Source organism: Mobula birostris, chromosome 12 (genome assembly GCF_030028105.1).
Source record: "Mobula birostris isolate sMobBir1 chromosome 12, sMobBir1.hap1, whole genome shotgun sequence".
Classification (NCBI taxonomy): domain Eukaryota; kingdom Metazoa; phylum Chordata; class Chondrichthyes; order Myliobatiformes; family Myliobatidae; genus Mobula; species Mobula birostris.
Genome location: NC_092381.1, coordinates 34,539,327 through 34,661,222, shown reverse-complemented (window position 1 = coordinate 34,661,222; position 121,896 = coordinate 34,539,327). Strand labels below are relative to the sequence as shown.

Below are 121,896 nucleotides of genomic sequence, written 5' to 3'. Positions count from 1 at the left end.
GTGGGAGGTGCAGGACTGGCAGCTCAATATTTTGGGATTCTGTTGCTTTAGAAGTGACAGAGTGGAAGGAATTAAAGGAGGAGGGGGTGGCGTTACTACTAAGAGAAAATGTTGCAACAATACTCTGTCAGGACAGACTGGAGAACTCGTCTAAGGAGGCATTATAGGCGGAACTGGAAAATAAGAAAGGAATAACCATGTTAATGGGGCTATGCTACAGACCACCCAGCAGTCTGCAGGATTTAGAGGAACAAATTTGTAGAGATTGCAGACTTTTACAAGAAACGTAAGGTTGTTTTAGCAGGTGATTTTAACTTTCCACATATTGGGTGGGAGTCCCATACTGTAAAAGGACTAGATGGGATAGAGTTTGTCAAATGTGTTCAGGGAAGTTTCCTTAATCAGTACATAGAAGTCCCAATGAGAGAGAGTGTGATACTTGATCTCCTGTTAGAGAATGAGACAGGGCAGGTGACAGAAATTTGTGTTGGGGAATGAAAGTATCTCGTGCTCACAATACCATTAGTTTTAAAGTAAATATGCAAAGAGTTAGGTCTGGTCTGTGGGTTGAGATTCTAAATTGGAGAAAGGCCAGTTTTGATGGTATCAGAAATGATCTGGTAAGTGTGGATTGGGACAGGCTGCTTTCTGGTAAAGGTGTAGTTGGTAAGTGGGAGGCCTTCAAAAGCAAACTTTTGAGAGTACAAAACTTGAATGTGCCTGTCAGAATAAAAGATAGAGATTACAAAGGAAGAGGTGTTTGCTGGCCTGACGCAGATCAGGGTGGATAGGTCACCAGGGCCTGACAAGGTGCTCCCTCGGACCCTAAGGGAGGCAAGTGTAGAAATTGCCAGGGCACTAGCAGAGATATTTAAATCATCCTTAGCGACAGGAGAGGGACCAGAGGAATGGAGGATAGCCAATGTTGTTCCATTGTTTAAGAAAGGCTCTCAGCATAAACCAGGAAGTTATAGGCCGCTGAGTCTGACATCAGTAGAGGGAGAATTTTTGGAAGGTATTCTAGGAGACCGGATATATAAGTATTTGGATAGACACTGACTGATTAAGGATAGTCATTATGGCTTTGTGCGTGGTAGGTCATGACTAACCAATCTTATAGAGTTTTTTGAGGAAGTTACCAGGAAAGTGGATGTTCTCTACAAGGACTTCAGCAATTTACTTGACAAGGTCCTGCATGGGAGGGTGGTCAAGAAATTTTTGTTGCTCGGCATTCAAGATGGAGTAGTACAGTATATTATATTAGACATTGGCTTTGTGAGAGAAGCCAGAGAGTGGTATTAGGTAGTTTCCTTTCTGACTGGAGGCCTGTGACTGGTGGAGTGCCGCAGGGATCGGTGTTGGGTCTGTTGTTGTTTGTCACCTGTAACAATCTGGATGATAATGTGGTTAACTGGATCAGCAAATTTGCGGATGACACCAAGATTTTTGTGTGTAGTGGACAGTGAGGAAGGCTATCATGGCTTGCAGAGGGATCTGGATCAGCTGGAAAAATGGGCTGAAAAATGACAGATGGAATTTAATACAGACAAGTGTGAGGTATTGCCTTTCAGTAGGACCAACCGGGGTATGCCTTATGCTGTGAATGGTAGAGCCCTGAGGAGTGTGATAGAACAAAGGGATCTGGGAATACAGGTCATAGTTTGTTGGAAGTGGCGTTACAGGTAGATAGGGCCGTAAAGAAAGCTTTTGGCACATTGACCTTCCTAAATTGAAGTATTGAATGCAGGAGATGGGATGTTATGTTGAGGTTGTATAAGACTTTCATGAGGCCTAATTTGGCGTATTGTATGCAGTTTTGGTCACTTACCTACAGGAAAGATGTAAATAAAGTTGAAAGAGTACAGCAAGAATTTACAAGGATGTTGCTGGGCCTGGTGGACCTGAGTTATAAGGAAAGATTGAATAGGTTGAAGAGTGTAGAAGACTGGGAGGAGATCTGATGGAGGTATACAAAACTATGATGGGTATAGGTAGGCTAAATGCAAGCAGGCTTTTTCCACTGAGGTTGGGTGGGACTACAACAAGAGTTCATGGGTTAAAGGTGAAAGGTGAAAAGTTTAAGGGGAATGTGAGGGGTAGCTTCTTCACTCAGGCAGTCATGAGAGTGAGGGATGAGCTGCCAGCACAAGTGGTGCATGCAAGCTTGATTTCAACATTGAAGCGAAGTTTGAATAGGTGCATGGATGATAGGGGTATGGAGGGCTGTGGTCCCTGTGAAGGGTTATTGAGAGTAGGCAGTTTTAAAGGAAATTATAGGCCAGTTATCCTATCTTCAGTGATTGGGAAGATGTTGAAGTTGATTGTTAAGGATGAGGTTTCGGGGTACTTGGAGGTACATGATAAAATAGGGCAAAATCAGCATGGTTTCCTCAAGGGGAAAATCTTACCTGACAATTTTGTTGAAATAACAGGTAGGATAAGCAAAGGAGAGCTAGAAAATGTTGGTTACTTCAATTTTCAGCAGGCCTCTGACAAGATGCTGCACATGAGGCTGCTTAACAAGATTAGATCCCATGGTATTACAGAAAAGATGCTGGCACAGATAGAAGATTGATTGGCTGATTGGCAGGAGGCAAAGAGTCAGAATAAAGGGGGCCTATTCTGGTTGGGTGCTGGTGACAAGTGGTGTTCTACGGTGGTCGGTATCGGGACCGCTTCCTTTCACGTTATATGTGAATGATTTGGATGATGGAATTGATGGCTTTGTGGCCAAGCTTGCAGATGATATGAAGATAGGAGGAGGGGCAGGTAGTGTTAAGGAATCAGGGAGTCTGCAGAAGGACTGGGAAGAATGGGCAAAGATATGGCAGATGGAATATAGTGTATGGAAGTGTGTGGTTTTGCACTTTGGTAGAAGGAATGAAAGCACAGACTATTTTCTAAACGGGGTGAAAATTCAAAAATCAGAGTTGCGAAGGGTGTCTTTGTGCAGGGTTCAATAAAGGTTAACTTGCAGGTTGAGTTAGAAGGAAGGTAAATTCAACACTCGCATTCAGTTTGTGAGGACTAGAGTATAAGAGTAAGGATATTGTGCTAGGTCCTTATAAGGCATTGGTCGGACCACACAGAGTATTGTGAGCAGTTTTGGATCCATTACCTAAGAAAAGATATACTGCAGAGGGTCCAGAGGAGATTGACAAGAATTATTCCAGGAATGAAAGGGTTAAAGTATGAAGAGTGTTTGATGGCTCTGGATCTGTACTCACTGGAGTTTAGAAGAACGAGGGGGTTCTCACTGAAACCTATCGAGTAATGAAAGGCTAGACAGAATGGATGTGGAGAGGATGTTTCATGTAGTGGGTGAGCCTAGGACCAGAGGGCAGAGCCTCAGTATGGAGCAATGCCCATTTCTAACAGTTGAGAGAAATTTCTTTTGCCAGATGGTGGTGAATCTGTGGAATTCAATACCACAGGGAACTATGTCACTCCACTCTTCAAGAAGGGAGCGAGGCAGAAGAAAGGAAATTTTAGGCCAGTTAGTCTGACCTCAGTGGTTGGGAAGATGTTGGAATTGATTGTTAAGGATGTGGTTTCGAGGTACTTGGAGGCACATGATAAAATAGGCCATAGTCAGCATAGTTTCCTCAAGGGGAAATCTTGCCTGACAAATTTGTTGGAATTCTTTGAAGAAATAACAAGTAGGATAATCAAATGAGAATCAGTTGATGTTGTGTACTTGGATTTCCAGAAGGCCTTTGACAAGGTGCTTCACATAAGGCAGCTTAACAAGTTAAGAGCTGATGGTATTACAGGAAAGGTAATTGCATGTATAAAGCTGTAGCTGATTGGCAGGAGGAAAAAAGTGGCAATAAAAGGAATCTTTTCTGATTGGCTGCTGGTGACTAGTGGTGTTCCACAGGGATCTGTGTTGGGATTACTTATGTTATATATCAATGACTTGGATGATGGAATTGATGGCTTTGTTTCAAATTTTGGAGATGATATGAAGATAGATGGAGGGGCAGGTAGTTTTGAGGAAGTAGAGAGATTGCAAAGGACTTGGGCAGATTAGGAAAATGGTCAAAGAAATGACAAATGGAATACAATGTTAGGAAGTGTATGGTCATGCACTTTTGATAGAAAAAAATGAAAGGATTGACTATTTTCTAAATGGAGAGAAAATACAAAAAAACTGAGGCACAAAGGGACTTGGGAATTCTTGTGCAGGTTCCCTAAAGGTTAATTTGCAATTTGAATCTGTGGTGAAGAAGGCATGTATGATGTTAGCATTCATTTCAAGAGGACTAGAACATACAAGTAGGGATGTAATGTTGAGGCTTTATAAAGCACTGGTGAGGCCTCACTTGGAGTATTGTGAACAGTTTTGGTCCCCTTTTCTCAGAAAAGATGTGTTGACATTGGAGAGGGTTCAAAGGAGGTTCACAGAAATGATTCCAGGATTGAATAGCTTTTCATATGAAGAGCATTTGATTGCTCTGGGCCAGTATGCACTAGAATTCAAAAGAATGAGGGGGTGACCTAATTGCAATATATCAAATGGTGAAATTACTCAATAGAGTCGATGTGGAGAGCAAGTTTCCCATGGTGGAAGAGTCTAAGACCAGAGGACACAGAGGGATGTCCGTTTAGAAAGGAGATGAGGAGGAATTTCTTTAGCCAGAGAGTGGTGAATCTTTATGTACAGTTAAGGCAGAGGTTGAAAGATTCTTGATTGGTCAGAGCATGAAGGGGTACGGAGAGAAGGCAGGAGATTGGGGCTGTGAAGAATGATGGATCAGCTATGATGAAATGGTGGAGCAGACTCGATGGGCCAAGTGGCCTAATCCTGCTTTTATACCTTATGGTCTTATGATCTACGGAGGTCTTGTCATTGATTATATTTAAAGCAGAGGTTGATAGGTTCTTGATTGGTCAGGGTGTCAAACTTACGGGGAGAAGGCAGAAGAATGAGTTTGAGAGGGATAGTAAATCAGACACGATCGAATTGTGGAGAAGACTTAATGGGCTGAGTGGCTTAGTTCTACTCCTACTTCTAATGGTCTTGTGGTCTAAATAGATACCTAATCTAATTTTTAAGCTAAGTTTGGTGTTAGAATAAAATTTAAGCGTTAAATATAATTAACTTTAATTTGTTAATAATAAATTAGCCAGTTTGAAACACGCCCAATTGAACAGTCCCCAGTTACAGTACTTGTGATTGCCTTTTGCCCATCAGTTTAGCAGGAAACAGTGTCTAATGTGAAGGAAAAAAAAGGACAAAAATATAAATATTCATTGGGAAAAGCTGCAAAAAATATTGCGTAGTTTGTTCGGTGATTTGTTTTTGGCATGTTGCTGTGTTCAGGGAGTGAGTCTACTGTTGTTAAGATGCCACATTCAAAATCATTACAGAATATAGCTGTGTGAAAAACTAATGAACATATTAGCCATTGTACTTATTTTGATGTCCCATTTTCAAACCAATTTTATTTCCCTGTAGTTCATCTCTATTATTGCAATCTCCATTATCCTATCTTTGAAACTGATGAGATGGCTGGAGATGAGGAACTGTCGCAAATTGATTTTGAAAGTTCGCTCAAGGAGGGAAAAATCTTTAAAAGACATGAGAACCATTATGGATGGGATTAAAACAATGGTAAGAGCTTAAGACTTCTAGCATCTTCCTGGTTATCAACAGAAGTCCCTGTTTGGATTTCAGCGTTTTCTTGTGTCTATATGATTAAATTATATTCCTAAATAAATCTTTTGAACAATAGTGAAATAGTGGATAACTGCTGGCAAATATCCATAGTTATCAAAAATGATTCTGGGGATTATCAATGTTGTGTGGACAGATTTGTCATCTGGAGTGTGCTGAGAATTTTAGTAGCTTTAGAAATAGGTAGGGTTGGTAACCCAGCCTTTTTTTTTGGCTGTTTACATCTTGAAAACAATTTGTCTTCATTTGGGAGAATGACCCTGTAGAATTGTATATTTGCATGGGATGGATTGCCCCTAATCCACATTCTTTTCAGATTCAGCATGAGGAATTATAAAATCACCAACTTTATTTGGAGAAGGAATTTGTTTTTCCTTTAGACAAATGCTTCATTACCCACATGTGCCAGCATTTGCCCATATCATACCATTAAGATTACCTTCTACCACTAGCTTACCACTGTCATCTTGCATAAGTGTACCTCAATTGTGTTCTTGCCGCAGAAGTCATTCACCATGTGGAAGTGTTGCTGACCTCAATAATTTGTACAAGATCAGAAAAGCCAGGAAACAAGTTTTCTGCCTGTTTGTTATCATTGTATTATTGGGGTAGGGCAGATTATGTCAGTCACCAAACCTTCCTGGACCTGAACATTGTTTACTGTAATCTCTGCCGCAAAGTTCAAAGTACAGTCACAACGTAAAAAACTGGCATATAAGCATTTGAGTTGATTTAAAAGTCCTCGTTAAGGTCACATTTCAGGTGTTTTTGTACGACTGTACTGCTCACAACCGCCTGGTGTGTGGCTTTTGGCTTTTGTAGACTCCTTATCACGCATGTCCCATGTCTCCTGACCATCCACCAAAATTTATTTTGACAAAATCACACGTTTCTTGACATAAACAACGACACAGGTTAAATTATGTTTGAAATCCATATTGTGCTCACCCTCATTTTTAAAGCTAATCAAGTTGTAAGTATACTAGAATATGAATCTATAGTTTGAGGTTAAAGAACCAGCCATGGAGGATTGTGATGAGGAGAACATTCTTTACTTAGAGGTTTATAAATCTTTGGCAATCCCTATCCCAGAAAGCTATGTATGCACAGCCACTGAATAGGTTCAAGATTAAGTCTGATTTTCCATTTAAACTCTAATTAGATCAAGGAACATGAAGGCTGAAAAAAGGATTTCAGTTACAGGATGAGCCATACTATTATTAAATAGCAAAGCAGGCTCAAAGAGCTTTTCTGTCTTTTATCTTCATAATTATGCAGTTGTAAGTTCAGAAATATTATTTTGCATCTTATCAAGATTGTTGGGATCAAAGACTACTGCATGCTTTCCTCACAGGGAAGTATTATTTGTACCACTTTGCTCGATCCATTTTGGGCCAGAATTTCTATATATCAGCCCAGTTAAAGAATATACAAGATTAAAAGATAACCTTAAAAAAATTACCTTTACATTTGTCACATGTACATTGAAACATACAGTGAACTGCACTGTTTGAGTCAAATCAGATTAGTGAGGATTGTGCTGGGCAGCCGGCAGGTGTGGGCATACAGCGTACTCACAACGCACAGAGCCTAACCCATATGTCTTTGGACTGTGGGAGGAAACCCACACAGTTACAGAGAGAACACACACATTTCTTGAGCTGAGCCCTGATCTTACAGTTGACTGCTGTATGACGTTGGGCTTATGACTATGTGGCTGTGCTGCTAATTCTGAACGAGGAAGCACCATATCACCCATTTTAGTTTCCAGTTAATGCCTTCCTCACCCCAGAATGTAATAGCTTCTTAAATGATTTTAGATTTTTGCATCTAGTATTCTTTTTACAAGCTGACATCACATAATTCCAACATACTGCAATTAGAATTTCTTCACAGTGATTTTAAAATTATAGTGTAGTAATTTGAAGCGATCGTTTCTCTTCTCACAGTTTATTTTTTTTAATGCTTTTAGCGATATTCTATGCCGCTGTAATAGGGGTGATTGATAAGTTCGTGGCCTAAGGTAGAAGGAGTCAATTTTAGAAAACGTAGCACACTTGTTTTTCAACATAGTCCCCTCCTACATGTACACACTTAGTCCAGCGGTCGTGGAGCATACAGATCCCTTCTTTGTAGAAGTGGTCCACAGCAGGGGTGATTGGTAAGTTGGTGGCCTAAGGTAGAAGGAGATGAGTTCTACAGCTCTTGTTACATGCACACGCAATTCAACTCTTTGAGTGAAAATGAAGAAAGTCTGAAGTTTCTCCTCATCTCCTTCTGCTTTAGGCGACAAACTTATCAATCACCCTTGCTGTGGACCACTTCTGGAGGTCCAAGACGCCGACTTCTACAAAGAAGGGATCCGTATGCTCCACGACTGCTGGACTAAGTGTGTAAATGTAGGAAAAATAAATGTGCTAGGTTTTCTAAAATTGACTCCTTCTACCTCCTTAGGCCACAAATTTATCAATCACCCCTCATACAATCATGTCCCATACACTTCCTTTATAAACAGAAAAGTCCACTTATTCTCATGTTTACTTCAGAAATTAGTCTCTTAGCTTTCCTTTGTGCTATCTCCATTGTTTGAACCTCTCTTACTACTTGACAAACACAACTAAACACTATGGTCTCACCTGAGGAATATCATTTTGATTACCACTTGATGTATATGCTATTGTTTTGGTCATGTAGTTCAACATACTGCTTAACTCAACTTGGATTGGACATGTTTGGTGTCAGATCCCTAAGGGTGTGAAAATTGTTTCAACTTCATATTTTGTTATTGCTGTACCATTCACGGGATATAGTATTTATTTTACCTCATTTTGTGCAGTCTATGTTTTCAGTAGCATAAGGGTGGGACAGTTGGGTAATGGCTAGTGTAATACTGTTACAGTGCCAGTTATAAGACCAGGGTTCCATTCCCACCACTGTCTGTCGGGATTTGTATACTGTCCCGGTGACTGTATGTGTTTCCTCCAGGTGTTCCAGTTCCCTCCCACATTCTGCAGCTTAGGGTTAGTGAGTTGTGTCCTGCGATATTGGTGCTGGAAGTGTAGACACTCTTTGGGCTGCTCAGCACAATCCTCACTGACTGGGTTTGATACAAACAAGGCCTTTAATTGTATGTTCCAATGTCCGTGTGACAAGTAAAGCTAATCTTTAATTCTTCATTCTTCATTCCATCATTACCTGATTCTTTAAATTTATGTATAAATATGAAGGCATCTCTCTGCACTGACCCAAATGGGAAAATAAAGTAATTAACATTTTGAAATAGTTAAATTCACATAAAATGAAGTGCATTTGCCCAAAATGATTACTGTAATTTCTGACATTGTAAGTGGAATTGTAACCAAAGGGAAATTTTAATACTTCATCTAAATCTACTTTTCATTTTGTCAGCTGACTAGACCTAAGGGTATATGAAATAATTAGACTTATGATGAAACAACTTTCTCTGAGGTATGACTTAATTGCCTGCTAGCTAATGACAGTTCTTTCATGGCAGTTAAACCTTTGACCCAGAGGTTATGGGCTCAGGTCCCACTCAAGATACTTAAGTGTGCTTAACCAAGACCTTTCCTGCTCCCTCAAGTGGACACAACCTGATACCATTTTGAAGGACAGTAACATTCAGTGTGTAATTCCAATAATGGGGTGGACTGGGGGACAGAATTCCTTTTCTGATGGATGTTTTCCCACCATTTTTCAGCATATGTAGTCTTCTTTTCTTTTCCAATGCAGAAATACCTAGAATTACTGGAAACAGTGTTGGTGCTACAGAGTAACACCATCCATGTTCCTATATACACAGACTCTGGGCTTGTCCTTCTGATATTTAAAGAAACTGATAGAAAATAATATAACCCAACTCATTCTATTTTCTCTCTAGGATACCTTCCAAACAAAAATTGACCATGAACTCCTTCTCTCGCTTCGTGATCTCTGTAAATCAATACAACTAGGGGACGTATCAGCAAGCTACGTACTGCATGCCTACATGGAGAAAGTAAGAGAAACGCCGCCTTTCACTTTAGATCACAAGTATGGAAGCCCCTTTCCATCCCCTCAGGTGCTCTCCATGTCTCTCCTAAGGTGACTGACAATTATTGTAACGTGACTCTGCAGGCAGCCGCAGAGCTCCGTCAGTCTCCTGTTTTCATCCTTTGCATAGATGTTTGGTGCTAATAGTGTTGCAAGGATTTCACAAAAACGTTTGGTGCCAGATTGGGTTTGCAGAATAGGCAGCAATCTAATAATCTAACTACTGTGTTAGCTACACACATCAAAGTTGCTGGTGAACTCAGCAGGCCAGGCAGCATCTGTAGGAAGAGGTGCAGTCCACATTTCAGGCCGAGACCCTTCGTCAGGACTAACTGTGTTAGCTGCTGTTCATAACTGATATCTTACCACTCCTGAGAGGCACTTAGTCAGCTGTTTGAGCATGAGAGGCAGAAGGCTCTGTGGCTCAGGCATGGTTTTTCCTGAGAGGTTTGCTGCTAGTGACCTTTAGGAGATCAGGTAAGCAAAAGCCCCAGCTGCAGTCTGTAGGAATTCGTAAACCCAAGAGATTCTGCAGATGCTGAAAATCTTGCAGAACACACACAAAGTGCTGGAGGAACTCAGCAGGTCAGGTCACACAGAGTGCTTTGCTCCGTCTGCTATAAAAGGTGAAATTTCCCGGTGGCCACCCACTTTTCCATTCTCATTCTGACATGTCCGTCCTTGGCCTCCTCCACACTGATGATGCGGCCGTTCTCATGATGGAGGAGCAACACCTCATATTCCGTCTGGGTGGCCTCTAGCCTGATGGCAAGAACATCAATTTCTCTAACTTCCAGTAATTTATCCTTTCCCCTTCTCTCTTTTCCCATTCCCCATTCTGGCTTCTGTCATACCCCTTCTCCTCACCTGCCCATCACCTCCCTCCTCGTTCCCTTTCTCCCATGGTTCACTATCCTCTCCTATCAGATTCCTTCTTCTTCAGCCCTTCACCTCTTCCACCAATCACCTCCCAGTTTCTTACTTCATCCCCCTCCCCCACCCACCTACCTCCCTCCTCACCTGCTTTCACCCATCACCTGCCAGCTTGTACTCCTTCCCATCCTCCCACCTTCTTATTCTGGTTTCTTTCCCCTTCCTCTCCAGTTCTGATGAAGGATCATGGCCTGAAATGTTGACAGTTTTTTATTCTCCATAGATGCTGCCTGACCTGCTGAGTTCCTCCAGCGTTTATTTATTGTCTTTATCTATTTTATTTAGAGATACAGTGCAGGACAGGCCCTACCAGCCCAACAAGCTGCATCACCCGTTTAACTCTAGTCTAATCACAGGACAATTTAACCTACTAACCGGTATGCCTTTGGATTGTGGGAGGAAACCAGAGCACCCAGAGAAAACCCACAAGCTCGTGGGAAGGATGGGCAACCTTCTTACAGACGGTGCTGGAATTGGACTCTGAACTCTGACGCCCTGAGCTGTAATAGCGTCGCGCTAACCTCTACACTGTCTTGTGTGTGTTCCTACAGACTGTAGTGTCTCAGTAGCTTCTCAGTCATTGGCAGATTTCTGGCACTCTGATCAATGGCTAGCGAGTGCTATCGTCCTGGTAGAGGGCAAGGTGCTCTTCTTGCAATACATGACTGTCCAGGGTGGAGAAGGTGCTAGAACCCAGAGCAGAATGGGTAGCCCTGATAGATTCTGCTATGCTAGTTGCAAACTCCTGCAAGAAGGGAGCCAGATTTAACTAGTGAGGTCACAGCACACCCCCAGGTTCACTGCAGATTATTGATGTCATTTACCAAAACCTTTCTCTTCCACAGTTTCTGTCTAGCCAGAAACTAACAGAGTGAGTTGTAAAGGTAAGAAACGGCAAGTGTGAGATGTTACATTTTGAAAGGTAAAATGTAAGTTTGGTGAGTTAATGGCAGAACCATTTACAGTATTGATGTACAGAGGGATCTTGAGGTTCAAGACCATACCTCCAGGTAAGTGGCAAATCAAGGAGATCAGGTGTTAAAGCAGGTACACTACACATTGTTCCTGTGCATCACAGGAAGCCAGAAGTCATTAGACAGTGTTTTAACATCAGAAAGCTGAAAGAAATTGAACACTGTGAGCAATTTGCAGCCAGCCTTGGTGACAAGCTGATGTCTCATGGACCCCTCACTGGAAGCACAACACAAAGATATTTAAAACTGTGGTGACGGGATCAGCAATATTGATGCTCCGGTTGAAAGGAGGCATCACAAAGACTGGTTCGAAGAAAGTGATAAGAACATTGCCAAGATACTGGCAGAGAAGCAAAAAGGCCTTTATCGATGACAGGATGCTTCAAACACTTCCAGAGCCAGACGCAGGCTTCCCTGCACAGAATGCAGGATGAGTGGTGGGAGGAGAAAGCAGAAGAGGTCCAGTGATATGCTGACACCAAGAACTTCAAGTTATTCATTAGTGCTACTAAGGAAATCCTCAAGCCGCATATGACCAGGCACCATACCTTTCGTGTTATCAGACAGCACAACCTTGCTCAGGAAGAAGAGCATCAACGCCAGGTAGAGGGAATCCTTCAGCTACCTGCTCAACAGGCCCTCTGATGTTCAGCTGGTTCCACTTGACCAGATCCTGCAGAAACCTCTTATTGACACCCTTGAATTTCCTTGTATGTTGGATGAATTGAGGAAAGCCATTGCTCAAACGAGCTCTGGCAAATGGGCGCTGTTGTAGTGTAGCGCTTAGCGTGACCCAGTACAGCTCGGGGAGCTTGGAGTTCAATTCCAGCGCCGTTTTGTAAGGAGTCTCTGTAGGTCTTCCCCATGGATTCTGTGGGTACCCCCCTGCTGCTCTGGTTTTCTCCCACAGTCCAAAGATGTGCGAGGTAGGTTACTTGGTCATTGTAAATTGTCCCGTGATTAGGTTCCGGTTAATCGACCTTGTAGGGTTGCTTGAAGGGCTGCAAGGGCCTACACTGCACTGTATCAAAAATAAATAAATGAATAACCCTCCCACCACATGCAGGATGAAATTCTCACCAAGATCTTCGAGTCACCAAGTCTATTTGCAATCAAAACCTTCCACAGCATTCTTACAAGCACCTGGGAAGAAGACATGCCTAAAGACTTCAATGATGCTACGATCATTTCGCTCTTGGAAAACAAGGGAAGCAAAGCTGACTGTGGTAACTACCGAGGCACCTTTAGCTTGTTCATTGCCAGTAAGTTTCTGGCCCATATAATTCTTAACCATCTAATCAGCAGCATATCAGAAGAGAACCTCCCTGAGATGCACTGTAGTTTTCCCTCCGGTCGCAGCACCGTCAACATAATTTTCACTGGGTTCAGGAAAAATGCATAGAACAAAATTTGAACTTGTATACTGTTTTCATAGATCTAACCAAAGTCTTTGTCACAGTCAACAGAGAAACATTGTGGACAGTATTGTCAAAGCTGGGATGCTTTTGCAGATTCATCAATGTCATTCGCCTCTTTTATGCCAATATGACTGGCCTCATCCTTCAAACGGAGACGCTTCAGAGCTGTTCATTTCAAACGGTGTGACGCAAGAGTGGGTGCTGGCCCCTATGCTTTTTAACCTATTCTCCACATGTGTGCTGAGCTAGGCCATCAGAGACCTTGAACAAGGAGTGTATTTGAAGTTCAGGCTTGATAGATCACTCTTTGACCTGCGTCATCTGAATGTTAAGTCAAAAACGATTGTGAAGCTTGCCCTTGTGGTGCTTTATGCTGATGACTGTGCCCTAATGGCCCACCCAGAGCCTGATATCCAACTCATTGTCAACAGCTTTGCAGGAGCCTCTCATCTCTTCACCTCACAATCAGCCTGGTAAAGATGAAAGTCCTACTTCTGCTATTGCCCAATGAGGGAACTAAACTGAATGCAGTAAATGAATTTAGGTCCTTGAGCAGCATCATCTCTAGTGATGGCTACCTGGACAAGGAAATCAATGCCAGGATTTGCAAAGCCAGCCAGAACCTTGGGCGCCTGTGTTCATGCAAGTTGAACCAGCTCAACATTCATCTATCAACAAAGCTCAAGGTGTACAATGCCGTCATCGTTAGCAGTCTCCTTTGTGGCTGTGAAAGATGGACTGTTTACAGAAGACATCTTAGACAGCTAGAGTGCTTCCACATTCGTAGCTTGAGGTAGATGCTAGGTATCTGCTGGCAGGGACAAGTCACAAATGTTGACAGAGTGAAGACCATGAGCATCAAGGCCATGATCCTAAAAGCCCAGCTTTGATGGACAGGACATGTCATATGCATGGAGGACTCCAGAACCCCAGACAGCTATTTCTGGGCAAGAGGGGCTAAGGTTGGCCTTACAAGAGGATCAACTCCAAAGCAACTGGAGCAATGGCACACAAGACTGGACTGGATGGAATGCCTTGGTATCTCCCACGTAAACGTTGAGGAGAGGCATCATGCAGACATGTTGGATGCCCGAGAGTGCCAAAAGGCAGCAGTAGCAATCCCTCCATCTGACTCAGGACAGTTCCCGTGCTCTCACTGTGACCGAGCTTTCCATAACAGAAAAGCTGCACTAGAGCGACCGTCATTGTCAGGTTCGATGGATGACCATCATTATATGTTTGTCTTCATCGCTAGGGTATAGACTATAAGAATCGAAAAGTGAGGATGCAGTTGGTTAGCCATACTCGGAGTGCTGAATGGAGTTCTGGTTGCCCTATTACTAGACGGATGTGGAGAGGGTGCTGCCTGCACCAGAGGATATTAGTTATAAGGAGAGGTTTGACAAACTTGGATTGTTTTCCCTGGACCATCAGAGGTTGAGGGAAGACGTGATTATTTCATAAAACTATGAGGTGTAGATAGGGTAGGTGGCGAAAATCCTTTTCCAAGAGTAGAAAAGTCATATGCTTGAAGGGCGTAGCTTTAAGCTGAGAGAAAGAACGCTTAAAGGAGATGTGAGTTGTAAGCTTTTTATACAGAGTATGACATGTGACTGGAATATGCTGCCATGCGTTGTGGTGATGGAAGCAGATACAATAGTGACATTCAAGAAGCTTTTAAATAGGCACGCGGACAGGCAGGGAATGGAGGGAAATTGAGGGATGATGTGCATGCAGAAGGGATTAATTGAATTGGGCATCATGGGTCAAAGTCATGTTCCTATGTTATATGTTTTATGTCCTGTACTCTATGTTCATAAAAGAGCGACCTGCAGAATGATGATGATGATATGTGACAAAGCTCTTTATACTGCACCATGCCATAAGATCAGCAATTCCCATACATTTTGTGAGTGTAAGTAAGAAGGCAGAATTAAAACATAATAAAAAAAGAGCTACCTTTGAAGGCATGCAGATTTGTTCTGGTCGTATTTTTTTATTTTAAAAATAGAATTTTTACATGTGGCTATGCTCAATTGGTATTTCTATATTGTTCTCTCGACAGGCTTTGGAAGCCACAACAAAATTCAACTGTATCACAGAATTTCTTCCAGAATGCCAAACACAACTCTTGGAATTGGAAGATAAGAAGGAGGGATTACTGTACGGAATCCCCATCAGCATCAAGGAGAATATTAGCCTCAAGGTTTGAAATGTTATGGGAAAAGCATTGGTTATTAAGTGTTATAGTTCTTTGGAATTAGTTTGGGTTTGTATGCACAATTTGCTTAAGTTAAGTGAAAAAGTCAAGAAGACCTTTAAAGCATCAAAGTACGTATAACTTGTTGATTGAAAATGATCAGCTTTTTGCTTTTGTTTTCTTCCCTTACGTTCAAAAGTTATTCATTCTCTTGCCAGAATCTCCTTACGCAGGATTCAATCACTTTCTGACATCTGTAAGGTATTCATGAATGAGCTTTGGCATTGAGCATTGCCAAACCTGTACTACTACGAGATCACCATTACCAAACCTAATCATATCCTATCCCAATGTCTTTGCACCTGCACTTCCATCAGTGACGACTTCTTTCCTCTTCTTACCCTAGCAACGCATCAGGCCAAATGCAATGCTGTTACCTGCATCTTAACTGAAGTCTGTTAACTTACTACACAGGCTAATTTCCTGATCTCTGTAGTTCATTGAGGAAACTAAAATTTCATTGTGTATTTTTGATGTAGCATAGTGTAACAAGATTAAGCAGTTATACATTACATAATGTCGCAACATTTGCCTTGTCATTAGATTATGTAGTCATAGAGTTATACAGCACAATAACAGGCCTTTTGGCCCAGTGTATCCATGACAACCAAGGTGCCTGCTTGAGTTACTTCCATTTGCAGCATTTGACCCATCTCTCTCTGAACCAGGGATTCCCAGCCTGGGGTCCACAGACCCCTCTGTTAATGGTAGAGGTCCATGGCATGAAAAAGGTTTGGAATACAGTACCTGCTCTAAACCTTTCCTATAATGTATTTGTCTAAATGTTTTTTAAACTTTGTAATTATACCTGAATCTATCACAGCTTGTTCAACATACCCACCACTTACAGTGTGAAAATGTCAGGCTCCCTTTAAAATTTCCCCTCTCTTACCTTAAATCTATGCTCTCTAGTTTTAGAATCCTCTAACTGGAAATTCAATGTTGCTCTTATCATGAAATCCCTGTCAAATACAACCAAATACTGAAAGGGTGTGCATTTGAGCAGAATCTTTTACAAGCAGAGGTTGTCACAAAATAATATGCAATCAATGAGGTCCTGTTAAAGTGCAGTCATTGTAATGTAATTAATGAGGCTGCCAGTTTACACAAACTTAACTCAGATTCTGAAAGTCTGTTTTAGCAATGTTGATTGACGAGTTAATATTGGCTAGGAAACTGATGTTACTACTCCCTCTGCTGTTTTTCAAAATAACGTCGACAGGCCTTTAACGTGCACTTGTCTGCTCAAAGACAACGCTTCTGGCAGTACACCACTCACTCAATTCTGCACAATAGTGCAAGCCATGGTTTTGTGCTCAAGTCTACAAACCAGGATCGAATGCGCACCTTTTGACTGAGAGGAGACAAAGAAAACTTAGCATGGAAACTAACAGTTGTTCTTCTCCCTTTCCATAAAATTGCTTTTTGCAATGCAAAATTTTACAGTATTTTTAAAGGCAATATATAGAGCAATATAAACAGTATAGCTAATGCTATTCCAATTTACACATCTTTTACAGTGGCTCTCGTGAGCTGAATGTTTCCAGCATTACATTTTTATTTCACATTTCCAGCGGTATTATTTTGCTGTTTTACCAGTGTAACTAATCTCTTCTGTCACCGGAAAAGGCCTTGTGACTAGTGGTATCGTAATGGATGAACTAGTACACTATCAAAATCTAACACTTAAAGCAATTTTAACATGAGGCCGATCCAGGCAAGAATAACATCCCTGAGGCTGGAATGTGAGGGGTCGTTGACTTTAACTACCAGGCTTCACTTCAGTACAATTGATGGGCTGCTCTCATATGACCATACCTGGATCCAACAGTCTGGTTTCCAGAGTCAGTCTGAGCCCCTATTCAGAAGAGGGACAGCATCTTGAACAGAAGGGTTACGATCTTGATTGAAGAAGGCTGGAAACAATTGTGCCCAGACTGAGAGTCTTCTCCCTAGGGTTGTCATCAGTTTTACTCATGGCTTTTTAAGGTTCTTTTGGCATGGGATCAGGCAAGGAAGGGATAGCATTCTCCCAAATGCCGCTTGGCTTCCAAGGACTTGAACAAAGTCTGATACGGCCAAAATCACCAGCTTTGACCACAGGATAGTGCTACAATTTAAGCAGAGGTTTATTCCCCTCACAGATTAAAAAGTGGAATTTCCTCAGCAATAACACTCTGCACATCTTACTTCACTTGCTCACTATAAACAATCCACTTGTATTACATCCTTTAGAGAAGAATTCAACTGCGACCCTCACTCCTTCATTCCACATGTGGCCTTGCTTCATTATCTCCCCATCTTCCTCAGTTTTAGCACAGATGCTTTATGTCCAAGATCTATTTACGTTTTCAGCAGATTCTTTTGCTCTCCTTCTCCAGACCAGCATTCCCAACCTGGGGACAACAGACCCCTCGGTTAATAGTAGGGATCCATGGCATATAAAAGGAACCCCTGCTCTCGACAAAGACAGAAGTTATGATAGGGGAAGACAATAGACAATAGGTGCAGGAGTAGGCCATTCGGCCCTTCGAGCCAGCACTGCCATTCACTGTGATCATGGCTGATCATCCACAATCAGTACCCCGTTCCTGCCTTCTCCCCATTTTCCTTGACTCCGCTATCATTAAGAGCTCTATCTAATTCTTTCTTGAAAGCATCCAGAGAATTGCCCTCCACTGCCTTCTGAGGCACAGCATTCCACAGATCCACAACTCTCTGGGTGAAAAAAGTTTCTCCTCAACTCCATTCTAAATGGCCTACCCCTTATTCTCAAATTGTGGCCTCTGGTTCTGGACTCCCCCAACATCGGGAACATGTTTCCTGCCTCTAGCGTGACCAAGGTAGGGATGTGAAGGACAGCTAATCTTATAGTCATTAGCCTCACAGAAGCCCTTGAGGTTAATGGTCCAAGCAGAATCATGAGCATCAAATGTAAATGGATAATATACATTTCATGGCAGTGTTAATGTACAGAACGATCTTGAGGTCTAGGTCTGCAGCTCAAAACTAGGTTTATTATCACTGGCATGTGTCGTGAAATTCCCTGTAAGTGGCTGCATAAGTCATACACATAGTGGTACAAAAAAGTGTATGGTATCATTGCCTTTATTAGTTGAGGCTTTGAGTTGAGTGATCAGGAAGTTAAAGTTGGAGTATTGTCAACAGCTTTGGGCCCCATATCTCAGGAAGGATGTGTTGTCATTGGAGAGAGTCCAGAGGAGGTTCATGAGTGATTCAGGGAATGAAGGAGTTAACATATGAGGAGTGTTTGGCAGCTTTGCCAGCCTGTACTCACTGCAATTTAGAAGAATGTGTGGGGATCTCATTGAAATCTACCAAATTTTGAAAAGACTAGATAGGGTAGATGTGGAGAGGATGTTTCCTGTGGTCGGGGTATACAGAATTAGAGGGCACAGCCTCAAAATTGAGGGGAGACCCTTTAGAACAAAGGCAAGGAGGAATTTTCTTAGCCATAGAGTAGTAAATCTGTGAAATGCTCTGCCACAGACTGCAGTGGAGGCCAAGTCTGTGGTATATTTAAGGCAAAAGTTGATCGTTTCCCGATCGGTCAGAACAACAAAGGATATGGCGAGAAGGCAGGTGTATGGGGTTGAGTGGGGTCTGGGATCAGCCATGATGGAATAACGGGGCAGACTCGAAGGGCTGAATGGCCTAATTCTGCTCCTATGCCTTATGGTCTTATGTTACAACTAATAAATCTCCGGTGAAGCTGTATCTGAAATATGAATTCAGTTCTGGTTGCCCCGTTAGAGAAAGGCTGTGGAAAGTGTGCAGAAGTTTACTTGGCTGCTGCCTTGTTGTGTAGACATATGCTATGGGGAGAACTTGGACAGACTCAAGCTTATTTCTCAGGGGCGGCATTTGCTATGGAAAGACCTGGTAGATGTTTATAAGATTATGAGAGGCATAGGTAGAGTCTATAGATGGTATCCTTTTCCATGGTCTAAATGGCTAATACTAGATGGCATAGGTCAGAGAGGAGACGTTGAAAGGAGAGGTGCAGGGCACGGTTTCTGCACAGAGAGTGATGGTTGCCTGAAATGCGCTGACAGGGTTGGTAGTGGAGGCAAATACGATAGAGGCTTTTGAGATGTTCTTAAATAGGCACATGAATGTGCAAAGTGGAGAGGAATGGGCATTGCGCATGCAGAAAGGAATTAGGTACTAATTACTGATTAATTAATTGGATGTTCAGCACAGCATTGAGGGTTGAAGGGTCAGTTACTTTGCTGTACCATTCTAAGACAGGCCCACAAGCTTTCATGAAAAGAGATGAACGTTGGGAATAAGTTTGAAGCAACGAGCTTACCCTGTATTAATACATAAAAAGCTCCAATGGGATCCCACCACCAAATTCACCTTTCCCTACCTGCCACTTTCTGCTTTCTGCAGGGATCGCTCGCTACGCAACTCCTTGTCCATTTGTATCTCCCCACTGACCTCCATCCTGGCACTTATCCTTGCAAGTGGAACAAGTGCTACACCTGCCCCTACACCTCCTCCCTCACTACCATTCACGGCCCCAAACAGTTCTTCCAGGTGAGGCAGCACTTCACCTGTGAGTCTGTTGGGGGTCATATGCTGTGTCCGGTGCTCCCGGTCTGGCCTCCTGTATATCAGGGAGACCCGATGTAGATTGGGAAACCACTTCACCGAGGCACCTACATCCGTCAGAAAAAGCGGGATCTCCCAGTGGCCACCCATTTCAATTCCACTTCCCATTCCCTGTCATGATGAAGCCACACTTAGATTGGAGGAACAACACCTTATATTCCATTTGTGTAGCCTCCAACCTGATGGCATGAACATTGACTTCTCCAACTTCTAGTAATACCCCTACTCACCATTCCCCATCCCCTTTTCCATCTATCACCTTACCTTGTTGCTCACCCATCACCTCCCTCTGGTGCTCCTCCCCCCTTTTTCTTTCTTCCATGGCCTTCTGTCTTCTTCTATCAGACTGTAAAATGTAAAATGACGAGTAGAATGTAATTTTATCTCGATCTACAATGCAGGGCAGGAATATGTTACATTTTAGTCAATGATTATTGATCCAGTCAATATCTCATGTAAACCAATGATGGCAACCTAACTAAAAGGTACTAAGTTTATTTTATTACAGGGTCATGATTCAACTTGTGGACTTAAGAAGTTTATAAATAAACCTGTCGATGAAGATTGTGTAATAGTTCAGGTGTTGAAGAAACAAGGAGCAATTCCGTTTGTGAAAACCAATGTTCCTCAGACATTATTTAGGTACTATTGAATAAACTCTATTTGAATAATACTGAACTATTGGACTAAATAGTGTGTCAGCCTTGCATATTGTTTTCCAATTAACCGTCTTTTTAAAAAGAGATAATGGTGTCATGCTGGCTAATTTGGGACAGGTTTTGCAGCCCAGTTTCATTCCTGCTGTCAGCATAGAATTTGTCCCTACCGTTTCCTCCTTCATTTGAAAAATGTGTGGGCTGCATAGGCGGCCTTAAGCATCCGGGGGCCCGTTTCAAGAGTTAATGTGGGGCCCTACCCCCGCTTCCCAAAAAAAAGAAAGAAAAAAACGAATATTCAAGTTGGTTTGCATCAATATGGTATAATTTCGAACTTAAACGTTGATGCATTATGTGCACTTTCAGCATAATGGACAGACAGCTCAATATATAATCCAAACAATTCTCTTAATTAAAAACTGAAACAATTACGTTTTTTGCTTTGGAGTGAGAAGCCTCGCCCTTCTCAGCAACTAGTCTGCAGTGAATGGCACTATGTGTTAGGTATCAGCTGACATAAGGACAGCTTAAACAATTTCCCTCTAATTAAACTAATAACAAAAGCAATGTCATATTTAATGAAACTTCACACTTCATTTATTCAATGAACAGTGTCTGAAAGTTAACTACTGGAAGTTTACAACAAACTGCGTCTCGCGCTCTTTCAGCACCACGGACAGCTTACGCAAGGCCTGGAGAACCAACAGGAGGAGAGTGAGAGAGAGAGAAAGTACAATTTGTGGAAACGCTGCCTAATCGCCTATACACATTTTGAGTGAAATATGTGGTTTATTTTATTATTTTAATTATGAACTTTATTTCTGCTAAAAATGTGTAAAAAGACTTACCACTAGAACTTCACCACCCTCCTGTGCTTGAGTGCTGAGAATGCTTTAATGAGCTCATCTTTGTCCGGCGATTTTGTTATTTCGTGCTCAATTGATATCTGAGCAAGAGTTGACAGACATTCCTGGAGCATGGTTGTCCTCAGATGCATTTTGATGAGCATTAGCCTCGAAAAACTTCTCTCTCCACTCGCTACAGTCACAGGCACTGACAGCATGAGTCTTAGAGCAATGGTGAAGTTAAGATACAGTTCAACCAGATTGTTGCTGTAAATGTAGCTCAGAATCTGCAGGCCAGTGGTTACTTTTGCAGGCATGGCACTGACAGCAGCCGACACCTCGCGCAAAAGGTCCTCAGCATCTACATCACCAAATGTCCTCTCCCTGTTTACGCAGCTGTCTTTCAGTGTGCGACTTTGGGTGGCTTTTTTCATTTCCTCTCTTCCGTATATGAAGCCAAACAGACTGTAAAATGACTCCATCAGTTTGAAGCGCTCACTAATGCCTGTGATGGCAGAGTCCACTAGTGGAAGGAAAACTTGTACCGTTCCTCGGGTGCCACTGTCAGGGAAAGATCTGCACTTTGGGACTCGTACTGGAACTGGCATTTTGGTTTTCTGATTCTTACAGCTGGAAAGACAATTGGCATCCCTATCTCTTCAGCTATGTCTCTGGCATCTGTTTGGGTGGATGAAAGGCCGTTCTCTCTGTATTCCTTGAGAAATTTCAGAACATATTCCACATTGATTTCCACTTGTGGGCTCTGGAGCAGTTTGCTGACACGACTTACCTCATGTAAAACGTTGTACCAGATGATAACAGTCAGCAGGAATTTCCATGACATGATCTCCTGTTCTAGGCCTCTAGCTGTAGATGTGGTTTCACTGTCACCTTTCTGTGTGGCATGTTCAATCAGTGACAGGGGCGCATTGCCAACATCGGGAAGCTGGTAGCTCAGGACTTTCACACTTTCCACGCGGCACTCCCATCGCGTGTTGGATATGGGTCATCTGTAGCACGTTCTCCTTGAAAAGCTTCCATCTCTGTGTCGATGAGCTGAATAGTGTGCATAGACTTTGCAGCACCCCAAAGAAACCCACAGACTCCACTGTTGATTTTGCAGCATCGACAATGACTAGGTTTAGGCTGTGGCTGGCGCATGGCATGAACAGTGCTTTTTTGTTAATATCTAGCACCCTCTTCTGCATCCCGCTATTTTCCCCCCGCATATTGCTCCCGTTATCATAGGCCTGCCCCCTGCATTTTGAGATATCTAATCCTAACTTCTCCATATGCATTAAGAAAACATCGGTTAGGCCTGCACCTGTTGTGTCAAGCACTGGGAGGAAACTGACAAAATCCTCACCAACAGTAGCTCTGACATTTACTTAGCATGTGACAATGTGCAGTATCACAGAGAGCTGCCCTATGTGTGCAGCGTCAGTGGTGCAGTCCATTATCACCGAGTAGTAATGTGATTGTTTTACTCTCTCTGTCATCGTTTCCAGTGTCTTGTCTCCAATAAGTGTGATTAACTCATTTTGTATGGTTTTCCCCATGTAGTTTTCAGCAATCTCTTTCTTCTCTGCTCATCTGACATGTTCGCTCATCACTGGGTCGAAATCGGCAAGCAGCTCCACCAGACCTAGAAAGTTCCTATTATTTGGTTCATGCAGGGTGGGATTGTGGCCACGGAAAGCAAGGTTTTATTCTGCAAGGTGACAGACTATGGCAATGAACCTCTTCATGACATCATTCCAGTGTTTTTTTCCAGCATTTGCATTTCTTGGTACGTGCTGTCAACGGCACGGTGCGCTCTTAAGTGCGTTTCCAGCTCGCGCCAGCTATCCACGTTGGCACGGTGCGCATTTGACTTCTCATGATCCAGGAGTGTGAGAATGAGTCGCTCCCACACTCTGAAACCTCCGCAAGTGAGACTGTGATTTCGCTTGCCAAATAGGGTACAGCAGAAACAGAAGTTTGAATCAGATGATTCTGAGTACACTAACCATGACCTACGAATGGTTTCTCCATTTTTCATCTTCATAAGATATCTGTCCTTGGTAAAACGACGGCGTGATTGGCTCTGTGGAAAGTTAATGTCCTCTAACTGAACGGGACCTCTCCTAAAAATGTTGATCCGTTGGTCGCTGGTAATAAGCGTTGGCCAACGTGCCGGATCGGTCTCTGTGAATGTTAGTGGGGCTTTCTCTCTGTCTGGTGGGCTGGTGGCGGCATCTCCCTCACCTGTCTCAGTTGTAGGACTGTCATCATGCTGTGGTGCTTGTTCATCAAACAAAGTTTGATCTTCATTATCGCCTTCTGTTTGAGTAGAATTGTTCTTCTCATTTTCATTGCTCTGATTATCAACATCTCCTGTACTGCTTACAATGTCACTTGGCACTGCAGCCCCATGCTGTGATGATGGTGCAGCAGCAACTGCAGTCGGCGGGCCTTTTATAGATGCTGGACCAAAGAAAGGTGTAATTTTTGGGAGACTATTTAGACGTTTTGTTTTGTTGTCTTGTACTTTCCGTTTTTCAGCACCACTAGGATAGGAGCGTTTCATTTTCCTCTCATTGAAAAGTAGCCTTCTTTGCTAGGAGCAATGTTTACAAGTGAAGTAAATATTTTAATGTATTTTCTCAGATGTCAGTTAGCGAGCGCCCACTAGTGGTTTGGCTGGCAATAGCAGGAGAATATTGTGGCGTCTGGGAGCTGTGCATTAAATTTTTGCATGTCAGTCGGGGGCCCCTGGGAGGGCGGGGCCCATTTCAGTTGAAACGGGTGAAACATAGCTAAGGCCGCCTATGGTGGGTTGGTTAGTAAATTGGCCACTGTTGTTGCTGCCCCCAGTGTGTAGATGAATGGGAGACCTGGGAATGTGGGGGGAATAAATGCGTTAGGATACAGTTAGTCTGGTAATGGGTACTTGATAGTTGACACAGACTCGGTGGAGCAAAGGGCTTGTTTCTGCTCTGCATGGCTCGTATGATTTCATAACCGTAAAATGTTCGTAATGTTGCTTCCAATGTACCTTTTATATCCGTAATAGGTCTTGTTGCTATGTTTGTTTACTTATCAAGATACAGCCCAGACTAGGCCCTTCCAGACATTCAAGGCACGCTGCCCAATTTAATGCTAGCCTGATCACTGAATTTACAATTACCAATCAACCTAGCAACTCGTCCATATTTGGACTGCGCGAGGAAAGTACAGCACCCAGAGGAGGCCCGCACAGTCACGGGGAGAGTGTGCAAAGTCCTTACAGGAACAGCAGGAATTGACCCTGGGTCACCTGTACCGCAAAGTGCTGTGCCAACCACTACACTACTGAGCTGCCCATGTGAAGTGTTTGAAAAGGCTTTGAATTTCCTGTACAATTTGAGTTCCTAAATTATGTACTGGTAGTGCAATATCTATCATGTAAATAGCCATGCCGGCATCTGTGAACACATTTTGAACAGCACTGATTAAGGTACATTAAACTGATCTAATTCAGTGCCTGTCATCTGTTTACCTTGTGAGTCTGCCACTAAATAATCCAAACCTTGAAAACATGAAATACAGCATTTTCATCAACATTTTACTTTCCGTAGAAACTACGTTTGTAGTTAGCATTTTTTAAAAACTAACAATATGTTTATATATTTTTACTACCTGTGGAATATAGATATCGCAGGAAAGGATAGCATTTCAGAATCGGGTTTATTATCACTGACATAAATTGTGAAATTTGTTTTTTTTTGCGGCAGCAGTACAGTGCAAGTCATAAAAGTAATTACTTTCAAGAAGTAAAAAGTGAAGTAAGTAAATAGTGCAAAAGAGGAAAGATACAAGTTTATTTGTCGTGTACATTGAAACGGAGAGTGAAATGCTTCATTTGCATTAACAGCCATCACACTTCTTCATGGGTTCATGCACTGTTCAGGGGGGACAAGCAGTTTCTTAAAATGTTGAGTGTGAGTCTTCAGATTCCTGTACCACTGCCCCTATGATAGTAAGAAGACGAGAGCCTGTCCTGGAAGACGAGGGTCCTTAATGATGGACTCCATCTTCCTGAGTCTCCACCTTTTGGAAATGTCCTTGATAGAGGGCAGGGGTATCCCTGTGAGAGAGATGGCAGAGTCATTTAGGCACGTATTGCCTACTCCTAGAATTCTTGAGAAAGGTGGTGGTTGATCTTCCTGAGTTACATTCTACATTGTGAACGAATATTCTCCAACAACACTGTAGGTAGGTGCTTCCAGGGTTTTGACTCAGCACCAAAGTGTCCAAATTAGAATATTGCTTGGAGGGAAAGGAAACTTAGAAGGGATGATGAAGTCATGGGAATCTTATGCATTTAGTTGGAATTTACTGGTTTAGAATGCGCCATTTTGGAGATTTACTGTTAGAGATTCCTTGGAGAGAATTGTCACATAAAAATTGTTAGGTGCTGAAAAAATTGATTTCTTGGAACAGCCATAGAGAGCAGAAAATTGTTCTTGTTGAACAAAAACCACATTCAGTGTGGAGTTAACGATCTACAGTATTTTACCGCAATTGATATTGGTGTCACACTTCATACGTCCTTGTGAGCATCGACTTCCCTGATATCTCTCTCCAGTTCCTCCCCAGCAATAGCAACGTATTCATTCTTACATTGCTTTTATTGTGGAGGAAGTAAATAAAACCGGCAGTTATCACCTCTAAGGAATAGAGAAAGAAAATAAAACCAGCAGCTATCATCTCCCACCAAAGACCTAGTACCACATAAAAACATACAATGAAATCAAAAACACTCAGTTCTCTGTGACGTTGTTGGACGAATATTTATTATTAGCCTGTCTCAAGAGGAATAGATTGGTTATATTGCCTGCAGTTCTGTTCTTGTACCATTGACATTTCCAATCTCAATGAAAAGGAACGGCTCATGAAATGGTGACATTGCCACATGGGTTGAAAAATCATGGGTGAGTATATAAATTTACAGAATAATGTGTGGCAGAATGTGGTGCCAATATTGCCAATTCGCTCACACTGAATTGAATGTTTATGAATGCCCCTACCAATCAATAATTTTATAGCAGTCTTTTTGAAATATCAATGGGGTGAGAAAGTAATCTCAGGTTTCTGCCATCTATTATATTTGCCGCTCACCCATGAGAGAATGCTTTATTTCCTGTTACAGCTATGAATGCAGCAATCCTATTTATGGCCAAACCGTCAACCCGTTAAACGTCAAGCGGACACCTGGTGGGTCATCAGGTGGGGAGGCTGTCCTGATCGCGGCAGGGGGCTCCGTCCTTGGAATTGGAACTGATGTTGGTGGCAGCATACGCTTTCCAGCTGCATTCTGTGGAATCTGTGGCTTCAAACCAACGGCAAACCGATTAAGGTGAGATATTTTTATTGCAGATATTTATTTTTATTTATGTAGAGGAGAAAGAATGGGCTATTTTTGCACCTTGAATCTCACTAATGTTATTTTCCATGGTCTCTTTATCAATACTGTTATTTAATTTCATATCTATAATTAGTTGAATTCAAATGTTCCAATTGCTTTGGTAGGATTCAAACTTGTATCTCTAGCTCAAAAGTCCAGGTCTCTGGAGGCTAATTGAGTAACTGGCCATTTCAGTTGCTCTCTTAACCATCACATTACCACTCTCTGGTATTCAATTAGATTGTGACTGATCCAAACCTCCTGTCTTTATTGACCAGTTTGCTTGATGCCTGCCAGCAATTCTATTTTTTTTTCTTAATAAAAGCCCAGATTAGTTGAACATTCATCCCTTTATGAAGAGAGAAATACAGAATTCCACTGCCCTTTGTGTGGAAAAGTATTTCTTCATACCTTTCCTGATTTAATGCCTGATTTAATTATGTTCCTTTTTTTTTCATTCCCTTTGGCCATTTTAACAATTTAGGCACCTTAATCAGCTTACACTTCAGTCTTCTATGCAACTTGTCCTTATGATTTAAACTTTCATTGTTGGTTACTCTGTTGTACATTCAGTCGAAGGCCAATATATTCTTAAGTTGTTGATACATTTTCACAGTAGATCCTCCTAGCCGATTGTCCAATAAACATCCTTTTCTAAGATGCAGTGCTAACTGTTTTCCTAAGGACTAAAATTACACACTTGGCTGCAATTTACAAATTTGTTGATTTTATTTTGATTTTGTATGGATATAATTTAAGAAGTTCAATAATAATATACTGTACTTTGAGTATGTTCAAGATTTATGTAGTTAGAAGATTGTATCCCACAAAATGATAGTTTCAAGTTTTACAATGTTGTGGATAAATAAAGAGGTTAGTGACAGAGTAAAATTAAAGAAAGGATAGAATAGAATAATTGTCATACTGCGCCAAAACAAGCTTATCTCTGCTGACCCAGGTCTCCATCTACTCCTGCATTTGGCCTAGATCCCTCTATCCCTTCCTTATCTATGTACCTAACAAAATACTTTTTAAATGCTGTCATCATACAGTTTCTTGAACATGGTGACACAGGTAGACAGGATGGTGAAGAGGGTGCTTAGCATGTTTGCCTTTATCATAAACACAAGAGATGCTGGGAATCTAGAGTAACATACGAAATGCTAGAGGAACTCAGTGTATCTGGCATTATCTACAGAGTGGGATAAAGAGTCAGGCATCTTGGCTCAAAATATTGACTCTTTATTCCTCTGCATGGATGCTGCCTGACCTGCTGAGTTCCTCCAGCATTTTGTGTGTGTTATTCTTGCCCTTATCAATCAGGATAGTGAGTACAGGACTTGGGCTATTTTGTTACAACTGTACAAGACATTGGTATAGAAACATAGAAAACCTGCAGCACAACACAAGCCCTTCGGCCCACAAAGCTGTGCTGAACATGTCCTTACCCTAGAACTACCTAGGCTTACCCATAGCCCTCTATTTTTCTTAGCTCCAGGTACCCATCCAGGAGTCTCTTAGAGTGTTTTATATACAGTTCTGAGCACTGTAGTATGTGGAGGATGCCATTAAACTGGAGAGGTTATGAGGATGTTACTGGGACTGGAAGATTTGAGTTATAGGGAGAGGATGGAAAAATGAGGACTTTTTCCCCTGGCACATAGAGGCCCAATGGATGACCTTAGAGAGGTTTATAAAATCATGAGGGACAGAGATAAGGTGAATAGCCACAGTTTATTTCCCCAATGTTAGGGAATTTGAAACTAGAGGGCATGGGTTTAAAGTGAGAGAGGCAGAATTAAAAGGGACTCAAGGGGGGAAACTTTTTCTACACATCATCATCATCATCATCATTATGTGCCATGTCATATGACATCATCATTATGTGCTGTGTCATATGAGGTGGGCGATCATGGTCTCCATGACTATGATTGTTCTTGGCAAAATTTTCTACATTAGTGGTTTGCCATTGCTTTCTTCTAGGCAGTGTCTTTACAAGTCGGGTGACCCCAGCCATTATCAATACTCTTCAGGGATTGTCTGCCTGGCGTCTGTGGTTGCTTAGCAACCAGGACTTGTGATATGCACCAGCTCCTCATACAACCATCCACAACCTGCTCCCATGGCCTCACGTGGCCCTGATCAGGGGAGGCTGGGGCTAAGCAGGTGCTACACCTTGCCCCAAGGGTGTCCTGCTGGCTAGTGGAGGGAAGGAGCACCTTGCACCTTCTTTGGTAGAGACAAATCTCCATCCCGCCACCCACTTTCTACACAGGGTGTGCATGTATGGAACGAGTTGCCAGATGAAGTGTTAGAGGTGCGTCTAGTAATGACAGTTTAAAGATGTTTGGAGATGTACAGGGATAGGAAAGTTTTAGAAGGATATGGGCCAAATGCAGGCAATTGGGTTAGCACGGACAAGTTGGGAATGTAGAGCTTGTCTTCTGTGCTGTGTGGCTCTAACTGACAGTATTTTAAGAGGTTAGCTTTAGATGATAATTTTGCAGATTACAGAGTAAATAATTTTATGCAGGCACATCTATTGACTAAAATGGAAATATTTGAGAAATTTCTTCCTTCAGTTGAGGAAATTATATGTTTTTTACTTCATGCAGCAAAAGGGGTTTGACAGTAAATACATCTGGACAGAGAACGGGTGAGTTTCTTCTCTACATGAATTATATTATGCCAATGTGCCAGACAAAACCAGAATTATTCTTAAGAGTGGGGATAAGATGACCATTTCCCCCCCCTCCCCCCTCCCACTGCCACACTCTCTGTTTTCATCAAACCAAACTGCTTCAACCACCAATCAACATAACCCTTATGTTGAAGTCGGGGTGAAACCCGATGAAAGTATATAAAATAATGAGAGGCATAGATAGGGTAAATAGTCGAATTCCCGGGGTAAAAATGCCAAATACTGCAGGGTATAGTTTTAAGATGAGAGGAGGAAGGTTTAGAGGAGACATGAGGGATATGTCTTTTACACAGAGACTGGTAGGTACCTGAAACACACTGCCAGGCCTGGTGGTGGAAGCAGTTACTTAAGAAGCACTTAGGTAGGCATATGATCATACAGAGAAACGAGGGATATGGATCGTGGGCAGGCTGATGGCATTAGTTTAATTTCAGCTTGTACCTGAGCTGTACCGTTCTATGTTCTAAATGAATATTTAAAAAAATGTATGTTTTATGAAACTACAAATTAATCATTTATGTAAAGGATATAGGATACAGAATCTTCCCCTTCCCTTTCACTTCACAGAGGAAAAGCATTTTTTTAATTGATCCAGATACCTTTCCAGAAAATCTTCTGTGTACCTTCTCTGAGACTCTGGATACTCTTCCTAACGTGCGATTCAGTGAAGCATCTGAACCCTACCCAGCTTGTATGCATTGCTGCTGAAGGCTCCAAATCTCCCTTTTTTTTCCTTTAGCAACCTTAAAATACTTGTGCACATCCAAATCTAAATATCACTGAGTATAAAATCTAATTAAAATGTATCTTATACTAATGCTTAGCTTTTCTGCTAAAATGCACCACTTCATAATCCTCTGCATTACATATCAGTCAGTTGTAGTCTGCTAAAGCTTTCTCTCTGTCCCCTGAAGTTTGTTACTACCCCACTTAAAGCCTACCATATTCTAGGTTTCATTCACAGACTTGGAAATTATGCACAACATTTCCAAATCTCAGACATTAAGATACAAAAATGAAAAAGATATCCTAATATTGAAGCCTGGTTGCTTCAGTGTAGCTTATCCAGTGCTTAAAAAACCATTCAGTATAACTCTGATATTGTCTCTTGGCTAATTTCATAACTATTTTATCACTGATACTTTATTTCAATTTGTAAAAGGCTAATTAAGTTATATATACATAGGGTAGTTTATGTCACCATATATTACCCTGAGATTCATTTTTTGTGAATGCCTGCAGAAAATGAATCTCAGGATAATAATGATGAAATATACAGTATGTTGTTTGATAATAGATTGAACTTTGAACTTCAGCTCCATTATTTTCATCAAATATCTTAAATACATCATCAAAGAACTATTGATCACTGTATGGGTTAGGGTTAGGGTGTGTAAGTACAAACATTATCTACAATTAACTGCTGAAGTTTGGGTAACCTTGGTCCTAGACAGTTCAAGAGTTTCCTGTCTGTTCCTCTTCCGCAGGTGGTTTGTTGGAGGTGAGCTGCAGCATTGCAGTGAAAAAGTTGAACAAGTTCAGGGCAATGACGTCGCTTTGTTTGACACTGCTCTGAACAACAGTGTTTGGTTCTGTTACAGACCAATTGGTTAGGGTTATGGCCTCCATATCGTCATGATGTGAATGCAAGATAGAGATTAATTTCTGTGGTCAGCTGAATTATTCATTCATTATTCCCTTCCTGATTCTGAATGTCTGGGACAACTGGAAAACACAAAAAAAAACTCCAGTTGGAGAGGCAAAGAAATTTTCAATTTGTAAGGATATCCATGGCCTGGCCAATTAGTTGACATTAGTAATTCACTATAAATAAAATATTGGCATTAATTAGCATGTCCATGTGTCAGGAAGCCACGTTCATAATTTTTTGTATCAGAAAGATCACATTCAACATTTCCAAAAGATATAACCACTTAGTTCTAGTATAATTTTGGTATATTTATTTTGCGTCCTCTAAAATCAACCCCTATGTGCTCTTCATAATAACTACAATTGTGGTTTAATCAATTTAAAAGTTCAGATTACCTTTCTAGAAATTAATTCCATGACTTTTTGAGGTTATTTCCCATTGCCTTTCAACACTGAATTGCACCCTTTTTAAAATGGTGTATATGTATACCTAAACCTTACTCATCCTCTTTCCCCATTTTGACAGCTATCTTCCAATTTTATTTTCTATGAGGTAAAAATTACTACCTAACATTTAATAATACTGAAAATAATTTGATTGTTATATGCCCATTCTGCAAGTTTAGTAATAACTTGTTAATTTGCTGTTACCTGTAATAACATTATTCGCCCTTGTCATTCTTGTTCCTATTGCCTCTCACTAGTGCACTGATAGGCCAAAATTATATGATAATTTACTTAAGGGTACGGCTTTATCCTTTGGAGCAAAGAAGGATGAGAAGTTACTTGATAGAAGTGTAGAAGATGATACCCAACAAGATTAATTCCTTAAGGTTGTTATAGCTAGTTGTGGTGGTGAGGGTAAGCTCCTACTGTTCATTAAATGCTTCCAATGGTGTTGCTTCTCAAATGGCCTCTGCCAACAAGTCCAGGTCCTGGCCTTCATGTGTGGCTTAGCTACTAAACCTGGTGAAACAAAAGAACACAAGAACAGAAGAAATAGGAGCAGGAGTAGGCTATCCGGCCCATTGAGCCTGCCCCACTATTCAATAAGATCATTGCTGATCTGTCCGTAAACTCAGCTCTATCTACCTGCCTTTTCCCCATAACCCTTAATTCCCTTGCTATGTAAAAATCGATCTAACTGCATCTTAAGTATACTTAGTGAAAAAGCCTCAACTTCTTCCCTGGGCAGAGAATTCCACAGATTCACCACTCTCTGGGAAAAACAGTTTCTCCTCATCTCCATCCTAAATCTTCTGCCCTGAATCTTGAGGCAATATCCCCTAGTTCTAGTCTCACCTACCAATGGAAACAACTTTCCTACTTCTATCTTATCTATCCCTTTCAAAATTTTGTATGTTTCTATAAGATCCCCTCTCATTCTTCTGAATTCCAGAGAGTATAGTTCCAGGCGACTCAATCTCTCCTCATAAGTTAACCCCTTCATCTGTGGAATCAACCTGGTGAACCTCCTCTGCACTGCTTCCAAAGCCAGTATATCCTTCCTCAAGTATGGAGACCAGAACTGCACACAGTACTCCAGGTGCAGCCTCACCAGTACCCTGTACAGTTGCAGACATCCCACCCTGCAAAAACTCATTTCAGGGAGGTAGCACCATCAATTTTCGGGAGACTTCCGGGAGAGGTGGCATGTCTGCAATAGAGTAGCCCTTAGCAGCCGGCCAGCTAGTTTAAATAATATTAGCTATGCTAATGAATGAATGACACCTGTTAAACTCACCTCAACATGTCTTTTACATTTTAGCCCACCATGGGCAATAGAAAAGTCACTGTGGCAAACAGCGCAGCGAGCAACACTGTCATTATTTTGACCCCTATTAGGCAGGAGTACACTTTAGTTTAGTCTGGGGTGACATATGTTTTATATTTTCTTTTTTTGGAACACTGCCATGGAGCGCTCTCGCTCTCTCGCTCTCTCTCTCTTTCGTGGTTGCTCTCGCTCTCTCGCTCGCGCACTCTCACTTGCTCTTGCTTTCTCTGGCGCACTCTCTCTCTCTCTCATGGTCGCTCTCGCGCTCTCACTCGCTCGCTCTCAAAAAAATTGATTTCCGTGATATTGCATATAATTTGTGGGCATCAGGGAGCCACTATTAATATGCGGGAGACTCCTGGAACTTCCGGGAGAGGTGGGATGTCTGTAGTTGCAGCATGACCTCCCTGCTCTTGAATTCAATCCCTCTAGCAATGAAGGCCAACATTCCATTTGCCTTCTTAATAACCTGTTGCACCTGCAAGCCTACTTTTTGCGATTCATGCACAAGCACTCCCAGGTCCCTCTGCACAACAGCATGCTGCAATCTTTCACCATTTAAATAATAATCTGCTCTTCTTTTATTCCTTCCAAAGTGGATGATCTTGTACTTACCAACGTTGTATTCCATCTGCCAGACCTTGGCCCACTCACTTAACCTATCTATATCCCTCTGCAGACTCTCCACATCCTCTGTACAATTTGCTTTTCCACTCAGTTTAGTGTAACTCTACGCTACACTCAGTCTTCTCTTCCAAATCATCAATGTAAATGGTAAACAGCTGCGGGTCCAGCACCGACCCCTGCGGCACCCCACTCACCACTGACTGCCAACCGGGGAAACACCCATTTATACCAACTCACTGTCTTCTATTGGTTAACCAATCCACTATCCATGCCAATACACTTCCTCCGACTCCATGCATCCATATCTTATTTATAAGTCTCTTGTGCGGCACCTTATCGAATGCCTTCTGGAAATCCAAGTATACGACATCCACCTGTTCCTCTCTATCCACTGCACTCATTATGTCCTCAAAGAACTCCAGTAAGTTTGTCAAACAGGACCTGCCCTTTCTGAATCCATGCTGCGTCTGTCTACTGGAACCACTGCTTTCTAAATTTTTCGCTATTTCTTCCTTAATGACAGCTTCAAGCATTTTCCCGACTACAGATATTAAGCTAACTGGCCTATAGTTGCCCGTCTTTTGCCTACGTGCTTTTTTAAAAAGTGGTGTGACACTTGCTGCTTTCCAATCTGCCGGGAACTGCCCAGAGTCTAGAGAATTTTGGTAAATGATTACTAATGCGTCTACTATAACCTCCGCCAATTCCCTCAACACCCTGGGATGCATCCCATCAGGACCAGGGGAGTTATCTACCTTCAGGCCCTCTAGTTTGCTCATCACTATCTCTTTAGTGGCAGTGATTTTATCAAGGTCCTCACCTCTTACTTCGTCCATGACATCATTCTTTAGCATATTAGACGTGTCCTCCGCTGTGAAGACCGACACAAAATAGTCGTTCAATGCCTCAGCCATTTCCTTATCACCCAATATCAATTTCCCAAGTAGGCACATGGTTGATAGAAAAGTCTATGGCTATGGAGGAGGGAAGGATTAGATTGATCTTAGAGTAAATTAAAAGATTAGCTCGGCATTGTGGACTGAGAGGCTTGTACTGTGTTATAATGTCCTATGTTTTATGTTCTTACATTCACACTTGAAAACACAAGGTGAAATGTATCTTGTTCAATGCTATCTTTGAGTGATTCATATTTTCTAGTTGAATCGTCTGTTGGCCCACTAGCCAGGGATGTGGATAGCTTGGCATACTGCATGAAGGCTCTGTTGTGTGAGGAAATGTTTGAGTTGGACCCCACTGTGCCACCCATTCCCTTTGATGACATGGTAACGTACAAAGCTATAAATGCTGGCATGTATATAGTCCTCTCCAAGTATTAAGTACTTTAAAAAACTTCAAATGAAATAAATAGAATATGCAAAGAACTTAGTGGTGCGATATATGAAAGCAAGGATAAAACTAAAAGTTTCATTAAAGACTTTTGAAAGTGTGCTGACATCACTTTATGGACATACAATCAATAGATGTATTTAACCTACCTTATGCATTTATATTTATTGTTTTTTTTATTATTGTGTTCTTTATCTTAGTTTTTTTGTGCTGTATCAGATCCAGAGTAACAATTATTTCATTCTCCTTTACACTTGTATTCTGGAAATGACATTAAACAATGTTGAATAAGAAACAAAATCCAATAGAGACATGTTATAATCCAAGCTATTAACTTTTTATATTACTCTGGGATTTTACACATATGAAAGAATCAATACAATATCATGTACATATAAAGAATAGTCATTGATAAAGTGTGGCTTTCAATGTTAACTACCTGAGACAAATCACTTTATTATTTAGTGAAGTGAGACCACAGCTGAATTCTGAACGATCAGCATATAATTTTGATAAGTTTTTTTGTGTACATTCCTCCAAACAGAAGATTAAAATAGGCATATTATAAGTTTTTATTTTTACTTTCAGTCAGTTATTGATCTGATCCCAGCTCTCAAGATTCCAGCCTCGAACTCCAGGCTGGGTCTTTATGTGCTGCTATTGTGACTCCCGTCTCCCCTTCCCCCACCAATACTCTGCAACCCCGTCTCCCTCAGATCCCACCGTCAGCTCCTGGGTACTCAGAGGCTCCATCTTCCTCTCACCCCAACCCTCCCCTCTCCATTGACACCCCCAGCCTCCCCCTCCCCCCTCTGATCCCAGCTCTCATCCGTGCCGGGTCTTTACCATCCCCTCCGACCTTCAACTGTCGGAGGCAGAACGCTCTGTCCTCAGTAAGGGCCTCACCTTTGTCCCCCTTCGCCCACACCTCAGCGAGTTCCGTGTTCGCCATGATGCGGAACTTTTCTTCCGCCGTCTCCGTCTCCGTCTCCGAGCCTACTTCTTCGGCAAGGACTCTTCCACCCCCACCGATGACCCCTTCTCCCATCTTCAACCCTCCTCTTCTTTATGGACACCCCGCTCTGGTCTTCTGCCTGCTCTGGATCTCTTTATCGCTAACTGCCGGCGGGACATCAACCGTCTCGACTTCACCGCACCTTGTCCCCATTCCAACCTCACTCATTCCGAACGCTCTGCTCTCCACTCCCTCCGCACTAATCCTAACCTTATTATTAAACCCGCCGATAAGGGGGTGCTGTTGTAGTCTGGCGTACTGACCTCTACCTTGCTGAGGCACAGCGACAACTCGCGGATACCTCCTCTTATTTACCCCTCGATCGTGACCCCACTAAGGAGCACCAGGCCATTGTCTCCCACACCATCACCGACTTTATCCGCTCAGGGGATCTCCCATCCACTGCTACCAACCTTATACTTCCCACACCTCGCACTTCCCGTTTCTACCTCCTACCCAAGATCCACAAACCTGCCTGTCCTGGCCGACCTATTGTCTCAGCTTGCTCCTGCCCGACCGAACTCATTTCTGCATACCTCGACACGGTTTTATCACCCCTTGTTCAATCCCTTCCGACCTATGTTCGTGACACTTCTCACGCTCTTAAACTTTTCGATGATTTTAAGTTCCCTGGCCCCCACCGCTTTATTTTCACCATGGATGTCCAGTCCCGATATACTTCCATCCCCCATCAGGAAGGTCTCAAAGCTCTACGCTTCTTTTTGAATTCCAGACCTACTCAGTTCCCCTCTACCACCACTCTGCTCCGTCTAGCGGAATTAGTCCTTACTCTTAATAATTTCTCCTTTGGCTCCTCCCACTTCCTCCAAACTAAAGGTGTAGCTATGGGCACCCGTATGGGTCCTAGCTATGCCTGCCTTTTTGTTGGCTTTGTGGAACAATCTATGTTCCGTGCCTATTCTGGTATCCGTCCCCCACTTTTCCTTCACTACATCGACGACTGCATTGGCACTGCTTCCTGCACGCATGCAGAACTCATTGACTTTATTAACTTTGCCTCCAACTTTCACCCTGCCCTCAAGTTTACCTGGTCCATTTCTGACACCTCCCTCCCCTTTCTAGATCTTTCTGTCTCTGTCTCTGGAGACAGTTTATCCACTGATGTCTACTATAAGCCTACTGACTCTCACAGCTATCTGGACTATTCCTCTTCTCACCCTGTCTCTTGAAAAAACGCCATCCCCTTCTCGCAATTCCTCCGTCTCCGCCGCATCTGCTCTCAGGATGAGGCTTTTCATTCTAGGACGAGGGAGATGTCTTCCTTTTTTAAAGAAAGGGGCTTCCCTTCCTCCACTATCAACTCTGCTCTTAAACGCATCTCCCCCATTTCACGTACATCTGCTCTCACTCCATCCTCCCGCCACCCCACTAGGAATAGGGTTCCCCTGGTCCTCACCTACCACCCCACCAGCCTCCGGGTCCAACATATTATTCTCTGTAACTTCTGCCACCTCCAACGGGATCCCACCACTAAGCACATCTTTCCCTCCTCCCCTCTCTCTGCATTCCGCAGGGATCGCTCCCTACGCAACTCCCTTGTCCATTCGTCCCCCCCATCCCTCCCCACTGATCTCCCTCCTGGCACTTATCCGTGTAAGCGGAACAAGTGCTACACATGCCCTTACACTTCCTCCCTTACCACCATTCAGGGCCCCAAACAGTCCTTCCAGGTGAGGCAACACTTCACCTGTGAGTCGACTGGGGTGATATACTGCGTCCGGTGCTCCCGATGTGGCCTTTTATATATTGGCGAGACTGGGAGACCGCTTTGCTGAACACCTACGCTCTGTCCGCCAGAGAAAGCAGGATCTCCCAGTGGCCACACATTTTAATTCCACATCCCATTCCCATTCTGACATGTCTATCCACGGCCTCCTCTACTGTAAAGATGAAGCCACACTCAGGTTGAAGGAACAACACCTTATATTCCGTCTGGGTTGCCTCCAACCTGATGGCATGAACATCGACTTCTCTAACTTCCGCTAAGGCCCCACCTCCCCCTCGTATCCCATCTGTTACTCATTTTTATACACACATTCTTTCTCTCACTCTCCTTTTTCTCCCTCTGTCCCTCTGAATATACCCCTTGCCTATCCTCTGGGTCCCCCCCCCCCACCCGTCTTTCTTCCCGGACCTCCTGTCCCATGATCCTCTCGTATCCCTTTTGCCTATCACCTGTCTAGCTCTTGGCTCTATCCCTCCCCCTCCTGTCTTCTGCTATCATTTTGGATCTCCCCCTCCCCCTCCAACTTTCAAATCCCTTACTCACTCTTCCTTCAGTTAATCCTGACGAAGGGTCTTGGCCTGAAGCGTCGACTGTACCTCTTCCTAGAGATGCTGCCTGGCCTGCTGCGTTCACCAGCAACTTTGATGTGTGTTGCTTGAATTTCCAGAATCTGCAGAATTCCTGTTGTTTCTGAATATTTTTTTGCTTTTTATGATATTACAAATTTTGGATTAATAGTCAAAACAAAATCATGAAAAAATGCCTCTCTAACATATCTCTTTAAAATTAATTTGAAGATCTATGCTGATACCAAGCCACTGAAGATAGGTTTCTTTGAAAGCGATGGATATTGGATCCCCTCCCAGAGCATGAAGCGTGCCGTGTTGGAGACTAAACAACTGCTGACAGATGCTGGGCACACGGTGTGTTTACTGATGTGTAAGGGAAATGGAGATATTCCGAGAGCTAGAGGGAAGTTAAAGAGGGAAATTACTGAGAGGATTAAGAAGTTACTTACTTTTATTTACTGTATTTTAATTCAAGTATGCCTCTTAATTCATCCATATCCTTTCCTCCCTCACCCCACTATTTCCTCAACCTCAAAATGAGTCAAAGTCTGAAAAATATGTTTCTTTGTTTTATTTATGTGATGTTTAACGGTGCGTGTGAAAAGTTGCTGTTAAATTCACCTTTTAAAATATGAACGTATGAAAATGGTGTCTAAGGAAAATCAGTTGGATTTTAATATCTAAATATCCCTGCAGAAATATATTATTTCCCACTTTCATATTTCTTGCATAAATCTCACTTTTATCTGCAAACTTGGTAGCTATCTCTAACAAATATGTCTGATTCATAGCAACAATCTTATGAGATAGAGCAGCAAAGTTATCCAGGCTGATTCACAATCATTAACAGGAATGCCTTGTCTATGCAATATTTAATCTATTTTAGCTACTTTTTACCAATCCTACAGACCATAAGACCATTAGTTATAGGAGGACAATTACACAATTTGACTTATTAAGCCTTTGTTTTATTTTCAATACACCAAACAATTTACTTTCTGTTTCTCCCGCTTTCCAGTTAATATCATTTACGCCTCCAAGAACGTTCTATGCAATGAATGAAATAATATTTCAGGGGCTTCTTGCGGACAGTGGTGCTACATTCCTGGAAAACCTGTAGGTAACCTCAGTGCACTTGAATTAACAGTATAGAAAAAATGAAATCATTAACATTTTTGCACAACAAATTTTTGCAATAGCTATACTTTAGTAATCTGTGAGATAGGTTGGAGCAAAGCCCTCAGGGTGAATTTGGTGTCTTAATGGAAGACAGAAAACAATTATAAGGTGATATAATGGTTGCTACTGCAGAAATATACCAACTCCTTGGTTTCTTAATGATTTTTATATCTTTAATATGCTGTCTGATTTTTAGCTCCCTCTATTCACCCACCTAGAGGAAAGATATCAATAGGTTTGAAAGAGTGTAGAGAAAATTTACATGGATATTGCTGGGGGTTGAGAACCTGAGTTTCAGGGAAAGGTTGAATAGGTTGGAACTTTATTCCACTGAGTCAATAAGAGGAGATCATATTGAGGCGTACAAAATTATGAGGAGTATAGATCTGGCGAATGCTTGCAAGCTTTTTCCCCTTGGGTTGATTGAAACTGGAACTAGAGGTTAGGAGGAAATGTAAAATATTTAAGGGGCATCTGAAGGGGAACCTCTTCACTCAGAGGGTTGTCCGAGTGTGGAATGAACTAACAGTGGAAGTGATATAAGTGGGTTCAAATGTAATATTTAAGAGATTATTTATTTATTGAACTACAGCATGGAATAGGCCCTTCTAGCCCTTTGAGCCATGATGCCCAATAATTCCTCGATTTAATCCTAGCTTAATCATGGGACAATTTATAATAACCAATTAACCTACCATCTTTGGACTGTCGGTGGAATGCAGAACACTGGAACAAATTCCACACAGTGTCAGGGAGAACGTAGGCAGCAGTGAGAATTGAACCCTTGTCACCCAAACTATAAAGCATTGTGCTAATCACTACGCTACTGTGCTGTTTGGATAGAATAGTACGGAGGGCTATGGTTCGAGTGTGGGTAGCTGGGAGTAGGCAGAAGACAATGCTGGCATGGACTAGATGGGCCAAAGGTCCTGTTTCTGCGTTGTAGTACTCTGACTCTATGATTTTAGTTCTTAACAGCAATTCCTTCAAAACAGAAAATCATAGAAATAGAGTCACAAGAGACCTCAGATGCTGAAATCTGAAGCAACACAAATTACGCTGGAGGAACTCAGTGGGTTAGGCAGCATCTATGGAGGGAAATGGACAATCAGTGGTGCTGGTCAAGACCCTTCAGCTGAACTCGACATTCAATTCTACATCTCCCAGCTGAAGGGTCTCCACCAGCATCATTGATTGCCCATTCCCCTCCATGATGCTGCCTGACCCACTGAATTCATCTCGTGCCTTTTGTGAATGCTGGGAATACTTAGCAGGACAAGCTACGTGAATGGGAAGACAAAATGAATCAACGTTTCAGGTCAGAAACTTCACCAGAAGTGAAAAGGAGATAAAAGAAACTTCTAAAGCTGAGGGGTGGAGTGGGTTATCACTCAAAGTGTAAAGCCAATGTATGCATGGGGATAATCTGTAAACAAGGTTATGGAGATAGCAATGAGTTTATAAGATGAGTTGGAGTGCAAGAAGACTATAGAACCACAAGACATTGGAGCAGATTTAGGTCATTTGGCCTATTGAGTCTGGCTGAATTATTATCCCTCTCAACCTCATTCTCCTGCCGTCTTCCTGAACATAGGCAAAAGAATGTGGAAGTTGTGGGAATGCAGGGTGTGGGAACCTGTTCAACAGATCAGGCTGGGCATGTCCCACAGTCCCAGAGAGATTTAAAAAAAAGCCAAGCTAATAATGGATGACTAATGTAGACCTAGAAGTTGTATCACCCGAAGTTGCTGGATTGAATATTGAGCCTAAAAAGTAGCAAGGATGAGGTGCTTTTCCTCGAGTTTGCTCACTGAATGGACGGGGGAATTAAAGTGACCTGCAATGGGAATCTCAGGGTCTCTCCCACAGATTGAGCTCCACAAAGTGATCCACCAGTCTGTGTTTGGTTTCTCCCCTGTAGGGGGATGCCACACTGTGAACACTAGATGCAGTACACCAGATTGAAAGAAGTGCAAGTGAATGGCTGCCTTACTTGGAAAGCCTCTTTGGGTCACTAGATAGTGGAATGGAAATATATGAAAGAACAAGTATTGCATTGTCTGCAGTTTCAAGGGTAAGTGTGACTGTGTTTGCTGGGAATCGAAGAGTGGACCCATGCTGAAAGAGAGGAAAGAAGGAGAGAGGAATCTTTGATAATGGCAGAAATTGTGGAGAGTGGTCTGTTGAAGGTGAAGTATTTCCAGAATTTCCACTTTTCATCTATAAGATATAGGAAAAAAATTGGCCATTTAAGGTATCATATCTCAGACACTTGTATATTTTGAAAAAGTTTACTGTCACTCAAATACAATGAGTCTGGACTCTTTCTACGCAATCTCTTTCTGAACACACACTAGTTACTTTTTGTCCATGTGCCTTTGGTTTATAGGAGAAAGAAGGTCAACTTAGATCCATACCTCAAAACAGGCCAAAAATTCACTTAGAGTAAAAACAAACCTAATGTATTCATTCAATCACCATAAATCCATAATTTTTGAATTGGTTGATCGTTTGTAGCCTCCAAGAAAAATATATTTTAGTATCACAAATAACCTTGGTGTCTTTATCTTCAATGATCTATTTTTAGTGCACACATTGAAAATAATACTAAAGGCACTAAATATTGTTTGGATTTTCTAGTAAAGGAGACATTATCGATCCACATTTAAGAACTCAAGTATCTACGTACTCTATGCCTAGTTTACTGAAAAAGCTCTTGTATTTTTTTCTGAAGCCTTTTGTAAGTATAATAGTTAACTTATAAATGGTTTGGAATGGGGAATTGGCTGTTGCAGACAGTGCAAATATCAAAAACACATTTGTGACTCTGGTAGAGTCCAATAGACAGTGGGTCTCCTACAACACCATTGCTAAGATTATAAAAAGCGAAGGGAAATATTTTTGTAAGCACTTGTCCATCTGAATATCTCCCATAGAAGCTCATTAACCCTTTATCTCCCGAGCAGCATGCACTGGGGATGCAGGTATTTGCACTGTTTATTTCTGTGATTTTTTGTAATTTTATACCTGTACTGTACTATCGCTGTGAAACAACAAATTTCATGCCATATAATTCAGTGATAATAAATCAGATTTGATTCTAACTTTGTTATTGCATGAGCATATGATAATGAGAACAAAAGGCTGCCATGAGGTTGCTCAACGATTAGAGTTATGGTTAATTATTGATCCGAGAGCATAGCACAGTCCTCCAGCCCACAGTGTTGTGCTGAATTAAATAAACTGCACACCTAAACCAATTCTTTCAGCCTACTTAATGTCTGTATCCTTCCATTTCCTGGCATCTTGAATACCTCTTTCCCATTTGCCTTCACCCCCAAGCCAGGCAGCACATTCCTAGCACACCAAGCATTCCACACAATTATTGCTTTTAACTATTTTATGCCAGTGGAATGAAGTTATAGGAGTACATTTTCTGCATTTGGCAAAATGTTAATATTTATAGTAGATGAATGGTCCACACGAGGGAAGCTGTCGGATAGTTCAGTACGTATGGTGATGGCAAGCATTGCAGGCTGCCCTGGGACAATCTGTTGCCAAAGAGTTCTGACTGTTAGTGCACCATTAATCAATGGTGTTCCTTCTCTACCATTTCCTAATATTGATCTTTCTGCTCCACTTCTTGTTGTCATGGCAGGAGTAAGGTTTTGATACTAATATTGTGCAGTGTACAGCGCAAGATGATAAATCCAGTTAGAATGGCAAACAGCCCAAGCAGCTGAAGCATTGATTGAATACATTCTGCGACATTTCCATTCACAGAATGATATTTGCTAGACTGTGCTGATTGAAGTTCCATTGTTGTTGCCCACCTGAAAAAGTGGCATATTTCTGTCACCCAGCTGCCAACTTATGACTTGGCTCTCCATTTGGACCCAACTTGGTACAGAATAATTACTGCTGCAGAGTGACTAGCTCCTCATTTAGGCAGCCTCCAGCATTCAAACAAACTCTGCATAGATAAAGAAAATCTTAAAAGTTTCTTATTGATGATTTCCTCTGATTTTCATTAGGACCAGGGCTCATTAACTTAGTAGCCATGAGTCCTGTAGTCCTTGTGGCTAAAGGGATCGGGGGTATGGAAGGAAGGCTGGTACAGGGTTATGAGTTGGATGATTAGCCATGATCATACTGAATGGCGGTGCAGGCTCGAAGGGCCGAATGGCCTACTCCTGCACCTATTTTCTATGTTTCTATGTTTCTATGTTTTCAAAGCTACTCAATAGTTATTGCTGTAATTTTTCTTGTGGGGGGGGGTCGCTCCCCAGGTTATGGAAGAACTGACTTATGGAAATCTGTCTTCATGCAAGTTCTCCCATAGCATTTGAAAGAATTTTTCACAATCAATACTGCACCTCACATGGCTGCATTCTGAGGCCCCATGCTCGAGTCCCTGTGGCCAGATTCTGCTTAAATTTGCAGATGATTAGATTAGATTAGATTCAACTTTATTGTCATTGTGCCAAGTACGGATACAAAGCCAATGAAATGCATTTAGCATCTGACCAGAAATGCAAAGAATAGTGTTATTTACAAAATGACTGCAAATAAAAAAAGTGCTACAGCACACAGATATAAAAGTACTGAGACAGTACAATATGGGTGCAATACGGCTTAGCACTGCGATGAGAGGTTCAGCAGTGTCACAGCCTCAGGGAAGAAGCTCTTCCTGTGCCTGCTGGTGTGGGAGCGGAGGCTCCTGTAGCACCTACCGGATGGGAGGAGAGTAAAAAGTCCATGGTTAGGGTGAGATGCATCCCTGATAATGCTTTTCGCCCTGACCAGGCAGCATTTATGGTAGATATTCTCAATGGTGGGCAATTGGGTGCCGATACCACTGTAGTGGGCCATATCTCAACGTCAGTAGTTGGGGTAAAGGAAGGAGATAGAGAACTGGTGTCACGAGAACGGCTTTTCCCTCAGTGTCAGCAAAACAGAAGAGCTGGTCACTGACTTCATGAGGGGGACAGTGAACCTACTCCTATTTACATCAACAGTTCAGAAGGACTACTTCAATTCCCATGAGTGAACATCAGCAATAACCTGTCCTGGTCTTACCATGATGATAGGACAACTCTCTAGCATCTCTATTTGCTCAGGAGGCTAAACAAATTCGGCACCATACACAAAATACTGGAGGAACTCAGCAGATCAATCAACAACCATAGAAATGAACAAACAGTCAATGTTTCGGGCCAAGACCCTTCATCAGGACGGGAAAGGAAGGTGGGGGAAGGTGAAGGAGGACAGCTAGAACGTGATAGGTGAAGCCAGGTGGGTGGGAAAGGTAAAGGGCTGGCAATGAAGGAATCTGATAGGAGAGGAGAGTGGACCATAGGGAAGGAGGAGGGGCACTGGAGGGGTTGATGGGAAAGTGAGAAGACGTAAGAGGCCAGAGTGGGGAATAGAAGAAGAGGAGAGGGGCAGGGGAATTTTTTTTTAACCAGAAGGAGAAATCAATATTCATTCCATCAGGTTGGAGGCTACCCAGACAAGATATAAGGTGTTGGGTGGCCTCATCTGGACGCATAAAATCGATATGTCAGGATGGAAATGGGAATGAGAATTCAAATGCTGGGCCACCGGAAAGTTCTGCTTTTGTCGGATGGAGTGGAAGTGCAGGTGGAGAGGAGGTGCTCGACAAAGCGGTCCCCCAGTTTATGACAGGTCCCACATCAGAAGTGTTGCCGCACCTGGAAGGACTGTTTGGGATGCTGAATGGAAGTGAGTGAGCAGGGGTAACACCCTGGCCACACGCAAGATAAGTGCTGGATGAGAGATCAGTGGGGAGGGACAAATGGAGAACGGAATCACAGAGGCAGTGATCCCTGTGAGAAATGGAGAGTGATGGCGGGGGTGGGGGGTATAGGTGTGTTTGGTGGTAGGATCCTTTTGGAGGTGGTGGAAGTTGCGGAGAATGTGTGTTGAACATGGAGGCTCATGGGCTGGTCGGTAAGGACACTGCTAAGGCAGCAGGAAGATGGGGTGAGCGCAGATATCTAGGAAATAGAGGTGATGCGGATGAAGGCAACATCAATGGTGGACAAAGGGAAGCCCCGTTCTTTAAAGAAGGAGGACATATCTGACGTCCTGGAAAGGAAAGCCTCTTCCTGGGACAGATGCAGTGGAGATGAAGAACCTGAGAAAAGGGAATAGCATTTTTACAGGAGACAAGATGGGAAGAGGAATAGACAAGATAGCTGTGGGAATCGATAGATTTATGAAAGATGTCAGTCGACAGTTTGTCTCTGGATATGGAAACAGAGTGATCGAGAAGGGAGAGAGGTGTCAAGAACCAAGTGAATTTAAGGGCAGTTGGAGGCAAAGTTTTTTGCAATAGACAAGCTTAGCTTAGATGCAGGAAACAGCACCAATGTAGTCATCAATATGGCATAGGAAGAGTAGGAGAGCATTACAGGGGAAGTCTTGGAACATGGACTGTTCTACCTAGCCAGTGAAAAGGCAGGCATCGCTGGGGCCCTGTGGGTGCCCATGGCTACCCCTCGAGTCTGATGGGGCAAATTTGGCACGTCTTCTTGACCATCACCAACTTTTATCAATGCACCATAGTTAGCACCTTATCTGGATTCATCATGGCTTGGTATGGCGACTACTCTGACCATGACTTCAAGAAAATGCAGAGTTGTGGACACAGTCCAGCTCATTACTGAAAACCAGCCTCCCCTCGAAGGTCTCTGTTTACACTTCTTGCTGTCTCAGAAAAGCAGCCAGCAAATCAAAGGTCCCTCCTACTCTAGACATTCCCTTTTCAGCCCCCTCCCATTGTGCAGGAAATACAAAGGACTGGAAGTATGTACCACTAGGCTCATGGACAGCTTCGGTCCCACAGATTTAAGGCTATTGAATGTTTCCCAGTGAGATGGACTCTTTACTGAATATCTACGTTGTTGTGACTTTGTACCTTATGTCTACCTGCACTGTACTTTGTTTGTACGGTAACAGTCTGTTATTGTTCTACCTTGTACTACTGCCATGTAATGAATTGTAATGAATTGATCTGTATGGATGATATGCAAGACAAGTTTTTCATTGTACCTTGGCATATGTGACAATAAAAAAACAGTTTAATATTAATAAAATGTTTTGTGCTATTCCTTAACAATTGGTTATCATATACAGTATGTACTTTCAGTTTAATTATGGATAGTGTTAGGGTGAACATAGAAGATATTAGATGGAATGAAACAAATCTACTTAGAGTAATATGATGTAAGAAGATACAGAAAATCAATTTTGGAAAAGATTGTTTATTGAACTCTTACATAACTCAGGAACTGCCTGTTTTATAACTTACTCCATTGATCATAAATCTGATTATTAATTACTTATTAATGTCTTTGTTAATATTTTCTAACTATTCAACTATGACTGCCTTTGGTGTTGGCAACGCTATCATACTGGAAGACTTTCAGTATAACTCAGCAGCTCATAAAGCTTGCTGAAAGACTGTGACTAAGAAAGTTGGCCAGGGCAGGTCAGTAGATAATATTTATATGGACTACAGAACAAACAAGACTAACTTGGATGGGGAACTTTTGTCAGCATGGACCAAAAGGGTCGAGGGGCCTCTTTCCATGCTCTGACTCCAGGTTATGACATAGAAATCTATTAAATTCAGTTCTATGTCATAACCTACACTTGGTCTAACCAAATGTAATATCAATATCAAATAAGACTTACTTGATTTTCCTTTTTGCAGAGTCCCAGAGTTGCAGCTGGCTTCAGGGCAACAGGGGGAATAGGGTGAGTTTATGCTAAGGAAGAGGATGAAAAGCATGTATATGTTCAAGCTCTAACGAAGATTTTAGTTGATTTTTTTAATAGTTGGAATTGATTCGTCAAAGGCTTGAAAATGTGAAGTTCTCTGGGGAACAAGATTAAGTTGTTAGCTTGGACAAGTGATCCTATGTTTAAAGAAAATAGCTAGAAACAGATTTTTTGTATTGTGATACAGAAGTGGAAAAATACTAATAGTCCCTCCCCACCTCTGTAACTTCGTCTCAAATATCTGAAAACTCTGCTTTCTTCCAATTCTGCTCCTCAGCCATCCCCTGTTCTTTCTTCATGTTATTTGATGATTTTGTCTTCAGTCCTCCCAGCTTGAAGTCCTGGAATTCATTCTCCACACTTGTTTCTCTTCCTCCTCCTTTTCAGCACTCTTTACAATGCACAACTTTCACCTTTTCATAATGCCTCTATCTTTAGTATTTCCTGCATTTGTCTGGTTCTACTTTGTGAAGGTCACATCTGATGAAGTTTCAAGATGAGTATGATGTACTAAACATACCCAAATACTCATCATCATTATGTGCTCTGTCAGTATGAGGTGGGCAATCATGGACCCCATGACCATGATTGTTCTTGGCAAATTTTTCTACAGAAGTGGTTAGCCATTGCCGCCTTCTGGGCAGTGTCTTTACAAGATGGGAGACCCCAGCCATTATCAATACTCTTCAGAGATGGTCTGCCTGGCGTCAGCGGTCGCATAACCAGGACTTGTGATATGCACCAGCTGCTCATACAACCGTCCACCCCTGCTCTCATGGCTTCACATGACCCTGGTCGGGGGGTGGGGGGTGGTAAGCAGGTGCTACACCTTGCCCAAGGGTGACCTGGAGACTAGTGGAGGGAGGGAGCACTTTACACCTCCTTTGGTGAGAACGTATCTCCACACTGCCACCCAACCCTAAGCTAAACACTATGCAAGGTAAAGTATTGAAGATGCTGGAAATCTGACCCAGAAAGCAAATGATGGAAGTAGTCATGAGTTCAAGCAGGAGGTAGGGTGAGGAAAATTATTAACATTCATCAGAATTATTGACCTAAATCTTTAATCTTGTTTTTTTTTTCCTTGACTAACGTTTCCTGAGCTGTGCTATTTAAAAGAAAATAACCACAACTTTCAATCATATGGAAAGTAAGTCAGAGACTTGGCAAAGTGAAATAAGGCGGGAGGAGAAGATGGCGCGACGCAGCTCGCAGCAGCCACTCCAGTGAATGATATCTGTTATCTGTCAAGTAGGGTGCCGTGCACAATCCTGATTTGATGGAGACAGACGTGAGAGTATGGAGGAACATCTGGTAAAACTTCTGAAATGCCTGCTTCGCTGCCTCTGCTACTGTGTGATCCAGAATCTCCGGAGGGGAAGGCCCCGAGTCCTTGGCTTTGCTTGTCACTCGGTGGCCGGGGCCAGGGTCGAGGCGCTCGGCAGAGATGGTGCTCGGTGCTCGGTGTCGGAGGGCTGGTCGGAGGCTCGAAGTTTTCGGACGGACTCAGAGTCAGCTGCGGTCGGGTGCTTCCAATGGTGCTGCATCAGCAAGTTTGCGGCGCTTGGAGGTTCATGGCAGGGAGAGCTTCTCCCTTCTGCCGTCTGCGTGAGATGATGGGGCTATCAGGACTTGAGACTTCTTTTTACCGTGCCCATGGTCTGCTCTTTATCAAATTACGGTATTGCTTTGCACTGTTGTAACTATATGTTACAATTACGTGGTTTTGTCAGTTTTAGTCTTGGTTTGTCCTGTGTTTCTGTGATATCTTTCTAGAGGAACACTGTATCATTTTTTAATGCATGCATTTCTAAATGACAATAAACGAGGACTGAGTGTCCTCATAATCTAAAATCTAAAGTGGGTAAAATGAAACAGAAAAGACTGGAGATACTTAGCAGGTCAGGCTGCATTTAATGATGGGTCTATGAGCAGAAACGTCAACTCTATTTCTCTTCCCATAGATATGGCCTCACCTGATGATTATTTTCAGCATTTCCTGTTTCTATTTCATATTTCCATCATCTTCAGTTTTCTTTTGACTTTCACTTACAGAGGTGACACTGCTTAATGTGCTTCTTAATCAGGCTGCTCAAATATGTAATGCCAATGGACTAAAATATTAAAGAATTATAAAGACAAACAGAATACTACAAATGCTAGGAATTAAAGCTGAAGAAATGTTGTTGGAAATAACCAACAGGTTAGTCAACATCTGCGGACAGTGGATCAAAATGTCAGATTGATGGCTCCTGAAGGATAGATATTTCTGACTTATACATCACATTTTTTTTATTAAAGGAATGTCTCATCTGCCCTTTCTCTAAACTGCAATAATCAAATGTAGTCAAATTAAGGTTTAGAAATAAGATGACATTTTATGGAAGCTTCTCTGGAAATAAGTTTGCAAAGATAAGTGGAACTGTTGGATTTTAGAATGTCAATTAAATATTCTGACCTAGAATATTCTGCAGGATGAGAAAAGGTTTGTATTTCTACAGTATCATTCATGTCCTCTTCAGGATGTTCTAAGTGCTTTACAAACATGAAGTAGTTTTTATAGCAAGGAAATGTGGAAGACGTCATCTGAATGACGCAGGGAAAAATCTTTTAAATAGTATCATGGGATCTGCACATATACTAGTAGACCAGACAAGTTCTTAGTTTAATACCTCACCTAACACACTGCATCACTGAAAGTGTAACCCTACATCAATATTGCCCGGGCATGTCATCTTAGATTTTTGTGCCGAAAGGGATTTGAAACCTCAACCTTCTGAATTCATGGCAAATATGAAGTAAAGTGAAAACTTTAAATGATGGTCAAATTCACAATAGTACATGGTTCAAACTATTTAATTTTTCCTTTTTTAATTAAGATTGTATGGCTTGCGATGAAAAGCTGCAAAATTTGACATGCAGAGGGCTGGCCACGATGGGGAGTGATTCCTGCCCGGAGCTTATTTGCATGCTTTGAAATCTATTTCCCCAAGAGCAATGTGAAATGGATAAATGAAACTTTGCAGGATGTACAGACATGGATATGGATCTTCGGATAATCAGCAAAAGTCACACTTGGGAGAAGGAGACATGGGAAGAGTTAGGCATGCTATCTAAACATGCCCATGCTATATATGGTCAAAATGCCCCCAGCTTAGCTCGTGGACCCAAGTTTTGTGATTCTTAGTCAGTCATAGGTTGAAGTGGTAAGGATACCTTTCTGATGCCAGCAGACAATGATTTTGCTGTGTAGGTAGCACCCTGTATTTCTGAGGATGAACTCGAGTGGTTTAGGGAGATTCAGGACCATGAATCTCCTCCCTCTTTCATTCCTGTAGAATGTTATTAAAATTGAGAAAACTTGTTCCTGAGTTTGACATTGTTTTTTTTCATATATTTATAGGTCAGTTAAGGAACTATGGAAACACCACGTTGCAGTAACGGTGAGGTCAAACTCCATTTCCAATTGATAAATTATGTGGAAATATTTTGATTATTCAGTTTTCTCATTGCTCAGATACCTTGCTTACAAGCTCACTTAAAATAGGCATCCATTAGTCTCGTGAGACCATGGATTTGCGCCTTGGAAGGTTTTCCAGGGCGCAGGCCTCAGCAAGGTTGTATGGAAGACTGGCAGTTGACCATGCTGCAAGTCTCCCCTCTCCACGCCACCGATATTGTCCAAGGGGAGGACACTAAGGCCGATACAGCTTGGCACCGGTGCTGTCGCAGAGCAATGTGTGGTTAAGTGCCTTGCTCAAGGACACAACACCCTGCCTCAGCTGAGGCTCGAACTAGCGACTTTCAGATCACTAGACCAATGCCTTAACCACTTGGCCACGTGCCAACATAAGCTCACCTTATACCCAGTTTAATCTCAGCTAACATCTAACACTGAACACATTTTCCTTGTGCTTACAGTAATTTGCAGTTTTGTAACATTGTTACTGATATTTCACAACTTCTGATTTGTGAAACGTAGAAATGACACAGGGAAATTGTAGAAATAGAAATAGGTAAAAAAAAGTATGTTAGTTGAGAAATTGTCTCATGCCAGAAATGGGGTAGTAAATCAATGTTATTTGGGTTCTAGGTTGCGTTTTCTTTATAGGCCCTGTTAAATAATATTAATGATCTTTTTCTGTAAGGTGCATAAAAAGGTGCTGGCTTCTAGGCCAAAGAATGGTGAGACTGTAAGAAATCCACAGATCCATTTATTTTGTTCATTGTGTCATGTAATTTATGTATAATTTATGCTAATTTAGGTTTATATAATTTTTGTTTCTCATGCTTGTAATGTACTGTCCTGCTGCTGGAAAAAATGGTAATTTCATTGCACTTATATCCTGGGTATGTATGCTCATGAAAATAAACTTGAATAAGTGTCATATTGAGATTGTAGAGATTGATAGGTTCTTGACTGGACATGGCATCAAAGGTTATGGGGAGAAGACCAGGGAGTGGGGCTGAGGAGGGAAAAAGGATCAGTCATAGTTGAATGGTGGAGCAGTCTCGATGGGCCAAATGGCCTAATTCTGCTCCTATGTCTTATGGTCTTATATTTATTAAAAAATGGTGGCTGCAAATGGCACTGCTGCCTCATGGCTTGGGGGCACTTGTTTGGTCCTGACCTTGGGTGTTATCAGTGAGGAGTTTGCGTGTTCTCCTCATGAGATCTCATGGGTTTCTGCTATGTGCTCCAAATTCCTCTCACGTACCATAGAAGAACTGGTAGATTAATTGTGTTATGTACATTACCACTTAATAACGGTAGCAAATAGTAAGGAGAATTAAAGAGGATTGGATTGGCACGTGAGAGAAAATAATTTGCAGGCCAGAGGGATATAAGAAAATGATTGGGATTAAAGTGATTTGCTCTGCTGGATGTGATGAGCCAAATGGCCTTCTCCTGACATATTATGAACTAGGATCTTGTTGATTTGTGGGTAGTTAATTTCAGAGAAAAAAAAGACATCGCAAAGATCATGAGGGAGAGTTCTTGTATTTTCTCTAGGCATACCGTGAAGAATATATGAATGCTTGGAAACACCAGAACATTGAAGTTTTACTCTGTCCGTCATTAGGACCTGCACTTAATATCGGATATGCAGGAAAATTGTCAGGTGAGGAACAATTGAGGATGAACCTCTTCAAAGGCCCCCAGAACTTAGAACTACATCAGAGAAGTATGGATAGATTCAAAGTTCGATGGTGCTGCTTCACACATGGGGAGAGGGGGTGTTACCAGAAGAGACATACAGGTTTCTACTGGATAATTGTGGATGAACTTCAGATATGGGTGTAATATTTTGTGTTTTTTTTTGTTTGAATGAAATAACAATGATTATTATCAAAAAAAATCCCCTCCATTTGATGCAGAAACATCATTATTTCAATCTGAGTGTAAATGGACTCAGTCACAAATGAAATTCACTTCATAAATTAGATGGCAGTCATTGTTGATGAATGTGTATTTTGAAAATGCTGAATTAGAGGCATGTACATTTTAGAAATAAAATACTAACAATACACAATATTTCAGACATTATTTCATTGTCCTGAATGAAATTCCATTTTGTGCCATTGCTATGATTGTATCAATGAAGCTGACCGTCTCTACAAGTTCATTAGCTTTCTGTCTGTGGACAGTAATAACATTATGAGTCCAGAGTACTGAGTACACTGCTCATTTAGCAACATCGAATTACACAGTGCAGAAAATGGCCCTTTGGCCCAACTTGTCCATGCTGTCCAAGATGGTCTCACATGCCTGCATTTGGTTCCTATCTCTCTAAAGCCTTTCTTTTCACATACTTGACAATGTGACTTTTAAATGTTTTAACTGTTTTCCTCTGGTAGCACATAGCCACCACTCACTGTGCGGAAAGATTGCCCGTCAGGTCCCTTTTGAAGTCCTTCCCTCTCACCGTTAATATATAACCTCTCATTTTAGGGACCCACTCTGTGAAAAAGACTATGACCATTCTCCTTTACGTGGCCTCAGCAAAGCAGCCAGCACGATCAAGGATCCTATCCACTCTAGACATCTTGTCTCTCCTGTCAGGAGAAGAAACAAGATGCTCAAAGACAGCTGTTATCTCACTGTTATAACTATTGAATGTTTCCCTATCAGAATCAGAATCAGGTTTAATATCCCCGGATAGGTTGTGATATTTGTTGTCTTTGCAGCAGCAGGTTAATGCAATACATAGTAATAATAGACAAAAAAAGTATAGTGTGATAAGTATATGATAAATCTCTTCCATTTCATGCACGTCTGCCCTCACCCCAACCTCCCGCCACTCCACCAGGGATAGGGTTCCTCTTGTCCTCACCTACCACCCCACCAGCCTCTGTGTCCAGCACATAATTCTCCGTAACTTCCTCCATCTCCAACAGGATCCCACTACCAAACACATCCCCCCCCCCCACAACTTGCTGCTTTCCGCAGGCAGGGATCACTCCCTACGCGATTCCATTGTCCATGCCATCCCTCCCCACTGATCTCCCTCCTGGTACTTATCCTTGCAAGCGGACCATGTGCTACACCTGCCCCTACACCTCCTCTCTCACTACCATTCAGGGCCCCGAACAGTCCTTCCAGGTGAGGCGACACTTCACCTGTGAGTTTGTTGGGGTGATATACTGTATCTGGTACTCCTGGTGTGGCCTCCTGTATATCAGTGAGATACAACATAGGTTGGGAGACCCCGCTTTGCTGAGCACGTACGCTCCATCCACCACAAAAAGTGGGATCTCCCAGTGGCCACCCATTTTAATTCCACTTCCCATTCCCATTCCGACGTGTCAGTCCATGGCCTCCTCTACTGTCACGACGAGGCTCCACTCAGGTTGGAGGAGCAACACCTTGTGTTCCATCTAGGTAACTTCCAACCTGATGGCATGAATGTTGATTTCTCAAACCTCTGGTAATACCCCCCCGCCCTTCATCACTCCCATTCCCTTTACCCTCTCTCACATTATCACCTTAATTGCCCATCACCTTTCTCTGGTGCTCCTCCCCCTTTTCTTTCTTCTATGGCCTTCTGTCCTCTCCTATCTGATTCCCCCTTTTCCAGCCCTGTACCTCTTTCACCAATTAACTTCCCAGCTCTTTATTTCACCCCTCCCTCTCTCCCGGTGAACCTGTCACCTGGTGTATCTTCCTCCCCTCCTTCCACCTTCTTACACTGACTCCTCATCTTTTTTCCTCCAGGCCTGATGAAGTGCCTCAGCCCAAACCATCATCTTTTCCATAGTTGTTGCCTGGCCTGCTGAGTTCCTCCAGCATTTTGTGTGTGTTGTTTGTTAGTATGATAAGTCCTGTCCATCTTCCCTGAAAGACCACAGGTAACTGCCTTTACATAGGGGTATTGACCAGTATGTCCCTTGTTATTATCACAGGAGATAGAAGAACCTCAAAAAAATACAAACTAATTGTTTAAATATATTTTCTTTTTAGCCGCATCCAGCTATATGGTTATTTTCAACTTGTTAAATTTTCCTGCGGGTGTTGTGCCAGTCACCAAAGTAACAACAGAAGATGAAAAGGAGCTGATGAATTATACTGGTTACCAAAATGATATTTGGGACAAAACTTTCAAGAAGGTCAGTGGGATGAAGCTTCACTCTACTCTGGCACTGTTTTATTATTGTACTGGTTTCTGCTCTTTTTGTGGGACTTAAACACAGGTTTACATTAATTAAATAGCAGAGCTTGTTTACAGAGCAGAGTCTTAGAATATTGATATTTGCTGGGAACTTTGTGATTTCGGAAGCATTATAATATTACCTTAACATTAATTACAGCAGGAATATTCAGTGGCTGTGCAGGCACTGCAACTCTAGCCATTTGCAATGTTATAATTGTGACATGACGGTGTTAAGCATATCTACAGTATATATTCACCTGCTGTAATAACATTCTTAACGAGTGTGACTTTGGCTCTCATCCCAAAACTTCCGCTAATTCAGAATTTTTCTGATTTTAATTGCTCCATCGCAAGCGCCAACATTTCTGGAATTACTTTCCTAAACTTCTCAATTGCTATTTACTCTTTTGAGACTCTCCCTTAGAGCCATGTATTTGAACAAGTTCTCAGTCATTTGTCTTAATATTAATTTATGTGGCTTTATTATGCCATTACACAAAATTTTTCATTTTCCTGTGGTAAAGGCACTATATAAATACAAATTATTACATAGAACAAAACAGGCTCTTTGACCCATGATGTTGTGCCATCCTTTTAACCTACTCCAAGATCAATCTAGCCTTTCCCTCTGACTTAGGCCTCCATTATCCTTTCATTCATGAGCCTATCTGAGAGTTTGTGTAAAACACTATCTCTGACATCCCCCTATACATTCCTCCTGTCATAAACTTATGCCCTCTTGTATAGTTGAAATTGTTTCAGATTAGCAATACTGCGTGACTATTTGGAACCGGTGATAAAAAAAACACCTTGCTTCAAAATGGTTTAAGGCTTCACAGTACATTGAAGTACCTCCAATATCCCTAGGCCTCAACACTGCCTTCCCAGCTTAAGACCATAAGATATAGGAGTAGAATTAGTCCATTCGGCCCACTGAGTCTGCTCTGCCATTTTAGCATGGCTGATCCAGTTCCCTCACAGTCCCAATCTCCTGCCTCCTCCCCATGCCCTGACTATTCAAGAATCTATCAAACTCTGCTTTAGATATACTTGGACTCCGCAGCCAGTTCTACAGATTCACCACTTTCTGGCTGATTCCGGTCAAAATGGCACCAGCAAACATCAATTCCTTGGGTGACACCTTCCAGATAGTCAATTATTTCTCTTTTTCTACGTTCTCTACTCATTCTTTGTATCTTAATTGTGCTTCTAAAACTATTGGAGCCATGTATTTGAACAAGTTCACAGTCATTTGTCTTAATATTAATTTATGTGGCTTTATTATGCCATTACACAAAATTTTTCAATTTGGGGTTCGCACGAGTGACCTAGTGCTCTGCTGTCCCTGAGAAAATTCCAGGAGAGAAGCGTGAGCACGAGCAACCTTGAAGAGAAGCTCAGAGACAGGGTGTGGGGCCATGATCAACTCCATTTCTCCCCGATTAAAGTGTCGAGGATGATTGAAACATCGAGGCGAATGCGGAGGAGAGTGAGCGAGAGGGGAGCTGCTGTGTTCAGCGGTCGGTCTCTACAGAAGGCCACACTGCTATGTCGAGTAGTTTCTCCCTACAGAAGGCCTGCATTTGAGAGGTCGCTCTCCTCGATGCTGATGGAAGATGTTATCAGAATTCTAAGATCTATGTGATTATTGGTGTGGACTGTAGCTCATATTGGTCTCCTTCAGTTTTCTGTGCTTTGTTTCTCGTTGCTGATTGGCGTGTTGGGGGTTGGTAGTCTGGGTGATCTGTTAGCTTTTTATTTGCGACAGATGGGGTTTGGGGCTTGATGTTATGGTTGCTGTATTTTTTTTCTGTTTTGGCGATATGTTAGTTTTTTTTGCGAGGGAGGGGTTGGGGGTTTAGGGTTTGATGTTCTAGCTGCTGTTTTCCGTGTGGGCGATCTGTTAGTTATTGTGCGAGGGAGGGGTTGGGGGTTTAGGGTTTGATGTTCTAGCTGCTGTTTTCCGTGTGGGCGAGCTGTTAGTTATTGTGCGAGGGAGGGGTTGGGGGTTTAGGGTTTGATGTTCTAGCTGCTGTTTTCCGTGTGGGCGAGCTGTTAGTTATTGTGCGAGGGAGGGGGTTGGGGGTTTAGGGTTTGATGTTCTAGCTGCTGTTTTCCGTGTGGGCGAGCTGTTAGTTATTGTGCGAGGGAGGGGTTGGGGGTTTGGGGTTTGATGTTCTAGCTGCTGTTTTCCGTGTGGGCGAGCTGTTAGTTATTGTGCGAGGGAGGGGGTTGGGGGTTTGGGGTTTGATGTTCTAGCTGCTGTTTTCCGTGTGGGCGAGCTGTTAGTTATTGTGCGAGGGAGGGGTTGGGGGTTTGGGGTTTGCATGTTTTTGTTTCTTTTTCTTATTTGTGTGAGGGGTTTGATGTCTTTTTTCACAACAACCTCCATTGTTTTTCTGTTTTGTGGCTATCTGGAGAAGACGAATCTCAGAGTATTCTGCATACATACTTTGATAATAAAAAGAATCTTTGAAACTTTAAAGAAGTTGCTCCTCATCTCCATTCTATATGGATGTCCTTCCATTCTGAGGCTGTGTGCTCTACTCTTAGGTTCCCCCACCATAGAAAACATCCTCTCCACATCCACTCTATCGAGGCCTTTCAACATTTGATAGGTTTCAGTGAGGTCACCCCTCATTCTTCTGAATTGCACTGAGTACAGGCCCAGAGCCATCAAACACTCCTCATATGATAAGCCTTTCATTCCCAGAATAATTTTCGTGAAGCTCCTTTGAACCCTCTCCAATGTCAGCTTTCTTAGACAGGGGGCCCAATACTGCTCGCAATACTCCAAGTGAGAGCTCATCAGTGTCTTATAAGGCCTCAGCATTACACCCTTGCATATATATTCTAGTCTTCTCAAAATGAATGCTATATTAACATCTCATTTGCCTTCCTCACCACTCATTCAACTGGAACCCTATAATCTACATAATCTTTGACCTCCTTGTTCAAATGGGCATTAGGTGTGTTTTTTTTTAATGAGGATCATAGAAGAAGAAAGAGCGAAAGGGAGTTTTAGGAAGGAAATTCCAGAAATTAAGGCTACCATTGGTGGTGCATGATCATATTGAATAACAGAATTATTAGTTGACCTGTTCCTGCTCCTGCTTCTGAGGCTCTTGTGTTCTGATCGTTTTAGATTGATAGTCTTTTGGTGAATATTTGTAACTGACTTTTGAGAAGTTGTAGGTTATCATATTTCAAGACACGCAGTTCTAAATGCCACCGTTGGCTCTGCCTTCACTTTGAATAACTGGCAGATGGCTTAAGATTCAACTTCATATTGCTGTTTTATTCATGACAATTTACCAGAATTCCCTCTAAAATTACATTATGATGAAACTAACAGCTGCAAATTCAGCTACCTGAAGTCTTGAAGCTGCAGAAGAGTTGCTCTGGAATTTAATAAGCCTTGTGATAATAAACACCTTGCTCCTAGGAGGTTTAATGTTTCACAGCACTGTCATGATTCTCCGACATCTCCAGACTCAGGTTACACTTGGATGAAGCTCTCCTCCACTGAGCTTTGTAGTAATATTTTTAAAAAGTTGAAATGTGTTTATCTTTAGTTGGTGGTAGGTGAAGAATCGGTGTTACTTTAGTAAACTGGTCTTTCAACATGTACTATCCCTCTTTCCATGTTTTAAAGAGATCCACTGAAGTGCCAGAACACTGGGTTCTACAAACTGAGCCAATATCTGTGCTGCAAAAAATCAATGCAAATAATGCAACCTCCGTCTTCTAATTTTGAATTTAGCTCATCTTATAGAGCTATGAGAGTTTAAAAAAGAAAGACTTGTATTTAAAGTGTATCTTACGCAGTTTTAGGACATTCCTACGTATTTTGCATTGATTATGTGTATCTTTAACGTATTCACTGTTCTGATGTTTGCCTGAAAAGCAGCAACTATAATAGTGCAGTCTTGTTGTTTCCCTGTTGTGTCAGCTGGATTGGTCCCTGGAATAGGAACCCACACCATTTAGACTAAGAGGCGAGAGTGGCTACAGTAATAGGGCAGCTGTCACCATTAAATTTGAAGTAGACAAATTATTATCTGCAACATTATGTTGCATTTGTTCATAAACACATTTGCTCGTTAATGGCTAATGAAAGTGTAAGGTTTATAAACAGCCATGCTAATTCAGCATTTAGCAGTGATCTTTGTACCTGGATGTGCTCAGCTGGAAAGAACAGTGACATGGAGCACTGGATCAGCTGATTTCTTTGTCTTTTCTACAGAGGGAGCACAGTTAATGAGCCAACAGCTAATTGTAAATGCTATTGATTAGATTGAAGAGGTATTGTTTGCCTTGGTGGATGTGGCTAGATAATGGAATTTCATTGTACTCACATTTCCTATCAAACCTAGGTACAAGAAAAGCTCCCGATGTGGCCTTTTATATATTGGCGAGACCCAACGCAGACTGGGAGACTGCTTTGCTGAACATCTATGCTCTGTCTGCCAGAGAAAGCAGGATCTCCCAGTGGCCACACATTTCAATTCCACATCCCATTCCCATTCTGACATGTCTATCCACGGCCTCCTCTACTGCAATGATGAAGCCACACTCAGGTTGGAGGAACAACACCTTATATTCCGTCTGGGTAGCCTCCAACCTGATGGCATGAACATCGACTTCTCTAACTTCCGCTAAGGCCCCACCTCCCCCTCGTACCCCATCTGTTACTTATTTTTGTACACACATTCTTTCTCTCACTCTCCTTTTTCTCCCTCTGTCCCTCTGAATATACCCCTTGCCCATCCTCTGGGTCCCCCCCCCCCGCCCCGCTCCTTGTCTTTCTTCCCGGACCTCCTGTCCCATGATCCTCTCGTATCCCTTTTGCCTATCACCTGTCCAACTCTTGGCTCCATCTCTCCTCCTCCTGTCTTCTCCTATCATTTTGGATCTCCCCCTCCCCCTCCAACTTTCAAATCCCTTACTCACTCTTCCTTCAGTTAGTCCTGACGGAGGGTCTCAGCCTGAAACGTCGACTGCACCTCTTCCTAGAGATGCTGCCTGGCCTGCTGCGTTCACCAGCAACTTTGCTGTGTGTTGCTTGTAGGAAAAGGAGTTTTCAGCAGGTCCTGTCAAAAAACTAGCAAGGATATTGTTCTGGCCCTATTTGTCCCAGTGTCTGTTTGAGAAGTTGCTCAGTAAGTGAATATTTGAACTTACACACTAATTACTGGTGTGAACAACTTGGTCCCTCGGGTCTGCTGGGTCATAAGATAATGATCAATCTGATGTAATCACCTTTCTCTGCATTACTAATCAGGAATCTATTTATTGTACCTCCGTCTTAAGAATATTCAAAGGTAGTTTTAACTGTCATTTGAGGAAGAAGAAAACTCAGAATCCAAGGAGCAGAAATTCCCCTTCGTTAATGTCTTTGAATGAGCGACCTATTATTTTTAAATAGTAATCTCTCCCTGTAAATGTTCCCATTGGATGAAACATGATAGACCACTCAGAATTAATGTTTCAATCTAGTTATCTCTAATTTTTCTAAGTTCTAGTAGATACAAACCTAACCTGTCCAACATTTCCTCATAAGGCACTCATCTATTTTAGACTTCAATTTCAACTGGTTCCAATACATTTAAACCCTTCCTTAAATAAGGAGATTAATACTGTACACAGTACTCCATTTGTGGTCTCCCCAGTGGCGTATCTGTATTTGATTCCTCTCACAATATACAATAAAGTTTTGTCAGCCTTCTCAGTAAGTGAATCTACAATGGAGCCTTTTGTAAATCTTGCACTAGGTCATCCAGTTCTCTGCTCAGCAGTATTTCACTTTCAAATAGTATGTTTCTCTTTCATTTTCTTTCCTCTACTCAAAGCTGGATAAGCACAGTACGTGAGAAGTAAAGAATTAGAAAGTTATGTTGATAGGCTTAGTATGTTGAACAGGGGAATTAGTGGATAAATACCAGAACTACGAGTTGAATGGCATCAGTAAACAATCTACAGGAGGAACCTACCAGGTTCTGTGGGTGGAGAGAAGGAAGAAATTGTCAACATTTTGGGTTGAAACTTGGCATCAGGGTTGACAGAGGAGAGGAAAGATGGCTGGTATAAAGATGAAATGGGCATGGCTAAGACAGGAGTCAGTGTGCGATTGATGTACCAAGGAGGTGAAGGATGATGGGTAGATGGAGCTAGGTAGACGTAGAGTTGGGAAACAGAGGAAGGTGATGATAAATGAAGGCAAGGGAGTTCCAAGGGTGATGAGCAGAAACATAAACACTACCTGTGCTGGTATCGAATAATTAAGATGATAATGGTAACTGTGAGGGGAAAGGTGAAGGACCGATGGAACCAATATCAGAACCAGATAGGGGAGGGGCTGGTATTGCCAGTGGGCAAAATGTGTGGGTAATAGATGGAGGGAACCAGGAAAGGGAGGGCGGATGAAAATGGATGGTGGGGGATCTGGAGGAGGTTGTAGGAAAAGCGACAACAATGGGAGGGTCAAAGGAGGGTCAGGGACTGGGATGAAAACACACCAGAGAGGAAGGTTACCTGAAGGAGATGCATGTGAATTGTTGCCTCAAATAAATGACAGGTTAGGATAGAAATAAGATGCAACAATGGGAAGTAAATATGTTGCTCCATTTTGATAATTATCAATGTAGCCTTCAGAGGAATCAAAAAAGTAAATTCCAGGGAAGGTATACCAACAGTTCTAAATTACTTACGTGTGAATTTCAGTGTAGGATCTTGTATCACCTCTCCCTAATAGCTTTGATTTCCATATATTTCAGGCTGTGGCAGGAGGTGTTGATCTTCCTTTAGCAGTGCAGTGTGTGGCCCTACCCTGGCAAGATGAACTCTGTCTTCGTTTCATGAAGGAGGTGGAAAGACTCGTCAAGTTAAAGAAGATTATCTAACCACTTCTGGAAGAGTACAATAATTTGTAGAATACTCTAAGTTACATATAGAGCAAGCTTTCTTCTGAGATGATTTTAAAGTTATTTAGTGTCAATGAGCCAGCTCTTCCATTTACAGTTGCACTTCCACTATTAGGACATTTGTGTGAATGATGTTGGGGAATTATCTGCTTAAAGTGAACTCAGCAGCTTCTCACAATCAATATTTTTTGGATGATAATGTAGCACTTAGTATTTAAACAAAGTAATTTCAGAAGTATACCAAATAAAAATATTCAAATTGAAATAGTGAATGTTTGGTTTTTCAGAGTGTTAATGATGGAACTACAAAGAAATTCCTGGTTAATGCAAGCCTATTTTTTTTCCACAATGTACTGGAAGAGCCCAGCAGGTCAGGTAGCATCTACAGAAAGGAATAAACAGTCGATGTTTTGGGCTGAGATGCTTCATCAGGACTGGAAAGGAAGGGGAAGAAGTCAGAATAAGAAGGTGGGGGTTGGGGAGGAAGAAGTGCAAGGTGGCAGGTAACAGATGTATCTGGGAGAGGGGCAGGGGGTGAAGTTAAGAGCTGGAAAGTTGATTGGTGGAACAGATAAAGGGCTGGAGAAGGGGAAATCTTATAGTTAAGGGGGACTCTTCAAGTTACAGCTGGAAATAGAAAGGGCGTGTCAGAAGGAAAATGTCAAGATAATTCTGGGAGATTTTAATATGAAAGTGGATTGGGAAAGTCAGAAAGGTACTAGATCTCAGGAGAGGGAGTTTGTAGAATGCCTACGGGATGGCTTTTTGGAGCAGCTTGTCCATAAGCCCACCAGGGGATCAGCTGTTTTGGATTGGGTGCTGTGTAATGAACCTGAGGCGATTAGGAAGCTGGAGGTAATGGAACCCCTTGGAAGTAATGATTATAATATGATTGAGTTCAGTTTCAAATTTGAAAAGGAAAAGCTGGTATCGGGTGTATCGATATTTCAGTGGAACAAAGGAAATTACAGAGGTATGAGAGAGGAACTGGCCTAAGTCAATTGGAAAAGTAAGCTAGATGTGGAGGGACAGTACAGTGGAATTGGGTGAAATTCCTACAAGAAATAAGGAAAGTGCAGGAAAAATATATTCCAAGAAAAAAGAAAACCATGAATGGAAAAATAGCACAAATGTGCTAACGAGAGAGTTTACGGCTAAAATAAAAGCAAAAGAGTACAAGGAAGCAAAAATTAGTGGGAAAACTGAGGACAAGACAATTTTTAAAAACTTACATAAGGAAACTAAGAAAGTCATTAGGAAAGAAAAGATGAATTATGAAAGAAGTTGGCAATTAACATAAAAAAGGATACTAAGAGTTTTAAAAAATATATGAAGAGTAAAAGAGTGACACGGGTAGATAGAGGACCAATTGAAAATGATGCTAGAGAAATTATAATGGGTAACAAAGAGATGGCAGAGGAACTAAATGAGTATGTTGCATCAGTCTTCACATTAGCAACATACCTGATAGCCAGAGGTCTCAGGGAATAGAATTAGGTACAGTCAAGATTACTAGAGAGAAAGTGCTTGGGAAGCTAAAGGGACTAAGAATAGATAAGTCTCCTGGACCGGATGAGGTGCACCCAGGGGTTCTGAAGGAGGTGGCTTTGGAGATTGTGGAGGCATTGGAAATGATCTTTCAGGAATCAATAGCTCTGGCATGGTTCGGGAGGACTGGAAGGTTGCAAATGTAGTTCAAACAACAGGAATTCTGCAGATGCTGGAAATTCAAGCAACACACATCAAAGCAACACATCAGGACGAAGGGTCTCGGCCTGAAACGTCGAATGCACCTCGTCCTACAGATGCTGCCTGGCCTGCTACGTTCACCAGCAACTTTGATGTGTGTTGCAAATGTAGTTCCGCTGTTTAAGAAAGGAGGGAGGCAGCAAAAATGAAATACCTCGAGGTGCATGGTAAGATAGGCCCAAGCCAGCATGGTTTCATGAAGGGAAGATCCTGCCTCACCAACCTATTGGAATTTTTTGAGGTAACCTCAAATAAGATTGACAAGGGAGAGGCTGTGGATGTTGTGTATTTGGATTTTCAAAAGGCCTTCGATAAGGTGCTGCATAAGAGGCTGCTTAATAACATGAGAGCCCATGGAATTACAGGAAAGATATTGGAATGGGTGGAGCATTGGCGGATAGGCAGAAAGCAAAGGGGGGAATAAAGGGATCCTATTCTGATTGGTTACCGGTTACTAATGGTGTTCCGCAGGGGTTGGTGTTGGGGCCACTTCTTTTTACAATGTATATCGATGACTTAGATTATGAATTAAATGGTTTTGTAGCTAAGTTTGCAGATGACACCAAGATAGGTGGAGGAGCAGGAAGTGTTGAATAAACGGAAAGGCTGCAGAGAGACTTGGTCGGTTTAGGAGAGTGGGCAAAGAAATGGCAGATGAGATGCAGTGTTGAGAAATGTATGGTTGTGCATTTTGGAAGAAGAAATAATCGAGCAGATTATTATTTAGATGGGGAGAAAATTCAAAAATCTGAAGTGCAAAGGGACTTGGGGGTCCTCGTGCAGGATACCCTAAAGGTTAACCACCAAGTTGGATTGGCGGTAAGGAAAGTGAATGCTATGTTGGCATTCATTTCAGGAGGAATAGTGTATTAGAGTAAGGAGGTGTTGGTGAGGCTCTATGGGGCATTAGTGAGACCTCATTTGGAATACTGTGTGCAGTTCTGGGCCCCCTACCTTAGAAGGAATGTACTGATGTTGGAAAGAGTTCAGAGAAGATTTACGAGGATGATTCCTGGAATGCAGGGGCTAACATATGAAGGGCGTTTGTCGGCTCTTGGACTGTACTCATTAGAGTATAGAAGAATGAAAGGGGATCTCATAGAAACATTTCGAATGTTGAAAGGGTTGGACAGAGTAGATGTGGAAAGGCTGTTTCCCTTGGTGGGTGAGTCCAGGACAAGAGGCCACAGACTTAGAATTAGAGGGTACCCATTTAAAACAGAGATGAGGAGAAATTTTTTTAGCCAGAGGGTCATGGATTTATGGAATTGGTTCCCACATACAGCTGTGGAGGCCCGATCATTGAGGGTGTTTAAGGAGGAGATCGACAGGTATCTAATTAGTCAAGGTGTCAAGGGATATGGGGAAAAAGCCGGAATTTGGAACTAGATGGGAGAATAGTTTAGCTCATGGTGGAGTGGTGGAGCAGACTCGATGGGCCGAATGGCCTACTTCTGCTTCTTTGGCTTGTAATCTTGTGATAGGAGAGGACAGAAGAAAATGGAAATAAGGGAAGAGGGAGGTGATGGGAAGGTAAGAAGAGACAGCGTGACAGAGAAACAAAAATGGGGAATGGTGAAGAAGCGGGGGGGGGGGGCAATTACCAGACGCTTGAGAAATTGATGTTCGTGCTATTAGGATGGAGGCTACCCAAACAGAATATAAGGTATTGCCCCTCCAACCTGAGTGTGGCCTCTTTGAGGCAGTACAGGAGGCCTGGACTGATAAGTCAGAATGGGAATGGGAAGTAGAATTGAAATGGGTGCCACTGGGAAATCTCACTTTTTGTAGTGGACAGAGTGAAAGTGCTTGACAAAGTGATCTCCCAATCTATGTGGGGTCTCACCGATATACAGGAGGCCACACTGGGAACACCGGATACAGTAGATGACCTCAACAGACCCACAAGTGAACTGTTGCCTCACCTGGAAGGACTGTTTGAGGCCCTGAGGGTAGTAAGGGAGAAGGTATAGGGGCAGGTGTGGCACTTGTTCTGCTTGCAAGGGTAAGGACCAGGAGGGAGATCAGTGGGGAGGGACGAATGGAGAAGGGAGTCCCATAGGGAGCGATCCCTCTAGAAAGCGGAAAGAGGGGAGGAGGAAAGATGTGTTTGGTGGTGAGATCCTGTTGGAGATGGCGGAAGTTATGAAGGATTTTGTGCTAGATGTGGAGGCTGGTGGGATGATAGGTGAGGGCAAGAGGAACCCTATCTCTGGTGGGGTGGTGGGAGGATGGGGTGAGAACAGCTGTGCACAAAATGGAAGAGATGCTGGTGAGGGCAACATTGACAGTGGAAGAAGAGGAGCCCCTTTCTTTGAAGAAGGAGGACATCTCAGTTGTTCTCGAATGAAAAGCCTGTGAACAGATGTGGCAGAGACGGAGGAACTAAGAAATGGGAATGATATTTTTACAAGTAACAGTGTGGGAAGAGGTGTAGTCAAAGTAGCTGTGACAGTCAGAGGGTTTATAAAAGAGATCAGTAGATAGACTATCTCCAGGGATGGAGACAGAAAGATCAAGAAAGGGGAGAGAAGTGTCATAAATGGACCAAGTAAATTTGAGGACAGGCTGAAAGTTGGATCCAAAGTTGACGAAATTGATAAGCTCAGCATGGGTGCACCAGTGCAGTCATCAATGTAGTGTAGAAAGAGTTGGGTATAATATTTCCTTGGTAAACTCATCAATTTCATCAATTAATTGGTCATTCTAAATTATCCCATGATTAGGCTAGGATTAAAACCCGCGGGTGGGGGGTGGGTAGAGGGGGAAGGGGCTGATTGCTGGGCAGCATGGCTCAAAGGGCCAGAATGGCCTATTCTGCACTACTTCTCAACAAAAAAATAAATAAATTCGCATCAGTATAGGTCCAGGCCATGATGCAACCAGTCAGGAAAGTTTCTACAGCGCATCTGTGAAAGTTTGTTACAGTATTTGGATAACAATGTGAGGTCTGCACCTACTGCGTTCCTCACACTTACAGAAGAACATCATTACCGTGTTCTCGATCGTGCACTGGACATAGACATTTTTCAAACTTGCCCGGCAGCCTCTGGTGCCAGGGTATAATTTGTACAGAAGACCACGGCAGAATGAGTAGTATTAGTGAATCAGGCAAGTACCTCTCCAATATCATCTGGACTTATGCCTTGTAGATGATAGGAAAATCTGCAGAGGAAACTGGCCATGAACTGCTTTATTACTTTAGAAGGGGAATGCACTATAGACTTTAACTACAAACCATACTAATGGAAGAATAGATGGAGTACAGTACCATGAAGACATGCCAAGGCCCCTGTTTTCTTAGAAGCTCTATGAGATTTGGCACCTTTCCAAATCCTCTAATAAAATTCTACAGATGCACCGTTGAAAATATCCTAAGTCAATGTATCACGGCCTGGTCCATTACAGGTACAGCCTTCTACAGCATCTACAGGAAGTATTTCTATCATCAAAGAACCCCACTATATAAATCATGTCCTATTCTCACCACTACAGTCAGACAGGTGGCACAGAAACTTCATGTTCCATAACATCATGTTTAGGGACAGCTACTTTCCTACAATTATGTTCTTGAACAGACCTGCACGTCCCCAATTCTACCTCAGCAATTGAATATTACATTCCACCTCCAGCACTACTGTGAAGTTCTTTCTGATAGTCTCTTATTTTTTATGAAGGTCAGGTTTTTGCATAGTATTTTTTCTTTTGCTCTTCCAGTATTTGATAATTTACATATACGAAGTGTTGCATTTACCTACTTGCCTGTGATATTGCTACGTTCTTCTTTGCACCTGTACCCAGATTGTGCACATGACCATAGACAGGGATAATGAGACTGCTGTGATAAACCTCTGTGGCAAAACTTTATGCATAAAATGATTGACCTCAAACAACAAAAAGCATCTTCTTTTGCGCTGGGAATGATGCCAACTAGTGGTTGTACACTGCTTCGCATAACCTTTTCATAGTAATCCTCGAGGGATTGGATTATTTGCACTCCAATCCATTCTTTTGTCATAATCCATGCCTGGTTTTAGAGCAGCTGTGTTTGTTTCACATATATATGACCGCCGCTGGAAAGCTTTCGCTGGTTTGCATCTCTGTTCAGTCTGAGGACGATGCTCACAATGTCTTGGACGCGGTATGAGCTCCTTAATCCTTACGTTTATCAAACCGTTATTGGCTCGGTTTGCGGTGGGGCTGCATTGCTTCTACTATGGAGATGGATGGAAAGGAGGAACTGTCAGGCAGTGTTACGGAAAGCCCGTTTAAGAAGAGAAAAAGCCTTGAGAGAAATGGAGAGAGCCGTGTTGAACTTTGAAGAGTCGGTAAGTTTTGAAAATATGGGGCAAGCGGACCAGCCGACTTGGTGGCAAAATATATTAAGTATCCATAGGACTCTGGTGATAGACTCGAGTTAGTTCTGTTCCGTCGCAGAACCGGGTTAATGAACATGGCAGTGGATATCCCCGAAGCAAGAGTGCCTGCGTTATTTTTGTCTAGGCCCGCCACCAATTGTAGCTTCTGGTTGTCACTGTGATTGATTCAGAGCTGGGGTGATAGAAATTCTGTTTAAATTACTAAATCAGCATAACAACCGGAAGTTTGGGTTACTGAAAGAGGAAGTAAGATTAATTTTATTTTTAAGAAAAATAAACTGTTTATATAAAAAAAATACAAAACGTGCACGCCTTTTGTTACGTTGATAGAGTTTTCGTTTGTAATGCATGTGAACGTATTCTGCATACGGAGCACCATTGCCTCGCATGTGACCCTCAACGAGCGATTGGGACAGGTGTGGCCCCGTAGAGTCTAGCGACGGGAGAATCTCGCTGTTCTCTCCCGGAAAGGCTTTGCGTTGGCGATACGTACAGCTGCTTCATCCTTCAGCACGTACGGCTGTAACTTGGAATGTGCGAGTTGACAGAATTCTCTTGTGAATATCTCATTGTACTGGAAGGCCAGCAATGGGCAGACCAAAGTGCACCCTTCACCAAAACGAAGGTCTTCCAGCGGAGTTTGTCCCGGTGTACATACCTGGGAACAACCCTTGAAGACTCCCTTTTTTCAGCAGCGAGCCGGGAAATATAATCTAATATAGCTGGATGAATAGCTAGCCGATTGGTTGTTTAAGCACCACCCAGAGCAAAAAAAAAAGAAAATAAGCCAGGAAATTTCAATGTTTCTACATGACGGTTGGAACAAAGTGGTGATTATATATACATATGGTAAGATGAGCTATCTTTGTCACATGAAAGGTATGGCCACATTAGTGGGATTGTATTGCAGACCACCCAATAGTCAACGAGAATTGGAAGAGCAAATCTGCAGAGAGATAGCAGGCAACTGCAGGAAACATAAAGTTGTGGTGTAGGGGATTTTAATTTTCCATATATTGATTGGGACTCCCATACTGTTAGGGGTCTAGATGGTTTAGAGTTTGTAAAGTGTGTTCAGGAAAGTTTTCTAAATCAATATATAGAGGGACCAACTAGAGGGGATGCAATATCGGATCTCCTGTTAGGAAACGAGTTAGGACAAGTGACAGAAGTCTGTGTAGGGGAGCACTTTGGTTCCAGTGATCATAACACCATTAGTTTCAACTTGATCATGGACAAGGATAGATCTGGTCCTAGGGTTGAGGTTCTTAACTGGAAGAAGGCCAAATTTGAAGAAATGAGAAAGGATCTAAAAAGCGTGGATTGGGACAGGTTGTTCTCTGGCAGGGATGTGATCGGTAGGTGGGAAGCCTTCAAAGGAGAAATTTTGAGAGTGCAGAATTTGTATGTTCTGTCAGGATTAAAGGCAAAGTGAATAGGAATAAGGAACCTTGGTTCTCAAGGGATATTGCAACTCTGATAAAGAAGAAGAGGGAGTTGTATGACATGTATAGGAAGCAGGGAGTAAATAAGGTGCTGGAGGAGTATAAGAAGTGCAAGAAAATACTTAAGAAAGAAATCAGGAGGGCTAAAAGAAGACATGAGGTTGCCTTGACAGTCAAAGTGAAGGATAATCCAAAGAGCTTTTACAGGTATATTAAGAGCAAAAGGATTGTAAGGGATAAAATTGGTCCTCTTGAAGATCAGAGTGGTCAGCTATGTGCGGAACCAAAGGAAATGGGGGAGGTCTTAAATAGGTTTTTTGCATCTGTATTTACTAAGGAAACTGGCATGAAGTCTATGGAATTAAGGGAAACAAGTAGTGAGATCATGGAAACTGTACAGATCGAAAAGGAGGAGGTCCTTGCTGTCTTGAGGAAAATTAAAGTGGATAAATCCCCGGGACCTGACAGGGTGTTCCCTCGGACCTTGAAGGAGACTAGTGTTGAAATTGCAGGGGCCCTGGCAGAAATATTTAAAATGTCGCTGTCTACAGGTGAGGTGCCGGAGGATTGGAAAGTGGCTCATGTTGTTCCGTTGTTTAAAAAAGGATCAAAAAGTAATCTGGGAAATTATAGGCCGGTAAGTTTAACGTCGGTAGTAGGTAAGTTATTGGAGAGAGTACAAAGAGACAGAATCTACAAGCATTTAGATAGACAGGGACTTATTAGGGAGAGTCAACATGGCTTTGTGTGTGGTAGGTCATGTTTGACCAATCTACTGGAGTTTTTCGAGGAGGTTACCAGGAAAGTGGGTGAAGGGAAGGCAGTGGATAGTGTCTACATGGATTTCAGTAAGGCCTTTGACAAGGTCCTGCATGGGAGGTTAGTTAGGAAAATTCAGTCGCTAGGTATACATGGAGAGGTGGTAAATTGGATTAGACATTGGCTCAATGGAAGAAGCCAAAGAGTGGTAGTAGAGAATTGCTTCTCCGAGTGGAGGCCTGTGACTAGTGGTGTGCGACAGGGATCAGTGCTGGGTCCATTGTTATTTGTCATCTATATCAGTGATCTGGATGAAAATGTGGTAAATTGGATCAGCAAATTTGCTGGTGATACAATGATTGGAGGTGTAGTAGACAGTGAGGAAGGTTTTCAGAGCCTGCAGAGGGACTTGGACCAGCTGGAAAAATGGGCTGAAAAATGGCAGATGGAGTTTAATACAGACAAGTGTGAGGTATTGCATGTTGGAAGGACAAACCAAGGTAGAACATACAGGGTTAATGGTAAGGTACTGAGGAGTGCAGTGGAACAGAGGGATCTGGGAATACAGATACAAAATTCCTTAAAAGTGGTGTCACAGGTAGATAGGGTCGTAAAGAGAGCTTTTGGTACATTGGCCTTTATCAATCAAAGTATTGAGTATAAGAGCTGGAATGTTATGATGAGGTTGTATAAGGCATTGGTGAGGCCGAATCTGGAGTATTGTGTTCAGTTTTGGTCACCAAATTACAGGAAGGATATAAATAAGATTGAAAGAGTGCAGAGAAGGTTTACAAGGATGTTGCCGGGACTTGAGAAACTCAGTTACAGAGAAAGGTTGAATAGGTTAGGACTTTATTCCCTGGAGCGTAGAAGAATGAGGGGAGATTTGATAGAGGTATATAAAATTATGATGGGTATAGATAGAGTGAATGCAAGCAGGCTTTTTCCACTGAGGCAAGGGGAGAAAAAAACCAGACAACATGGGTTAAGGGTGAGGGGGGGAAAAGTTTAAAGGGAACATTAGTGGGGGCTTCTTCACACAGAGAGTGGTGGGAGTATGGAATGAGCTGCCAGATGAGGTGGTAAATGCGGGTTCTTTTTTAACATTTAAGAATAAATTGGACAGATACATGGATGGGAGGTGTATGGAGGGATATGGTCTGTGTGCAGGTCAGTGGGACTAGGCAGAACATGGTTTGGCACAGCTAAGAAGGGCCAAAAGGCCTGTTTCTGTGCTGTAGTTTCTATGGTTCTATGTACATCGAAACATTGAAGCATACTGTGAAATCCATCATTTGCATCAACTGCCAAAGAAGTTTGAGAATGTGCTGGGAATTGCTGGCAAGTGTCACCATACATTCTGGTGCCAATGTAGCATGGTCAAAAGCTAACTAACCGTAACCCATAAGTCTTTGGAATTTGGGAGGAAACCAGAGTTCCCGGAGGAAACCCATGCAGCCAAGGGAAGAATGTACTATTTCCCTAAAGGCAGCAGCAGAATTGAACATTTCAAGTATGGTACCGATACTGTCGCTCTGCGTATATCCCCTTGAGAATTTGCCACAGATGTTCTTCAGCCAGATTCCCCTGGGCCACAGAACTGTCATAAAAGATGAGATTGGGTTGATCAGATTTGTACTTAATAGGTCTTAGAAGAATGAGAGGTACAAAATCATTGACTATATTTAAAAGGATGGATGATTTCTAGAAGCAAAAGGCATCAGAGAGTATGGAGAAACAACAGGGATATGACATTAGTAATACACGTAAAATGCTGGAGGAACTCAGCAGGCCAGGCAGCATCTATGGATTGAGGCACGACTGCGCAGGCGGGTGGACGTGAGTGAGTTAGACCGGCGGGAAGAACTTGAAGACAGCTTTATAAAACGGGCGTCTGAGTAGGAGGGCTTTGGCGATAACGGGTCGAGGTGAGGAAAGCTACTCGTGAAGAATAGGAAGTACGTCTGTGAGGCCGGTGTTCTGTACTGGGTGTCAGATGTGGGATTTCCGGGAGACTCCCAGCCTTTCGGACGGCCACATCTGCGCCAGGTGCGTCGGCTCACGGGGAACTGGAAATGCAGCTTGATGACCTTTGGTCAGGGAAAGTGAGGAGGTGATAGATAGGAGCTATAGGCAAGGCGTCACACCAGGGCCTCAGGAGACAGACAAGTGGGTAACAGTCAGATACTAGAGAGTACCCCTGTGGCTGTCCCCCTTAACAATAAGTACTCCTGTTTGAGTACTGCTGGGGGGTGGGGGGGGGGAAATGACCTACCTGGGGAAAGCACAGTGGCCGTGTCTCTGGGACAGAGTCTGGCCCTGTGGCTCAGAAGGGTAGGGAAAGGAAGAGGATGGCAGCAGTGATAGGGGACTCTATAGTTAGGGGGTCAGACAAACAATTCTGTGGATGCAAGAAAGAAACAGATGGTAGTTTGCCTCCCAGGTGCCAGGGATGTTTTTCGTTTGTGTCCACGATATCCTAAAGTGGGAAGGTGAACAGCCAGAGGCTGTGGTACATATTGGTACCAATGACATAGGTAGGAAAAGTGAAGAGGTCCTGAAAACAAACTACAGGAAGTTAGGAAAGAATCTGAGAAGGTGCATCTCAAAGGTAATAATCTCGGGATTACTGCCTGTGCCACGTGACAGTGAGTATGGGAGTAGAGTGAAGTGGAGGATAAATGAGTGGCTGAGAGATCGGAGCAGGGGGCAGGGATTCAGATTTCTGGATCATTGGGACCTCTTTTGGGGCAGGCATGATCTGTACAATAAGGACGGGTTGCACTTGAATCTGAAAGGGACCAATATTCTGGTAGGGAAATTTGCTAAGGCTATTGGGGAGAGTTTAAACTAGGATTGCTGGGGGGTGGGAACCGAACTGAAGAGATGGAGGAAGAGGCGGTTGGCTCACAAATAGAGAAAGCTTGGAGACAGTGTGAGAGGGAGGATAGGCAGGTGATAGAGAAGGGATGTGCTCAGACTGATGGCTTGAGATGTGTCTAATTTAATGCAAGGAGTATCATGAACAAAGCGGATGAGCTTAGAGTGTGGATCAGTACTTGGAGCTATGATGTTGTGGCCATTAGCGTGTCAGATGGTTCAGGGGCAGGAATGGCTACTTAGAGTGCCAGGCTTTAGATGTTTGAGAAAGGACAGGGAGAGAGGCAGAAGAGGTGGGGCTTGGCACTGCTGATCAGAGATAGTGTCAGGGCCATAGAAAAGGAGGAAGACATGGAGGGATTGTCTACGTAGTCTCTGTGGGTGGAAGTTGGGAACAAGAAGGGGTCAATAACTCTACTGGGTGTTTTTTATAGATGACCCAATAGTAACAGGGACATAGAGGAGCAGATAGGGAGACAGATTCTGGAATTGTGCAATTGTGATTTTAATTTCCCCAATATTGATTGGCATCTCCCTAGAGCAAGGGGTTTAGATGGGGTGGAGTTTGTTAGGTGTGTTTGGGAAGGTTTTCTGACACAGTATATAGATAAGCCTACAAGAGGAGAGGCTGTACTTGATCTGGTATTGGGAAATGAACCTGGTCAGGAGTCAGGTCTCTCGGTGGGAGAGAATTTTAGAGATAGTGATCACAATTCTATCTCCTTTACCAGAGGATTGGAGAGGGATAGGAACAGACAAGTTAGAAAAGTGTTTAAGTGGAGTAAGGGGAAATATGAAGCTATCAGGCAGGAACTTGAATGTATAAATTGACAGCAGATGTTCTCAGAGAAATGCACGGCAAAATGTGGCAAATGTTTAGGGGATATTTACGTGGGGTTCTGCATAGGTACGTTCCAATGAGACATGGAAAGGATGATAGGGTACAGGAACCATGGTGTACAAAGGCTTTAGAAAATCTAGTCAAGAAGAAAAGAAAAGCTTACGAAAGGTTCAAAAAAACAAGGTAATGATAGAGATCTAGAAAATTATAAGACTAGCAGGATGGAGCTTAAGAATGAAATTAGGAGAACCAGAAGGGGCCATGAGAAAGAAGGCCTTGGCGAGCAGGATTAAGTAAAACCCCAAGGCATTCTACAGGTACACGAAAAGCAAGAGGATAAGATGTGGATTTCAGCAAGGCATTTGATGAGGTACCCCATACAAGGCTTATTGAGAAAGTAAGGAGGTGTGGGATCCAAGGGGACATTGCTTCGTGGATCCAAAATTGTCTTGCCCACAGAAGGTAAAGAGGGGTTGTAGACAGGTCATATTCTGCGTGGAGGTCGGTGACCAGTGGTGTGCCTCAAGGATCTGTTCTGGGATCCTTACTCTTCGTGGTTTTATAAATGACCTGGATGTGGAAGTGAAGGGATGTTGAGGGTGTTGTGGATAGTGTGGAGGGCTGTCAGATGTTACAGCAGGACATTGATAGGATGCAAAGCTAGGCTAAGAAGTGGCAGATGGAGTTCAACCCAGATAAGTGTCGGGTGGTTCATTTTGGTAGGTCAAATATGATGGCAGAATATAGTATTAATGGTAAGACTCTTGGCAGTGTAAAGGAACAGAGAGATCTTGGGGTCTGAGTCCATAGGACCCTCAAAGCTGCATAAGAAAGCATACAGTGCATTGGCCTTCATCAACTGGGGGATTGAGTTCAAGAGCTGAGAGGTAATGTTACAGCTATAAAGGACCCTGGTCAGACCCCACTTGGAGTACTGTGCTCAGTTCTGGTCACCTCACTACAGGAAGGATGTGGGAACTATAGAAAGAGTGCAGAGGAGGTTTACAAGGATGTTGCCTGGATTGGGTGCATGTCTTCTGAGAATAGGTTGAGTGAACTTGGCCTTTTCCCCTTGGAGTGATGGAGGATGAGAGGCGACCTGATGGAGGTGTATAAGATGATGAGAGGCATTGATCATGAGGATAGTCAGAGGCTTTTTCCCAGGCTGAAATGGCTGGCACCAGAGGGCACAGTTTTAATGTGCTTAGAAGTAGGTATAGAGGAGATGTTAGGGGTAAGTTTTTTTACACAGGGAGTGGTGAGTGCGTGGAATGGGCTGCTGGTGACGGTGGCCGAGGCGATACAATAGGGTCTTTTAAGAGACTCTTGGATAGGTATGTGGAAGTTAGAAAAATAGAGGGCTATGGGTCACCCTAGGTAATTTCTAATGTAAGTACATGTTCAGCACAGCATTGTGGGCCGAAGGGCCTGTATTGTGCTGTAGGTTTTCTATGTTTCTATGAAAAGAGTAAAAGGTTGACGTTTCAGGCCAAAACCCTTCATTGGGACTGGAAAAAAGATGAGAAGTCAGAGTAAAAAGGTCGGTTGGGGGAGGGGCGGGAGGGGGAGGGGAGGATGAAGTCCCCCTCCCTTATCTGAAAAGGTCCACAATCCCTTATCTGAAAAGCTCCGAAAACTGAACTTTTTTTTTGTTGAGTGTGGAGCGTGTCGTAACAAGGCTTGTTTGACACGCCAGCAGCTGACGTCACTCAGGTGTGACGTGGCAGCGCTAGCAGAGGCCGTCAGACATCAGTTGTGACTCAGCGCTCGTACTGGTTACACGTGCATTTGCTGTTCGCTGACATTTTGTGTTCACTGTTGACTTTGTGTTTAATTTCACTGTGAAATTGTCAAAAAGAGCTGCAGATACCCCTATGGGTAACAATGAGGAAAAAGAGAAGGAAGCATCTATCATTATCAATAACGCAGAAGGTTGATCGTGGTATGTTAATGAGACAGATGACACTCGAAGGAGTCCTTAAAAACGTCGTCTGTCAAGGTGCTGCTTCATAACTTGAGAATCCTGTTCCTGGCCCATCAGGTACCTGTAGAGTATTTAGCTTTGTTTGCCAGACGTGATGCATTTTAACTAGAGGTACCTGTACATATTTAGCTTAGTTTGAACCTGTATATGTCCTAGAGTATTTACGTTCTACATTTATTCCAATAAGTCATTTACCATGCGTTTGATTTGGTTCGTTTGAAGCTGTATATTTTTGTTTTATTGCATGTTTTGGTTGGAAATAAAATGTACTAGTGTATTTGTGGTCTATAATTATCCCACTATTTCATTTATCAGTATATTACTCTTATAAATAAACTGTAATAGTATTTGTAAAAAAAAGCGTGGATCGGGAAAACCTGGAAGTTATCTCTCCAGCACTCATTATTAGAGTTTGTACAGACTTTTTTTTCTTGTCATTATTCCCTAAACAATACGGTATAACAATTATTTACATAGCATTTACATTGTATTAGGTATTATAAGTAATGCAGAGATGATTTAAAGCATACAGGAGGATGTGCGTAGGTCCGGAGCTCCCCTGGGTCCTAAAGTCCACCCGCACTGAGCCAGGTTAATTATCAATATAATTATCAATTTTCTGAAATCCGAAAAATTCTGAATTCAGAATTGCAATTGGCCCCAAGGATTTCCGATAAGGGATTGTGGGCCTGTACAAGGTGATAGGTGAAACCTCGGAGAGGAGGAGGAGGAGGGGTGAAGTAAAGACCTTCTTGCTCTTTCTCCTCCACTTCTGCAGAGAGACAAAGCTTGGCCTCTCGAAGGAAAGCAGCAGGAGCCATTTTAGCATTATCCCAAGCAGCATATCTATCAGAGAGGGGGATGGCCAGAGAGGATTTCTGCTCCACTTTTCCTCTGCTCTGCCCTGGCAATCAGCCACTCCTTCCTAACTCGCAGAGTCTGTACCAGGGATGTCACCACCTCACTAAAAACATTTCCCAAGAACATCCCAACATCTCTCCTCTATAATGTGATTCACCAGTGGTTGCCATGGATACATCCCCTACATTTCTGGTTGCCATGGATGCTGAACGTAGCCATTACATCCCATATTGTTCAGGAGGAACATGCCACAGCTCCATGCACTTCTGCTGTGGATTGGCTCGTTCATTACTCACCTTAATGAAAGAACACTAATAATAGTAAAGACCTTACTCCACTCCAAATTCTAATTACTGTTGTGTAATGTCTTTTGACTTTAACTAGTAAACTGTAGAAGTAGTAAAAGCATTAGTAGGATTACCCACTGGTTAGTTGCCTCTTCTGCAAGTGTCACTTTTTGTATCCTGATGTCACATCTGGAGTTCTGCTTCTTATCTCAATGAAGGTACAGTATGTTAACATTGTCCTTTTAAATATTTCCTGCCATTTAACACTGGTTGTATAGTGCACTCTCCTTCACTCCTGCTGCTGCAATCTGGATGCACTTTCCAATAACATTCTTTGCAGAGACACCATTGCTTTCTGATCCTTTCCTTTAAATTGTAACCAGAGCTTGCTCTTTTTTTTCCCCCAGAGGCAGCCAGGAGATGCTGAATTCATTCTATCCCTATCCCTTCAGGAGCTGCATGAAAAATTGCAGAGAGACATTCTTGCTCCTGATAGTGTACTGAATGCCTACATGGAGAAGGTATGAGGTAGTGTTGTCTTGTGCTTGGAGGGGTGGGATATGGAGTGGGTGGGGGGGGCGGGAGGGAGACTTGGTGCCCCATATTAGTAAGACTTGGTTGCAGGAGGAGCAGGACTAGCAGCTCAATATTCTAGGGTACAGTTGTTTTAGACATGACAGAGCAGGAGGGATTAAAGGAGGAACGGTGTTACTAGTTAGGGAAAATATCTTGGCAGAGCTCAATTAGGACAGACTGGAGAATTTGTCTAGTGAGGTGTTATGGGTGTAACTGAGAAATAAGAAAGGTATGACCACATTAACAGGGCTATATTATAGACCACCCAACAGTTTGAGGGATTTAGAGCAACAAATTTGCAGCAGAATTGCAGAATGTTGCACGAAACATAACGTTGTTTTAGAAGATGATTTTCACTTATTGAGTGGGACTCCCATAATGTAAAAGAACTGGATGGGACAGAGTTTGTTAAATGTGTTCAGGAAAGTAGAAGTCTCAGTTAGAGAGTGTGTGATACTGGATCTGCTATTAGGGAATGTGGTAGGGCAGGTGACATAAGTTTGCATCTAGTGATCACCATACCATTAGATTCAAAGTAAATATGCAAATAGGTAAGTCTGGTCTGTGGGTTGAGATTCCAAATTGGAGACAGGCCAATTTTGATAGTATCAGAAAGGACCTGGCAAGTGTGAACTGGGTCAGGTAGTTTTCTTGCAAAGGTGAACTTGGTAGGTGGGAGGCCTTCAAAAGTAAAATTTGAGTACAAAGCTTGTATGTGCTTATCAGAATAAAAGGTAAAGATAACAGCCTTAGTTTTCATGAGATATTGAGGCCCTGGTTAAGGGAAAAAAAGATATGGCAGGTAGGAATGAATGGGGTACATGTAAAGTACAAGAAGTGCAAGAGATCACTTAAGAAAGAAATCAGCAGGGCTCAAAGGGGGCATGAAGTTGCTCCAGCAGACAAGGTGAAGGAGAACCCTAAGGGATTCTACAGATAAGAGCAAAAGGATTGCAAGGGACAAAATTGGTCTTCTGGAAGATCAGAATGGTAATCCACATGTGGAGCCAAAAGAGATGGGAGAGATCTTAAATGCATTTTATTTTTTGCATCTGTATTCACTTTGGAGATGGACACAGAGTATATAGAAGTAAGGCAAAATGGCGTCAACTTCATGGACTATACAGATTACAGAGGAAGGAGTTTTGCTGTTCTGAGATAAATTAGGGTGGCTAAATCCCCAGGGCCTGACAAGGTATTGCCTCGGACCGTGTGTGAGGCAAGTGCAGAAATTGCTGGGGCCCTAGCAGAGATATTGAAATGAGCCTTGGCGACAGGTGAGGTGCTGGAGGATTAGAGGATAGCCAATGTTTTTCCTCTGTTTAAGAAAGGCTGCCGGTGAGCCTGACATCAGTGGTGGGAAAGTTATTGGAAGGTATACTAAGGGAAGGTGTTTTAAAGGATGTATAAGTATTTTGATAGACATGGACTGATTAAGGCTAGTCAGCATGGCTTCATGCATGGTTGATGGTGTCTTATCAATCTTGCAGAGTTTTTCAAGGAAGTTTCCAGGGACATTGATAAAGACAAAGCAGTGGATGTTGTCTGCATAAAATTTAAGGCATTTGGCCAGGTCCTGCTTGGGAGATTGATCAAGAAGGTTCAGTCATTTGCCACTCAAGAGGAGGTAGTGAATTGGATTTGATATTGGCTGTGTGGGAGAAGTCAGAAAGCAGTGGTAGGTGGTTGCCTCTCTGACTGGAAGCCTGTGACTAATGAGGTGCCTCAGAATCGGTGCTGGGTCCATTGTTTTTTGTCATTTATATCTGTGATCTGGATGATAATGTGGTTATCTGGATCAGCAAATTAGCAGATGACACCAAGATTGGGGAGTGTAGTGGACAGTGAGGAAGACTATCATGGCTCGCAGAGGGATCTGGACCTGCTAGAAAAAAATGGGCTGTAAAATGGCAGGTAGAATTTAATGCAGACAAGTGTGAGGTGTTGCATTTCAGTGGGATCAAACAGTGTAGGTCTTACGCAGTGAATGGTAGGACACTGAGGAGTGTGATGGAACAAAGTGATCTGGAAATACAGGTCTATAATTCGTTGAAATTGGCATCACAGGAATAGGGTCACAAAGAAAGCTTTTGGCACATTGGCCTTCTTAAATGAAAGTATCGAGTATAGGAAATGGGATGTTATGTTGAAGTTGTATATGACATTGTTGAGGCCAGATTTGGAGTATTGTGGCAGTTTTGGTTACCTACCTACAGGAATGATGTAAATAAGGTTGAAAGAATACTGAGAAAATCGACAAGGATATTGTCAAGTCTGGAGGACCTGAATTATAAGGAAAGATTGAATAGTGTAGAACTTCATTCCTTGGAACATGGAAGAATGAGAGCAGATTTGATAGTGGTGTACAAAATTATGAGGGGTATAAATAGGGTAGATGCAGGCAGGCTTTTTCCACTGGGGTTGGGTGGGACTACAACCAGAGGTAATGAGTTAAGGGTGAAAAGTAAAAGTTTGAAGAGACATGAGGGGAAACTTCTTCACTCAAAGCGTCGTGAGAGCGTGCATGGAGCTGCTAGCACAAGTGGTGCATGTGAGCTGGATTTCAACATTTAAGAGAGGTTTGGATAGGTACATGGATGGTAGGGGTGTGGAGGGCAATGTTCCCAGTGCAGGTTGATGGGAGTAGGCAGCTTAAATGGTTCATCAAGGACTAGATGGGCTGAAGGACCTGTTTCTGTGCTGTACTTTTCTATGATTCTCTAATTGAATTGGGATGGAGGCCCAGCAAACTGCTGGACACAAAACACAATGCCAGTTTGAGACCAAAAGTGAGCTGTAGTATTGGGTTTGAAAAGCCTGAAGTCAAGTGGAGGGGGGAGAAGACGTAGAGGGAATGAATATATCAGTTCTCTTTCTTGCCCTCAAGTCATCTGGATATTCCAGTTGACCTTAAACGAGGTGTTCAATGTAGAAGCCAACCTTGCATTACAGGTTAATCATTGGGAATCCCAAGTACCATGTGAGTTTCGGACCAAGACCCTTCATCGGTACTGCTGAAGGGTCTCGACCCAAAATGTTGACATTTTATTCATTTTATTTGATGCTGCCTGACCTGCTGAGTTCCTCCAGCATTTTGTTGTGTTGCTTTGGATTTCCAGCATCTACAATATATCTTGTGTGCCATGAAAGTTACTTTATTCATGTTGCTTTCATTAGCTAACCGTTTTACTAATCCTAGATTAGTTCCTTCATTGTGAATTGAAGTCACTAATGCTAAAGCTGAGTAAACTGTGATCATAATGTGCTGAACCTATTGTAATGCTTGTAAACCGTTAATCTAAAGTTAGAGCTTCATGGTAAAATCAGGGTATTTCCCTATGCTACAGTTAGCTCATTGCAATAGGTCTTTACCTTTCTTCTGTTGAAGGCTTTGGAAGTGAATAAGCAGCTGAACTGCCTCACGGATTTTCTTCCTGAATGCCAAGCACAGCTTCAGAATACCCAGGTGAAACGCAAGGGACTACTTTATGGGATCCCCATCAGCATTAAGGACAACATTAACTGCAAGGTATGGGCTCTCCAGAGAGCGGATGATATAACTCTTGCTGCAGGTTGTCTGAAGGAGCGTAAGAGAAGGGATGATGAGTGAATCACAGAAAATTAATGCCAGATGGAGGCCATTCAGCCCATTATGCCCATGGCAGTCATGAGAGTTATCCAGCCTAAACACACTAACCAGAGCTAAGGATGCCTTTCCTGGCTCTTGAATACAAATACACAACCAAGTGCCTTTCAAACCAATGGGTTTCCAATGCTTTCACCCTTCTAGGCAGTGAGCTCCAGATCCTTATCTTCCTGTTGCTGAGAAAAGAAAACATACGAAATAGGAGCAGAATTAGGCCATTCATCACGGTTGATTTGTTGTCCCTGTCAACCCCATTCTCCTGCATTTTATCTTCTCTATAATCATCTACCCAAACAATTTGTGTATGTTCCCTGGTTTTGGACTTTGCTTTATTTATAGAGCATCTTTTCATACGACGATGTCGTTCAAAGTGCTTTACAGTGGGTTAAAGTGCAAACATGGAAGTAAAAAAGCAAAATGTTAGTTAAAAGCAAGGTTAGATAAACGGTTTGAGCTGGCGTTTAAAAGTGTTAACTGAGTCTGCACCCCTTTCAGTTTCAGGTATTGAATTCCACAGTTTACAAGCATTGTTGAGGTGGGGGGGGGGGGAAGCTGACCTGCCAGTTATCTTTTGAGGGAGATTGTTTAAATGTAAAAGACCGATGAGAAAAGGACCTGAGAGATCGAGCAGGATTATAAAATGGAAGTGTTTCTGTGATGTACTCTGATACAAAACCATTGAAAGCTTTAAAAACAAGTAAGAGAAAAATGACCTAGTGCTTTAAACTAAAACTTTAAAATTAATTCTAAAAGGCACAGAAAGCCAGTGCAGGGTAGTTAGAATAGGAGTGATATGTTCCTTCATCCTGGTTTTAATTACAAGTCTAGCACTGGTGTTCTGAATGAGTTGAAGTTTGTCAATAGATTGCTTTGGATGGCCAGTAAAAAGTGCATTGCAGTAATCTTGCTTATTTGATATAAAGGTATGAGTTAGTTTTTCAGCATCATTATGTGACAGAAACAGATGTACCTTCATTGTCAGGGAGACATAGTTCAGATAACTGGCTGTATTAATTTGGCTTTAACAAGATCTCTGATTTAAAAACAAGGTCTGGAGAGTCTTAAAAATGTGTTTACAATAAAAGCCATATTTCAAAGGGATCTCACATTTTGAAGAGCTAGTGTAGATTAAACAGAGTGCCCTGAAGTGCTGCAACAAGGGAGCTAGATTTTAAGAGTAGAAGGTTATTTCTGTTAACACCTTTTATAGGACAATTCAATTTGGGGGCCCTTTCTGTGATAGTTGTCTGAATAGGATGGGTAACATTTACAGAACTGGATTGTGAGGAGGAATTGGGGAAAGATCACTCGTGCCATTGATTGTAAATAGTAATACACGCAGGTTTCCCAGAGTGCGAAAATGTTTGCAAACAGCATCTGTGAGCACAGGCTGTGGGTGAAGACTCATTAGGTTTGAAAAATGTGGCACATTTCCAAAATAGATTAAAATTTTCAATGTTTAGCGCTCTACATTGAGCCTGAAGCCAATTATGCAACCTTATTCCTTATTTACTCCATCTAAACTTCTTTTATAATATTAAACTAATTAAATTAAGTTTCCCTTCATCCTTCTCTCTTCTACTTTAAACAACTCCAAAGTTCCTCAAGGTCAAAACTGCTGTGGAATTGTATGTTTCACTCTTCCAAAATTCAGCAGACACAAGTTACAGCTGTTCAACTTCTCTTTGCAAGACAAACCAGCCACTCCAGCATTTAGTCTGATGAATCTTTTCTGAATTACTTCCAACTCACTAATGTCCTTGTATAAGGATGCCAATGTTAACCCAGTACTCTATATGTGGTTTCACCAGTATCATTTATAACTTGAAGTATAGCTTTCCTGTTTTTGAATTCAATTCCCTTAACAACAAATTCCTCTAGTAATAAATTACTTGCTGTACCTTTATCCTAGCCTTTCAGAATTGTGCACTAGGATGCCCAGATCCTCCTTTATCTCAGAAATCTTGAGTGAGTGATGCTTCTGATGGTCAGGATCAGCCACAGATATTGCATGCTAGCTGTCTAGATACACAATCCAAAGCGGTACGATACTGAGTGCAAGCTGTTGCCCATGTAGCACGCTCCCCTTCGCAATGCATCTGATGAACCCAAAGGAAAGGCAGAGACTGGTACAGTTTGGTATCAACAGCATTGCAGGAGTTGCCAGTCAGCGTTGAACTCAATGTAGGACTGCCTGAGGGACTTCAGCTCTGGATTTTTTTTTTTGGGGGGGTGGGGGTGGTGTTTATTCCCGAAGCCTTCCCATGAGTGGGTATAGCTGCAATGCAGCAGAAGTTTGTAGTCAGAGTTTTCCTTCTAGTTGAGCTGCCAACCATGGGTGATGAGACCCATCTGCCTGAAGTGACTGGTTTTAAGGCGCCAGAAACCCACTTTTGTGTCCCCTTTCTCCTGTCAGCAGAATCAGCTCTGTCGGTCTTAGTAGCTAAGCTAAGCATGAAGGCCAGGAGCTGGACTTGGTTGTTAGAGGCTATTTGAGGCATCAGAAGCCATTGGGGGCATGTAATAAGTAGTACTAGCTTGTTCCCATTACCACCACGGGCTATAACGACCTTAAGGAACCAGAGATCTAGAATATCCTGCTTTTTTTTTTTTTTTTTTTTTTTTGTAACCTTCCATAATTCTTTTACTCTTATCAAATGTTCACTCTAAATAGCAAAAGATCTGGAATATCCTGCTATTTGGGGTGAATATTTGATGAAGTGAAATAATTGTGGCAAAGTTACAGAAATGGATATGATATGGACATATCTGATTTGGGGAGAAATCAACTTTGGAACAGTTCACAGGAAACGCATCCCTCCGAAATCCAGCGATTGCCTGTACGCAAAACCAATTGTATAAATTTTGTGGATGCAATGTTGCAGTTTTGAAGTGCATCAGACATTGTATGTAAACATTGCAGTTGTTGCTGTGATTTGCGGGACCCACAAATGGTGATTGTTGGGTGCAACATTTGAAGAGAGAACCAGTGTTTACAGTTGAAAGCAACAACCTGCAAAGTTCACTCTCTTTCTTTCAACATAAATTCTGCCTGACCTGTTAAGTGTTTCCAGTGTTTTCTATTTTCACTTGTGGTGAATGGAGAAAGGCTACTTGAGGATTTTTCAGGCCAACATTGCTGAACCTTACTTTTGATTGCAGGATTTGGAGTCCATCCAAATGTGATTTTTGTTTCCTTTGTTGTTTATTGAGCTTGTCCTCCGGTTTCCCATCCCTTCCCATCTCTACCAAGCCTCCAATCTTCTGTTTTCCACCATTATCTAAGTAACATAGGAAATAGAGGTTTTTAGTCAAGAAGAATTCTTTTTATTGTTTAAACACAGGGCCATGATTCGACTTGTGGACTTAGAAAATTCTTAAACTGGCCTGCAGTTAAAGACAGTGTCATAGTCCAAGTGCTAAAGAAACAAGGGGCCATACCTTTTGTGAAAACTAATGTCGTCCAGTGCTTGCTAAGGTAATGTGTTTTGCTGAGCTGCACTTAGAAGCAGATTTGGACTAATAACTGAAAGGTCTTTTAAAAGTTAATTGCTTCTGAATGAACTGGGGAAATCGAAACACTTCTGTTCAGATGATTATAATGTATTCATAATGACTATTAGAGGTGGTGCAACTATGTTTTGATGTTCACTTTCAGGAAAACATCAGAAAGATGTAGTAACAGCCTTTGTACAACTTCGTTTAGCAAAGGGCGCAGTACAAAGAATCCCTGCTATTTGGAAGTATTTTATCCAGCAAGTTATATAGATAGCAAACTAAGAAGTAAAAACGGATTTTTAAAGAAAAGTTCTAAACTTTTATTTTTGAGCGTGAACTCAGATTTAGACATAAATGAATAGAAAATCTATATTATCATGAACTTCAAAAATAATATATTTATATCACAATAGGTGTTTTGTTAATTCCAAATCTCATTACAACTATAAGTTATACTGGTGACTTGGTTCTGATGGGTACATACTACAATCAACAAACCTCTGAAAAGCTGGCCAACAGTAACAAAATCCACCATCTTTGTTGTCTGGATTAAGTCTTACTTGAAACACAGGAGTTACGATCTTTTGTGAATGCTCTCTGCAATTCGTTCCTTTGTTTTTGTGAAAGCTATTATTGTTGGGCAATGGGAGCAAAGTGGGACATGATCTTGTTGTAATTAAGTGGCATCTTTGATTTATATTCCATCAGTAGGATAGGTCTTTTCTATTCATCCTAATATTCCCCTATCCTATTTCTCCTATTATTCGCCATCTACGAATAAACGCTTCTTGGACTTCCTGCTGGGAACAGGCCCCGATTATAACTGACATTTCAATGACAAACCCTGCCATCTTCATCATCCCTGAGTATTAAATATAATATACACATAATATGAAATATAATATATATAATAGTTGAATTAAATAGTGCAAAAATAGAATTTAAAAAAAAAGCAATGAGCTAGTGTTCACGGATTTAATATCCATTCAGAAATCAGATGATGGGGGGGCAGGGGGAAGCTGTTCCTGATTTATTGAGTGTGTGCCTTCACGCTTCTGTGCCTCTTTCCTGATGGTAGGAATGAGAACAAGGCATGACCTAGGTGATGAGATTCCTTAATGATGGCTGCCAGCTTCTTGAGGCATCTTTCCTTGCAGATGGCCTGGATACTATGGAGCCTCATGATGAAGCTGACCAAGCTTACAACTCTTCGCAGTTTACTCCGACCTTGTACAGTAGCCCTCCCCACCTCACCCCCCCCCATACCAAATGTTGATGGGAGTGTTTTTGGAGACTTACCAAATCTCTCACGCTCCTAATGAAATATAACCAGTGTTGTGCTTTCTTTGTAGCTACAGATGTGTTGGGTCCAGGCTAGATGCTCAGAGCTATTGACACTCAGAAATTTGAAACTGCTCATTCTTGCCACTTCTGATCCCTCTGAGGACTGATGTGTCATCCCTTGTCTTGCCTTTTCTGAAGCCCACAATCAGTTCTTTGGTCTTGCAGAACATTCCTGAAGGCAGCGTCCTGCAGCGCCTCTAGCCACGTTGTCATTGCCATACGGACAGAAAGCACTGAGTCATCTCCTATGGAGCACATTCTGTGCTGCCAGCACATAGAAGCATGGAGGAAAGGGAAATTGGGGTAGCCATGTCAGGCTGCACTCTGCTGTTTATCTTGTCACTGTCTCCCACTCCATTTCACACCTTCTGATACCTGATGGGTCCCCAAGCCGTTACCATATTATCATTTTTGCCAGTGAAACTTGTGGGCAAAAATGTTGCAGCGAAAAATGAGTACCAAAACTTTGATGTCCCAGTGAGGATTCTTTAATTCACTGTCTTTACCTATTTGCAGAAGATTTTTCTCCTTGTTTTATCAAGAATGGGATATGCAGGTGATGCTTTTGCCATCCAATTGCTGTCAGTCAACTGCTGCCCATCAATTGATCTTGGTTGTTAGTCTGATGCTAGGCGCAACTCAGTCCAGCTAAAATGTATTGAGGGGATCGGAGCTTCCCTATGTTTGCTAGTCAATGCTTGAATGGTTACTAATGTACATAAAAAAGACTTTTATGTGCAAATAGTGCACAACTGGGCCAATTTTTTTGGGTAAAAGGCTGGGAGGATGAATCACCGTCTTGTTTATTGAATAACTTTGGCACAGCCTAGGAGGGATCACTGTGTTACCTTTGTGTGGGACAGTTAAGAAAGAGCATCAGCTAAGTTTAGGAAAATACAGAACACCTTGTGATAATGATTTGTTCTTTGCAAAAGCTATGAGTGCTCTAATTCCATTTTTGGGCGAACTGTCAACCCCCACGACCACAAGCGGACGCCCGGAGGATCGTCTGGTGGGGAGGCTGCCCTGATTGCAGCGGGAGGCTCCATCCTTGGCATTGGGAGTGATATTGGTGGCAGCATCCGAGTGCCAGCTTCATTCTGTGGCATATGTGGCTTCAAAGCAACTGGCAACCGAATAAGGTAAATAGAACCAAATGATCTTTACAGTCCTGGTGAAGGGTCTGGTCCCAAAACGTTGACTGCTTATTTATTTCCGTAGATGCTGACTGGCCTGCTGGATTTCTCCAGCATTTTGTGTGTGTTGCTTCAAAGTATCGTTACTTTTGAGAATACCAAAATTTCATTTGTATTGGAATGGTGGTTTCCTACCAATCCTGCTGGCCATGATGCCAACCGAAGCTCATTGCATTTGGCCCATATACCTCAAATATTTTTATCCAAATCTATTTTAATTCAGTTCAAGTTTAATTGTTGTTCAACTGTACATGAATACAGCCAAATGGGACTGCATTACTTTGGGGTCAAGGCGCTAAAACACATTACCAACAGTCACACACAAGAACACATTCACAGAGTAAAAGAGTCCTCCACTCCCCGCGGCTTGATGCGCAGCCCTTGCATCTACAAGTCAACAAACCCAGGCAGAGTATCAGTAAAATATGACGCAGAATATACATGTGTATAGTCCAGACCTCCCGGCCCACCGAAACCATCTGTCGACTCACTCTGACGCCCGCCAGGTGAAACTGCAGCTTTGAGGCCCAGCCGTTGCACGTACAAGCACATATAGAATATTAGTAAAAATTACAAATGTTACTGTACCTGCCTCAACTACTTTCCCTGGTATCTCGTTCCGTATTGGCATAATCTTCTGCATGAAGAAATTGCTCCTTGGGCCCTCTTTAAATCTTTCTCCTGCATCTTAAATCTGTGTTCTCTACTTGGAAATCTCAAGATTTAAATCATATCTTTTGAATTAATGGACATGGGTAGGTATTATCTGTTAACTTAATTCAACATTTTGTTAAAATTCAGAAGCCAGTTTTTTATGGACGAATCATGACCCTTGTTATTTCAAATCTGGTACAGCTCATTGCTCTTCCTGTTTCCTATAAAGTTGTTAATTTGGAAAGTATGATGCTGTCTGAACATAAAGAATGGTGGCAGAGTAGCACAGCATTTAGTGCAATGCTTTGCAGTGCCAGCTGTAAGATCAGGGTTCAGTTTAACAAGGTTATTGCTGTTACTCAGTCTCCGGGTCCACCGCTTTCCTCCCAATTCCAGGGACTGTTGGTTTCGTGAGTAGGAAGAGAGGAGGAGGTCTTCATGAACTTGCTCATGGGGCTGACTAGAACAGCCATCTGTGGATCCCGGAAGTGGGTGGCAGAGGGTTCAGCACGGGCAATATTTATGGGGTATGTCCGTGCCCGGGTAACTATTGAGAGGGAACATGCACTATTCACGGGTACCATAAGGGCGATCTGGGATCGTTGGGATCCACGGGGTGGGGGGGATTAGTGCCATCACTGATCGGGATGGGAACATTTTAGTTTAATTTAGTTTGTCTAGTAATTATGTCAGTCACTATCCTGTACATATCTGTATTGTACTGTAGTAATGGTGTTTTGTGAACCAAAAAAAAGTTACTGAATTGTGGGCATGCTTCAGTGGTGCTGGAAAGTTTGTGAAGCCTGTAGAATCTTCTCTAATTTTGTATAAACTTGACCTAAATGTGATCAGATATTCACATAAGTCCTAAAACTAGATAGAGAACCCCATTAAATAATAACACAAAAACATTATACTTGTTCATTTATTTTTTGACAAAAGTGATCCAATATTACATGTGTTTTTTTTGGGGGGAAAAAAATGGTATGTGAACTTTTGCTTTCAGTAGCTGGTGTGACCACCATGTACAGCAATAGCTGCAACCAAACTTTCCCTGCACCTTGCTTGGAGGAATTTTAGGCCATTCCTCCTTACAAAACTGCTTCAACTCTGGGATGTTGGCGGAATTCCTCGCATGAACTGCTTGCTTCAGGTCCTTCGACAACATTTCTGTAGGACTAAGGTCAGGACTTTGACTCAGTCGTTCCAAAACACGAACTCTATCCTTTTTAAACCATTCTGTTGTTGATTTAATTTTGTGTTTTGGATCATTGTCTTGTTGCATTATCCAACTTCTATTAAGCTTCAAGTGATGGACTGCTACCCTGACATTGATACAGTTTTGAATTCACTGTCCAGGCCCTGAGGCAGCAAAACACACCAAACCATGATGCTCCTTTCACCATGCTTCACAGTTGGAATGAGGTTTTGGTGCTGGTGTGCAGTGTCCTTTTTCCTCCAAACATAGCAGTGTGCATTTCTGCCAAAAAGTTCAACTGTCTCAACTGTCCACAGAATAATGTCCCTGAAGCACTGTGGAATATCCAGGTGGTCTTTTGCAAACTTGAGATGTGCAGCAATTTTTTTTTTTTTTTTTGGAGAGCAGTGGTTTCCTTCATGGTGTCCTTCCATGAGTACTACTCTTGTTTAGTGTTTTTCTTGTAGTGGACACATGAGCAAAGACTTCAACAGATATTAGATTTCTGCAGGTCTTCTGCTGTTGCCTTTGGGTTCTTTTTCACCTCCTTCAGCATTGTATGTGGTGCTCTTGGTGTGATCTTTGCAGGATGCCCACTTCTAGGGGAGAGTAGCAACAGTACTGAGTTTCCTCCATTTGTAGACAATTTCTCTTACTGTGGACTGATGAGCTCTCAAGTCTTTAGAAATGTTTTTGTTGCCTTTTCCATCTTCATGCTTCCCTACAATTCTTCTCCTAGTTTCCTCTGAAAATTGCTTTGATTTGAGCATGGTGCATGTAAGCAGGTCTTTCTTGAGAAGAGCAGGCTCTGTCAGTAACCTGACTTTGTGTGTTTTTTTTTAAATATATAGGGCAGGGCACCTCTAATCCTCCAATCTCATTTCATTGATTGGAACACCTGACTTCAAATAGCTTTTGCAGAAGGCATTACCCTAGAGGTTCACAACAAAAACAAATATTTTTCTCCAATGAGAAAAAATATTGGATTATTTTTCCTCAATAAATAAATGAACACATATAATGTTATTTGTGCTATTTATTTAAGTGGGTACTCTTTATCGAGGTTTAGGACTTCCGTGAAGATCTGATCACATTGTAGGTCATATTTGTGCAGAAATCCAGGATTCACAAATCTTCTAGCACCACTGTATATTGAAGCAAGCCTGAAACGTGGTGACACAGTGGTTTTATGCAACTGATGCATTTCACTGTGTTTCGATGTGTATGTGGGGAAAAAAAAAGCTAATCTTTTAAAAACGCAAACAACAGGAATTCTGCAGATGCTGGAAATTCAAGCAACACACATCAAAGTTGCTGGTGAACGCAGCAGGCCAGGCAACATCTCTAGGAAGAGGTGCGGTCGACGTTTCAGGCCGAGACCCTTCGTCATGACTAACTGAAGGAAGAGTGAGGAAGAGTGAGCTAATCTTTTAATCATTTTTAAAGAATATAGTGGAAATGTGATAATTCTGAGAGCTTTGAGTTTTTTCTACTGGAATTTGAGGGAAACCCCCACATCTGGTTCACTAATGTGCTTCAATACAAGGAATCAGCCATTGTTCCTGGTTTGGGCTTTATCTGCTTGACTCTTAACGCTTTCTCGGCAAGGATAAACAGAAAATGCCATCCTTTGTTAGCGATACCCGCACTGTGTAAATAAGCAAATAGTTGAGGAGAGTTTGCATTTTACAGAAGGATTAGGTAATTAATCTTCCCATAACGCATCAACATTAGTTAAAATGGAACAAATGATAGTGGCTTATTACAAGTGGTGATATAACTGTTTTGTTGCTCTAACTAAAGTAACAGCAAATAAGAAGTTTGCTACATACTATCTCCCTTTGAATCTAATAGTGTTGTTCTGTTCCTTTGTCATTGCATCAGCTCAGAAAAGGGTTTAATATATTTTTAAACCACTAACCCTAACCATTTTTGGAATGTGGGAGGAAAGCAGAGCACTTGGAGAAAGCCACAGAGTCACAGGCATAAAGTACAAACTCCTTATGGGCAGTGGCAGGAATTGAACCCTGATCTTACAGCTGGCACTGTATCAGTTCTGCTCTGCGGATAACCACCAAGAGGTACTAGACCAATATCTGTGATACTGCGTATCATTTCTCCCCCTGCACGGTGTCTATATTTATTCAGTACTTTTTAATCTGAAAGTTCAGTTTGTACACAGCACAGTATAAAATGTCATATTTGTCAATAGAGTATGGAATGTGTTGGGGCCCCAATATGTTGCATTTTGTGTCTGTTCTACATGGCTACAGGTGGAGGGAGGCTTTTTTAACATGTACTTGCTGGGTTTTATTTGTGACATATTGCTTTAAAAGAGATACAATATATAATGTTTGGACCTATCAGTTAAAAAGATCTGAGGTGGTAATGTACAAGAATGGGAAGTTATACAGTTCACTTTCAGATTCTTTTTGAAAAATTGCATTCTTGCAATGCAACTGGACGAAGTGCTCTTTACCGTGGGATTATTCTTAACATGTAACACCGCGGAAGAACGCATTAACGATTGTTTACATTTGATATTTCAGAGTAGAAGATGATGCAGAAATTTGTATTTGCTTTTGTATGTGGATTTGCATTGAAATTCATTAACATTCTGGCTGTGTTCCAATACAAAGGAGGAGGAGGAATGTTGCTTTAGTAACATTTTGTTCATTATATATTACAGCTTTAAAGGATGCAAAGTGTCAGTACCTGGACAGAGAGCAGGTGAGTTTTAACAATTTCCTTCCTAAACTTGAGGTCACAGTCCCACAGTACTCTGTTGCGTGCTCTAGCATTCCCCATGCCCTAGCACCCTCTACCCTCTTTCTCCTCCCCCCCCCCACCCCGGAAGTGGATGGGGAAATGCGGAGTTATAGGGAGTGGAGGGGAGCAGGAGGCACGTTCTGTGGGTGTGGTGGAGAGCAAAGGGATGAGTTCAGTGGATGGATGGTGGATTCTTGGGGGAGAAGAGGGTCAAGAAGAATTGTGATGGGACTGTAATAGGTAGGAGGAAGTAGAAACATAGAAACAGCACATGTAACCTACTTTAGAAGCTGCCTAGAATGACCCTACCTCATAGCCCTCTATTTTTCTAAGCTCCATGTACCTATCTAAGAGTCTCTTAAAAGATGCTATTGTATCTGCTTCCACCACCACCGCCGGCAGTGCATTCCATGCACCCATCACTTTCTGTGTGAAAAACTTACCTCTGACATCCCTCTTGTACCTACTTCCAAACACCGTAAAACTATGCCCCCTCGTGTTAGCCATTTCAGCCCTGGGGAAATAACCTCTGGCTAACCGCAGGATGATCATCTTGTACACCTCTGTCAGGTCACCTCTCATTCTCCGTTGCTCCATGGAGAAAAGGCCAGGTTCAGTCAACCTATTCTCATAAGGCATGCTCTCCAATCCAAGGAACATCCTTGTAAATCTCCTCTGCACTCTGTCTATGGTATCCACATCCCTCCTGTAGTGAGGTGACCAGAACTGAACCCAGTACTCCAAGTCGGGACTGACTAAGGTCTTATATAGCTGTAACATTACCTCATGGCTCTTGAACTCAGTCCCATGGTTGATGAAGGCCTGCAAGTCGAGTCTAAACCCTCCCCAACAGCATTTGCAAACCTCCCTTGCAAGATATTGGTTCCCCTCCAGTTCAGGTGCAACCCGCCCCACTTGTACAGGTTACCCCCCCCCCCCAGAAAAGGTTCCAATGATCCAAGAACCTGAAATCCTGCCCCCTGCACCATTTCCTCAGCCACTCATTCGTCTGCGCTATCTTCCTGTACTGATCTTCACTAGCTTGTGGCACTGGGAGTAATCTGGAGATTACCACCTTGGAGGTCCTGCTCTTCAACCTCCTTCCTGACTCCCTAAACTTACTGCGCAGGACCTCTACCCCTCTCCTGCCTATGTCATTGGTACCAATATGTACTACGACCTCTGGCTACTCACCCTCCCCTTCAAGAATATTCTGCAACTGCTCAGACATTCTGGACACTAGCATCATACAAGCTGTTTCATGGCACAGTGCTGGAAATGTTTTGGAGTAATGCATTGTTTATGCCTTCTAGTTCAAGCATCCTTTGGCCCAATGGCTAGAGATGTGGATAGCCTGGCATTGTGTATGAAAGCCCTGTTGTCTGAAGACATGTTCCATTTGGATGCCTCAGTGCCACCTCTCCCCTTCAATGATGAGGTATGTAGGATGTGATAATATTTATACTGTGTGCAGGATGTTTGAAAGCTTTTGCATATCGTTATAATTATAATGTGTTTAGTTTGAGAAGTACCAATTATGTAAAGTTCTATGCTGTTATGCCATAACATCAAAATTTGGTACATGGCAGATTTTATACATTTGAGGTCCCGTTGGAACTTTGTGCATGGGTATATTTATATACCTTAGACCAGTTCTTCCAGTGACTTTTAAAAAAGTTTTCAATCTCATGATGTCAGTGACAGCCAGACCAGCACCTTTCTTCTTCTGTAATTGCCAATGAGCTCAATAGTAAACTAACTTTCCCAATAAATGTTAAGAAAAATAGACCAAAGTCAGCATGCTCTCCTTCAGGAGAAATCTGGCCTGTCAAATCTGTTGAATTCTTTGAGGAAATAACTGTCAGGATGGACAAAAGGGAGTCGGTGGATGTCATTTACCTGGATTTTCAAAAGTCCATTACAAGGTGCTGCATATGAGGCTTTTAAAGAAGAGCTCAAGGTATCACAGGAAAGATACTAGCATGGATAGAAGATTGTCTAACTGGCTGTAGGCAAAGAGTGGGAGTAAGGGGGTTATAACTGGTTGATTGCCAGTGATTAGCGGTGTTCTGCAGGGATCGATGCTGGGATCACTTTTTTCACGTTATACATACAGTGCAAAAGGCTTGGGCATATCTACATATCTTGGGTGCCTAAGACTTTTGTAAGCTAAGACCCTAACGATAAGATGCGCCTAAGACTTTTACATGGCACTGTATATTACCAAATAACACTTAATACTACTAATCTAATACAAAGCTAAGTTCCTTTATTTCTGTTTCTCAACCACCTTCCTTCCTATTTTAAACAATACACCGTACTGTGCAAAATCCTTAGGCACCCCAGCGCTATATATGCGCCTAAGACTTTTGCACAGTATTGTATGTCAATGATTTAGATGATGGAATCTTTGATATCCTCATTTGCAGACCCCAGTCAGTTTGGATTTGCAACAACATCTCCTCCATAATCTTCATCAGCACTGGTGCACCACAGGCTGTGTGCTTAGCCCCCTGTTCTACTCACTTTCCAAGCACAGCTCTAATACTATATTTAAGTTTGCTGATGACACTACTGTCACTGGCAGAATCAGCATATAGGAGAGAGATTGAAAATCTGGCTGAGTGGTGCCACAATAATAACCTCTCATTCAATGTCAGCAAGACCAAGGAGCTGACTATTGACTTGAGGAGGAAACTGGAAATCCATGAGTCATTCCTTCTCTCCATATCCTCTGATGCCCTGACCGATCAGGAAATGATCAACTTCCAACTTAAACATATGCACAGACTTGGCCTCTACCGCAGTCTGTGGCAGAGCATTCCACAGACTCACTACTCTCTGGCTTTTATAAAAAAAAAAATAATCATCCTTTCCTCTGTTCTAAAGGGTTGACCCTCAATTTTCAGGCTGTGCCCTCTAGTTCTGGACAATCTCTTCTCACTGCTGCATCAGGAAGAAGGTAAAGGAGCCTCAGGATCTACACCACCAGGTTCAGGAACAGTTATTACCCCTCAACCAAGAGGCTCTTGAACCAGAGGAGATAACTTCACTTGCTCCATCATTGAACTGTTCCCACAACTTATGGACTCACTTTTAAGGTCTCTTCATCTCATGTTTTTTTTTTGGTATTTATTACTTATTATTTTGGGCAACTATAGGCCAGTTAGCTTAACATCTGTAGTCGAGAAAATGCTTGAAGTTGTAATTAAGGAAGAAATAGCAAAACATTTAGAAAGGAGTGGTTCCATTAGACAGATGCAGCATGGATTCAGAAAGGGCAGGTCCTGTTTGACAAACTTACTGGAGTTTTTTTGAGGACGTAATAAGTGCAGTGGATAGAGGGGAACAGGTGGATGTCATAGACTTGGATTTCCAGAAGGCGTTCGATAAGGTGCCGCACAAGAGACTTATAAATAAGATACGGATGCATGGAGTTGGAGGAAGTGTACTGGCATGGGTAGTGGATTGGTTAACAGATAGCAGGCAGAGAGTTGGTATAAATAGGTGTTTCTCTGGTTGACAGTCAGTGGTGAATGCGGTGCTGCAGCGGTCGGTGTTGGGCCCGCAACTGTTTACCATTTACATTGATGATTTGGAAGAGGAGACTGAGTGTAGCGTAGTAAAATTTGCTGATGACACCAAACTAACTGGAAAAGCAAATTGTACAGGAGATGTGGAGAGTCGACAGAGGGATATAGATAGGTTAAGTGAGTGGGCCAAGGTCTAGCAGATGGAATACAACGTTGGTAAATGCGAGTTCATCCGCTTTAGAAGGAATAATAGAAGAGCAGATTATTATTAGTTGATCATTTCCTGATCGGTCAGGGCATCAAAGAATATGGTGAGAAGGCAGGTGTATGGGGTTGAGTGGGATCTGGGATCAGCCATGATGGAATGGTGGAGTAGACTCGATGGGCTGAATGGCCTAATTCTACTCCTCTGTCTCATGGTCTTACGGGCTAAAATGAACCTCTGGGTAGTATATGGTGGCATATATGTACTTTGATAATAAATTTACTTTGAACTTGGAATCAATGGCTTTGTGGTCAAGTTTGCTGACGATATGAAGATGGGTGGAAGGGCAAGTAATGCTGAGGAAGTGAGGAGTCTGTGGAAGGACTTAGATTAGGGAAATAGGTAAGGAAGTTGCAGATGGAACATAGTGGAGGAAAGTGTATGATCATGCATTTTTGTAAAAAGAGTAAAGGTGTAGACTATTTACTAAATGTGGAGAAAGTTCATTATTCAAAGGTGCAAAGGGATTTGTCAGTCCTTGTGCAGGATTCCCCAGAGGTTCATTTGCTGGGAGAGTCAGAGGTAAAGAAGGCATATGCTAAGTTAGCATTGATTTTAAGTGGACTGGAATATAAGAGTAAGGACATAATGCTGAGGTTTTATAAGTCATTGGTCAGATTGCACCGTGAGCAGCTTTGGGTCCCTTATCAAAGGAAGGATGTCCTGTTATTGAAGTCCAGAGGAGGTTCACAAGAATGATGCTGGGAATGAACCCAAAAGGTACTAATATCCTGGTGGGATTGTTTAATATAGCTGTTAGGGAGGGTTTAAACTAAGTTGGCAAGGGGAAGGAAACCAAGGTGTTAGGGTCGAGGAAGAGGAAAATAGAAATACGTCAAAAATACTGTGCAGCAAAGATCGCAAGAAGGACAGGCCAGTGAATATACAGGATAATTTGCTGCAAAATAGAAATATAGCAAAATCGACAACAGATACTGATCTAAATGTACTGTACTTAAATGCATGCAGCATTAGAAATAAAGTGGATGACCTTGCTGCACAGCTGCAGGTTAAAAGATATGACATTGTGGCCATCACCGAGTCATGGCTAAATGATGGATGTGATTGGGAGCTGAATGTCCAAGAATACACAGTGTATAGAAAAGATAGGAAGGTAGGTAAAAGGGGTGGCGTGGCCCTCATGGTAAGTAACGATATCAAATCAATAGAAAAAAGGGACATAAGATCAGAAGAGGTAGAATCCTTATGGGTAGAATTAAGAAATGGCAAGGGTAGAAAGATGCTAATACCAGTTATATACAGGCCTCCAAACAGCAGTGGGATGTGGACTCCAAGTTGCAGCTGGAAATAGAAAAAGCGTTTCAGAAGGAAAATGTCAAGATAATTATGGGGGATTTTAATATGAAAGTGGATTGGGAAAGTCAGGATGGTAATGGATCTCAGGAGAGGGAGTTTGTAGAATGCCTACAGGATGGCTTTTTGGAGCAGCTTGTCCAGAAGCCCACCAGGGGACCGGCTGTTTTGGATTGGGTGCTGTGTAACGAACCTGAAGCGACTAGGGAGCTGGAGGTAAAGGAACCCCTTGGAAGTAGTGATCATAATATGATTGAGTTCAGTTTCAAATTTGAAAAGGAGAAGCTGGTATCAGGTGTATTGATATTTCAGTGGAACAAAGGAAATTAGAGGTATGAGAGAGGAACTGGCCCAAGTCGATTGGAAAAGTAAGCTAAATGGAGGGACGGCAGAGCAGAATTGGATGAAATTCCTACAAGAAATAAGGAAAATGCAGGAAAAATATATTTCAAGAAAAAAAGAAAATCATGAATGGAAAAATGGCACAAATGTGGCTAACGAGAGAGGTTACGGCAAAAATGAAAGCAAAAGAAACGGCGTACAAGGAAGCAAAAATTAGTGAGAAAAATGAGGACTGGAAGACTTTTAAAAACTTACAGAAGGAAACTAAGAAAGTCATTCCGAAAGAAAAGATGAATTATGAAAGGAGGTTGGTGATTAACATAAAGGATACCAGGAGTTTTTAAAAAATATATGAAGAGTAAGAATGACAAGGGTAGATACGGGACCGATTGAAAATGATGCTGGAGAAATTATAATGGATAACAAAGAGATGGCGGAGGAACTGAATGAATATTTTGCATCAGTCTTCACAGTGGAAGACATGAGCAATATACTTGATAGCCAGAGGTATCAGGGAATAGAATTAGGTACAGTCAAGATTACTAGAGAGAAAGTGCTTGGGAAGCTAAGTGGACTAATAATAGATAAGTCTTCCGGTCCGGATGAGGTGCACACAAGGGTTCTGAAGGAGGTGGCTTTGGAGATTGTGGAAGCATTGGAAATGATCTTCCAGGAATCAATAGACTCTGGCATGGTTCTGGGGGACTGGAAGGTCGCAAATGTAGTTACGTTATTTAAGAAAGGAAGGAGGCAGCAAAAAGAAAATTACAGACCTATTAGTCTGACATCGGTAGTTGGAAAGGTATTGGAGTCAATCCTCAAGGACGAGGTTATGAAATACCTCAAGGTGCATGACAAGATAGGCTGAAGCCAGCATGGTTTCATGAAGGGAAGATCCTGCCTCACCAACCTTTTGGAATTTTTTGAGGTAATCTCGAATAAGATTGACAAGGGAGAGGCTGTGGATGTTGTGTATTTGGATTTTCAAAAGGCCTTCAATAAGGTGCCACATATGAGGCTGCTTAATAAGATGAGAGCCCATGGAATTATAGGAAAGATATTGGAATGGGTGGAGCATTGGCTGATAGGCAGAAAGCAAAGGGTGGGAATAAAGGGATCCTATTCTGATTGGTTGCGGGTTACTAGTGGTGTTCCGCAGGGGTCGATGTTGGGGCCGCTTCTTTTTACGATGTATATCGATGATTTGGATTATGGATTAAATGGTTTTGTGGCTAAGTTTGCGGGTGACACCAAGATGGGTGTAGGAGCAGGAAATGTTGAAGAAACGGAAAGGTTGCAGAGAGACTTGGTCAGTTTAGGAGAGTGGGCAAAGAAATGGCAGATGAGGTACAATGTTGAGAAATGTATGGTTGTACTTTTTGAAAGAAGAAATAATCAGGCAGATTATTATTTAGATGGGGAGAAAATTCAAAAATCTGAAGTGCAAAGGGACTTGGGGGCTCTCGTGCAGGATACCCTAAAGGTTAACCACCAAGTTGGATTGGCAGTAAGGAAAGCGAATGCTATGTTGGCATTCATGTCAAGAGGAATAGTGTATAAGAATAAGGAGGTGTTGATGAGGCTCTATGGGGCGTTAGTGAGACCTCATTTGGAATACTGTGTGCAGTTTTGGGCCCCCTATCTTAGAAAGGATGTACTGATGTTGGAGAGAGTTCAGAGAAGATTTACGAGGATGATTCCTGGAATGCAGGGGCTAACATATGAGGAGTGTTTGTCGGCTCTTGGATTGTATTCATTAGAGTATAGAAGAATGAGAGGGGATCTCATAGAAACATTTCAAATGTTGAAAGGGTTGGATAGAGTAGATGTGGAAAGGTTGTTTCCCTTGGTGGGTGAGTCCAGGGCAAGAGGCCATAGTCTTAGAATTAGAGGGTACCCATTTAAAACAGAGATGAGGAGAAATTTTTTTAGCCAGAGGGTCGTGGATTTGTGGAATTTGTTGCCACATACAGCTGTGGAGGCCCGATCATTGAGGGTGTTTAAGGAGGAGATTGACAGGTATCTAATTAGTCAGGGTATGAAGGGATATGGGGAAAAAGCTGGAAATTGGAACTAGATGGGTGAATAGTTTAGCTCATGGGGGAGCTGCGGAGCAGACTCGATGGGCTGAATGGCCTACTTCTCCTTTGTCTTGTAATGAAAAGGTTAATGTATCAGGAATGTTTGATGGCTCTGGGCCTGTACTCACTGCAGCTTCGAAGAATGAATGGGGCACTTCACTGAAACCTGTTGAATATTGAAAGGCCAAGATAGAGTAGAAGTGGGGGACTCCAGGGCCAGAAGGCAGTCTCAGAATAGAAGAACATCCCTTTAGAACTGAGATGAGAAGGAATTTCTTTAGCCAGAGGGTGGTGAATCTGTGGAATTCATTGCCACGGGCAGTTGTGGAGGCAAGACATTGGTTATATTTGTGATGTGATGCTGAGGCTTTATAAGGCACTGCGGAGGCCTCACCTTGAGTATTGTGAGCAGTTTTGGGCCCCTCATCTTAGAAAGGATGTGCTGGCATTGGAGAGGGTCAGAGGAGGTTCACAAGGATGAATCCAGGACTGAAAATGTTATCATACGAGGAACGTTTGATGGCTCTGGGTCTGTACTTGCTGGAATTCAAAAGGATGAGGAGGGATCTCACTGAAACCTTTCGAATATTGAAAGGCCTAGACAGAATAGATGTGGTAAGGATGTTTCCCATGGGGGGAGAGTCAAGGACAAGATTCAGGATAGAGGGGCGCCCTTTCAAAACAGAGATGTGGAGAAATTTCTTTTAGCCAAAGGGTGGTGAATTTGTGGAATTTGTTGCCACAGGCAGCTGTGGAGGCCAGGTCGTTGGGTGTATTTAAGGCAGAGATTGATAGGTTCTTGATTGAACATGGCATCAAAGGTCACGGGGAGAAGGCCGGGAACTGGGGTTGAGGAGGAGACCTTTTTTTAAAAAAAAAGGGATCAGCCATGATCGAATGGTGGACTAGATGGCCTAATTCTGCTCCTTTGTCTTATATTTACTGTAAATTGGGGGTTGATGGGTTCTAAATTAGTAAGGACATCAGACTGTGGGCAGAGGACAAGAAAATGGGGTTGAGGGGGGGTTACTAAATCAGCCATGATGGAATGGCGGAGAAGACCCGATGGACCAAATGACCTATTTCTGTTCCTATGTCTTATGGTCTTTTATTCTAATCTGGTAGTTTCGTAGACACTGTTACATTATTCGATTTCTAATTGAATATACAAGTACTTAATTGCTTGAAGTAAAGTTCCTTAGCTGGTGTGACTGCATACAAGCTCACCGGGCCTGAGTTCTGTCGGGATACCAATCCAGTAAAGTAACTCTCCACCCCACTTTGATCCATTATCTACATAATTTGTTTAGTTTCATAGGTCGAATGCTTTACTGAATTACTGACATGTTTTCAGTATAAGATTATGATTGCATTTTACTTTAAAACAACACTGACATTTTCTTCAATTGTAGTACCTCACTTTAGTGTTTCTTCCATCATTTCAGTTTCACCCCTGTGCATCCAATGAGTGCAATTGCTAAATGGAGCCAAGTTAGAGATCATTTAGTGTTGTCATGTAGTCACAATTTAAAAAGGACTGGTCTGAAACACTGCTAGATGCCTTCCAATTACTTTTCCAATATGTGCTTGAAATAGTCAGTGTATATTTGTGGTCTTCTGCTACTGCAGCCCATCCACTTCAATGTTCAACATCTTGCGCACTCAGGTTCTTCTCTGCACATCACATTATAACTCGTGGTATATGAGTTACAGTTGTCTTCCTGTCGATTTGAACCAGTCTGGCCAATCTCCCTGACATCTCTCAATGAGGCATTTTCGAACACAAAACTACCACTCACTAGATGTTTATTTTTTGCTTTTCACTCTGTTCTCTTTAAACTCCAGACATTGCTGTGTGTGAAAAATCCCAGGAGATCAGCAGTTTCTGAGATACTCAAACCACCCTGTCTGGCACCAACAATCCTTCCATGGTCAAAGTCTTTTAGATCACTTTTCTTCCACATTCTGATATTTGGTCCGAACAACAACTGAACCTCTTGACTGTGCCAGCATGCTTTTATCCATTGAATTGCTGCCACATGATTGGCTGATTGGATATTTGGATGAATGATCATATCTACCTAATGAGGTGATCACTGAGTGTATGTTGCAAATATGTTGAAACAGTGTCAGTGGAAACAACTAAATTCACAGAGCAGTCTTTTTTTTAATGATGATAAAATTATATAACAACTCAGAAGTGCACTGACATTAATAACAAGGATGATGGTGGGAAAAGTGTGGCAAGAGAGATTTTCATTACATTGATTTAGTTAGATTTCAGAGCTGAGAGGCACTTTTTTAAAATCTATTTTGATCAATTGTCTGAGCTTCATTTTGGCAAAAAGTTATTGATCAGAGTGCTTAGACCATAAGACATAAGAGCAGAATTAGGCCCTTCAGCCCATTGAGTTTTCTCCGCCATTCCATCATGGCTGATCCCCGATCCTACTGAACCACATACACTTTCCTTCTTGACGTATCCGTTGATGTCCTGACTCTCCAGCAACACACAGAAAATGCTGGAAGAACTCAGCAGGTCAGGCAGCATCCATGAAAATTAATAAACGGCCTTTCTATCAGGGCGAGACCCTTCATCAGGACTGGAAAGGAAGAGTGAGGAAGCCAGAATAAAAAGTTGGAGGGAACAGAAGGAAGGCCATTCTAGAAGGTGCCAGGTGGGTGGGAAAGGTAAAGGGCCAGAAAAGAAGGAATCTGATAGGAGGGGAGAGTGCATCATGGGAGAGAGAGAAGAAAGAGGGGCCTAGGCAGAGGTGATAGGCAGGTGAGAGGAAGAAGTAAGAGGCCAGAGTGCAGAATAAAGGAGGAAGGGTGTGGGGGAAAAGGAAAAAAAACATTTTAAATTACTGGAAATAGAAATCAATGTTCATGTCATCTGGTAGGACGACACCTAGATGGAATGAGGTGTTGCTCTTCCAGCCTAAGAGTGGCCTCATTGTGGCGGAAGAGGAGGCCATGGATTGACGTATGGGAATGGGGGATAGGAATTAAAATGGTTGGCCACCAAGAATTTCTGCATTTGGCAGTTGGAACAAATGTGTTTGAGGAAGCATCCCCCAGTTCATGTTGGGTCTCTCTAGTGTAGGTAAGGCCACATTGGGGACACCGGGTGGCATAAATTACCCCAACAGAATTGCAGAAGAAGTGTTGCCTCACCTGGAAAGACTGTTTGGGACCCTGAAAGTGGGTGAGGGAGGAAGTGAATGGGCAAGTGTAGCATTTTTCTCGCTTGCAAGGTTAAGTGTCAGGAAGGATATTAGTGGGGAGAGACAATGGACAAGTGTCTCTTTCTCCCTCTACCAACAGCTTGTTGAGCAATTCTTGCACTTTATTTTTATGTCAGAATTACTGCTTTTTACATTTTTCTCACTAACCATCAAAGCTATGCTGGCAGTTTATAATCAATTAAGCTACCAAAAGTCAAACGTTTTGGAAATTAGATTTTTCCAAGTGTAATCAAAATGGGTGCCTTTTGGGCTCCCTAGATGTGTTTGCAGTAAGGTTCTACAGAAGTGGTTTGCCATTGCTGCCTTCCGGGCAGTGTCTTGACAAGACAGGTGACCCAGCAATTATCAATACTAGAGAGATTGTCTGCCTGGCATCAGTGGTGATATCCATCACCTGCTCCCATGGCTTCATATGACCCTGATCAAGGGACTAAGCAGGTGCTACACCTTACCTAAGGGTGACCTGCTGGCTAGCGGAGGGAAGGAGCACCTCACGCCTCCTTTGGTAGAGACGTATCTCCAGCCTGCCACTCTGGGCCAGTAGAGATCAGTAATTGCATCACTTGGGAGAGGAAAGATTTGGGAGAAAGCACAAAATTTTATTCACTTTTTACCTCCGTTTGCACTGATGCTTGTTTAGGCTTGCGTATAGGAAGTTTAAATTACCATATCGGACTGTTTTCAGACACCTACCATCAAGTTTGGGTACATTATGGAAAAGGCCCACTTAACTATGAAGATGTGTTACTCAGCCAGTCTTTACCAACAACTGGGGCATCACCTAGTCACATGCAAAATCGCTTCAACTAAATCAGACCAGACTAGAGGGTGGCTAATGTTGCCCCGGTATAAGGGGAGAAGCTGGTGGTTGGAGTGAGATGACGACATTTCCCATTTGCGATACCAGATGGGTAGGCAAGATTGGCGCACAATTGGGGATGTAATGATGTGCCACGACCTGCAGTAAGGAGCAGCCATGTAAATATATGGTGTTAATTCAATTGTAGGCAGTTTGGTTTGCATTAGAAATTAGCAGATGCAGTCTGTGGGTTGTTAACTGAAAAGATGAACTCAGCATGACACATGGCTGAAAGCTAATAAACAATATTGTACATAATTAAATTGTGGCAAAACTTAAAGTATATCCATTGACATGAAAGCAGCCTGCTTGGTGTTTTCTCACTAGTTTCTATCCTTGCTATTCACTTCTCTTGACTCCTTTCTTTAGTTATGTTATAATGGGATGCCAAAAGCCTGTCTAGCTTGAGGTTGCTGTGCTCAGTGGGTAAATTTCATTCCTGCCCTGTATGAACTGTTCATCTTCCTTCAGGTGTATTCCAGCTCTAAGCCGCTGAGAATAGGTTATTATGAGAGTGATGGATTCTGGATCTCCTTGGCCTGCATGAAGCGAACAGTCATGGAAACCAAGCAGCTGCTGGAGGCGGCTGGCCACACAGTAGGTTTGCATGCTTATGGTTGAGAAATCGCCAGTAGTGTTCAGGAATTGAGGCACAAAAGTTCCTTGTTTATAAATTAACAAATCTACGATAATTTAATGCGATCTGAATTTTGTTTTGGTTCATGAAAGAAATTTGCCATTAATACTTATTTGGTCCCGACTTCAAGGGGAATGTTCCCAGGTTTGAATACAGCCAGCTGCTTGCACACTTTCTATCTGTGCTGGATTGAGCATTGAGCCAGTAACTGTGTTTCATTTTAAAAAAAAGGCAAATGCTAAAGAAGCAGTAACATTACCGCCTGATGTGCCACAAAGTGCAGAGAGGACTAACAACAATCTTTTTGAGTGAAGGGAATTGTTTGGTAAAATTCTGCTTAATCCTTCCAAGCAGTTAGTGTCGTATTTTTAAGTGTTTTGGATTTTTTTTTGTTTTTTTTTATACAAGCTGTACATTTGTGCCATTGGTAACACTCTATCTGGGAGAGGACAAAGATTTGTTGCAAAGAAAGCATAATTTCTTCATGACTGTTGAGTTGGAAATTCAGGTTTTATTTAAAAACAGCCATCTAACTCAATTAAAAGATTCCTTTTATTGTACACTGTCAAGACTACATCCTTGCAGTTTACATGAAAATGAGTCCAGTTAATACATTTATTTCTCTAATAATGAAGTTACTTCCTAAGATGTGACCATGTGGGACTAGTTTCGAGAAGTCCCAGTTAACAATTTTAACAATAGTATTAAATAATTTTAGTTGGTAAGGGGATTTGCATTAACTCTCCAAAAGATTAGATTATCATTCAAGATGTGTTAACTAAACTTGTGTGTTTTTTTTTCCAGCTGATTCCTTTCACACCTTTGAAAATACCATATGCAATTAAAGAGCTTGTAATAAAGGGTATTGGCGCAGATTGTGGCACTACCATCCTGGAAAATCTGTAAGTCTCTTTTTGGCAGAGAGATTGCAGAGATCTAATTATGTTTTTCTCTTTTACTTGTTATGTGTTTAACTTTCTTGCAGTTATACTCCAAATTTTAAGGAATTCGATTTTGCTGCTCAACATGAATGTATTTCCACATTAACCCATTCCAAGTAGCTATGTATTCATGGACCCCAGTAACTTCGATCAGTGTAATGCATCCGCCTTAAAGACAATCACATAAGGTGTCACCTTTTTGGCATTATTTTGTGAGTCGGTATGGTACCCAAGCATGTAAGAAAAAGGTGTAAAATTATACTACTGGGGTTTGAAATGTACTGCTGTGCCTTGCTGCTTTATCTAAATCGCTACTGTGAGAATACTTCACCAGAGAACCACAAACTTCAAGAGGGTTGCTCACCATCTCCACCTTGAGGGACATTTGGAATGAGCAAGAAATGTTTTCCTTGGCTAGTAATGCACAATTCCTGAAAGATATCTTGGGCTAATCATGATATCATGATTATTTTGACCAGGAACATTGAATTCCAAAATAGTCCAGTTTTGAATTCCAACTCCATTTGAGAAGGAAAATGGGTAAATCAAATGTAATAATAACATTGAACTTGTATTTTAAAATGCCTTTGGTAAGAGTTTCATTTGCTAGTATGTATAGACCAAAAATAAGGGAATGTGGTTGCATGAATGGATAGGTGGAGGGAAAACAGAAAGCAAAAGATGAGTGTAGGATGTTTTCTGAGCAAGATAGATGTGAAAACATGTGTATATTAGAACCAATTGTGTTTAAGACATACAGGCTATCTCTGGGTTCTGAATAGGTTCCAATCTAACAGATGTATATACCAATTTTGCCTATGTCAGAATATACACAAAATCACTCAGTTTGGTAATAACACCTCCACTGTATTATGATGAGTGATGCTGATGAGGCCAATTAATGTGAACATTTATTCATTGTCTTCCCTTGCCTATTTACTGTGGTTCTGAATTGGGATGTCCCACACACAATTACAAGCTTTGACATTAAGCACTTAGACTACATTTTGATTCCTTGTGCAAACATGCATATAATTGAAATGCCATTTCAAATGGACAAGGTCAGAAAAAGAGAAAGCAAATTTAGGTTTTGCACCTAAAATCATAAAAATATGAAGTTAATGTTGATACTCTCACGACCATAGGCCATTTTAGACAGTAAAGGTTCAACGGTTCATTTTTTTTGTCAAAGCATGCAAGGTTGTACAGAAGACCAGCAGTTGCCCATGCTACAAGTCTCCCCTCTCCACGACACCGATGTTGTCCAAGGGAAGAGCATTAGGACCCATACAGCTTGGCACCGGTGTCATCGCAGAGCAATGTGTGGTTAAGTGCCTTGCTCAAGGACACAACATGCTGCTTCAGCCAAGGCTCGAACTAGCGACTTTCAGATGACTAGATGAACGCCTTAACCACTTGGCCACGCACCAACACAAATCCAATGTTTACAGGTCAGGCAAAGATCCACATGCACTTCTTTCAACCTTGTCTGTGGCATTGGACCTCTGGGTGCCGGCTCTTCTGTCACAGAAACCAAGCATAGGTTGTTTGGGGGGTGGGGGGCAGAATGTCTCCTCACTATCCATAAAGGTCATCTTGAGCTTGCAGATGCATATTATTTCAGCTCTCATTTCCACTCCCACACCAACTGATCTGTCCTTGAAGTTCTCCACTGGCAGGCTGAGGCTCAGTGCCAACTGGGAGAATATTAGAATATTCCTTCCTGCTCTGCCTGTGCAGTCTGCAACCCAGTGGTATGAACACAAGTCAGTTAACCCACCCCTACTGTGTGTTTTTTTTCCTCTCACTCTTTCTGATCCAACTACACTTTTTCATCCACTCACCCCCCCCCCCCACCCTTTACTCATTCTTCTGCCATTCAGTTTTGTTCCCCCTCCCCGACCTGGTTCCATCTGCCTATGACCAACACACACTTAACCCAATGGCCTCCTGTCCCTTCTCCCAACTGACTCGATATGCCCATCGTGTCACCTTTACCTGATTTTGCTTATCATTAAAGAGGTTATTGAGGGAAGCAAAAGACAGGATGGCTGGGGCCTTGACCAATATCTTCATATCTCACTAGCCACAGGCAATGCTTGGTCCATTACTCAAGCAGGGAAATGGATCATTTTGAAAAGTATAGACTGGCGAGTCTCTCATTTGTGGTAGGGAAGCAATTGGAGAGGATCCTTAAGGACAGGGTTTATGAGCATTTGGAAAACCATGGCTATTTAGGGACAATCAGTGTGGCTTTGTGTCGGGTAAGTTGTGTCTTCGTAAGTTGACTGAGTTTTTCAAAGAGATGATGAAAGTGATTATTGAAAGTAGAGACATTGATGTTGTCTACATAGATTTTATAAGGTGCTTTTTGCAAGGCCCCTCATGGAAAGCTCATCCAGAAGATTAAGATGCATGTGATCTATGGTGACTTGTCCATTTGAATTCAGAACTGGTTTGCCGGTAGAAGGCAGAGGGCAGTTCTTGCCGGAACTTATTCAGACTGGAGGTTTATGCCTACTGGTGTTCTGCAGGGATCATGTAAATGACCCGGATGAAAATATAGATGGGCAAGTTAGTAAGTTTGTAGCGACCACAAAGATTGGTGGTCTTATGGATAGCATAGATGATTGCCAAATCATACAGTGGAGTTGCAGTTGGTGGAAAAATAGCAGATGGAATTTAATCTGGCCCAACCTGAGGTATGAGGTCAAAGGTAAAGGGACAGTTCACTGTTTTGCCATTGGGATATGTACATAGTGTAGGCAGAAGGGATTAGTTTAGTTAAACACTTAATTACTTTGTCACAATGTCGTGGGCTGCAGAGTCTGTTCCTGTGCTGTACTACCCTATGTTCTGTAGTGGGAACAATTACTTAGTATGAACTGGAGAACTTCAAATGTTGATAAAGAATATAATTAATCTACGGGTATTTGATGGATATCAATTTTCAAAAGTAGACGCTTTTACTGCCCACACATAAACAAAAGAATACAACTAACTTTTATTCTATTTTGCATTCCTAGAAAAGGTGACATCATTGATCCTAATGTGAAAGATATCTTTTATGTAAATGCAATGCCTCAAATATTCATGAAGATCCTGTCCTTCCTTCTGAAGCCTTTTGTAAGTTAAAAAGCTACTCAAGTATATTTTAAAATTTATTACAAAGGTGTGAAGCAGAATGTAACCACTCTTGTCTGTCATAATTATCTCCTCCCTGTGCCTGTTACTTGACTTGTGACTGATTGCTAGTCAGACTGTTGGGTATTAGTTTGTAGTAAGGTTTGTGAGAATAGTTGTTGTTAGTTGGAATGCTTAATTACTACTTAAAACTTTTTCAGTGATAAATCTTAAAATTTCTTTCTGTTCTAGAGTCCGAGATTGGCAGATATCTTAAGGAGCCTTTGTGGAATAGAGTAAGTATTTGATGTAAGCATGAGACAATCTGCAGATACTGGAAATTCAAGCAAGACACACAAAATGCTGGTGGAACGCAGCAGACCAGGCAGCATCTATAGGAAGAAGTACAGTTGACGTTGAAGTCCGGCCTGCTGCGTTCCACCAGCATTTTGTGTGTGTTGCTTGAATTTATATTTGATGTTGTTTTTCTCCTGAATTTGTTTAGTACGGTATGTGCATTTGAAATCAGTAGTGTCTCTAGTGATTAACATCTCCCTGCGGGCTGAAGTTCTGGTTTAGTATTAATTCCCAGGGATGAGCTGTACTGCTCTTGTGAGGGACAGAAAAGAATTCCTTGTCTCTGTGGTGAACAAAAAATCAGAAAAGGAATATGGATAGATATAGGGATGAAGGGGCATGTTCTTAAGCAAAGACAATTTTGCATATGATTATTCTCACAGTTATGTTCTGAAACAGAACAACTGGAGTGGGTGGGACTTTTATTTATTTTTATTTATATATATATATATTATATATATAAAAAAGGCAGATTCCTTAATCCACAATGTGTGATGGATTGCAGAGCTTAATGATAAAACAAGGAAAAAGCTAAAGGGCTGGATGTTTAATTAGTATATGTGGCTGTTAGATGCAAATTTTAAAAAAAATGGATGAATGGCAGTTTTGGTATTTGGCAGAAGTTAGTGCTTGATATTCGTTAAGTGCCATCAGGATTTCCAATCTGGAGTTGGGGACCAAACTCCAGGGTCTCTTTTGTGTAGATTCAGAATTTGAAGAACGTGCAGTTTTTGCATTGTGGGGCAGGGGCCTCTGTGTCTAGTGCTATAGGCAACCTTTGCTGCCAGACTACTAGTTCTTCTGCCCAAAAGATGTTTTTTTTGTAACCTGGCAATCTGGATATTTAATTCATTTAGTTATTAAAGCTATTGAGTTGTAATGTAGAACATTGTTGATTCCAAATGTTCTATTTGCTTCAGTTTAAATTCATTGAAGTTTTGTTTAGATGATAATACTGCCAGGCTACTCCAATATTAAGATTGATGCAGTTAATCTAAACTGCATATTCTATTCCTCTTGAGGTGAGACCCTCAGCATTTTCTGCTTGTGTTCTTGCAGATCAGTCACTGAGCTATGGAAGCACCATGTTGAAGTAGAGGTGAGATCTGTTATTTTATCCTTTGGAAAGTGACCAAACTGTGTTCCATTTTCAGAATTTTTATCTGGCCTTTGTTATTGTGGATGGGATCTTTGATTATGTTAGCAGAGAGAAATTTGGACAGTTTCCATGATGTGCTGAGCTGTGTCCACAACTTTGTGGTCCAAGATAACACAGTTGCCATACCAGACCATGGTAAATCTGGGTGGAATACTTTCTACGCTGCTTTGATTTTAAAAAAAAATGGTGGGGTTCAAAGGAGACATGCTTTCTGTGGACCTAGAGGCACTGGTGATGTTTCTTAGCATCTACGTGTTTGAACCAAAACAGGCCACTGGTGATGTTCACTCCTAGGAATTGAGCTTTCAGCCCTCTTGATTTGAGCACCATTGACGTCAACAGGAGTGTGGAGTGCGCTGGCCCCCTTCCTGAAATCAAATGGCTGCCTCATATAAGTAACATTCACAAGAAAAACCTAAATTAATTATAAGATGTATACAAATTTTACAAAAGAAAAGTCTGGTTTAATGCAAAATGATCAAAGTGGTCATGGTGTTGCTAAACTAGTGAGCGTTGTGCTGGTTGGTTCAGGATCTGAATGGTTGAAGGGAAGTAGCTTTTCTTGAATGTGATAGTGGACTTCAAGCTTCTGTAGCACATGCCTGATGGCAGCTGTGAGAAGATGACAGATGTGTTGGGGTAAGTCCATTACACTCTGCATCTTTTGTATGCCTGTGCATTTGAATTGCTGTACGAGACCATGATGCAACCAGTCAGGACACTTTCTGCAGTAGATCTATAGAAGTTTGTTACAGTATCCTGTAAAACTCTACCTTTACATCCTGAGAAAGTAAAGGTGCTCCCACATCTTCTTCATGATTGCTCTTTCTATGTGCTTGACGCAGGACAGGTCATCTGATATGTTAATGTCCAGGAGTTTAAAGCTGCTGGCTACTTCCACTGCTGATTCCACCCCCCCCACCCCAGTGTATAATCACATAATCATCCTCCTTCCCCTTCCTGACGTCAACTATCAACGAGACGTTGTTGTTTTGGCACCAATCGGAAAATTTAAAACTGCTTTGAGAATCCACTTTCTTTCACTAGGACACCTGTTTGCCAGAGGTGACTTGCCCCTTTACTTCTAGTGCCCAGTCATATTAATCAGTTTGTGAAACTACATTTGACGAGCTGTGTTTTTCAGCCACTGTGCTTGCAGAGTGGTCCTGGTCAGATTGTACCAGGTGGAGAGTGAATTAATTGGAAGCTTACTGAATTTTATTCAGAAACCAGCTTCCTCTTTCTGGTATATCCACAGTCTTGCTTTTCTCTGCTTGGTGACTGAGGATGTGCCCTGAAATAGCTGCACAGTTAAAATAGCAAGTGGATTTTTGCAATATTCACTGCTCACTTTTCCCTGTTATCAGAGTTGAGGATGAGCTTGTATGTATCTGTATATGCAAAGCAAGTTGTCACCGGTGAGCAAACTGTCTATATGCTTTGCCTAGGCTTACTGTGAGGAGTATGTCAACTTGTGGAAAAGCAAGAAGCTCGATGTTGTACTCTGCCCAGCACTAGGTCCTGCCTTCAAGCTTGGATATGCTGGAAAGTTAACAGGTGAGCAAAGTTTTTCCATAATGCCATGTTCCAGTGTCCTCATCCAATCCCACCATTGTGGGATATTCTACAGATTCAGATTAGGTTATGGTTATTGAGTTCAAAAGTCAGGAGGTTATGTTCCAACGTTAGAAAACTCTGGTTTACCTCTGGAGTATTGTCTGTAGTTCTGGTCGCCTCAGTATACGGAGGATGTTGAGACGTTGGAGAGGCTCGCCCAGATGCTGCTTGCTTTAGAGGAAATGTGCTATCACAAGAGGCCGGATAAAGCTGTGTTGTTTTCTCCGGAGCATCGGAGGCTGAGGGGAGATCTGACAGAGGTTTACAAGATTGAGAGGCCTAGGTAGAGTGGGCAGAGTGTCAGTTTCTCAGGGTTGAAATGCCTAATATCAGAGGGCATGCATTGAAGGTGAGATGGGGGTCAGTTCAAGGGGGATGTGAGAGGGTTGGTTTTTACTCATATTGTGGTGGATGTCTGGAATGTGCTGCCTGGTATGTAGTAGAGGCAAATACATTAGAAGCTTTTAAGAGACATTTGAATAGGCAAATTGATGTAAGGAGGATGGATGGACATGGTGTAGGTAGGAGGAATGAGTGGGTATTTTTTTTCTTTTTAGCTAGTTAGGTTCAACATTGTGGGCTGAATGGGCTGTTCTTGTGCTGTATTCTCACGTTCTATTGTCATATATACTAGGATACGGTACAATGAAATTCCTTGCTTACATCAAACTCTAAGAGTAAACAATAGTCATAGTCATACTTTATTGATCCCGAGAGAAATTGGTTTTCGTTACAGTTGCACCATAAATAATTAAATAGTAATAAAACCATAAATAATTAATATGTAAATTATGCCAGGAAATAAGTCCAGGACCAGCCTATTGGCTCAGGGTGTCTGACCCTCCAAGGGAGGAGTTGTAAAGTTTGATGGCCACAGGCAGGAATGACTTCCTATGACGCTCAGTGTTGCATCTCGGTGGAATGAGTCTCTGGCTGAATGTACTCCTGTGCCCAAACAGTACATTATGTAGTGGATGGGAGACATTGTCCAAGATGGCATGCAACTTGGACAGCATCCTCTTTTCAGACACCACCATTAGAGAGTCCAGTTCCATCCCCACAACATCACTGGCCTTACGAATGAGTTTGTTGATTCTGTTGGTGTCTGCTACCCTCAGCCTGCTGCCCCAGCACACAACAGCAAACATGATAGCACTGGCCACCACAGACTCGTAGAACATCCTCAGCATCGTCCGGCAGATGTTAAAGGACTTCAGTCTCCTCAGGAAATAGAGACGGCTCTGACCCTTCTTGTAGACAGCCTCAGTGTTCTTTAACCAGTCCAGTTTATTGTCAATTCATATCCACAGGTATTTGTATTCCTCCACCATGTCCACACTGACCCCCTGGATGGAAACAGGGGTCACTGGTGCCTTAGCTCTCCTCAGATCTACCACCAGCTCCTTAGTCTTTTTCACATTAAGCTGCAGATAATTCTGCTCACACCATGTGATAAAGTTTCCTACCATAGCCCTGTACTCAGCCTCATCTCCCTTGCTGATGCATCCAACTATGGCAGAGTCATCCGAAAACTTCTGAAGATGACAAGACTCTGTGTAGTAGTTGAAGTCCGAGGTGTAAATGGTGAAGAGAAAGGGAGACAAGGCAGTCCCCTGTGGAGCCCCAGTGTTGCTGATCGCTCTGTCGGACACACAGTGTTGCAAGCACACGTACTGTGGTCTGCCAGTCAGGTAATCAAGAATCCATGACAGCAGGAAAGCATCCACCTGCATCGCTGTCAGCTTCTCCCCCAGCAGAGCAGGGCGGATGGTGTTGAACGCACTGGAGAAGTCAAAAAACATGACCCTCGCAGTGCTCACTGGCTTACCAGGTGAGTGTAGACACAGTTCAGCAGGTAGATGATGGCATCCTCAACTCCTAGTCAGGGCTGGTAGGCGAACTGGAGGGGATCTAAGTGTGGCCTGACCATAGGCCGGAGCAGCTCCAGAACAAGTCTCTCCAGGGTCTTCATGATGTGGGAGGCCAATGCCACCGGTCTGTAGTCATTGAGGCCGCTGGGGCGCGGCGTCTTCAGCACAGGGACGAGGCAGGACGTCTTCCACAGTACAGGAACCCTCCGGAGCCTCAGGCTCAGGTTGAATACATGGCGAAGTACTCCACATAGCTGAGGGGCACAGGCTTTGAGCACCCTGGTACTGACACCATCCGGTCCTGCAACCTTGCTTGGGTTGAGATGTTTCAACTGTCTTTTCACCTGTTCAGCTGTGAAGCCCACCGTGGTGGTTTCATGTGGGGAAGGGATATAGTCATGAGAGCAGGGTGGGGGACTGTGAGGAGGGGTAGGAGGGGAGAGTGGAATATGTGTTGATTGGGGGCCGACAACAGATGGCTCATGTGGGGGATGGGCAGGGACCACAATGTCAAATCTGTTAAAGAACAGGTTAAGTTCGTTGGTCCTGTCCACACTGCCTTCAGCTCCTCTGTTGCTAGTTTGCCGGAACCCAGTGATGGTCCTCATCCCACTCCAGACCTCTCTCATGTCGTTCTGCTGGAGTTTCCACTCAAGCTTCCTCCTGTACCTGTCTTTAGCCTCCCTGATCCTGGCTTTCAGGTCCCTCTGTATTGCCCTCAGCTCCTCCCTATTTCCATCTCTAAACGCCCTCTTTTTAGTGTTCAGATGTCCTTAATGCCCTTTGTTACCCATGGCGTGTTATTTGAATAACAAAGGACAGTTCTTGTTGGAATATTACAGTCCACACAGAAGTTGATGTAACCAGTGATGCACTCTGTGAGCCCATCAATATCCTCTCCATGTGGCTCACAGAGTACCTGCCAGTCTGACACCTCAAAACAACCCTGGAGCCCCTCATAAACCTCCTCCGACCATTTTCTCACTGTCCTCGAGGTTGCAGGTTTATTCTTCACCAGAGGCACGTAGCAGGGTTTGAGATGCACCAGGTTGTGATCTGACCTTCCCAATGGGGGGAGGGGAGAGGAGCTGTATGCATCCTCAACATTAGCATACATCAAATCCAGAGTCCTCTCCCCTCTGGTTGTATGGCTCACATACTGCGTGAAGTTGGGCAGTGTTCTAGCCATGGTAACATGGTTGAAGTCACCCGAGATGGTAATGAGGGCACTCGGGTGCTGGGTTTGTAATCTGGCTATGACAGTGTAAATGATGTTACACGCTGACGTCGGGTTGGCAGAGGGAGGGATGTACACAACAATTGCATGCGAGATTTCTCTTGGCAAATAATATGGCTGGAGTCCAACAGCAAAAAGTTCAATATCCGGGCTACGAACATGTTCCTTGATTGTAATATGGCCAGGATTGCACCATCTGTTGTTTACCAGAACAGCAAGCCCCCCTCCTTTACGCTTACCGCTGTCAGTGCAAATCCAGTCAGCCCAAACGGTCTGGAAGCCCTCCATGGAAACGTTTTGGTCGGGTATGTCCTCGTGCAGCCACGTTTCAGTAAAACATATAACACTGCTCTCCCGAAATGTTCTCTGACTCTTGACAAGCTCTGTCAACTCGTCCATTTTATTATACATGGAGTAGTGCAGAAAGAAATGCTGAAGTGACAAGAAAGGGAATTATTTTAATTTAAGGGTTCAGCATCACTGGGAGGGAAATGAAAGAGGTGATTGGTTCAGACCTCTGACAGTGGTGAGTAGGAATCTGTTTTAATCACACATACTAGTGATTTAGTTACGTTTGTGAAGATATAGATACTATGATTTGTTAAAGTTTGTTATTATCATTCTGTTGAATTTAATACCTTCTGAACTTTTACAATGAGATTGAATTTTGATTATTCAGTCCTCGGTTCTGTACTGCCTAAACATTGGCTCATGCTCCCCTTCTGTTGGTGCCTCATTGCTCCCCACAGTGTGTGTCTGCTGTTCTTTCTCATCTTGTCAACAATCTTTTTTAAAACATGCTTTTATTCTTAATAGACCTTTTTAAGTCATTCGCTAGTCAGAGAAGAGGTTTGTAATTGAAGGGTTGAATCAAAAATCGATGATGGGGCACAAGAACACTGAAGTAGATCATGATCACAGTTTCATAGTGCTACGTGCTGATCAGTGAAATTGGGAACCATGGCTCACTGAGTGTTAGTGGTGGTGAGCACATGTGGGTCTGATGGACCAGCCCTTGACAATCATAGTTTGCTCACCACAGTGACTTTTGAAGACAGAATCATCTTCTCTTTTCTTGTAAATACTATCCTAAATGCTTTATTTCAGTTGCTCCTGATATTAAGTACTAAGTGTTTGTACAAAGTGTATATATTAAAAAAATGAAACATGCTGTTTCCCTTCTACAGTTGCATGCAGCTACAAGATTATTTTCAACCTGCTAAATTTCCCAGCTGGAGTGGTGCCAGTTGGTACAGTGACCGAGAAGGATGAAGAGGAGCTGAAGGACTATGTCGGTTACTGCAATGACATGTGGGACAGGACTTTCAAAAAGGTTGGTGCTTCTGACTGAAAATGTGTGAGCCTTGATTCAGAAATCTCTGCATTGAAGGGATGGTCTCAAAACCAATAAGTATGTGAGTTCTCCCCTGATATAATGTTGTTTTACTGTAGCTTTGGTCTAATTCTGATGAGCATGGTGTAAAATTAGATTGACATTTTAACATTGGGTATTGGAAACTTATTTCTCTGGAACGAAGAAAAAGGGGGTGGCTATGATGTCATTTTTTGTTTTTGGGGAGAGCAAGTATGTCCCAGTCATAAAAGGAAAATTCATTATATTCCTTTGTTCATCTGGGTTGCGGTAGGTTAGAGTGCTTGAAAAGGTGTATGTCACTGGATCTATAACATAATGTAAACTGTTCCTCAATCAATTTGGACAGAAAGTTGAAATGGGCAAATTTATTTTCTGTTGTTGAGAGAGAGACTGGAGAAGAAATTGCTTATACATTAAGAGTAAACTGCCTTACACGTATGAGAATGAATTGGACCAGGTAGCACTTAACATCTTGAACTTCATCCCGAGCTGCTTATACTAGGCCTGCTAGTACATAGGTATTGTCAGTACTCTGTGTGATAGTCAATCTGTTGGCTATGATTTTTTTTTTTTTTGTTGCTTTGTTCTGCATTGTCAAGTAGTGCAATTGTCTACCTAAAATATATTAACAGTGAAAGCTAATGGCTAATTTTACCCTTTATCATCTCATTTGCATATCATATTTTGTCACATTTCAGGCGGTGGCAGGGGCTGTTGGCCTTCCATTAGCTGTGCAGTGTGTAGCTTTACCGTGGCAGGATGAACTTTGCCTACGTTTTATGAAGGAGGTGGAAAGAGTTACCCAGAAGAAGAGAGGCATTTAACTACATCAGACTGGAAAATCCTTTTAAATCAATACTACTAGCTGGGCCTTCAATGCAAAGGTTGCTCTGCTCAGGAAATGACAACTATTTTTTGGTAACCTGCAGCTTATATACAGTATTTGAAGTGCTTAATAATTTAAAATAAGAATCTAAAATGAAGCATAATCAACTGAAAAGCATTTGATCTGTGTTCTTCTCCTCGGAGATGTTTTCCACAGTAACAGATTTGAAATTTAGTCAGGTGTCTTTGCCAAATGTTGGGGTTTGATATGAGGCAAAGTCTTCAATATGTTAAACAAATGGATTTCAGGCAATGCAATTATACCAAGCATGTTTACTTTTCCAGTTCAACTTTTTCCTTCAGTTGACAATGGAAAATGTTCAGTGTTGCATCACTATTGTGATCTAGTAATCTGCTATCTAATGGCATCCTAGTAATTTACTGACCTAAATCCAAAGAGTTTTGTGCTCAAATCTTAAATCTAGAATGGAAATCCAGTTTGCTGTAATGTTTTTCCATTACTTCATCAACAATATAATCACCAGGCTATTTGCCATGACCAACAATTTAATAAGACCAAACACACAGGTACAGTAGTGACAAAAGCAGATCAAGGACCAAGCATTCTTCAGTGACTCAGTATTTGTCATTTCCCAAGTCAGGACTGTGAGAGAATGATCGTTACTTGTTTGGATGAGTGCAGCTTGATTCCATTCAGTACCCACCCAGCACCTTGAAAAGCCACTCATCCCATTACCTTAGCATTGTGGCTGTACAGGATACAAGGCAGCAGCATTTCCTTGACCTGCAGCAACGACCCTGAAGCCGGACACCAGTTGTGTGGGAGCCATCTCCCACAGATGCCCTCTAGGTCTCGCATCTTTCTGAAACTGGAAATATATTTCCATTTCTTCAGGGTCTGAATCCTGTTACTGGAAATTGTATCTTTGGTATGTCAGCCTGAGAAGCAAAGTAATGTCTGGCATTTTTTTAAAAAAAAGATGGACTTCGTTTACAATGACATTGGATATAAACACATTCGAACGATTTGTTGGAAGAATTGGTTATCTGTATCTGACATAACTACCCTTCCTCCTTTGTGACTGATAATATGCAATACCCAATATGTAATTAATTATTTTCTAATTAATTACCTGAAGTAAACTAATGTTGACTTTAATCCTGTTGTTTGTTCCACCTGCTTTTGTTTCCAAAAGGCGTGGAGCAACTTCGTAATAATGTTTGTCTCTATCAAATAAAGCAATTGTCTTTTCCTTTGATTGCTGCCTTCTGTCTCATTCAATCTCTCATCCTCACTCTCCACTTTGGAGATTAGATATATGAAGGCCATAGTCTTGGAACTGATGTCTCTGGACCAGAAATTAAAATTATGGATCATTTTCTCTTGCAGATTTTCTTAGAGGGAATGATAGTAACTGACATCACATGTGTGAAGGCTGTGTCTGAGTTCAGCCATTGAGCTAACTAATGTGTGTTTAATTCCCTGGACCCGTTTCTGCAACAATTGCTTCTCCTCTAAATCTCATTTCCATGGCCTTCATACTTAGTTAATGCTAACTCACATCAACTTGGTATTCCAGGTTATGGGTCTTATAATCTATAGTAACATGCACAGAAAAATAAACATCAAAGACTAGGTATTGGACCTCACAGTGCACATAAAAGCCTTTTAAGCATGGTTTAATGCATTAATAATACCTATTGAAATCCTGCCCATTGGAGACTTGCACCAGACATTTGCAAGGGAGATGCTTTTCCGCACACCCCCTACCCCTGCTATCCCAGTATGGTACGCAATGTAAGGCAGCATCAGCACGAACAATGCTTCACCTTAGTGACAGAAATTTGAGAACTCCTGGTAACCCTGGTGTTGTAGCCATTCATACTGGAATTTATTCCTTCCAGAATTCATAAATAACTACGCAAAATTTGAGACATGGAATAGAATTCACTTTCACATAAGTTATGTTTAAAAAAAAATCAATGCAAGTTATTTGTTTAAAAATTCTCATTTCTTGACGAGTATGCAGATGACGTGGAAAATAATGATGCCGTCCATTTTCTAGGAATGCAACCCTGCAGTGATCACCTGTAATAGTCAACTAGCAGTCTTTGTTTTTAACTCTTCGTAAAGTATGGAGTAAATGTTCTGTATATTTTGTACATCATTGGTAGGTCCCCATTTATTTATTGTAACTGCAGAAATGTCTTGTGTCATCTTCAGGGCACAGGGCCTGTGTCAGTGGGGAAACGATCAGACACACTAAGGTGTGTCTTTCACATGTGTAGTAGATAACACAATGCTTCACAGTATAGGTGACCTGGGTTCAATTCCCACCACTGCCTGTAAGGAGTTGGTACGTTCACTCTGACTACATGGGTTTCCTCCAGGTGCTCCAGTTTCCTCCTCAGTCCAAAGGTTAATTGTCCATTAGGAATTGTCCCATGATTAAGCTAGGATTAAATGGGGGTGTTGCTGGTCGCTGTGGCTGGAAGGGCCAGAAGGGTCCATTCCCCACTGTATCTCAATAAACAAGTAAATAACTAAGTAACTGCTGTTCATACTGAAGTAACCAGATTGCTGTCGAGAAGGTTCTGTAAGGTAGAGACCTGTATTCCATGATTTCTGGTGGCAAAGATGTGGCGTCTGCATTTTTTTTCCTTTTCAGCTACTGCCCAGGATTTCAGAGTTTGAATTTTAATACGGCTTTCAGGTTGAACACTACAATAATCCTTTGAAGGTAGGATTTCCTGGTTTCATGATTTTCTGAGGATGTCCAGCAAATGTTTAGTAGACCAATCAGGGTAAACTTCAATTTCTAACCATTTAGTAATTAAGCAGTGTGTTAGAATTAAGCAAAGCTATCCATGATGTTGCCTAACACCGCACTGGAAAGAGCCCTGGTTCATTGAATCTTACAAGCATAGCCCAGAAGAGACCATTAGGTCCATTTTGTCTCTGCTGCCAAATCACGGACTGTAGCTTAATACCTTTTTACAGCTTTTCATCTATTCTGTCAGCTGCCCCAGCTACTGTCTGCTGTCACTAACAGCTGTATTTAACCATAAAATAAATCCTATTTACTAAAGGTTTTCTTAGAGACTTTTCGAACATCTACCATTTTGCCAACCTCGGCTGGTGAGAAAACCCTGGAAATCTTTCAGTAGTCAATGCAGATCTGAGTCACATTGTTCAAAACAAGACACTGGCACTGTTTCATATAGCACAGTAAATGGTACTGCATTTACAGTTTGGGAAGAAAGAACACCTAATCATAGTGATAATTCCTTGAGTTCCTGTAGATTTGGAGTAAATATTCGATCAAGTTTATGGAATCATGAAATGAGAAGCCTTGAAATTTGAAAATCTAAGTCATTTATGAGTACGGATACAGGCAGTCCCCAAGTTACATAGGGGTTCTGTTCCCAAAAAGTTACCTGTAAACTGATTTCTCCCCCCCCCCCCCCATAAGCAAGAAACAAAGAATTTCACTGACGGTTGATAAATATGAATATTTATTTATTGTCTCCCCTCCAGTTAAAGTAGTAGACAATCATTATGTCTAGCTTAGACAGGCTTAAAGTATCAATAGATGTAACATTGTTTGATAAAGGATTTTACAAGTGTCAATAGAAGGGGTTGCCTTGTCATTTTCTAAAGCAATTCTCTTCAGTAACCTTCTGCTCTGAACCAGCAGCCTGCGTTCTTAGCATGGCATCTATTTGATTACTGTGGGGAGGTTACAATTTAACTTTTTTTGCTAAAGGCTGGTTGTCTTTTGAATTACAGTAAGTAGTTGCTATTCTATAGCTGCTGAAGATGTTTGCATTTCTGTAACTAACTTTTCTATCTTGGAAAATTCTTTGAAAATTTATGGGAAAATTTGCATAACGTCAGATTTCCGTAAGTTTGGATTTCTCTAACCCAAGGAGCCCGTGTACTTTACTTCCAAACAATTGAAGGAGGAACAATTGATTCCAAGCAATTGATGGTGCCTTTGCAATATCCTCCAAATCTACTCAAAGCATAGGTCAGCACCCTCAATATTGAAGCCCAGGTTACATTCAGTTGGTTATGTTGTCTGCACGCCAGACACCATGCCTCAGAAACAGACATTTTAGTTTTAGATCTGTCAGGGAATACATTTCCAGGCATTCTGAGGAAAAGATTCAAAGATGTGCTTAAAACTTCCTTAAAAATTGCAATGTCCCTTCTGTCTCTTGGCTTGGTGCATGAAAGTGAAGAAGCACAGGGCATATCGCATCAACAGCTTTGAGGGAAGTGCACTAGGAACAGGCAGAGATCCTGCTTCAATGATGGGAGACATGTACCACCTCATAAATTCCCCCACACAGGGACTGTTAGCACCTGCTTCTCCATCTGTGGGAGATCCTGCATTTTCCACTCTGGTCTCGTTAGTCACTACACCACCCACAAAACCAGAGTCATCCTTAGTCTGAGGGACTGTCTAAGAAGAATTGTAATTGCTGGTAAGGTTAGGCAGGACATTTTTTTCTTTCTTTCTCTTGAACTTAGATACAATGGCCCAGATATAAAGGCAATGCTATCAGGAAAACTATCAGCCCTCATTGATGATGCAGAATAAATTGCCTACCAACATCTGACGTGAAACTGCATGGCGGCTGATTATGAAAATAAATTAGATGTCCATGATGTCCTGTCTCTCTGCAAGCTCTTTTACCCCAGCACCTCACTCTTAAACTCAATAATGGAAATAGTTACACTTACCCACCGAATATTCATTAAACACAACAGAAAAAAATGTGAAAATTAATGTCACATACCTTGAAATAAAAATAGAAAATGCTGAAAACACTCCAAAGGTAAAGCAACATATGTGGAAGGAGAAATGATGCTCCAGGTTGGAAGATTGTTGTGTCATATGGAAGGGTTTCTCAGTCTCCAACTCAGCAATGGGTAAGCTACCAATATACAAGCCCACACCTATCTATACCTTTAGTTTCCACTTTGTCCACCTTATCTGCTCTGACCATAAAATACAAGAGCAGAATTGGGCCATTTTGGCTGATTGAGTCTGCTCTGCCATTCAATCATGGATGATGCTTTTTCAACCCCATTATCCTCCCTCCTCTGTGTAACCCTTAGACCCTCACCAACAAAGAACCTA

The 121,896-nt window shown here is 42.2% G+C and overlaps 2 protein-coding genes across 3 annotated transcripts; both read left to right on the top strand.

Moving 5' to 3' along the window:
• Positions 1-5,567: 5,567 nt before the first annotated feature.
• On the top strand, positions 5,568-62,108 carry LOC140206297 (fatty-acid amide hydrolase 1-like). Its single transcript, XM_072274628.1, has 15 exons — positions 5,568-5,617; positions 9,579-9,695; positions 15,121-15,261; positions 20,462-20,595; positions 26,628-26,834; positions 29,498-29,538; positions 34,793-34,917; positions 38,541-38,666; positions 39,331-39,428; positions 42,132-42,231; positions 47,233-47,276; positions 50,704-50,743; positions 52,315-52,423; positions 54,763-54,908; positions 61,729-62,108. The coding sequence occupies exons 1-15, from the start codon at positions 5,585-5,587 to the stop codon at positions 61,852-61,854; spliced, it is 1,587 nt and encodes a 528-aa protein (XP_072130729.1). The 5' UTR covers positions 5,568-5,584; the 3' UTR covers positions 61,855-62,108.
• A 5,567-nt stretch (positions 62,109-67,675) lies between these two features.
• faah (fatty acid amide hydrolase) lies at positions 67,676-118,005 on the top strand. Of its 2 annotated transcripts, none has more exons than XM_072273577.1 (15): positions 67,676-67,952; positions 77,468-77,581; positions 81,025-81,165; positions 84,627-84,760; positions 87,060-87,266; positions 91,862-91,902; positions 93,255-93,379; positions 104,055-104,180; positions 105,025-105,122; positions 108,188-108,287; positions 108,537-108,580; positions 109,701-109,740; positions 111,249-111,357; positions 115,713-115,858; positions 116,599-118,005. In XM_072273577.1, the coding sequence occupies exons 1-15, from the start codon at positions 67,743-67,745 to the stop codon at positions 116,722-116,724; spliced, it is 1,761 nt and encodes a 586-aa protein (XP_072129678.1). In that variant the 5' UTR covers positions 67,676-67,742; the 3' UTR covers positions 116,725-118,005. The 2 variants fall into 2 exon arrangements, with proteins under 2 accessions (XP_072129678.1, XP_072129679.1); XM_072273578.1 differs by lacking the exon at positions 67,676-67,952 and adding an exon at positions 75,771-75,969.
• The last annotated feature ends 3,891 nt before the right edge of the window (positions 118,006-121,896 follow it).

What these genes read in the sequence shown, in the direction of transcription:
- faah (XM_072273577.1), top strand. Translation starts at nt 67,743, where the DNA reads ATGCTCACAATGTCTTGGACGCGGTATGAGCTCCTTAATCCTTACGTT. An exon ending in CTCTCCCCTTCAATGATGAG is followed by an intron (nt 93,380 to 104,054) that starts GTATGTAGGATG and finishes ATCTTCCTTCAG; the next exon opens with GTGTATTCCAGCTCTAAGCC. An exon ending in ACTACCATCCTGGAAAATCT is followed by an intron (nt 105,123 to 108,187) that starts GTAAGTCTCTTT and finishes TTGCATTCCTAG; the next exon opens with AAAAGGTGACATCATTGATC.
- LOC140206297 (XM_072274628.1), top strand. Translation starts at nt 5,585, where the DNA reads ATGAGAACCATTATGGATGGGATTAAAACAATG. An exon ending in TGGATGGGATTAAAACAATG is followed by an intron (nt 5,618 to 9,578) that starts GTAAGAGCTTAA and finishes TTTTCTCTCTAG; the next exon opens with GATACCTTCCAAACAAAAAT. An exon ending in TACATCTGGACAGAGAACGG is followed by an intron (nt 29,539 to 34,792) that starts GTGAGTTTCTTC and finishes CATATTTTCTAG; the next exon opens with TTGAATCGTCTGTTGGCCCA.